The following is a 144,179-nucleotide window of genomic DNA, read 5'->3' as shown; positions in this document are numbered from 1 at the left end:
TGCTTCTCGGAATGGCTGTTTCTGCCTTTATCTCTGTTACCTCCATCAACCCTGATCTAACTCTTGTCAAGCATCTTTTCTGCTGTGTCTTGACCACCTTTTAAGGACAAAGACAAAGATGGCACACTGGCCCCACCCTGGTCACATTCTCAATCATCCTGCATTGGGAGTCTCCCTCTTTTTTTGATGATGTAACCTCACTAGGAACATAAGCCAGAGTGCTCCAACACCCTCCAAAGTGTGGACACCCCAACCAATATAAGATACAATATAGCACTACAGGGGACATTTTTCACATTCTAGATGGTATCTTAAATGGTTCCTCTTCCAGAATTTCTTTCTGAGGTTGAAAAAAAGTGATTCTTGGGATTCTTTCTGTCAAAAATCTCAGGAAGTTTTGGGCCTGGATGAGGGTATGCCCACATCACTACAACCCACTGATTTCAACAAAGCAGTCTGCACAGCTACCATCACACTGAAAAGTGGGAATACAAAAGTTTGGGGGTGGGGTTGGGGATTTAGCTCAGTGGTAGAGCACTTGCCTAGCAAGCACAGACCCTGGGTTCGGTCCTCAGCTCTGGCACCAAAAAAAAGTTTGGGGGTGAGTTGCTTTGAATGGAAAAGTATGTAATGGGAATGCTATGGTGTGGAGCCAGGTGCTGAGACTGGAAAAGGAGGAAATGGTGATGCTATTATAAGAAAGGTTTGTGGGCTGAAGATCTAGAATGATCAAGAAAATAATGAAATGAAGGGTTGCTAGTCAGGGGAACAGAAAGAGACTAGGGCTGGAAAGATGACGGCTCAGAGCACTTACTGCTCTTGTAGAGAACTGGAGTTCAGTTCCCAGCACTCATGTAGGCAGCTCACAACTTCCTATAACTCCTGCTTCAAGAGATCCAATGTCCTCATCTGGACTCCATGGGCACACACAGATGCACACACCCATGCACATACAGACATCGACACACACAGACACACACAGATGCACACACCCATGCACATACAGACATTGACACACACAGACACACACAGATGCACACACCCATGCACATACAGACATTGACACACACAGACACACACAGATGCACATACAGACATTGACACACACAGAGACATAGACACACAGGCTCACGCACACACAGCCTATGCATTTGTGCACTGAAGGACTGCTTGGTGTGGCACAGGGCTGAGGGCATGAAGCCATAGTGGGGTAGCCTGCTCTGCCTTGCAGGACCTGCGTCATCTGAGAGGAAAGAGCTGGGGTTGCCAGCTCCAGCTCAGAAGGAAGAAACTGAACTTACGGCCACTAAGAAATATTACCCAGGATGCAGAGGACTGGGACACTCAGACACAAGAAGCGACAGCAAGAACACATTCTCAGTGGCTGTGACAGCTGCCTCCATGGGAAACCTTAGTCAGTCTGGAGCTAGAGAGAGGGCCTCGGTGAGGGCCGACAACAGAGCAGGTAAGATGTACGTGTTCACCTGACTGCTCCAAGCCCCACATGCTTGCGAGGCCTGATCTGCTGCTCCCGGCGAAGTCCACTTCTCCAGTGTCCCCTTGGCATCTCTATTGGCCTTGCAAACTCCCGTGACCCAGACTTCCAAGCTGTGACTTGGTAGAGATTTCTCTATGGAAGCCACCATGCAGAACCTTGCTGTGAACTTACTGTTCCCCTGTGCTCAAAACCCTGGCTTCAACGCCACTGCTTCTTCAGATAAGATGGAAATTAAGCCTCTGTGGAAACCAGAACGGGGTTATGCTGAATGAAGGCAGCACTCTTCTTTCTCAAAAATCCCATGAACTTTACTGTGGATTTGACTTCTGGAAACTCATCCTTTTTCTGAGCTTGATCATTCTGTATGATCACTCCATGTTCTCATCTCTTCCAAATGGATTTTTGCAACGCAGGACTTGGGATGATTGCCTAACAGCATTAACAGCTAATAAATTAGTCTCCTCCTTGCTATTTTTTGAACAGGGCTGGCAGCATCGAGATCATGTAGATTTGGGGGGAGGAGCTTCAGAGGCTATGTGAGCTATGAGGTCAAAGGTCAAGATTCCAACAGGAGAGCCATGCTGCTTCTCAGGAAGAGGGGCACCTGAAATTAGTCTAAAATCTTTCAAACCAAAGTACTTCAGAATTTTCCAGTTTTCAGAGAAGCTATGTGCTTATACATATACTCTATAATATTCTCTAGAAACCTGGAGTACCATCCCCTAATAAAATACATATTCATGTTTTCTCATCCAAATATATGAATATTTAAACTAAGTGACATTAGCATAAAAAATGGTCCAATACTCATTCAGGTTAGCTTTGATTCAAACAAGTTTGGGTCAGACCAGTCTTTTATCAAATGAGTTTTCAAATCCCTTTTCATATTCAATATTTTTGGATGTGTGAGTTTATCAGGAGGAACTTACAGGACCTACAGTGGAGAAGGGTCTTTTAATGTTGTTGCTGCTCAAACATGCTTATGGAATCCTAAGAGTCGGCACAAGAGGCAGGGTGTAGCTGCATTGTTACAGGGGGAACACCCAGGTAGATTCCAGAATTGCCTGGGGTTTCAGAGCTGGTATAAGGGTGCAGATCTGATATAGCCAATTCCAGACCTGGGCTCCAGCCACCATGATGTCCTAAGAAAAGGAACAGCTTGGCATCCCGTCCCTAAGAGCAGGCTCCTGCCTACCTCATGTGGACGCTGTCCTGACCTAGAATCATCTGTGAGGAGTGTCAGGAGGACACAGGCCCCTGCTTTCATCCAGGGCCTCTCTAGTTCTCTTGCCAAAGGCATTTTTAGAATAGTTTTAGTGCCCCAGACACTCTTAGGGCAGTCATTTCCTTCCCTTCTGACTCTTTCCAGGCTCCTTTCTTTCCCCTCCCCAGAGCGGCTCTGTGAGAGGCTGTTTATTGCCTTTGGCTGACTCCACCTTTCTCCCTCTCCAGCCCTGAGCTTATCTTCTCTCTGCCAGGGGACTAACCTTTGTGCCTTTCCTCCTGCGATTTCATGGGGGAGCCTTCCACTCGGATGATTGCACATGCTCCTGGCCGTGACTGTGGAGAAATTGCCCTTTGGATGGAACATGTTCAAGAAATGTGTGAAAGCACTGAGCTTCCTGAATTTCCTTCTGCTCTTGGGCAGGGCTGGGATGCGCCCCCATTGCAGGCTGGGACCAGGGCTCCAGGTACAGCCCAGGCTCATATGCCACTTGGGCAGCTTTACCTGGCACAAAGGGAGCTTGGGGCTCACTGGGGCTCACAGGTTCTGTCCCATCCTCAGGACAAAAAGCTTGCTGGAGCAGAGCTCAGGAGTACCACCCCTCCCAGAAAATATAAAAACAGTTTCTGTTGCTGGAAGAAATGTTGCTTTCCATGGAGCAGCTAGCTGCCCAGTTGCTTGTAAATTGCCCATGTTTCTGTAACTAGCCTTCACCCTAATTAAATGCTCCTAAGTAAACACACTGGTTCACCAAGAGGCTTGGACAGAATCATTTATTTGGTCTGTTGTTGGTGCCCTCTCTGCAGGGAACCAGCTTTTGTTTATCTCCCCCAGGAAATGTTCATGCAAGAGATACTCCTACCATTCTCCTTCCTTGCTAACTTATGACATGGAATCACGAGAACAGCGCTGGACACCCCTAATTGCTGGGAGAAGGGAGAAGGTAAGCTGAGAAAAGCGCAGGAGCATCCTGCTCACACACCGCTGCTCTGCTCTCCCCACCCGGGAGCCCTGTGCTCTGCTGTTGCGGAGGAATGCTGGAGGGAAAACTCCAGCACCAGCATGCTGTAGACTACTGAATGCAGTTCATTTCCAACCAGACAAGTTCCTGTATTGGCTTTGTCTCACAGATTAGGACCAAGGATTCAATAGCAAGTGTATCCATGATCGAGGCAGGTGCTAGAACCTGCGGTTGGGGATTCCTAGCTGGTGCTGAGTCCTAGGATGCCCAGCCCTCCTGGTCTGCCACACTCACACCTCTCCCTTCTTAGAACACCTCTCAGACACTGGCCAATCAGAGCAAAGGTCACCCTTGCCTGTGGCATTGGTAAACTCTGTCCCTTTGTTAGCCACAGTCTGCTTTGTGTGTTCACACTTGGGCACAGTGAAGGAGAAACTCCTCACTCCCAAACCTGCATATGGATGACATTTTTAAGCCAGTGGAATCTGAAAATTCATAGACAGTAAGTGTTTCCCAAGCTGTGTTGCTTGGTTATACTCACTCTCCACATTGGTTCTTATTAGCTGACTCCAACCTGACATGTCATCTGTTGCTGGCTATTTTGAGGTAGAACATATGCTTTCAAATTGACCAGGAGTGAATTCAACACTGTTAATATAGAAGTTCCACAAAGTTCTGACTGACTCTTGGGAGTAGCTTACAATCCATCAGACTTAATCCTCTATGTTTGAAAATTTGGGGCCTTCTGGAACACATTAGAAGGAACTTTAGTTGCAGAGCGCAGATGGAGCGGAAGGGCTATGCAAACTAAAACATCAAATAGTGCTATTAATCCAAATATCTTACCACAGTGGCTGTTTCTTTTGGAAGAGAAAGAATAAATCCCAAGACTCACTTGGCCTGAAATATGCAGGTACTCAAGGCAAGTGATTATTGCTCCCTCTGGTTCAATCTATAACAAATGTTTATTGCACACTTAATATATGCTTGTCACAGGTGTTGGCTATTGATGTAAATTATATTGAATGAGAGACAGAAAATGGCTGCTATGCTTCTGGAGTTTTAGTCTAGGGGAAAAAGTATTTGTGATTCTGCATTACAACAGAGAGCTTGGTGCTCTGGAAATGCCTGATCGGACCTGAGACCTAACCTGGGGAAGTAGTATGTGAGCAGAAACCCACAGGCTAAGTTAGCCAGGTTCAGACTTTGAAAAACAGTGTTCTAAGGTGGGGAATCTAACATGAGTAAGCATCCTGAGTTGAGGACATGGCACACACTGAATTGCTGAAATGGGGCTGTTGGGCCACTGAGTTGACAGGCACTGCAGCGTCCACAGTCGGAGACGACAATGTCATTGAAAAGTCTACAAGTGAGCAGATCTCTTCAGTAGCTTCATCAAGTACTGCCAACTTTCTTAGACTGTGACTGGGGCTTAGATTGTGAGTAAGGTTCACCCAGATGCACATTGCCAGCGGGGCACAGTGGGGGTGCAAGCCAGGTTTCTTGATCTTTCAAAGCCTTTCCCACATCTCCCCTGTTACTCTCATCCTAAGAGCACACTTTTCTTCTCAGACCTTCTTTCAGGGCTCATTTTAGGTTTGTCAAAAAGAAGTGTTCATTTCTCCATGGCACCTTAATGAGACAGACTGCAGTGTCAGAGCTGAACCCTTTGCCACACCCTTCATGGCTATGCCCCATCCTCGTGCCTGCAAGTGAGTTGTCCCAACAGAATCACTTACACAGTCACTGTCCTCATCTCCTCCCTACATAGTGCAGGAAGAGCAGCACTCATTTTGTTGACAATAATCACTTCCATCCTCTGAAGTTATGCTTCTCATAACTTCTGTTTATATCCTGTGGTCATAGGTGACCCAACCAGACCTTCCCGAGCACTATGTTAAGATAGACTCTTGTCAATCACTATTTCAGAACAGATGTCAGGAACCACCATGGTCTCTCTCTCTCAAACCTAAATCACATGAAAATTTTGGAGAATAAGATTTAAAAAAGTAAAATGAACACATGGAAATACCAAAACAGCCCAGTCTTTATCCTGATACATCCCTGAAAGGAAACCCTGGCGTGTATTGTCCCTCTGAGAAAGACAAGTGGGGGCCACTGCAGTCTCTGGCTGGAAAGGGCTGCCTGCCAGGCTTTCTCGGGAATATGTCACTTTGTAGTATTCCCATTTCCCTCCCCAATAAAGTCATCCTTTGAAGGGGTTGAGATGAAGAGGGTAAATTAGTGCCAGATGGTCCAGACTCAACTCCTCAGCAAAATGGCTGAGTGCCGCCTAGGTCAAGAAGCACCCTTGAACTTTAGGAAACCAATGAGCACCCCAAGAATGTTGTCAAGTCACATGAAGTCACAGGGATGAGGCTGGGGCTTCATTATCATGGTGTCTATGGAGACATCAAGGAAGAGTGCAAAAAGCCAGCCTGAGAACACTCTGGCTTTTGGAATTACTCTTTAGCCATGACTTGGAAACAGCTTCCTGCCATCATTCAGGTTTGCAGACTGGATTCAGGAGAGCTGAACTTTGTGAGCTTTTCCTTATAAACCCAGAAAGCGGGGACAATGAGGAGTGGCTCCAAGCCATCACCACATTCTCAACACAACGTGGACTAAGATTCACTTCTAAGTTTAGAGCCCCTGTGTGCTTCAACTACCCACACAAACAAGCTGGGTCCGTATAAAACAGACCTTTATTAAAAAGAGAGAATACCTCCTTTTAAGGATGGATTTAATGCTAAGGTAAAACAGAACTATAAATACAAAAGTACTATGAAGAAATTAGGTTGATACCTGAACAGAACACTGATAGTGCAGGCACTAAGATCAACAATTAATAAATGGGACCCCATGAAACAGAAAAGCTTCTGTAAAGCAAAGGATACCATCAATAGGACAGAATGGCAGCCTACAGAGTGGAAAAAGATTTTTAGCAACTCCACATCTGACAGAGGGCTAGTATCCAAAATACATAAAGAACTCAAGAAATTTGACTTCAACAAAATAAACAATTTAATTTAAAAATGGGGTACAGATCTAAACAGAGAATTCTCATTAGAGGAAATTCAAGTGGCTGAGAAAAACTTAAAGAAATGTTCAATATCCTTAGCCATCAAGAAAATGCAAATTAAAATGATTTTGAGATTCCACCTTACTCCTGTCAAAATGGCTAGGATCAAAAACACAAGTGACAGCTCATGCTGGCAAGGATGTGGAGCAAGGAAAACACTCCTCCATTGCTGACAGGAATGCAAATTTATATAACCATCATGGAAATCAATATGGCAGTTTCTCAGAAAATTGGGAATTTATCTACCTCAAGACCCAGCTATACTGTTCTTGGGCATATATCCATCCTACCACAAGGACACTTGTTCAACTATGTTCATAGCAGCTTTATTTGTAATAGCCAGAAACTTGAAGCGACATAGATGCCCCTCAATCAAAGAATGGGTAATAAAAATGTGGCACATTTACACAGTGGAGTGTTACTCAGCTGTTAAAAAAAGTGACATCAAGAAATTTTCAGGCAAATAAATGGAACTAGAAAAACTCATTCTGAGTGAGGTAATGCAGACCCAGAAAGACAAGCAAATACGTACTCACTTATAAGTGGGTATTTGCTACTAAGTAAATGATAATCATGCTACAATCTACATACCTAGAGAGGCTAGGTAACAAGGAGGACTCCAGAGGTGATACATGGATCTCCATGGGAAGGAGATATAGAATATATTTTTCAGGTAGACTGGGAATGGGTGGTGGTGGAAATAGAAGGGACCTGGTTGATGGGGAGGTGTTGCTGTAGAATAATCATCTTGTACACTGTAAAGATTTGTCACTCCAATTGGTTTTAATAAAATGTTGATTGGCCAGTAGCCAGGCAGAAAGTATTGGTGGGACAATCAAACAAAGGATGATGGGAAGGTGAAGGGCGGAGTCGAGTGCCGGGCAGATGCAGAGGGAGCAGGAGGTGAACATGCCATGCTAATAAAGGTACCACCAGGTGGCAGAGCATAAATAATGAATATGGGTTAACTTAAAATGTTAAGAGCTAGTTAGTAATAAGCCTGAGCTATTGGCCAAGCATTTGTAAATTATATTCAGCCTCTGAGTCAGTTATTTGGGACTGGGCAGTTGGGACAGGAAATGTCTGATTACAGGGGGTGGAAGGACAGAGTACAGGGAGAGAGACTGGAGTTTGGAGAACATTTGGGGTGGGGCACAATGTAGAAGCCTAGTGATGTGGAAATTCCCTGGAATCTATGAGGGTGACCATATTGAGGATTCCTAGTCCTCAGTGGAGGATAGAGAGTCTGAACTGTCCACCTTCTAAAACTAGACAAGGCTTCCAGTGGTGGGACTGAGACACCAACTCAGCCTCAAAATCTTTGACCTACAATCTGTTGTTCTTGCAAAATGTGGTAGGGCAATGATGGTTCAGATCTTGTGGGAGTGGCCAACCAATGACTGGTCTAATTTGAAGCCCATTCCAAAAGAAGGAGCCCATGCCTAATGACTGGAGGCTGGATAGCCCAGAGACCTAGGATAGAACCAAATATGATAGGAAAAAAAAATAGGACTCAATGAAATGATTCCTAATGATGCTGTGCTATACCCATAGATTGGTGCCCACCCCAGTCTTCATGAGGGCTTGCTCTGGCAGCTAATGGGAGCAGATGTGGAGACCACAGCCAAACATTAGGCAGAGAGAGAATCTAGGTTGGAGGTCTTCATCAGATTCCTCCTCTTGGAGCTGGAGAACCGCTAGGGAAAGGGGGAGGAGGAATTGTGGGAGCAAGAGTGGTTGGGGACACCAGGAGAGCACAGCCAGTTCAACTAAGCAGGGCTTATGGGGGCTCACAAAAGCTGAAGCAGCAACTGTGGAGCCTGCATGGATCTCTGTGCATATGTTATATTTATCAGCATGGTGTTTTGTGGAACGCTTAGCTCTGATTCATTTGCCTGCTCTTAGAACCCTTTTCCTCCTACTGGGTTGTCTCATCCAGCCTTGATGTGAGGGTCTGTGCCTAGTCTTATTGTATGTTGTTGTGCCATATTAGCTTGATGTCCTTGGGAGACTTACTCTTTTCTGGATGGAGATGGAGTGGGGGGAGTGGATCTAGGGAAGAAGAGAGGCAGGGGAAACTGGGAGAAGTAGAGGAAGAGCAAGCTGTGGTCAGAAGGTATTGTATGAGAGAATACATTTAAAAAGGAAGGAAGGAAGGAAGGAAGGAAGGAAGGAAGGAAGGAAGGAAAGAAGGAAGGAAGGAAGGAAGGAATAGCAAGGTGATGACAGATCAACCTGTAAAGTATTTATATGCAGTCACAAGTTTAGTCTCCAACAACCCATGTTTGTTTGTTTGTTTGTTTTAAGTCAGAGGCAGACACACAGATCCCTGGAATTTGGCTTGTTGGACATCTACACATCCTACTTAGCAAGCTCCAGGCCAGTGAAAGACCTGTCTCAAGAAAACAATATGGATGGCACCAAGGTTGACCCCTGGTCTACACACACACACACACACACACACACACACACACACACTCACACACACACTCACACTCACACTCAGGCATTTAGGACTTTTGGAGTAATCCTTGTAGACTGAGATCAGTTTGCAGTGGTATGACAACCTAGAGGTTAATTAAGTGGCTGTAACCTATGAAATTGATTAGGTGAAGGTGCAAAAATGTTCTATTGGAAAGGAAATCAATGGGACCATACCTACATAGGCTGTGGTTCTACATGGGTGGAGAAAAGACTGCATCTCAGACCCTGTGGTGTCCAGAGTGATGACTCCTCCATCTAGACACAGTCTGTGAGGTCTCCTCCAGCTGCCGGTGTACAAGAAAGAGTCTCATCAGTTGTTTAGCTTGAACTGTTTATGGGGCCCCCAGGCAGGGGTATCATGATCCATCTCTGGGGCATGGGTGGCTTTTTGGAGCCCAGTGCCTAGGGTGTGAAACTTTGCACAGCCTTAGTGCAGGGAGGAGGGGACTCAGCCGAGTGTGCCAGGCTCTGCTGACTCTCCATGGGAGACCTTGTCTTGGAAATGTGGGAATAGGGGGTGAGTTGAGGGGGAAGGCTGGGGTGGGAAGAAGGAAAAGAGGGGGTCTGTGGTTGGTATGTAAAGTGAATAGAGAATTTCTTAATAATAATAATAAAAGAGGTAACATTACTTCTAACATCAAAAAAAGTCTCATTTGTTTTCTCCATTCACATTCTCTTTCCAACTCATTCTCACCTTCCAAAAATTTTTAGAAGTCGTTGGATTTTTATGAGTGGCTATGCAAATGAAGCTGTCCTCTAAATACCAAAGGAATCTCTAAAGGACATTAGACATTCTGCTGTCCTGAGTGGTATTAATTCCTTAAGTTCCCTACAGCTTCCAAATACTGTTGTGAAAGACATGGGTAGACAGAAGGTTCTTCACTTCAGGAGGCAGGAGAGTTTTCACATTTTAGTAACAACTCTATGAAATCAAAAGCTAAAATCTCTCTTATGGGAATTTCCTATGAAAATACATGTTTTGATTGATTTATATTTCTGTTGCTATGGGGCTCCCCCCATCCCAACAACTATATCATGGTGTGTTGGTTTTTGTTTTTCTTGGCCAAGCCCTAAAAACCAGTAAGTTATTTCAGGAAACAATAAAATGCACCATTGAACATTTCTTCTGTGTCTTGTGCTACTGTTTGAATATGGTTTGTCCCCACCAAAACTCATGTTGAGGTTTGGTGCTAATTGTAACAAAGTAGAGAGGTGTTGGTGCCTTTAGGAACTTGTGATTATTTCCTTGACACAACCTGGGAAGAGAGTCCCAGTGAGGTATTCTCTACATTGGGTTGGCCTGTGAACATGTCTATAAGACATTGTCTTAATTAAGCTAGTTGATTTGGGAAGAGCTGCCCACTGTGGGAAGCACCATTCCCGAGGGGGCTCTGAAGTATATGAACGGAGTAGTCAAGCTGAGCTCAAGCCAGCAAGCAAGCATGCATGCTTCCACTTCTCTCTGCTCCCAGCAGAGGATGTGATGTGACCAGCTGTTTTAAGACCCTGTCCTCTACACTTCCCCACAGTGAGGGACTGTCACCTTTGTTACTATGAACTAAAATAAACCTTTTCTCCTATCAGTTGCTTTTCCCAGGGTATGTCATCACAGAGGCCTTTAAAATAAATGCTTTTCTCTGAAAATTGGGTTCTGCCCACAAGAAACTGAATAGTTACCTTGTGTGTTCCATAAAGGTAAACCCTGTCCTTTCTTTCACTCTTGTTTTCTTACACACGCACACACGTGTGTGCACACACACACAACCTTAACATACACATGCTCCTGCCATGGGAAGCCATCTACCATGTGAGGAGGAGTGAGCCCTCACCTGATGCAACTATCTGATCCTGTTCCTTGACTCCAGAACTGTGAGGTAAAGGAGTCTCTTTTCTTCACGACTCACCCAGGCTCAAGTGTTTCTTGATAAAAACACCAAATGCATCAAGACAGCATCCTTGTCTCTTCTTCTGCCCACACAGCTTGCTTCTCCATGACACTTGCTGTGTGGCAGCATGCTTGACTGCACTCATGCCCTTGGTCTGGAAGACAGTTTCTACATCTATTTTCTACCCACTGGCTTTCTTCTTCCCCAGATCCCAGCTGATGGCCATTTTCTCCTTTTCTTTGCCCCTGATGTCTACAAAATGATTACTGCTATTATCTTAACTTGCATTTTATGACACATGGTGTAAACTAACATTTCCATTGGTACTTCTTGTCACTCCTCTGTGATCCAGCTGCTTCTGTCTTTCACACATCTTACTGTTGTAGCAGCTTTCTGCTGCGGCATAAAGATGTCTTTATACACAGTATTGAAGATGTGACCCCATCCCCAACACTGGAAGTTGCAGGTGTCTTGAGGATGCTTACAATCCATGTTGCCTTCCTTTTTTAAAATAATATTTTGCAAATGCATCCATTTTTAGAGTGTCATTTTTAAGTGTATGGCTTCTGCCTTTGATAGTCTTCCCACTCACTCATATTTTATTCTAGAATTTTATCATTCATTTTTCCCATTTATACAACAGCTCATCTGGAATTGATTTGGTATATGACTTGAGGAAGAGATTAAATTTCTTTCTTGCCAAATGGTTAGCCAAACATTCCCACAAAATTTATTGGATAAACTATTCTTTCCCAAGTGATTTATGATGTCGACTTTACACTAAAACACTGAAATATGTGTGTTTTGAATCCTATTTGGTAGTATCATTTTATTGTTATATCTTGCAATTCTTTATTAAGATTTTATTTATTTGTTTGTTTCTTTTATGTGTATAAGTGCTTTGCCTGCGCATGTCTCTGTGTACTGTCTGTACATGCCTGCTGCGTGTGAAAGCCAGAAGAAGACATTGGATCTCAGAATTGAAGTTATAGATGGTTTTGAGCCATCATGTGAGCTGAACATAGGTCCTCTGTGGTGATACTATATTTGTAAAATGTGATTTTATTTGTATATTAATAAAGTTGCCTTAGGGTCAGAAAAGCCATAGCAGAAGCTGGGTGGTGGTGGTGGTGCACGCCTTTAATCCCAGCACTTGAGAGGCAGAGCTAGGCAGATCTCTGTGTGTTCAAGGACACAGCCAGGATGGCGACACATGCCTTTAATCTCAATACCAACCATAGAAGACCTGGGGGTCTGTACAGACAGACAGTGACAAGGACGTCATGTGGCTGGGTTTACAACCAATGAGAAAGCAGAACAGAAAGTCTATATAAAAGACAGGACACACAGAAGTAGCTCTCTTGCAGAGAGGAAAGACAGCAGAAGCAGTGAAGGGTAGGGTTTTCAGCTCTTGCTCTGACCTCATGGCTTTTAACTCTGCAATTGTTCTGTGTTTCTTATTTAACAAAACGGTTACATCTACAGTCCTCTAGAAGTATTCTTAACCGTTTCTTCAGTACTTTATAATTATTTTAAATGCTCAGTAAACTGCATGCTAATCCTTCTAGATTAATATTAAAATTGCTTTTCCAAATCCTTCCTCAGATTTCATAAAATTTCAACCTGATTTTTAGTAGTTTTAAATATAGAATATCATTCTAGTTTACAAATCATTTATTATCTGTATGTCTGTCTATCTAATATACATATGTATGAGATATATATGACTATCATCTATCTGACACACCTGTCACCTCTATTTATATATGTATCATCTAAGTTTTTGTCTATCTTCTATCACCTATTTATTTATTCATTATGTATCTGTTTATCAATCTATCCAGCCCTCACCCATCTGGGCCTTCCTTCATTCATAAGATTTTAATATTTGTGAGTGAGCTAAGCCACAGAAGTTATGCCTACCCTTTGCCCACTGTCACACAAGCCAATATTTTAAGAGTCAGAATTTAGATACAGGTCAGTTTGCTATTGTCTTGGTTAGGGGTTCTATTGCTATGATAAAACTCCATGACCAAAATGTAGGTTGGGGAGTTGTGGTGGTTTAAATAGGCATGGCCACCAGAGACTCATGTGTTTGAATGCTTGGCCCATAGAGAATGGCACTGTTAGGGAGTGTGGTCTTGTTGGAAGAAGTGTGTCACTGTGGAGGCAGGCTTTGAGGTCTCATATGCTCAAGCTACACCCAGTGTGGTACACAGATCACTTCCTGTTGCCTGCTTATCAAGATGTAGAACTCTCAGCTCCTTCTCCAAGCACCATGTCTGCCTGCATGATGATAATGGACTAACCTATGAAACTGTAAGCCAGCCCCAATTAAATGTTCTCCTTTATAAAAGTTGCTGTAGTCATAGTGCTTTTTCACAGCAATAGAAACCCTAACTAAGACAGGAGGAAAATGTTTATTTAGCTTACACATCCACATTGTAGTCCATCATTAAAGGAAGTCAGGACAGGAACTCAAACAGGGCAGGAACCTGGAAGTAGGAGCTGGTACAGAGGCCATGGAGGGTTGCTGCTTACTGGTTTGCTCCACATGGCTCACTGATACTGCTTTCTTATAGAACCCAGGACCATCAGACCAGGAATGGCATCACCTGCAATGGGCTGGGTCCTCCTCATCAATCACTAGTTAAGAAAACGCACCACAGGCTTGCCTATGGCTTGATCTTATGAAGACATTTTCTCAGTTGAGGCTCCCTTGTCTCTGATGACTTTAGTTTGTGTCAAGTTGACATCAAACTAGCCAGTACAGATGCTAAGGCATAGAAACTCATAAATAACTCATATTATGTAAATTTTTGAGGTGATTTTTAAAGAATTACAAAGTACTCTACAAAACGGAGTCACATAAAGAGCAGACTTGTCAGCCAGGCGGTGGTGGTTCACACCTTTAATCCCAGCACTTGAGAGGCAGAGTCAGGTGGATCTCTGTGAGTTCAAGGCCAGCCTGGGCTACCAAGTGAGTTCCAGGAAAGGCGCAAAGCTACACAGGGAAACCCTGTCTCGAAAAACAAAAAAAAAAAAAAAAAAAAAAAAAAGAGCAGATTTGTCCAGACTGTGACTATGGTGACATCTAAGGTGTTCAGCCACTTTTAAATCTTTCAATAACTCATCCTAATATATGACACCAAATATCTTGATTCTGTCTTTTAGTGAAATAACAAAGAACTTGAATTTTCATTAAAATTAGGTTTTAATGCAGAGACCAAACATGTAAATAACTACCTGGAGCTGTCTGACTTTACCTTAGCATACATTTATCTACTTGTGAACACTATGAGAAAATCACAAGAGGTTCTGTTATTATTGTTATTATACCAATGATTATAATATATAATATTATATAATTATAATACATTTTTCACACTCATTTTCAAATGGTTCCATTTTACAGACACAGGGCATTAACATTTAGGGAGGGTTAGTTGTTGCTAAATTGTGACGGTGCTGGTAAGAGGAAGCTAATAGCAAGACTTGTCTGCTACCTCTAAGTCACCAGAAACTTTGGGCTAACCAGGCCTGCAATTCCAGCTCCTCGGGAGAACGAAGTAGGAGGACTGCAAGTTCCAGGCCAGCTAGAGACACTTGGTGAAATAAAAAGCACAAACAAAAAGGGGTTGGGGCAATGGCTCAGTAGATAAACTACAACCATTTGCTGTGTAACTGTGAGGATATGAATTTGGATCACAAGCACCCACATGAAAGCTTGACATTTATGTCTAACTTCAGCACTGGGGCAGAGTGGGGGCAACAGAGATTGGTGGCTCCCAGGCTTTCCTACTAGCCAGTCTAACTAGAATGACTAGCTCCAGGTTCCATGAGAAACTCTGCTTCAGAAAAAGACATCCAGCATTAACTTCCAACTTCCACAGACCAACACACACACACACACACACACACACACACACACACACACACACACACACACTGGTGAATAGAGCTGGGGACGCAGCCCAGTAGTAAAGCACTTTCCCAGCGTTCAAACGGCCCAGGTTCAATCCTCACTACTATTAGCCACTGAAAAGACTAAGCAAATAAAATCCACTTTCAGATTAAAAATAAACAAACAGAACAAAAAACTTCCCTAGTGTTTTAGAGCAAAATGGAATAGAAAGAACCGAGTTCCCAAATACTTTCTGCCTCAGCTCACACACAGCGTCTTCCACTGTTGCTGTTCCTCCTCAGTGTTATATGCTAGTTATGGTGAGAAAAGCCAACGCAGACAAACCATTTTTACCCAAATGCACAGTTTCCTGATGGGTTTACCCTTGCTGCTATACATCGTAGGTTTTAATAAATGTGTAAGAATGCACATCCAATGCTATAGTACCATGCAGAGTGCCCTCACTGCCCTAAACAGCCTTGACCATGACTGTCTTTGTTGCTTTCTTTTCCAGAAAGTCATTACTTGGACTCCTACAATGTGTAGTCTTTACAGATTGGCTTCTTTCACTTAGTAATATGGGTTTAAGATTCTATGATATCTTTTAGTGTCTTCACAGGCCAATTCATTTTCATGTTAAGCCACTATTGCTCAGACACACTACAGTTTATCAATCCTTCACTTACTTAGGATTGTATTAGTTGCTTCCAAACTTTTGACAATTATGAACAAATGTGTTATAAATATTCCTGTTCAGGTTTTGTTGGGATATAGTTTTCAAGACATTCAAATATCTATCAAGGAACACAGTTGCTGGATTATTCAAACACATTTGATTTTAGAAGCAACTGCCAAACTATGTCCCAGTGTGTCTGTACTATTTTGCAATCTTACCAACAGTCAGTCAAGACTTGTTTCTCCATAGTTTTGCCACCATTTGGTGTTCTTATGTTTGCTGTTTCCACTACTTTAGAAGTTTTGCCATGGTCTCTTGTTTTAATTTGAATTTTCCAAATGATATATAATGTGGAGTATCTTAGTTAAAACTAACATCTATCTTCTTGCTTAGAAAGTTTTTCATATATTTTATCCATTTTAAAAAATTGGTTGTATTTTTCCTACTGTTGTGCTTCTTTTTTAGATATATTTTTTAAAGTATTTTATACCTGGAGCTTGTTCATTTTCCTGGCAATGTCATTTGCATAAGAATTTTTAAATTTTTAATGAATCTTGGCTTATTTTTTTATTTATGTCATGGATTATGCCTTAGGTATTATATCGAGATTATGGTCTTCAAACCCAAGACCAGCTAGAATTTCTCCTGTGTTATTTTCTAGAAGTTTTATAGTTTTACATTTAAGTCAAATTGAGTTTTATGAAACACATAGTGTCTGTGTAATTAATTTGTTTTGCTTGTTCCAGAATCATCTGGTGAAAAGACTTACCTCTTTTGCATTCTATTGCTTTTGCTCCTTGACAGAAATCACAGGATCTATTCCTGGCCCTAGCTTCCTGCCCTCTTTAACTGTCTGTCCATCTGTTTTGTCACCGATCCCACACAGTGCCTTGCTTAGACTGTCCTCAAGTCTGACAGGATTGGTCTTAACATAGTTCCTCTGCCCTTCAGTACTGTACTGGTGTTCTGGGCCTTTACTCTTTCCATTGTTAGTTTTGAAATTAGGGGTATTTTTATAGCCACAGAATAATTTGGATTGGGCTTATGTTGACTCTATAGATCAAGTTGGGAAGAATTTACATCCAGACAACCTTGAGTCTCTCTCTCATCCATGAACATGGAATGCCTCCCAGGGTGTTTAGTGATGCTTTTACTTCTCTCAGGGGTTTCAAGATGTTCTTTATACGTATATGGCTTATATTTTGTTACATCAATACTTAAGTATCTCATTTTCTTCAGTAAAATTTTATGGTTTTCTTCACATGAGCAAATACATTTAAGTTTATTCTCAGATATGATATGTATTTTGATAGTCATATACTTAGAAAATTATTTCATAATCATTTTGGTGATGGGCCCTCTCCTAGGCATTGGTGATCCTGTTGGAAAACATGCATTTGGTGTCTTTCCTCATAACAATTCACTAAAGTGGAGCATGTACACACTGAAATAACCAAAAAATAAGAAATTTGACTGTGATACAACTATCAAAAGGTTTTGTACTGAGGAAGCTTTCCCTGAGCAAAGGACAAATGGCAGGCTGAAGAGCGGGGAGTAGTTACAGGCAAAGGTGAGGTAGAAAATGGTGGTGTTTCTGGTAAAATAAAATAATAAGTCAGTAGCTAGAATGTGAATTAGTGAGCTGAGACTTGCACTTCATAAGGAAGACCTAACCATAAAGGTCTGATCATGTGCTCAAGATGAGCATCTTCAACTTAGAAATGGCAAAAAGCCATCAAAATTTGTTCTTAAGAAGAGCTTGTTTTGATAGAGGGGGAGAAGAATCGGGGTAGCATGAGTTGATGTGACAACACATGGGTGAGGCTGCAATGGCCCCACTCAGTGGCAGCTTGGACATTAGTGACGTGGCGGGAAGTAAACGGGCAGGTGTGCTCATGCATGGGTCAGGCTTCAAGGCATGAGGGATGGAAGTGCAGGGGCGGCTGGAGTTTCTGTATTTGGAAAGTGTTACTCACTTGAAATAGAGAGCATTAGAAAGTTTAGGAAAGACCCCAAGTTTGGTTTGGAACATGCTGAGGTATCAAAGAGGAAACTTCAAGTGGGCAGGTTGATCTTTCCTGAATATGATCCAGAGCAAACAAGCACAAGCATATTCTGTGTATTAACTCCATATTTTATATATATATATATATATATATATATATATATATATATATATATATATATATATATACAGTAAGTATGTGGCTCTGCTGAGGATATCAGAGTCAACAGAAAGCTGTGTATGAGGACATGAAGTCCTGGAATAAACAAACATCCTTTGGTTTCTACATTTGGCATACAGGTCTCAATTACCACCATCTTGTTGCCTAAAGCTCACTGGTTGCTCACATGTGTGTGTGTGCTGGTATTACTGTCTGCTGGATAAATTCCATCACCGGCTTGGTTTCTTTCCCCTGGGAGAACATACACTGTGGTGCTGGTGTGACTGAACAAGCTTTGTGAATGCTTCTCTGATTCCTTGTTTGTGGTTACCTACTGTAAAGGAAAAAACAAATGAACTTAAACATTGTTTGTAAACATTTATCACAGTGTTTGACATCTGGGATGAATAAATATTACCTGCCAAAAAATGAAGCCTGTTATAAATAAAGGATATATTTAGAGCAAAGTTTCTCAGCCTGTGGGTCTCGACCCCCTTGAGATTGAATGGCCTTTTCACAGGGTTTGGCTAAGACCATTGAAAAGACATAGATATTTACATTATGATTCATAACAGTAATAAAATTATAGCTATGAAGTAGCAATGAAAGTAATTTTATGGTTGAGGGTGACCGCAATATGAAGAACTATATTAAAAGGTTGCAGCATTTGGAAGGTTGAGGACTACTTCTAGAGGCTGGAGAGAGGGCTCCTCAGTAAAGAGCCTACACTCTTTCAGGGAACTGGAGTTTGGTTGCCAGCACCCATATCAGGCAGTGAGCTGCCTGTAATTGAGGTTTGAGGGGAATGTGATGCCTCCAAGGGCCACACACACATGCTAACACCCCTGTACAAACACATGTACACATAATAATTTTCTAAGTGGCAGTATTCAGGGTTTCAAGCCATCATCAAATAGACCAAGTCAGAATACTTCAAAGACAAAGCTATCTCCCCACCCCACTGTTTCTGAAGCAGGGAAATGATAGTCAGCTTGAATAAATAAGCATTAGGTCATACAAAGTACAATGAGCGTTATTTGTCCTCTGGACATCCTCCCGCTGTATGCAGGCCTACTCTGGATGCTTGGTGTGTGTCACAGAGCAGAATACTCTCTAACATCACATTAGACCCTCTAGCTTTACAGGCATTTGGAAGACAATCTTGCTATGAGTCACCTCCTCTGCACTAATGGTACCTGTGAAAACTGGAATTTTGTGTTTTATATTGCAATGAAATATTGCAATGAAAATAAAGTATAGAAGTGAAAATTACATTGGTTGTGAAATGTAATTCAGCAATAATAGTCTTCCTACTATTTTTATGTTATCTAAAAAGATATCAAAGTTATATTCTTGCATTTTAGCCACTTGGGTCATACTGGATAACACAAATATCTAAAATAAAAAGTGTTTTCACACATTATGTGCTCATCAGCAATGAAAATCTGTTTCCCCTACTTGTACTGCTAATTTTAGTTTTGTTTTTGGCTTTATGCACACACCTATATGTATGTATGTATATACGTATGTGTGGTGGTATTGTGTTCCCCAAAATATTGTGTGTTCCCTGAAATAAACATATCTGGGGTCAGAGAACAGACAGCCACTAGAACAAAGCCAAAAATGGTGGCTAGAAAATGGGAAGAGTAAGCCATAGCTGAAGTTGGGCGGTGGTAGCACACGCCTTTAATCTCGGCACTTGGGAGATAGAGCTAGCTGGATCTCTGAGTTCAAGGCCACTTTAGAAACAGCTAAACATGGTGACCCATGCCTTTAATCCCAGAAACACAACCTTTAATCCCAGGGAGTGGGGGCAGAAAGAGAAAGGTATATAAGGTGTGAGGACCAGGAACTAAGGAGAACAGCATGTAGTGAGTAAAACATGTAGTTAGTTAAGCATTTGGTTGGTTAAGCGTTCAGGCTTTGGAGCAACACAGTTCAGCTGAGATTCATGTGTAGAAGGACTCAGAAGCTTCCAGCCTAAGGAAACAGGATCACCTGAGGAATTAGCAAGGTGAGATAGCCGTGGCTTGTTCTGCTTCTCTGATCTTCCAGCACTCACCCCAATAACTGGCCTCGGGTTTGGTTTCATTAATAAGACCTTTTAAGTTTCATGCTACACATATGTATGTATGTATGTATGTATGTTTGTATGTATGTATGTATGTATGTATGTATGTATGTATGTATATTTTGGGTTGTGAGCCTAGCCTTTAACGGCTGAGCCATCTCGCCAGTCCTGTTTGTATATATAATAAGACCACACACATATCCATATAAATTCTTTAAAATTATTTTTGTGTACAGATACATAAACATATCATATGTATTGACTCTATTGAATGAGCTATAGAGTATAAAACTTAAAGAAAGACTGCCCTGATTTTCTGTCACACAGGCCTTTCAAATCCATTTGACTTTTCCTCACTCTAGCTTATTGTAAGTGTGTCTCTCATTCACCCAGTCCTTTTCCAATAACAAAAGTTCAGTACAGCATAATACTCTCCTATCTCCAGCTATCATTTAATAAAGCATTACCCCTTGCCTGGTAGCTTTGAAGCCTGTCGGGAGGGCAGGAGCTCTGATCAACTTCTCTCCTCACATCTGGCTCCACTACCTCATCTGTTTACAAACTAGTGTTCCAAACCTCCCTGGGGGTGAGCATTGACTGAGAATTTGGGGAAAGGCAGAATACAGGAAGCCAAGGAGAGAGGCTCTTACTTGATTAGTGGATGTATGACCTTGAATAGATGGTCTCTGACTCTGTGAGATGCATTCTTTCTTAGTGTCTTCCTGTGACTTCTTTAGGTTCCCTCCTCTCCAGTCCTCTGTGGCAACTACTAAGACCTTTGACTCACAGCTCCTTTTGAGTAGGCAATGCCTCCCTCTGATTTGCACCAGGATTTCCAGAGGTTTACTGAAGGAGTCACTTTGCCTGGAGCCCCAGTTGAGATGTTCCATGGGTTTTTGAGTTAGTCTGCTGTCTCATCACTGTGATGGAGTGATGTGTGTGTGTGTGTGTGTGTGTGTGTGTGTGTGTGTGTGTGTGTGACAAAGCCCAGCACAAAGAAGAGATTTTCCTTGCTACCATTTCACAGGGTTGAGTCTGGTTGTTTTATCCTATTTGTGTGAACAGAGCTTCATGGCAATGGAAACATGGGAGGAGGAGGCTATTCATGTCATGATGGGCAGGAAGCTGGGGACCAGGGATAACCTCCAGAAGACATGTCCCCAGTGACCTGTTTCCCCTAAGTACATCCTTCCACATGATATTTCTAGAATCTCCCCACCTGGAGATGAAATGTTCTCCCACATGAGCCTGTGGGGACATAATTCATATTCTAACCATACCAAGGTCCATTCTGTGAGCTTCACAGTCAACCCACAAGGAGCTCACATATTCTTCTTGGCCTCTGCAAACCAGTAAGTCTGTATTCTTAAAGTTAATTTCTATAGTTGGCCTTGCTGATTTACAATTCCTAAACACACACACAGCCACTCACCTTTAACCTTTTTAGGGGTCAATAAAGTATCAGTTCCTTTCTCATTTCAACCAAAGGACCAACATCAAGCTTTTCAAATGATGCTTTTGGAATCTTCCTGATCTAAAGCTCTTCTCCACCACCACCACCCCCGCACTCTCCCTCTCCCCACAGAGGCAAAACATAGTCCACCAACTATCTGGAGGCAGTGGTTAATGCAGCCCTCTTCAGGTGCAATAATTCAGTTGCTTTCTGATTTGAAATCTAGAGAAGAGTGATGGACCAACACTGATGGGGGCTTTATAGTTTCATAGTCGGTCCCAAATACACAGTTTAACACTGAGAGACCCAGGCTGGGGGATACACAATAACTACTATGTTTTGACCAGATTTGGGAGTCTCTGCCGAAACTGAGTCAACCATAAAGGTCTCATCTTAACAGAGAAAGAGAGAAACAGAGAGAGAGAGAGAGAGAGAGAGGGAATAATATGAGCTCTGTCTGGTAGTTCTTCACTTCTTCAGTACATTATGATTTAAGTCATGTTTCTTGATAAAATACATTTGGAAAACATTTTCCTATTGTTTTTCTCTTAAGTATGATGTAAGTTAAGCTATTGGTTTGAAATCATTTTTTAACCATATCAGGAGGAGTATTCTGTATACAATTTAACTTTTATATGAAATGGATGTTAGATTTTGTTGAATGTCTTCTGACATTTATTAAGATGAGAATGAAGTTTGTCTCTTTTGACCTATTGATGTAATGGTGATATCTTAATATTTCCTAATACTGAGTCATTCATGGGTTTCTTATAGCAATATTTTTAATATAATGCTAATTACATTTTCTAGTATCTTGAGTGATTTTTATCTGTAGTTATAAATGACCTTGGTCAAAAAGCATTTTGTTCTATCTTCACCAGGATATTTGTATAAATTAGCTTCTTTTAAAGAGAAAGGTGAAATATTCCACATTTTATTCTAGTCACAACCTTCTATAAAGTTTTAATTCAAGTATGATCATGTATTTAAAGAGCATACACTTCCATTGATGTTCACGTGTAAGTGCATATGAGTAACCAGGATCTAGATAAAGAAATTTTCCACAGCACCCATCTGATAACAGTTCATGGCCAAACATAATCACATTCTTGATATCAACAATAAAATTTACCTGCTTTTCATACCTTATCTAAACAACTCTAAATATTTAAAAGAGTACACATATATACTCTTTTGTGTTTGTCTTTAACTCAGTGTTACGTTGTGAAATTTCATACATGTATACATTATATATTATTTAATCTCTCTGAAATTAATATTTTATAATTTAGACATTCCCCAAATTTCTTATCTATTCCACTCATGGGCATTTTGGTTGTTTTCAACTTGAGGCTATTACAAATACTACTTCTGTGAATATTCTATTTCTAGTATAAGCTGTTTCTTTAAGCATATGCACATTTCTCTGCTACATTGTTGAACCAGAATTGCTTGGTTATAGGAAATACATACAGGATGATTACCATTTTTATTTTTAAAGCATCTTTTATATATTCAGAAATACACACGCACACACATGTTGTTTGTAATATATATATATGTGTGTGTGTGTGTGTGTGTGTGAGAAAGTTGGAGCGGCTGGATTAATACCAGACCAACAGACTTGAAAACAAGTATTGTTACCAGAATTAAAGAAGTACATATTATGATTGAAAGGCCAATTCTTGCATAAGATATAACAGTTATAAGAGAGAATAAATAAGCCCCCAAATAGACAAAGCAAAACATGACAGAAATGAAAAGAAAAATAGACAATTCAAAAGTAATACTGAGAGATTTACATGTATTGATATTATACTCATATTTCTAACTTCCAGTAATGGAAAGTTAGAAAGAATGGAAGGCTTTGAAAAGATTCACAGGAGTGACTCTTTAAGCCTGCAGTAGCCAAAGCTTTCATTCTAGGACACTAAAGGTACAAGTGACAAAAATGAGCAAGGAAGCAATAGCCTGGGCAAAGTAGGCCGGGCAAAGCTAGAACGACTCCATTCAATAGAGACACACCAGATGGAGGAGAACAAAAGACACAGACACATTGCCAAAACTGGATAGCTGGACTATGTGGGGAAGATTTTAAGTGAGCAATAGATCTAAGGGAGACATTCTTCAAAGAAGATATGCAAACAGCTGATGAGCTTGTGCAAATGCATTCAACAATATTAGTCACAGGGGAACACAATCAAAACTGTTTTGAGACTATAGTTCATATGCACTAAAATAGATAGCTATAGAAAAACAAAGACAATAAGCATTGACAAGCATGTTGAGAAATTAAAGCACTTTCACACTACTGATGCTCTTAAAAATAGTGCAACACTTTAGGAAATAGTTTGGTAATGCCTCTAAAGTTTAAACAGAATTGTCATATGATCCAGCAATTGCACTCTTTAATATGTTCCCAAGAGAAATGGAAATGTTTGTACCATTTTTGGTACCAAACACTTTACACAAATGTTCACTGGGGCATTATACATAATAGTCAAAATGTGAGCACAAGCAAAGTGCCCATCAACTAATGGGTTGATAAACATGGTATATCCATAATAATGTAATATTATTCAGCAGTAAAAAATAATGAAGCACTGATAAAATGCTTCATCACAGATGAATCAAATACATTATGCCCAGTGAAAGAAGCCAGTCACAATAAACACATATTGATTCCATTTATAAGAAGCAAAACCATAGACCAGAAGATAGATTACTGTAGGTTGTCTGGAGCAGGGAGCCTTTAAGGGCAGGAAGCTGAGAAGCAATTGTTCATTGGTATGAAATTTCTCCCATAGGTGATAAAACGTTCTCAGAATAATTGGGGTGATGATGTGGCTCAGTTCCAAACACTCTGAGTGGGTGGGTTGTTTGATATGTGAATCAGGTCTCAATGTACTTGGTGAAACAGTAAAACAATAAATTCAATCCTGAGTCATCCTGGTTTTCATTTCATTATTATTATTATTTAAACTGCTTGGCCATTAGCTCAGGCCTACCATTGTCTACCTCTTACTCTTATATTCAGCCCATTTCTATTAATCTATACTTTGCCACGTGGCTTGTGGCTTATTGGTACTTTACATCTTCCTTGTCATGGTGGCGGCAGTCAGTGTCTCTCTGCCTCAGCCTTCTCCTTCCCAGAATTCTCTTCCCTACTTGTCCCACCTATACTTCCTGCCTGGCTACTGGCCAATCAGTGTTTTATTTATATAGAGCGATGTCCACAACAGTTTAGTTCTCTTCTACATTTCATCTAGTAATGTCTCCCATCTCTTCCGTCCTCACCCCTAGCATCTTAACTCCCCTCTACACCTGTTTTCCTCTCCTCCTCTCCTCACACCTTTTCTTTGCTTTAATTATACTTATGTTACTCTTCCTGTCCAGGACTTAGTTCTGGGACCCAGAGATTTCTTTTCAGAAAAAGAAGGATGAAGACCACTCTTGAATTACATTCAAGACTATTTCCTAATTTCTCTTCTATCAAGTTCATTGCAATTGAAGTTATGTAAAGGTCTTTGATCCACTTGGCCTTGAGTGTTGTGCATGGTGACAGATATTGATCTATTTGCAGTCTTCTGCATGTTGACATCCAGATATACCAGAACTATTTGTTGAAGTTGCTTTCTTTTTTCCACGGTACAATTTTGCCTTCTTTGTCAAATTCAAGTGTTCATATGTGTGCAGATTAATGTTAGAGTCTTCCATTTAGATTCCATTGGTCCACATGTTAGATTTTATGCCAGTACCAAGGTGGTTTTTTTATTTCAAATTTTATTTTTTTAATACAGGTATTTGTGTTTCAATTTTACATATCATCCATGGGTTCCCCTGTCCTCCCCCTTCCCGCCCCCGGCCCACCCTCCCCCCAGCTCCTTTCCCCCCCATTCCCATCTCCTCCAGGGCAAAGACTCTGCTGGGGATTCAGCTCAACCTGGCAGATTCAGCACAGGCAAGTCTAGTCCCCTCCTTCCAGGCTGAGCAACGTGTCCCCACACAAGCCCAGTTTCCAAACCTAGCTTTCATCTTTTAAAGACTAGGTCTTTGAAATTTCCCATAGAGCCCAACACACACTTGCTAGGAGGTCAATAAACGCCGGGAGCAGAGCCTTTGTTGAACAAGTCCAGCTGATGACCTTGAGCGAATACCTCGAGATTTGTCTGTACACTATCTATGAGCACTGCACAGGATTTGATCTGATGAAGAACAGCACCCTTCCCCAGGTTGGGAGGAAGGGGAAGTACCCCAAACAATAAGATGAACCAGCTCCAAGCTGCACTCCTGTCTACATGACTGATAAGGACCATCTGATGCTTCCTATTACTCTATGAGGCCAGTCTCTCCACAAAGTCACAATATTTATTTTAGCACCAGTGAATATTGAGTGTGTGTATATATCTACATGGAGATAAAACACTGCTCTAATAGGAACATGGAGGCTGAGCAAAATCAATTCATCAGGACAATCACGGAGGCCTCTGCATGAATATTTAGACAGTGGGCTGATAGAGCCATGTGATAGAAGTTGCAGAGAAGCACTGTCCAGTGCTCATAAAGCATGATGTATATTTTGCAACACAGACACTATACAAATAATTAATAGCATGGACTAGAGATAACTGATGGGAAGACAGAAGACAGCGTGTAAAGAAGTCTGATCAAATCCTTTGCTCCTTAGGAGGTGGGCAAAGGACATGCAGCCTGGTCCAGTACATCATAAATGTCGTGGGGTTCCTTTCTCTAGCACTGCTGTGTCACATGGCTTCCCCTTTCTAGTCAATGAATGTCATTCCTACAGGCACAATTTTGAAACACTTTGTTTCTGTTGTCTATTTGTATGAAAGTCAGTATGTAAAGAAATTGCCTCATGAAAGGACATAGTAAGACGTAATTGTTTGAACTGCTTAGATGCCAGTGTTTTTCTCAGAAATGTACTCTTCAGGAATAGAGTAAGCTTAATTGGTAAGATATTGACTAGCCTGTGTGTAATTTATCTTTCAACCATTACTCCGTGCTCCCTCGAGTACCATGTCATCTACCTAGAGAGGAGCACTGCACTGATATTTAGCTCATATCCCCAAGGGCCTCTCCTTTCCCTAATACATATGTATTAATTCCCATTAACCTCATTACAGCAAGAAGTAATGTGGGTATAGAGAGAAGGCCAGACAGCCAGATGGCTGTGAGCGTCTGTTACGGTATGTGAGCAACTTCCCATTACCATACAGCCTTCACTCACTCTGTGAGTTCACATTGTGACAAACTCCTTTTGGAGAACTTGTTGACTTTCCTTCATGAATCCTACTAGCAAGCACACAACTGCCCTCATAGTCTCCTCCACTCTGGAGAGCCATGGGAGCTGTGAGACACCAAGGGAAAGTGACACTTCAAATAAGCTGTGGTCACTCAGACATTTGTGACTGGACAGTGATTGTGACTTCTTGAAGGGACCAAGCCCACAAACCATGGCTGCTCCCAGACAGTACACACAGTGGAGGCCAGAAGTTCTCTCTTCACATCTCACTGGCAGACGCTGAAAGAGAGGCAAGCATATTTGTATGGGAGCTCATGATCCAGGGAGGGAAATAACTCACTTCTCTACTCTCAGGTTAATAAGAGCAATGAAGCCAGGTGGTGGTGGCACACGCCTTTAATCCCAGCACTCGGGAGGCAGAGCCAGGCAGATCTTTGTGAGTTCGAGGCCAGCTGGTCTACAGAGTGAGATCCAGGAAAGGCGCAAAGCTACATAGAGAAACCCTGTCTCGAAAAAACAAAAAACAAACAAACAAACAAAAAAAGATCAATGAAGAGGAGCCAGCTGATGGCCAACCTTGAGATCTAACTCACCCCTGTGAATCTCCTTAGGTCCCCAGGGACCGAAAGTCCAAGGATCAAGACTTTACAGTCACAGTTTATGTAGGTCCCCTGAGTAGGGACTTGATCACAGGTGCTCTGCACAAATTTTGAAAGTGCTTCAACTCTCTGAATGATTTGTTCCTCAAGAAAATCATTGGTTGATGCTTCTATAAAAGTATTACCACAGTCTTCTAAACTGCTAAAAAAAATAATCCTAGCTTTAATATAAACATGAAGCAAAGAATGATAAGGGGCATTTTAAAATCGCATTAGGAAACCCGAAAGGGCACGGACAGCAGCGCAAATGGCTTCGAGCAGGAGAGAATGGACACGAGAGTCTGTGGTTTGTGATGGGCCAGGTATGATTTCTTCCACCCAGGAGGTGTAGAATTGGAGTGAAACCCTGAATAAACACAAAGCGATGGAGAGAGAGGACGGGGAGAGCAGGAGGGAGGGAGGGAAAGAGAGATTTGAGAGTGATTGCAAGTTGCATAATACAAATCAAGCCAGAACAGAAAGGATGAGAGCATCTGATGGGAGTGAGTAAGGGAGTCTGTGAGTCTGTGAACATGCATAGGCACACTTAATTCTCACAATAGTCCTACAAGGCAACTGGAGATGAAAGAGATGGGCAGAACAGTAAGGAGCAGACAGGAGATCAAAACCTGCTTTGTTAACTCTAAATCCCCATGTTGAGCTGCAATACCCACTACCCACTTACACTCCCATGAGGTACTCTTCAGTGCTCCCAGCAGGCGGAGTTTGAGCTGTGGACCAGGGTGGAGCTGATCCTACTAAGAGATTGGATGTGCCTGTGGGACATCCTGATCCTACTGTGAGTTACAATCCTTTCCTTGGGAATGTGCTTACATGTCCACGTTTTACATCAACCTCTTTATCTTTCAGCTCTATGTACATTCAATCTTTTTTAAAGGTATCTTTTTAGATCCTAAAAATGAAAAAGATAGGTGTATGCTTGAGGCTTCTAATCATATGTGGAAAACTCTGTAGTGTGTTCCAGATTGGAAAAAAGCATGAAAGGGAGGTGTCTCAGCAGGTCAAAGCACTTGCCACACAAGCTTGATTACCTGAGTTTGATCTTGAAGCCATGTCAAAAAAGAAAATTACTGGCTGGGCAGTGGTGGTGCATGCCTTTAATCCCAGCACTCAGGATGCAGATGCAGGTAGATCTCTGTGAGTCTGAAGCCAGCCTGGTCTGCAGAGCTAGTTCTGGGACAGCCAAAACTACACAGAGAAGCTTTGGCTTGAAAAACAAAAACAAAATAAACCTACTGTGATATAGGTAGTAGAGACTGAGAATTTTCAGGAAGCTTGGGAATTAGCTAGCCTGGACTATGCACCACAGCAAAACAGCAAGGGAAGACTCTGCCTCCAAAGAAATTGAAAATAGAAAGGACCAAACCCCAGATCCTCTAACCTGTACATGCACATCATGGCACACAAGTGCCTGTGCTTATACACATACATCATACACAATAATAATAATAAACTAATTAAAAACATTATTCACAATATTCAAGAGTGGAGTTGGCCTAGATACCTACCAACAGACAGATGGGTAGAGAAAACACGGTCTATGCACACAGTAGAGTTTTATTAGCCATAGAAGGAAATCATTGCACTTATAGAAAAATGGATGAACTGGAGACATCATTTTAAGTAAAATAAGGCAGCTTCACAAATGGTACATGGTTCTCTCAGTCTGCAATCTGACGTGAGGAGGGACAAAGAAGTAGAAGGTGGGCTATTGAGGATAGAGAAGGCAAAAAGAAAGAGGGGGAGACTGGAAAGGGTAACAGAATAAATATGACCAGAGTACATTAGAAACATGCATGTAAACGTCATAATGAAGCCATTACTTTGTACAATTAATATATACTGATTTTATTTATGTGTATATGTGTGCACACATGTGTGATGACCACAGAGTCCAGAAGAGGGCATCAGATCACCCAGAGTTGGAGTTACAAGTGGTTGTGAGCAGACCTAATGGGTGCTGAGAACTTAATGGGTATGGTACTGTGGAAGAGCAGCAAACAATGTTAACTACTAAGCCACTTTTCTAGCCCCAATAATTTTAAAGGTATAACAAAATGCTTGAAGTCCAGCCCAAATCCTTTCTTTTTCTTTCACTAAATAGTCTTACTTGATGAATGTGAATTATTAGCTAAAAAAAGAAAGAAAGAAAGAAGGAAGGAAGGAAGGAAGGAAGGAAGGAAGGAAGGAAGGAAGGAAGGAAAGGAAGAAAGGAAGGAAGGAAGGAAGGAAGAAAGGAAGAAAGGAAGGAAAGGAAGGAAGGAAGGAAGGAAGGAAGGAAGGAAGGAAGGAAGGAAAAGTATTTTTTACTCTACTTTCACCTACCCTGCATGAAAGCTCTCAAAGCTGGTGCGGGTAGCACCTCCCTGGTGCAGCTACAGAGTGCAGATGTCTGTGTTCCTGGGTCATGTGGGCAGGAACAGCAAGTTCTTCCCCAGTTGTTCTTTATCTGGGTTTACTGCACATTTTTTTTTGCCATGTAGTTTTTATTATTTTAAATTGTGGGTGAGATAATAGTTGGTTTCTCAAAGTGCAAAGGCTAAACCTTCTGATAAACTTCAGCTGCTACCAGTGATGAACACCACCCACACGGCCAAAATAACCATAAGGTCACTTCCTGCATGGCGTCCTGCTGGCTTCTACAGAAATTCAGAAGCTGAAGGCAGGTCTGGCCTGGGTCAGAGGCTGGGACCAATGAGTCACTCGACTAGCTTCTCAACCAGCTCCTCTGAGGAAGAAGTATGCTATGAGGGGAGAACTTTCATCGTTGCTGGATCTTGGGAGATTTGTGGTCAAAGAGACTTTCCAAGACTTGATCCCACCAGTTCCACTCATGAAGCTTCCTTGGAGCTTGGTAACAAGCCAGGCCCAAACACGGTGCAACAGAGATACTCATTTCCTCCCCACTAATAAGTTTCTCAGGTGTAGGATAAACTCTTCCATTTGAAGCATGGCTTGGCCAAAGCACATGTATTTAATTAGTAGTACAATTTACAGTGCTGTGAGATTTTAGGAAGCATAGGCCTGTGAGCTTTCTGGGTGGTGGGGGAGGTCTCAAAAGAAACAATAACAATTGTTCTTGAAGTTCTAATGTTCTTGAAACAGATAAAAATAGATTTTTCAATTCCTAAAAGTGAATAAATACTATGTAGAAATCATGTAGAAATTTGGGGTACAGCTCAGTAGTAGCATGGGTTAGTACTACAAGATCCTGAGTTCAATCTTCAATAACAAAAGGAAGAAATAATAGAGATATATAGAGAGATGACAGAGATAGAAGTAATAGAGCTAAAGATGATAGAGATGATAGAGATAGAAATAGAGATGATAGAGATAGAGATAATAGAGCTAGAGAAAGATCGGGATGATAGAGTTAGAAATAGCGATGATAGAGATAGAGGTAATAGACCTAAGATGATAGAGAGAGATAGGGATGATAGAGATAATAGAGCTAGAGATGATAGGGAGAGATAGGGATGATAAAGAGGAAGAATTGGGATAGGGATAGGCATGGGGATAGGGAGATAAGAGATGGCAAGTCTAGTTGGCTAGAGAGAAAGAAACCTTACTTGGGCCATGACTTCTGTCTAGTCTTTGTCAAACACTGTAGAAAAGGCTAAGTCTAAGAATGTACAAGTGTCAAGGGTAGCCAAGGCTGCAGTAGGCAATAAGGCTGAAGAAGTGAGCAGCAGTCATACTCCAAGGGCTGAAACTGGTTTGGGGGGTGAGTAGTAAAGACAGGACAAAATTTTTATATAACCAGAGCAGACTGAAGGTTTGTGGGGGGTCTTACTGAGGTCCAGTGAAGACAGAAAATGTTGATGGGAGAGCAGCCTACATGGGAATCTTCTACAGATGTATGGAGCAAGTATGCCAAAAGGACAAGTGGCTAAGACAGAGTCCAAATGAAGGCCCCTGGAGTCACAGATGTCAAGAAAGTGATTGACTGCAATGTTGACAGGGCTGTCCATTGCATGGTGATGTTCTTTCCAGTGATGACAAGGCACAGATAAAAATCCAAGTTGTAGAGTCTCTACAACCTTTTGAATTGCATGATGGGTACCATTGTCTGCCTGCTTGTCCTGGGCATCCTCATGTCCTCCTATCCTTATCCTTCTATACAGCTGGGGAGTTCACTCCCAGTAACTAGTTGTATGATAGCCTGGGACTTCCAGCCAGAGGAGGGGCTCTGATGGCACCTGGCCCACACAGTCAGGCAGACCTGGGAGAGTTGGCTTCCGCCTTTTCTAGACACCTTGTGGTAGACTTCACTTGCCTTGATTGTGAAAGACTCTACATTAACACCAAGCCCAGAGGACTATGAAGTAAATTTCAAACTCATACTGTAGCCACATAGCCCAAGATGTGGCACACTGGAAAGCCTCCGCAGACAGTGATCCAACAATGAGGGCTGTCAGTGTGGTGGTACTGATAGTACTCTGTGGTGCTGGTGGTATTCCAGAGTACTGTAGCCGGGGAACTCCAGAAGTTGTTCTTCCTTGTGGCAAAGGAACAATGAACATCTGGGGTGAAAGCCGACTATATTAGAAAGAACAACATGTACTATAAGAATAAGAAGAGCCAAGCACAGCAGTGCTCAGGAAACTAAAGCAGTAGGGTCCTGAGTTCTAAGCCGGTCTAGACTGCATGATGCTATGTTGCTTCTCTGAGCCCAGAAAATGGGGAATTGAGGGTGGACTACACAGAGGGACCTTTAGAGAATTCACAGAAGGTGGAAACTAGTGTCTACCTACCAGGTGGGCTTTTGGCAAACAAGGTGGCTAGAAAAGGAACCAAGTCTCCCAGACCTGCTGACTGCATGGCCAAGGTGCCACTGGAGCTCAGAGCCATCCCTCCTCCAGCTGGAGGTCCCAGGCTACTGTACAACTAGTTAGGATGAGTTAGGGTGGGAAGTCTGATAGGTGGGGAGCAGAAAGGTAGCTAGTAGCGACAGGACTGAAGACCTGTCTCTGTGGAGCCTGCCAAAACAAAGTTCTGGAATAAGGGGTTGGCAGACAACTCTTGCCACGCCACAGGTGCTGAGGCAGGAGCAGCGTCAATCTGGCCGCCCAGGCTGCCTCCTCAAGCAGCTCAGGTCAAGGAGTTGTAGGAAAGCCGGAGGTCAATGCTGTCAGAGTGCACAAACCTTTTCAGTTTCCAGGGAGAGGAGTGGGCTCTGCAGATAATGTTCCCCTGGGAGTAGTTACATGATGAGATCTGTCTTAGATTCCCTTAGCTCTGTGTTGCAAAAATTTCCCACGTATTACCTTTCTGAAGTTGGATCACGTCATAAAATTGTTTTCTTTTCCTTAAGTATGTGGATATGATATCCCTGGTACCTCCCTCTGTGGCATCCGGATGTCAAAGAAACACAAAAATGTGTCACGATGGTAGAACATTAAGAAATGCAGTGTAATAGTTAATCTTCTCGTGTAACTGTGTGGCATTTGACCCATTAGTCACCTACCCCAAGGAATGCTAGGAAAAGCAAACATTCTAACCAGTGATACACAATGCAGCTAACTACCTAGGGAAGTTCACGTTCTAATAAATTGATTGGGAGGTCACACACAGCTGACCTTGTTGGAGGTGATTACGGCTGAGGCACCCCACCGCCTAGCTAACTAGAGATGGAGTCTTCCTACTGCAGCTTTCCAGTAAGCTCTTCTGAATATCTGCAAGGGTAATGCACAAAAGCTTTCTTCATTCATCCTGAAGCCTTGACAGATGTGTCTTTGCTTCCTGGGGCTCCAAATGAAAGGTTAAACGGAGTCTGGGCAGAATACAAATAGTTCTCCCTTTCAGGGCTTTGTTCTCTGAGTTCTCAGGCCTGAAGATGAACTCCCTTCTGGTGTTTGGTGTTCTGATGCCTGGGACTAGAGATGTCCCCCAGGTTCTATCAACTTATGCAATTGCATATCTATGTAATCAGTTTTCACCATGTTCCTGGAAAGGCATTTAGCTAGCTGTAACAGGCTCTTCCTCTACTCCCCTTTGCACCAAGTCATTAGGCTGAGCCCTAGGAGCTCCATCCTCTTTCCCTGCAGCCCTCCCAGTCAAGCCCATTCTTTCATTAGAGTTTAGCTCCTCAAGTCACCCACACCCTCTTCCTGTCCAGGATAGCCAAAAGGAAACAAATGTCTGTATAGAGGCAGGCACCATTTGGGAGAAAGATGGGAGAAAGAAGATTCTAAGTGGGCGTGAGTTCAAACAGGAAAAAATCCTGGCTGACTGTGCAGAGGGCACAATGGTGCAGTTGAGAGAGCACCCTACAGGGAAGGAAAATCAATTTTCATTAATGATTTTGAATGTGCCATTGGCCCTGGGTTAATTATTTATTTTCATGAAGGTTTAGATTTATCTCATGGATATGCCATATTATTTGAAAGGGTTTTAGTGCCTTTGACCTCTGCTCGATGGATCTTCTTGACCCATATTTCATCTCACATGCAAAGACAGTAGGCAGCAGTTGGTCATTTATTCTACTTACTTCATTGTTTCAATTGACAAATAATGAAGCTTACTATGTGCTGGACACTATTCTAGGTTCTGGGAATAAAACTTTGAGAAGAGTAATACCCTTACTTTCAAATAGCTGAATATCCTAAAGATGGGAAAGGCAGATGGCCAACTAAAATGAAACATGAAGTTGAACCTTGGAGAGGATACATCAGATGGCCCTATCCCGTAGCTCCAGGCTAGTCATGAGAAAAACATCAGACAGATTCCAGTAGAGAGAGTCCTACAAAATCCATGTCCAGTACTCCTCAAGTGTCGAGGCTATTAAAAATCAGAGCAGCCGTCTCAGCTGAGAGTTATGTAAAGAGGCATAGCAACTATGTGTAGCATCTGTGCATGGAATTCTGGGAGGGGAGAGACCATTAGGCAAAACTATGAAATCTTAATAATCTATGGACTTCAATTAGTGGGAACAAATTAATGTGAGCATCATCATTTCAGAGAGTGAAATTATTCATAATCAGGAAGTTTAAAAGGAGCAATGCTTTAAAATGGAAGGGGGTGCCACCAAGTCAGGGAAATCTTACTAAAGAGGGGACAGAAGAGGTACCGATCTGCAGAGTAGAAAGTGCATCTGGGATCATGTGAGAAGAAAATGCTCTGAAGGAGGGACGAGCTGACATGTTCAGAAAACACATAAGAGTGCTGTGTAGCCATAACACCATAAGCAAGTTAAACAATGAATGGTTAAAAGTGATGAATGCAATTTCTCTCTCTCTCTCAAAAAAAAAAAAAGAAAGAAAGAAAGACAAAGGAAAGAAATGGCCTCCTTTCCTCTGCATCATTTTCAGAAGTGAAAGAACAGAAGATCCCAAGCCAGCAACTTCCCAGCATGTCTCACATCTCTTTCTAAACCAATAATCATCATGGGAGATGGGATTATTCTAACTGGCTTCCACGACTCAATCCAGACCCTGTAGCTAAAGACAAGTTTCAAATTTCCTCAGATTACATAGCAATGGGGATTCTACTTGGAAAGTGTAGGGATTGAAGGATGCATGTTAGAAACCAAATGATAGTTGGATTGTCATTTTCAATGTATTGTCAGAACTATGTGTGATCAACTGTCCTGTGCATATGTTCATTGGAACTATAGAAAGTTCATCTTGAATCTCACTGACTCTTTGGCAAGAACTTGAAGACCCAAGGACTTGAAGTTCCTAGAAAGATTAACTATAGTAAAGGGAAAGGCAGGAAACCAAAGACTATTTTAAAATAACACCAAGCATGGCTGGATGCTTCCTATGCATCTGACACAATCCTAAATAACATAACATAACATAGCATAACATAAATAATATCACTTGCTTCCCAAGACACCTTGTAATGTGGCCTTTAGTGCCACATTTTCACTTTCCAAGGGAGGAAGGAAATGGAGATTGAGAAAGTTTAAGGCAATTTGCCAATGTCATACATGCAGCCAGGATTTGAACCCAGACAGTCTGGCTCCTGAGCCTGTGTGTCTAATCCCTGAGCATCCGACACACCAAGTACTCAGTCTGTACTTGAAGTTAACATTTTAGAGCAATGCTTCTCAAATCAGCGTCTCCCTTTTTAAAACACAAACCTCTCATGCCATCTTCGAAAAGATCCATATTTCCATTCTTTCCCTTTTATACATTAAAGCACATCACGAATTGACTCGGATTTTCAGGTATTGTCTCCCTTCCTGCGGTCCTGAGACGCCTAGCCCTACAGGAGGCGGTCTTCTGAAGGATAAATCTCCTTCCAGAGCCCTTCCACAGACTTCCAGTGGGATGAGCGTCCAGTGGAAGCTAGGTACTGATGGAACGCTAGCCCTACAAGCTCTTGGTAAGAGAATTGTTTCTCAATATTGCTCAATCTTCCACATAATTTCAGCTATGCAGGTCTGATGTTGGGGTCAAAGACCTCCCAAAGCTGACTTCCTATTGTGTAAGGGAGGGCAAGTCACTAGCTAAGCCTCTCATTTGGCAAGCAGAGAAAACACGTCCCCAAAGAATAAATGGGACTCATTGTGGTTCAGCTGTTTGGAAATTGAGTTTTTGTTTTTAGAAGAATTACCCCCAAAGGATAAAAAAAAATCCATTCCTATTTCATTTAGGAAGACCATGAGGCTCAAAGGACATGTTTGCTTACTCCTTCTCCCTCTTTTCATATAATTATTCTGCAGGGCAAGGGGCACGTTGCTAATAGCCCTCGTGCAGAGTTGAATCATAAATATGTTAGATAAGATTCAAAGTGCTACATTGGTCAGTGTCACTGTTCAATATAGAAGCTCCACGTGTACCCATGGGACTGACCCTGACTCCATAACATCCAGTATCTGTGCTCCAGCTAAAGATCACTTGGAATTGCCATCCAGGTTGCAAATGGTAACCTGGGCAATAAACATTAATATCCAGGCTGCCTGTCAGTCTACAGGACAGGACTCGGCCTGGGTCCCTCCAACAGTGAGTATGTATTTATGACATATATTAGAAACCTGGTTATTGTTTCTCCCACCCTGCTCCCAAATAGGGGTTAGGGTGACTGTCAATCATGTAATACTTCCACCAGAGTGCTTACGTTACTGAGAGAACTTGGCCGACTATCTTAAAATTACGGCCGTGTGTGGAGTTCAAATCCTTGACTCTGTACTGTGCTACATAGGATCACTGTTTTATATTGACACCTTCAATGCTAGGTTAGCAGCATGGAGAACTACATAACTTTACAGAACTATGGGCAACGTGCAAATCTTCTCTGATATTAATGTTTCTGTGCTAGTTGTAGTCAGGCAAAAGCTTGAACAACAATGTAAGACTGTCCGTCCAACACCCTGGAGGACTCCTGTCAAGAGCCCTTGGTCTCTCTTGGTTTTTGTCTTTCAGCACTCTCCTAAGGAAGGCAGCTTCTAAGGAGCACGTTAGCAAAATAGTTACAAAGCTTTGACCACATGAAGGATGTTAGCTGGAGCAGTACCCTTTTCTACCCTAGAGAGGCAGTGTAGCTGCTGACCTCCTCCTTCAGTCTGCCTCATTGGCAGGGAATCATGGAAATTTCTGCAGTTTGCGATGTGGACATTAGCCAGCTTTGACAAAAGTCAAAGCAATCTACACAGGGCAAAGGGTGCTAGATTCAACCAGAGCAGCAGCACATGCTTTGAAGATGTCTCGCTTGGATAGGCCAGGCTCTTTGCTCTAGTCAAATTAGACACTTTGGGATTTCAAATTGTTTATCCCCTATGGTCCTCAATTTAAATGTCAGTTTTCCAAGTAAAATGGAAGGAATGAGTACAGGATTGAGCTGATACTGAGGAGTGATGTATATAATACAGATCTCAAGCCTGGCAAATAGTCAGTGCTCAATCATGGGAATTATTGTGATAATCTCTCTTCAGGATCTATACCATGAAATAACCCTGAAGTTTCTAATACTGCATTCAAAATTGCTCACAAACCAGAGTGTTTGTGCATGCTTATAATCTCAGGAGGCTGAAGCAGGGATCGCACAAGCCCAGAAGAGTTCAAGGCTAAACTGGGCTACACAAAGAAACTCCATCTCAAAACAAAACAACAATGAAATACACGCATACAGGTACAAGTATGCACACTCACACAAAAGCTAAAATATGCACATGGAAAATGAAAAATACCAACATACTAATAGACATTTAATCTAGAAGAGCTAATTCAGAACAAAATAAAATAAACTTGAAAAATAACTGCAAGGTTGGCCACATTTATTTCTAGCCAACTGTGTGATACCTAATTAGTGTGTTTTCCTCATGTTTCACCCTTTTCTCACTAGACATGAACATGGTTATTATTTTGCCTGGAGTAGTTATACCTTGATTTTAATATCTTCATAATTCATATTTACATTTCTAAAGAATGCATAGTATTATTGCCTTAAGGTTTTACTTTAAAAAGGTCTTAGGTCACATGTGCTATTATTCTCTCTCTGGCTTTTTCATGTCACTTAATTTATAAAATCTTAACATGTTTCTGTGACTGCATCTGGTTAGTTTCTTTTAACTTTCATATTTTCATAGGAATAAGCCATGGTTGAGTCAGTGATTCTGCTTTGGATGGGCCTTTAGACTGTCCTAATGTTTTAATTTCTGGTAACATTACTGCAAAAACCCACGTTCCCCTCCCCTCTACCCATGCATGGCAGGGCCCCTGGAGTCTCTTAGACCGCACTGTCTGTATTTAGTTCTGATAGACACTTAGCAAAAGCCCATCAAAATGTCTGTCTTTCTCAAGAACTTTCCCAAACTTAAGGGTATCAAGTTTCAATGTGTTATCCAAACTGATGATTAGAAAGGTGACCCCACTGTTTTGTTTTGTTTCTATATAGATATGTAGATATGTATCTATCTATATGTATTATTAACTCTTTGGTCCCAGGTCCTCTTCAGCCCCTGTGAAATTCTCCCATCATTATATCTTATCTACAACAAGCACAGGGTCAGAAGATCAACATGGCCTCAAGTCCAAGGAGATCTAAACATCTTCTCATGCTTGTCCTTAGTGTAACCATAACCATGACCAAGATAGAGAAGAACATCCCTGCTACAAAGATCTCCTCATGTTACCTTTTCTAGTCACACATACCTTCCCCACTATGCCTAAACCCCATTAACCAGTGTGGTTGTCCTCCCACCTGATTAGGATTGTTTCTGGAATCCCTCTACAGATAACAAAATCCAGTGCTTGGCTCTTACTTAAAATAGTACATTTGCCTATAATCTACAGTTATCTTGAGCATACTTACAATAAACAGCACATGTAAATGCTATGCAGGTAGTTGTTCTAGTCTATTATTTAATGAATAATGACAATAAAAGAGTCTGCACATGTTGTTGGGATACAATATTTTAAAATACACTTTCAATCCGCAATTGATGGGATCCAAGGTGTAGCATCTGCAGATGTAAGAGGTCAGCTTACTCATCCAGTATCTCTCTCTAAACCTGCATCATTTTGGAAATGTTAAATGAAAACACTCTAGTCTTTGGCTGCAGGGTTGCTGCTGTCAATCTGGCAGAACATAGACTTCCTGGGGGATGGGCTGGCCTGTGGGGAATTATTTTGTTAGTCACTGTGGGAAGGCCTATCTTAATCCCTGGACAGCGACAGCGGATCCCAGACTACGAAGTTAGGAGAGAGTGAGCACTAGGAAGCATTTCTGTTTCCCAGTTGTGGGCAAGGAGTGGCAGATGCTTCGAGCCCCTGCTGCCTTGATTGTCCCAATGTGAGGAATTTGCCTGAACTGAGTTGAAAGAAATCCTTTCTCCTTCATGTGGCTTTTTCCAGAGTCATTTTCTCACAGCAACAGAAAAAAGACATTAAGACACTGACTTTTTGAGGTTGGCTTTTCTTGCCCAGCACATCCCTAGATCATCTAAATTGTTGGATTTATGACTTGCTACTTTTACAGCTTGGTGGCATTTCATGACATGGAATACACCCATCATAGGATACTTTGATTACTTCTATTATAAATAAAACTTCTATAAACACAATCTACAGGCTTTTGTGGACAGAACTTTTCATTTTTCTGGAATAAATATGCGAGTGGCAATGGCTGGACCATATGCTAAGTGAATGTTGGAGAGACTTTTGTTGTTGCTGTTGCTGTTTGTTTTAAAAACTGCCAAATGGTTTTACAGAATGGTTCTTCATTTTTCATCCCCTCCAGCAATGAAGGAAAGATCCATTTTCTCTATATTTTTGTCACCATTTGGTACTATTCTTATTTCAGATGCTTTACTGTATCGTGATGCTGTTCTGTGGTGGTTTTATTTTAGGGTATGTGGTATATGTAAACATGTGCATGTGGAGGCCAGAGAAGGACACCAGGCCTCCAGCTTTATAATTTTCCACGTTATTTGACTGAGGCATATGGTAATATTTTATTTGTGCTGAAATGTGATTTTATTTGTATATTAATAAATAAAAGTATTTGGGGGTCAGAGCTAATAGCAAGCCATAGCAAAAGCCAGGCTGTGGTGGCACACACCTTTAATCCCAATCACATGACAGGCAGATCTCTGTGTGTTCAAGGATACAGCCAGCATGGAGACACACGCCTTTAATTTCAATACCAACCATAGAGACCTGGAGGCCTGTATAGACAGGCAGTGACAAGAAGGTCATGTGGTTGAGTTTACAACCAATGAGAAGGCAGAACAGAAGACAATAAAAAGACAGACACACCGGAAGTAGGTCTCTTTCTCAGGGGAAGGACAGCAGTGATAGCAGGTGGTAAGAAGGCGGTCTCAGCTTTTGGCTACTGCTCTCTGGTCTCTGGGCTTTTAACTCTGCATTTGGCTCTGTGTTTCTTATTTAATAAAACCATTTAGAATTACATCTACAGAGGCAGGGTCTCTTGCTGAACCAGCCTAGCTGGTGTTCAGCAAGCCTCAGGCAGGTCTGCTTCTGGGTTTTCCACCCACAGCCCTGGAGTACATGTGGACACACCCAGCTTTTTATGTGGGTGCTGGGGATTCAAATTTGGGTACTCATGCTTGCATAGCAAGTGTTCTTAGCCAGCAAGCCATCTTCTGAGCTTGTTTCATGGTTAGTGTGGTCAGACTTCCTTTGGACCACTAGCTCCCTCCCAAATAATGGCATGGAAACTACTTATTAATTATAAAGTGTGGTCTTAGCTTTGGCTTGTTCCCAACTAGCTCTTATAATTTAAGTTAACATGGTTTATTTTAATCTACATTCTGCCATGTGGCTCCTTACCTCTGCTCAGCACCATGCATTCCACTTCCTCTGTGTCTGGCTGGTGAATTCCGCCTCTCTTCTTCCCAGAGTTCCTGTCTTTTTCCAGAAGTCCTGCCTATCTTTTCCTGCCTAACTATCGGTCATTCAGCTTTTTATTAAACCAATCAGAAGGTGCCTTGGCAGAGATATATCTTCACAGTATGCAAACAGATTATTCCACAACAGTCTTTGTCAATGTTTCCCTAAGACTAATGATGTTGAACCGATTTCCATATGCTCCTTAGTCATCTAGGTATCACTTTCACAAAGTCTTGCTCTAATTTGTTCATCTTCTAATTAGGCTGTTTTATATTTTATATTTTATTTAGTTGAGATTTGAGTGTTCTGTATATGTCCCAAACTATGAGTTCTTAACATGGAAGTGTAAGTTCCATGGGAATCCCACAAAGGGGCCTGGTGAGGAAGACAGGAGGGCTCATTAGCAGGCATAGGTGAAACTCCAGGCTCCTTACTTGGCCCTTGACACCAGCTCAGCATGGCACAAGGCTGTGAGTTCTTCGAAGTTCTCTGCAGAACTTCAAGGGCTCCTCTTTGGAATGCTGCTTGTGGAGGTGGAGTGGGCCAGGGCAGGTCACCTGATGCTTAATGCTTCCTATCCCACAGGGGGTCAAGGAGGGAGGGCTGGGGGGAGGGGCTTTCCTTGGGTTTCTTTGGGTTCATGAGTATTGCTGTTTTCTAGTAGCCCTTTTCTTTAACACCCCACCCCAACATCTGAGACAAAAAGGGCACCAACATTACACTGTTGCTCCTCAGGTTTCAAAGTCTATGGGTTGGGGATTTAGCTCAGTGGTAGAGCATTTGCCTAACAAGCGCAAGCGCAAGGCCCTGAGTTCAATCCTCAGCTCAAAAAAAAAAAAGTCTAACTGCTTTGTCTTCTTGCCATCTTGCAGGGTGTTCTTGTGTTGTTTTACACACAGTGCCCAGACGTTTCAGCTGGACTTAGCAGGGGGAACAGAGACGGGCTTCTACATCACCTTTCCAGAAACACTGTGTGGGTCACCATTCTAATTCACTCTGCTGTAAGTGAGGCAGATACTCACCCGACAGCTGCTTTCCTCCTCTGGAATCATCTGCCTCTTAAACAAATCTCTGTTCTCCCACCACATGAACCTCCTTGTCCACGGCGACTGGCCAGGGCTCTTCATGGAACACCGTTCCTTCGCCAGTGCGAGGTGACATGTCTTCCAGGTCTGCCACTGCTTCTGTCATTGTTGGCTCTTTTGTCTTCCTGGGCCTTTGTCATTTTCTTGTAGTCAGTGGACTGTATTTTGATAATAAACACATGAGGGTCATATAAATGTGGATTGATGAAAAAGTGAAAATACTGTGTAACTATTTCTCTAAATCACAGAAGATCTAAATTTCTTTGAAAAGTGTTGCTCTAGACACTCCATTGCCTCTCTCAATACAGTGGGCAAAGGCATTTGTAGTAAAAATACCTTTTTTCTCTCTGTTCCCCTCAGGAATTTATCTTCTTTTTGAAGTTACTTTTGTTCCTTTTTTTCTGAAACAAACTGGCCTGGATCCTCTGTGTAACCTCGCATAGATCCACTTGCCTCTGCCTCCCAAGCGCTGGGATTAAAGGCGTGCGCCACCACGCACAGCTTCATTCCTTCCCTTTCTGCTGCTGTTCCATCCTGTGATGAAGGCGTCATTTCTCATAGGATGAGGATAGCTCCACCTAACCCTGCTTGCTGAAGGGTTGGAAAGGAGTACTTCCTCCCCTCCCAGTGCTCTTCCAGTTGTTCTCACGCTGGAGGGGGAGAGGTAGTGTTGACTTAGTTCTATTCAACTCTCCTCTTAGGGAGTTTGTTAGAATTCTATCGTGTCTTATTCCCAAGAGGTGCTCTCCAATTTTTATACCATCCCTCCATTTCAAGTGAACCCCGAAGCCATGACTTCTCTTAAAAAGCACCTAGTGTTAAACCCCCTGGCTGTCACATCTCTTTCACTCACTGGGTCACTGGTCCCAGCAGGAGTGGAATGAAAAAGAGTTTGGAATGTGATGATCCTTACCACACACTGAGATTTCTAGATCTGTTAGTCACTTTGTCACCCCATCACAGCAGAAGGGGTGAGCCTTGGCTTGCAGCTCCAGAGGGATAGAAGTCCATCACTGAATGAAGCAGCAGGCTGCATGGACAAACATAAAAGCAGAGGGTGAACAGGAAGTAGGTGAGACTCAGAGGGTGAACAGGAAGTAGGATGAGACAAAAACACTTATCCCGCCCTCCCCCCGCTGCCCGTGAAATATTTCTTCCAGCAAGGCTCCATTTCCAAATGATTCCACAACTTCCCAAAATAGCCCCACCAACAGGGACCATGTCTTCTTAAATTGGAGCCACAGGGGAAGTTTCTCATTGACAACACCACCCTGAATGATCATTGCCATCCTTGGTGGCTTTTATCTCTTTCCTCTCCTTATTCTGTTAAAGCCATGTTTGCTATTGGGAAATGGAATTCCTGATGGTTTTTGCACACCATCTCTCCTATCTTCCTTTCAGTCAGAGAAAGCAGAATCTTGAGCCAGGATGGTTTACCTTCCCTGTTGTACATATTTGTCCATGGTGTCAGGGAGAAGCATCTATCCCAGAATGCTGTTTCTACTCCCATGGAATTTTGCTCTGCTCACACAGTGGAAGAGCAGGGCAGGCAATATTAAGGAGACTTTTCTGAGTTTTACTTATGTGCTATCTCTGTAGGACTCTTTTTAGGGGGTTTTCATATTGAACTAAGCATTGATGTCTAGAGGCATCCATTTCTAGATATTTCCCATAGTTAGAGCACTATTCCTATGTCATTTGTTGGGTTTGTATATTTATTTTATTCATTCCATTTCTACTAGCTTCATGCAATGACTTGAGTATTGTGTCTCCAGAATTCATACAGAAACATGATCCTTGATGTAACAGTAGAAAGAGAAAGGTCTTTCAGAAGGTCATAGACCACGATGGCTCTGCAAACTTGGATGGGATTGGTTCCTTATACAGGAAGGGCTTGAAAGGACCAGTTTGACCCTTTGTTGAAGTCAGGATTGTTTGGTTTTGGTCTTTCATTGCTGTTAACAGGATTTCACTATGCAGCCGAGGCTGGCTTTGACCAGTTTGGCCTTTCCATTTCTTGTTTTGTGAGAAGAGAGTCTCTGACCTTTCTGCTGTCCTGACCTAGAAACAAACACCATTTAAAAAGCATAAACCCAGCCCTTACCAGACACTGGACCTAGCAGTGCCTTGACCTCTAAACATAATCAATAGATGTATGGTATTGTTGAGGGCCAAGCCTCAGGTACATCGTTATAGCATTAGGAGCAGATTAAAGTCATTGAGTGTGAAAGATATTACAATCATGTCATATTTCCTTTGCCACCATTCCCCAGAAGTGCTCTGAAAAAAATGGGAAATAACACTTTGACTCCTTGTCTAGCCCTGCTTGTCTTTAATCATAAGTTTGCTTCTTCAGAGGGAACCCTGCATGAAGACTTCACTTCTGAAGGTGCAGAGGGTGGCTAGTGTCTTTCACTGAGATTCAGTTGAATTGAAAACTGAGATACTTGGTGTCAAGAATGTTTCACAGACTGTCCTCTGAAATTTCAAAATGGTGGCCCTTGTCCTTCAGCTATCAGCTCAGGCATCATTTGACATGACTTCCTAAGAAGCCTTTCTTCCTACCCCAACTGTAAGGTGCCGCCATGTGATTGCCCATATTTGCATTGCTGGATCTAAATAATGATTGCCTGTATCTTTTTATTTCCCACTGCAGGTCTTGAGGAAAGAGACCAAGTGTTGGAATTCCTAGCCACTCCCCCACCTACATGACCATGCATATGCTGGCAAAACCATTAGTCATTCCAGGGCTTTACATCCTATATAATCCATCACTGTGTGATCCTGTAATTTGTGTGCAGCATGATCACACAACCTATGCACATGCATGGCATAGCTCCATAAACCCATATGAGCATGTGCAGGGGAATCCATAAAAAGCTGGTCACAGACTCCTCACCCCTTTTTCTTCTTCTTCTCCCCCTCCTCCCTGCACATGTCTTCCATAGGCCCAAGCACATTCTCTTCTGACCTTCCTTCCCTAATAAACTCTGATAGTGGGTTTTCTTGTACCTCGTGGCTTTTCTTGCATGGTAACAGTGCCACTTAATGAGTAACATTGCACTACATTGGTGATAAGACAGAGGACCTCCCAGGGCTCTGCATCCAGGACCCTGTACAAGGTTTGTTCCATCTACAGCAGCCCACTTTTCATTTGCTAGCCGACGGACCACGCCTCACAACACCGGCTGCTCTGATTGGTGAGTTTTCCTTTTCCAACCCCTCCCTGTTTCCCATAACTGCAGCCTGAGATATATTTCTCACTATCAGACCCCCGGGGGAGTCCTCCAGGTATGCACACCCTGGCCCTCATTCTCTGGCTTGACAAAGTATTGAGTGACTTGTGCTAGTTGTCGATCCTTCCTTCATCTCGGGGACACCTGAGATTGAAATCTTTGATCCCCTTTGTTTTTTCAGTGTTTTTATTTTTTTTTCCTCTCAGCTGCAGTCATGGGACATAAGGCTTCCTCCTCTTGGTCCAGCTCCCCCTCTGAGAAAATTGCTTAGATAACAATAAATAAGGCCACATAATGGCTGCTTGAACTCTGATATTTCACCAGAATTATCTAACTTCTGCCAGCAAACAGGCAAATGAACAGAGTTACCTTATCCACAGGCTTTCTACCTAAGCTCTGAACCCTCCTTTTCTGATTCTCTCTCTCCTGCCCACGTGCAACCTGATCCTGAGGACTCTCTGACTCCAAAGAACCTCTGCCGGTCTGATCGCCGCTCCATTCTCTGGGATCAGGCGGGCCATTCCGACTGCCCGCCTCTGCCTCCCACCTTCCCTCCTCCTGTCACTCATTCTCAAGCTGCCCGGAGAAGCACAGATGGGTCTAGGAACAGGCTAGGACACATGCAAATGAGTTTCTAATCAGGACCCACATTGAGATTATAATAACCCAGATGACTCTTTAGCTAGACATCAGTTTACACCTGCCTCCTGGCAAGTCTTCATAAGGCTGCCCTCAAACCAGTAAACTATGAAAAGCTAAAAAACATAATTCAAGATAAGGAATAAAATCTGTCTCATATCTCCCAGAGCTTCCTGACATCAGGGCTAAACTTAAGTGTCTGGAGAGAGGCCCCCTCCCATGGACAGAAGTCTCAGCTGTGGCATGTAAGGTGTATCATGGGAGAGATGAGAAAGCCTGTAAACAGAACTGCCAAATTCTTGCACATGCTATCTGACTGGCTGTCTAAAGGCTTCCAGGTCCCTGTTTTGTGGTAGAGAAGGCCACTGGGCTTGTGCATGCCCTGCCCCTCTGGCCAAACTGGGCATTGTTCAAAGTGCCACCAAGAGGGACACTGGTCAGTTGACTGTCCTCATGCACCTTGTGGCATGGGGGCATAAAACCAAGACCACCCTCCAGCTGTCTCCTAGGCTTGGCCATGGGTGAGAATTAAAGGTACCATCTCTTACAGGGAACCCAGGGTAGCCATTGCAGATGGGACAATCCATTTCCTTCCTTTTGGACACTGAGCTACTTACTCAGACCTGAAGGAGTTTTGGGGTCCCACCTCTCCTTCTCATCTCCCTATTGTTGGGGTAGGGGGACAGCCTTACCTCCCTCATCAGACCCCACCACTTAATTGTATTTTCAGGGACATCCCTCTTACACACACATTTTTAGTGGTGCCAACCTGCCCTGTGCCCCTAATGGGAGGAGAGTTTCCAGCTGAGGTAGGAGCTGTTGTTTCATTTGCTCCTCCGTGTGCCTCACTCCAGACTGGGCAGCAGTGATTCTCCTCCTCATGCACAGGGACACAGACAGGGCCCTGCTCTCTCTCAAGTTCCAGAGGACACCAGGGGCCACTGCCTTGTCCCCAATTCCAGAAGAATGAGATCTCACCCCACAAGCTTTTGTCTTCCTGGTTCCCTTTCCTAATTAACTACTCCAATAATTGTTACAGGATCACCATAGAGCTGGAGGCTAAGGACCATCAAGTATACCCAGGCAGTAAGGAACAGTAACAGTCAAAAGGTATTTATACCCCCAGACCCAAAAGTGTCTGGGCGCTGCAAGGACAGACTTTAATATAACAGTCTATTACTGTTAGCCCTCAGCAGTTGATCACCTGTGTCTCTTGGATGGTAAACTAATAAAAGAGACAGTTTCTTTAAAATAATCTGTCTCAGATAGGGCTTACCTCAGGTAAAAATTAAAAACGTGTTCCAAATATCCCCTGCCCCTCTCACGCACATACACACACACTAACACTAACCAATATAGCAGAGTATTAAAACATTACAATATCATCATGGTCACCAGCTCAAGATTTTAAATTTCCCTTGGCTGCTTCTTAATATGTTTAAAAATTCTTCCGAGCTCCAGAGCCAGCTTGAATCCACCTGGACAGCACCTTATCAAACAATTCCCAAAGCAGTAGATGACAATTCATTTCCCTAGGATGCCTGGCTACCTCAGAAGCTCCCTTCCCTACCTGCCAAGAGTTAACTGACAGCTACCAAGTCAGCTGGAAGCAGTTTTGGGAGACATGGCACCCCCAATCCTCTTCATCCTCCTTTTTTATAATAAGCAAAGAGTCTGGAATGTTGGAATTCCTGGCCACTCCCCTAGCTACACAACCACTCATGCACTGGCAAAATGATTAGTCATTCCGGGGCTTTATGTCCTATGTAATCCGTGAGCTGCATGATCATGTAATTTGTGCACAGCACGATCACACAATCTATGTGCATGCATGGCATAGCTCCGTAAGCCCATATATGCATGATGGCAGGGGAATCCATAAAAAGAGGGTCACAGACTCCTCCCCCCTTCTTCTTCTTTGTCTTCTTTTCACCCCCCTACCCCCACACATATCTCCCTTAAGCCTAAGCATACTCTCTTCTGTCCTTCCCTCCCTAAGAAACTCTGATAGTGGGTTTTGTCATGCCTCATGGTTTTTCTTGCATGGTAACAGCACCACTTAATGAGTAACATTGCACCGCCACATAAAACCAACACCAAGCCCAGCTCAGAGCTTTACAAGTGATTGCCTCTCAATATCAACCAGTTTTAAATGATTTTTAATGAGCAAAAACAAAAACCAAAGCAAAATAAACAGGCTTAAACTAGAAAGGGTTTCCTTTGGCTCATGACTACAGGGGGACACAGCCCATCATGGTGAGGGAGGTACAGGGTTTCCTTTGGCTCACATTCCCAGAGGGACACAGCTGTGGTGGGGGAGGTATAAAAACAGGTTGACCACATTGCACATGCACCCAGGAAACAGAGAAAGATAACAGAAAGTGGGACCAAGATATAAAACCTCCAAGCCACTCCCAGTGCCACTTCCTCCTGCAAGTCTCCACCTCCTAAAGGTTCCACAACCTCCCCAAACAGCACCACCAGCTGGGGACCAAGTTTTCAAAGTTATGAGCATATGGGAGACACTTCCTACAAAATCACAATCATGACATGCTCATGCCACAACACCCATGTGGAAGTTAGAAGGTAGCTTTGTAGAACTGGATCTCTCCTTCCACCATTATGTGGGTTCCAAGGACTGAACCTGGGTCATGAGACTTGTTTGGCCTTGCTGTCTTGATGGCTCAAAACTGAATTTTTAGCTGCTTAGTAACATTTCCAAAGTCTTAAAAGTCCAGAAACAGCGTATCATTGCCAAGCTGGTTCTCAGCATCAAATCCTTTGTGGTTTATTGGAAAGGATGCATACCTGTACCTAAGTCATGGAAATGTGGTGAAGTAGACCAGGATTTTAATGGAATCTGATAAACTGTTGGAATGAGGTTGCAGCCTGAGCCAACTGAGAAGCCACAGTTTCATCGCACTGTTATTAATAACTCTGTGTTGTTATTAGTTTACTATCCTGCCCTGTGCACAATTCCCCAAGACGAAATCTGTGCACTGTGGCTTTGGAGTTGATTGTTCCATTAGTCTGTGAAGAAAGTAGAATGTGCACCTACTTCATTAGGGTGTTGAGTATTAATTAGACAATGGCCGGTAGCCAGCTGTCCTCAGTATGGAAGTGCATCTAAGCAAGAGTATTCCATGTCTGTTCTAATTATTTCCCATGTGTGAGCAAGGTGACTAAGACCCAAGAACTTTACCAGGGCTTTGAGTGTGCTGCAAAGCCTGTTGTCTCTACATATGAAGTGCCACCAGGAGGCATTAAAATGTCAATGCCCTTTGAGGGCCTAAACTCATTAATACAGCTGAAAAAGCATCCTCTGAATAAGTAAGTATAGACTGTTACAGTCTAAGCTTTAGCACAAATAAGGTCCTCTAGGGAGTTCCAGCATATCCAGGGGTGCAAAAAACAGGAGTTTTAAGTGGTGGGTGCCATGCTGAGAGGGTGCTCATGGAGAGTCTGAATTTGCCCAGCACTCCAGACCCCCCCTCCCCCTGAACACAGCAGTAGATCAACTTGACACTTCCCAGCTCTAATTTACTTCCTCCTCATTTTATTTCACGGCATTCCCAATTATGCAGCTGCCAGGAAAGGAAGCAAAGGGATTTCAATTCAGAAAAAACCAGGCCACTTCTTTGTGGACAAGACATTTTGCACAGAGTCAATGGGTCACATCTCCTGCCGGTTCTGAGACACTTCCAGAACAACCTAGCAAGGTCAAGCACCAGCACCAGCCCTTTGGCTTGGCTCTTTCCTCGGTGGCCACACAGTTTCTCAGCTGTCTGGGAGACCCATCCATAGCAGCCATCTTATTTGGTAAATGTTTCCCTACTTACTGAAGAGTGTTCATTATTGATGACCAGAGAGGGAACTCCTGCCCCCATGGCAGAAGCTGATACATTTGCTTTGTATAATTGCCGGGTGTAGTTATCCATGTGGTCGTTCAGCTAAAATAAATTGCCTCCTTCCCATAAGAGTCTCCCCCAGTGTCATGGGAGAGCTGGGGAGACTTGGCCACAGAGACTGAGCTCTTTGCTAACACCACAGGCAGGCCGAGAAGCAGCAGGCAGATGGCAAGTTGGAGATAAATAGTGTTTTTAATGGCCACAGGGGGCTATGTCTGTAAACTACCCCACTGAATGGCAACATGATGTGAGCGTTAATTTATCCATATTGCCATCAGTGTTGGATCTTCTGAGAATGTCTCCCCATTTCCTCTAACACCCAAAATATGATCTGCCTCCCAAAGGAAGTGGTTAGAGTGGTAGGGAAAAGAAGCAAACAGGGCAGGTGGGTGAGCTGACTGAAGACCTCCACCACTCCCTCTTCTCCGATCCAATCCCGGGCCACATCCCTAGCTCTGCAACCTTCCTTCCCCCTCTGCCCTCATCTATGGATCTCACAGACCTTCCCCTCCTAACCCTCCTCTCCCTGCTTGTTACTTTTTCCCAGCCCCCAGCTTCAGCAGCCACTCCCTGCTAACCCACACCTGCCAGGCGAAGCAGCAAGCTGTCTGTGATCTCCCCCTCCCCCTTCCTCCAGACCCAAACCCCCAGTCTCATCTCCAGCACTATAGTAGACCCGCTGGGATGGCCTCTCTTCACTGTCTCCCTCATTCCAAGAAGACAAAATAAACATATCCTGGTTGAAAAAATCCCCTCTCCTCCCTCCTGTGAACCCCTTTGGATGCCTAGTCTAAACCCATTCCTAAGTCTCAGCTCCCAATACCCAGAACACATTTTACCTGCAACCCCCAGTGGCCATAACTATCAGGTCCAAAGAAAATTTCCCAACAGGAGATAAACAGCCATCATACTATCTGAAAAATCCAGACAGGAAACAGAAACCAAGGGAGAAAAGACAAATCCAGAAATCAGCACCTAGACCTACAATCCCAGATGCCTAGACACCAGCATAAAACACAATCAGTAACAGCCAAGGAATTATGTCTCCACAAGAGCCCAGCTATCCTACTACAGTAGGTCTTGACTGTTCCAACATAGCTGAAACACACACACACACACACACACACACACACACACACACACAGAGAGAGAGAGAGAGAGAGAGAGAGAGAGAGAGAGAGAGAGAGAGAGAGAGAGAGAGAGAAGAGAGAGAGAGAAAGCGCTTAAAACCACCCCATGGAGATGATAGAGGTCCTTAATAAGGAAATTAATAAATCCCTTAGTGAAAACACAAACAGTAGAATAAAATGAATAAAATTGCTCAAGACCTGAAAATGGAAATAGAATTACTAAAGAAAACCCAAACTGAGAGAATCCTGGAAATGAAAATTTTAGGACTTTGAACAGGAACTACAGAGGAAAATTTCACCAACAGAATAAAAGAAATGGAAGAGAGAATATCAGGCACTGAACATACAATAGAATAAATGAATATATCAATCAAAGAAACTATTAAATCTATAAAACTCCTGAAACAAAACATCCAGGAAATCTGGAACACTTTGAAAAGACCAAACCTAAGAATGATAGGAATATAGATCAGAGAAGAATCCCAGCTCAAAGGTCCAGAAACTATTTTCAACAAAATCATAGAAGAAAAAATTCCTAACCTAAGAAGGAAATGCCTATATAGTCACAAGAAGCTTACAGAATAGATTGGACCAGAAAAGAAAGCCCCCTTGGCACATAATAATCAAAACAATAAAGTACAGAACAAAGAAAAATATCAAAAGTTGTAAGAGAAAAAGAGCAAGTAACTATAAAGGCAGACCTATCAGAATTATACCTGACTTCTCAATGGAAACTTTAAAAGCCAGAAGGACCTGTGTAGATGTGTTGTAAACTCTAAGAGACCGCAGATGCCAGCCCAGACTACTATACCCAACAAAACATTCAATCACCATAGATGGAGAAAATAAGATATTCCATGACAATTCAAGTTTAGACAACACTTATCTATAAATCCAGCTAGAAGGAAAACTTAGCCTAAGGAAATTGACTACACCCATGAAAACATGAGGAATAGATAATCTCAGACTAGCAAAATCAAAAGAGGGGAAACACACACACACACACACACACACACACACACACACACTACCTTCACCAACAACAAAATAGTAGAAATCCACAATCATTGCTCACTGATATCTCTCAATATCAATGGACTCAATTCCCTCAATAAAAGGACACAGACTAATGGAATGGATGTGAAAACAGGATCCAGCCCTCTGCTGCATACAAGAAAATACAACTTAGCATCAAAGATAGGATTATGTCAAGGTAAAGGGTTAAAGAAATGTGTTCCAAGCAAATGGACCCAAGAAGCAAGCTGGTATAGCCATTTTAATATCTAACAAAATTGATTTCAAACTAAAATTAATCAAAAGAAATGGGGAGGGAAACTACACACTCATCAAAAGAAACATCCACCAAGATGACATTTCAATTCTTAACTTCTGTGCCCTAAACACAAGGGTACCCACTTTTGTGAAAGAAACACTGCTACAGCTTAAATCATATATTGACCCTCACACACTGATTGTGGGGAGACTTTAGTACCACAATCTCACCAGGGACAGTCATCCAGACAAAAACTAAACAGAGAAATACTGGAGCTAACAGATGTTATAAACTGAAGGGACCTAACAGATATTTACAAAATATTTACCTCAAATCCAAAAGAATATACCTTCCACTTTACATCTAATTGGACTTATTTCAAAATTGACCAAGTATTTGGACACAAAGAAAACTAAAATAACTTCCTGCTGCTTATCAGAACATCAGAGATTAAAGCTGGATATTAACAATAATAAAAAAACAGAAAGCTTACAAACTCATGGAAACTGAACAACTCAACAATTCAACTATTGAATTAAAAACAACAATTCAACTATTGAATAAAAAAAGTGTCAAGACAAAAAAAGAAAGAAAATAAAAACTTTCCAGAATTAAATGAAAATGAATACACAGCATACCCAAACTTATGAGACACAATGAAATCAGTGCTAAGAGAAAAATTCATAGCACTAAGTGCCTACATAAAACACACACACACACACGCACACACGCACACACACACACACACACACACACACACACGAAAAAAACAAAAAATGAAACAAAACAAAAACAAAAAACTGGAGTGATCTCATACTAGGAACTTAACAGCACACCTGAAAACTCCAGAACAAAAAGAAGCAAACTCACCCAGGAAGAATAGATGGCAGGAAATAATCAAACTCAGGGCTGAAATCAGTAAAATAGAAACTAAGAGAACAATACAAAAAATCAATGCAACAAAAATTGGTTTCTTGGAGAAAATCAACAAGATAGACAAACCCTTATCCAAACTAAAAGGCAGACAGGGAATATTCAAATTAACAAAATCAGAAACTAAGAGGGGGACATAGCAACAGACACTGAGGAAATCCAGAGAATCATGAGGTCATACTTCAAAAACTTGTATTCCACAAAACTGGAAAATCTAAAAGAAATGGATGATTTTCTCCATAGGTACTACTGACTAAAATTAAACTAAGACTGGATAAGCAATTTAAGTAGACCTATAGCCCCTAGTGAAATACAAGCAGTCTATAAAGGCTCTCAAACAAAGCCCAAGACCACAAGGTTTTAGTACATAATTCTACCAGACTTTAAAAGAAAAGTTAATGACAGTACTTCTCAAATTATTTCACAAATGCAAACAGAAGGAACATTGCCTAATTTGCTTTCAGAGGCCACAGTTACTCTGATACCCGAATCACATAAAGACCCAACAAAGAAAGAGAATTACAGACCAATTTCCCTTATGAGCATAGATGTAAAAATAAAATATTTGCAAATTATGTCCAAGAACACATGAGGAAGATCACCCACCATGATCAAGTAGGCTTTATCCCGGAAATGCAGGGATGATCCAATATATGAAAATCAATCAATGTGATTCCCTATATAAACAAGCACAAAGAAACAGAAAACCACATGATCATCTTATTAGATGCAGAAAAAGTCTTTGATTAAAATCCCAAACCCCTTTATTATAAGAGTCTTGGAGAGATTATGGATATAAGCAGACACACCTAAACACAATAAAGGTAGTTCACAGCAAGCCTACAGCAACATCAAATCAAATGGAGAGAAACTCAAAGCAATTCCACTAACATCAGGAACAAGACAAGACTCTCCATTCTCTCCATCTATATTCAATACAGTGCTTGAAGTCTTAGCTAGAGCAATAAGATAACTGAAGACAATCAAGTATATACAGATTGGAAAGCAAGAACTCAAATTATCTTTTTTTGCAGATGATATGATAGTATACATAAATTCCACTTGGGAACTCCTACAGCTGGTAAACACTTTCAGCAAAGTAGCTGGATACAAAATTAACTCACAAAAATCAGTATCCTTCCTGTATACAAAAGACAAACAGACTAAGAAAGAAATCAGGGAAATAGCACCTTTCACAATAGCCTCAAGTAATATAAAATATCTTGGGGGTAACTCTAGCCAAGCAAGCAAAAGGTTTGTATAATTGTCTTAGTTTGGGTTTTTATTGCTGTGAAGAGACACCACAACCACAGCAACTCTTAGAAAGGAAAGTATTTAATTGGAGCTGGCTTATAGTTCAGAGGTTTAGTCTATTATTATCCTGGCAAGACATGGTCACATGTAGGCAGACATGGTACTGGAGAAGGAGCTGAGAGTTCTACATCCAGATCCTCAGTCACCAAACAGATAAAATTACACTGGATCTGGCTTGAGCATCTGAAACCTCAAAGCCTGCTCCCAGTGAAACACTTCCTCTAACAAAGCCACATCTACTTCAACAAAGCCACACCTCCTAATAGTGTATGGTGGTCTGAATAGGAAATGGCCCCCAACAGACTCATGTGCTTGAATGCTTGGCCCAGAGGGAGTGGCTCTATTAGGAGGTATGGTCTTTTTGGAGTAGGTTTGGCCTTGGAGGAAGTGTGTCACTTTGGAGGTGGGCTTTGAGGTCTCATATGCTCAAGCTAGGCCTAGTATAGCACTTCCTGCTATCTGCAGATTAAGATGTAGAACTCTCAACTACCTCTCTAGCATCATGTCTACCTACATGCTGCCATGTTCTGTCACAATGATGATGGACTAAATCTCTGAAACTGTAAGCCAGCTCCAATTAAATGTTTTCCTTTATGAGATTTTCGGTGGTCATGGTGTCTCTTAACAGTAACAAAAACCCTAATTATGGCATAGTGCCACTCCCTATGGGCCTATGGGGCCATTTTCATTCAAACCCCAAATTCCACTCTTTGGCTCTTATAGGGTAAAATGCATTTAGTCCAACTTCAACAATCCCATAGTCTACCAGTCTCAACCCTGTTTAAAAGTCCAAAGTCTTTTTGTAGACTCATGACTATCTCTTAATTGCAGCTCTTATAAAATCAAAATGAAAAAGCAGATTATATACTTCCAACATATAGTACCACAAAATATACATTATCATTTCAAAATGGAGGAAATACTGGACCAAAGCAAGACTGAAAACCAGCTGGGCAAACTCCAAACTCTGCATCTCCATGTCTGATAACAAAATGCTGTTCAACTTTGTCAGCTTTGTTGACTGCGACCACTTCTTTCTGTTAGACTGGTTCCACACACAGTCTGCAGCTCTCCTAGACAGGTATCCCACAACTCTGGCATTGCCAACATTTTGGAGTCTCTGAGTCAATCCAGACTTCAACTTCACAGCTTCACACAATGGCCTCTATGCAGGGACACCTCTAATATAGGCCTATCCTTCAAGGCTTTTCCTAGCCATGGAAAGAGATTCCATAACCCATTTTCTTATATCCTTGACTCTAAAGCCAGAACCATGTGGCCAAAGCTGCCAAGTTCTACTGCTTGCTGGGGCTGGAACATGGCCCTCTCGTTCAATTGTATTTTCATCAGCTTTCTGTTTTCGATTGTTTCCTTCATTGCTTAAGCTTGGATCTCCTGGAACTCTCTCTGTAGACCAGGCTGGCCTTGAACTCAGAGATCCACCATCCTCTGTCCCCTTACCTCCCCCACCTAGGATTAAAGCTGTTCTCCTGGCTCTGAGCTTTTCTTTAATTCCTTTTCAGAAATTGGAAGCTTAGCTGGGTGGGATTTTGCCCTGAGGTCACCACTCCCTTTATTCCATTTAGCATCAGGCTTTTCTTTAATCTTTTTATCTCCTTGAACACTGGATTTAGCACCATTAAACTTCTCAGTGCCCCTTTTCTCCTCAAAGTGTATGTTTTGTATTTTTCCTTTCTCAGCTTGCTCCTTTTAATTATAGATCTGCATAAGCATGGCCACTAACAACCAAGCAATACAGTCAATTGGAAATACAAGCAATACAGGATGTCTGGAAATCACCTCTGCCAAGGCTGTTAATCTGTAACTCTTCAATTTAACCTCAGGTAGATTTTTTTTTTTTTTTTACAATAGCAGAAAGCAGCCACATTCTTCACCAAAAATATCACAAGATCAGTCTCTAGGCCACATATTAATATTCTTCTCCTCTTAAATCTCTTAATCCAGGCCCTCAAAGTTCAAATCATTCCAGCACCACTGTATTCCAAGTTCCTACTTGTATGGCCCATTAAGCCCTGCTTAAAGTGTCCAATTGCTTTTCTAGTCTAAAGTTCCAAAGTGTTCCATATTCCTCCAGACAAAAATATGGTCTGGCCTATCATAGAAATACCTCCATCCCTGGTACCAACTTCTGTCTTAGGGTTTATATTTCTGTGAAGAGACACCATGACCATGGCAACTCTTATAAAGGAAATTGTTTAATTGGGGCTGGCTTATAGTTCAGAAGTTTTAGTCCATTATCATCATGATGGGAAACATTGCAACAGGCAGGCAGACATGGTACTGGAGAAGGAGCTGAGAGTTCTATATCCAAATCCTCAGGCAGCAGGAAGAGGAAATGACACTGGGGCTGACTTGAGCATCTGAAACATTAAAGCTCACCCCCAGTGACGCACTTTCTCCAACAAAGCCACACCTCCTAAAAGTGCCAGTCCCTGTGAGCCTATGGGAGACATTTTCATTCAAACCATTACAATGATAAAATCTTCAAGGCTTTGAAGAAAGAAATTAAAGAAAGTATCAGAAGATGGAAAGATTTCCTATGCTCATGGACAACAGGATTAGGTAGCAAAAATGGCCACCCTACTAAAAGCAATCAACAGATTCAATACAATCCCTATTAAAATTCTAAAACAATTCTTCACAGAACATTGAAAGGACAATTACCAACTTCATATGGAAAAATAAAAACATCCAGGATAGCTAAAACAATTCTGAACAATAAAAGAACTGCTGGAGGTCTCACTATTCCTGATTTCAAGTCATACTACAGAGCAATGGTAATAAAAACTGTATGGTATTGGCACAAAAACAGACACATGGATCAATGGAATTGAATTGAAAACCCATACATAAATCCATACCTATTGACACCTAATTTTTGATACAGAAGCCATAGCAGAAATACACACTGGAAAAAAGCATCTTCAACAAATGGTGCTGATCAAACTGGATGTCTGCATGTAGAAGACGCAAATAGACCTATACTTAGCACTTTGTACTAAACTCAAGTCCAGATGGATCAAACACCTCAACATAAAACCACACACTGAAGCTAATAGAAAAGAACGTGAACAAGAGCCTTGAACTTGTTGGCACAGGAGACAGCTTCCTGAAGAGAACTCTAATAACACAGGCACAGAGATCAACAATTAATCAATAAGACCTCATGAAAATGAAAAGCTCCTGTAAGGCAAAGGACACTGTCAATAGGACAAAATAACAGCCTACAGAATAGGAAAATAGTTTTACTAACTCTGTATCTAACAGAGGACTGTTATCCAAAATATATAAGGAATTCAAGAAACTAGATATCAAAAAACCCCAAATAATACAATTAAAAAATGGTTTACAGATCTGAACAGATAATTCTCAACAGAGGAATCTCAAATTGCCAAGAATCACTTAAAGAAATGTTCAACATCCTTAGCCATCAGGGAAATGCAAATCAAAATGTCTTTGAGATTCTATCTCACACCTGTCAGAATGGCTAAGATCAATACACAAGTGACAGCTCATGCTAGAAAGGATGTGTAATAAGGGGAACAATTATCCATTGCTGGTGGAAGTGCAAATCTGTATAGCCACTATGGAAATCAATATGGCAGCTCCTCAGAAAGTTGGGAATAAATCTACCTCAAGACCCAGCTATTGCCTGGCAGTGGTGGTGTAAGCCTTTAATCTCAGCACTCAGGAGGCAGAGGCAGGAGGATCTCTATGAGTTCAAGGCCAGCCTGGACTACAGAGTGAGTTCCAGGAAAAGCACAAAGCTACACAGAGAAATCATGTCTCAAAAAGCAAACAAACAAACAAACAAACAAAAAGACTCAACTATACCACTTAGGGATATATCCAAAGGACAATTCACCCTACCATAGGGACACTTGCTCAATCATGTTCATTGCTGCTCTATTTGTGATAGCAAGAAACCAAAAACAACCTACATGTCTCTTAACAAAAGTATGGAAAAAGAAAATATGATACATTTACACAATAGAACATAACTCAGCTGTTAAAAAATGACATCACAAAATTTGCAGGCAAATGGATGGAATGAGAAAAAAATCATCCTGAGTGAAGTAACTCAGACTCAGAAAAATAAATATTGTATGTATTCACTTATACATAGATATTAGTCATTAAGTAAATGATAACCAACCTACAACCCATAGACCCAGAGATGTTAGGTATAGAAGAAGAGTCTAGGGCAGTACTTCTCAACCTGTGTGTTGTAACCCCATTAGGGGATTGAATGACCCTTTCATAGAGGTCACCTAAGACCATTGGAAAACACACATATTTACATTATGATTCATTACAGTAGCAAAATTATAGTTATGAAGTAGCAATTATTGAACATGAGGAACTGTACTAGAGGGTTATAGCATTAAAAAGATTGAGAACCACTGCTTTAGGGGAACACATTTCCTGGGTGGAGGAAATAGAATAGATCTTAAGGATAAACTAAGAGTGGGTGGGGATGGGAATGAGAGGATCAGGGGGAGGGAGGGAAGAGAGATTAAGGGAGAGAATCAGGAAGAGACAGCTGGAGTTGAGGAGCATTTGAAGGATGATATGAAAACATAGTGTAGTGGAAACATCCTAAAACATATGAAGGTGCTCCTGAAGACCCAGTGAGGTCTCCTAATAAAAGGGATATGGAATCTCAACTGGACATCTCTTGTCACCAAACAAGACTTCCAATAGGAGGCTTTAGTTGCATTCAAGTGAGTTGTTGACCAAGGAGGTCCCATGGAAATCCCCAAACACCCCAGGCTATTGCTAAGACAATAGGTTGCTCTCTGCAAACTGACAGCAAGAACACATTGCATAGGAAAACACCACACAACTCATTGAACATGGAAAAGTGTATGCCTACATGAAGCCTTCACCGCTACATTCTGGTGTCTTTAGTTAGGGAAGGTATCTGCAGGCTACCAAAAGAGTAATGGAAACAACAACCCAGTCATAAAACTTTGACCTACAATCTGTCCTGCCTTCAAGGTATGCTAGGGCAACAGGGCACAGAACTTGTAGGAGTAGACAATCAATGTCTCATTTGACCTCAGGCCCACTCCAGGAGATGGTACCCATGCCTGATATTGCTTGGGTAACCAAGAACCAGACTAAATAGCCCAGAGACCTATGGTAAAACCAAACATGACTGGCCTAAAAAAACATGACTCCTACTGATACTCTGCTATACTCATAGATCAGGGCCTTATTCAGTCATCATAAGAGAAGCTTCCTTGGCAGCAGATAGGAACAGATGCAGAAATCCACAGTCAGACATTTGGAAGAGAGAGAGAGTGTAAATGGGATGACTCCATCAAATCCCTTCCTTCAGAGTTCAGGGAATCACTTGAAAGAACAGGAAAGACTGTAAGCGCTGGAAGGAATGAAGGACACCAGGAGAACACGGCCCTCTCAGTCAACTAAGCCAGGCACACATGAGCTCACAGAAACTGAAACAGCAAGCAGAGGGCCTGCACGGGTCTGCACCAGGTCCTCTGCACATGTGTACTAAAGCTTTCAGCTTTTTTCAGTATTTTTATGGGACTCCTGAGATGTGAATGAGTGGGCCTCTGATTCTTATGCCTGCTCTTGGGTCTCTTTTTCTTCTGTTGAATTGCTTTATCTAGCCTCAATGTGATGGTTTTTGTTTTATTTTATTATATTTTATAATATTTATTTTATTTTGTTATGTTTGGTTGTTATCTCTTAGAAGCCTGTTCTTTTCTAGTAAAGATGGAAAGGGGGTGGATCCAGAGGGGAAGAGAGGTGGGGAGGAACTTTAAAGAGTAGAGGGATGGGAAACTGTAATCAGGATATATTTTATGAGAATAAAAGTTATATAAATAAATAAATATCTTGATTTTTAAAAAAAGATGTTCAGAGTTATGGGCCTACTACTCACTGCTCACTGTGTGACTCTGAGTAGATGTCTGGACCATAGGAAATCTTGGTTTGGCATAGAAAGGGAGAGAATGCTAGCCCATCAGAGTGTTGTAGGGATGTAAGGAGATCTTGGAGCCATGTAAGAGCTGCTCAGAAGGCCATGTTGGAAATGCATATCAAATTCCCTGAAACTAGACTTAGAAAGGTAGATGTTTTGCTTAGTTTTTAGTTGTCAGTATGTCACCTAGAGTCACCTGGGAAGAGATTAATGATTAATTATCTCGATTAGGTTGGCCTGTGGACATGTCTATGGAGGATTGTTTGGATTGTTAATTGATGTAGGAAGACCATTGTGGGAATTTCCATCCCCTAGGCAAGCTCTACTCTTGACTGTGGGTGTGGTCTGACTGAATACCTGCTTGAGTTCCTGCTTGCACTTCCTGAAAGGATGGGCCTTCACTGGGGATGTAAACTTTCCTCCCTTGAGTTTGGCCAGGGTATTTTATCACATCAACAGAAAAACTGGAGATGTAAACAAGGAAAAGATCATTTTTTAAAGTTGGTATTTGACAGGTTTGAGGGTAAATTTTTCATAGCTGAAGACTCTAATGAAGAGAAAGGACCTGCTCAGAGATGAGAAAGAGTGGGTTAGGGGTGCTCAAGCATTTGCCAGTGTGAAGCTCTGGGTCACACCCTGCTACTGGACTGGGAAGAAAGGAGGGAGAGAGTGGGACAGAAATCTTCTGATATTCCAACTTCATTAGAACATTTTAGGACAAGTACTCAGCTGAGAAACACAATTAGAAAATAAGGAGGGCCAAGTACGAAATCTTGGACAATGCTGCTGTTTAAAGGGGAAATATAGGCAGGAAAAACACAGATATGGATCTGAGAGATTAGAGAAAACCTGACGAGAACAGTGCCACAGAAGCCAAGATAGGAAAGAATGTCTAAATGGAGCCTGGTGCCTCAGTGAGGTGTAGAGAAAGGAAAGCGAGAAGAGGCCAGTGAATGCCAAGTCAGTGGTTAATGGGTCTATGACAGTAATGCTATAACAAAGTTACATCGCTGTTATTTTGATTCTACTGGAATCTCTTGCAGAGATGTGTTTATAATGCTAATGTTCCTCAGGGCTGGGGGGATTCAGAGCTGGGGTCAAGGCCTTACTCATACCTCTCAGGAAGGAGTTTGTGTCAGGACAGCTAGTTACTCAGTGAAGAACCTGGGACTTGGAAGCACACATAAGAATGTTCTCTGGGTTTCAATTCCTTGAATCTAGACTGGGACAGTGTGTAAGACCCATCACAGGGGTTAGTTACAGAGTCCCCTCACACTCTAGAAGAAAGCTCTACTTTATTGAGTAGATAACTGTTTAACCCAAATATCAGTCGTGTTTGACATAAAGGTTTCTGGCTTGTTTTACATACAAACATCATGAGGAATTATAAAAGGTGTGCTCCAACTTCCTCTATACTGGAGAAAGGAAAAGGGCACAGTATTCACTGAGGTCCCTGGACCCCAACCAAGAGAGAGGTTGCTCTCTAGAGGATTTCAGCTCTGCTTCTGAGCAGCTCTTACATGGCAGACATGGCTCCAAGATCTCCTTACATCCCTACAACACTCTGATGGGCTAGCATTCTCTCCCTTTCTATGCCAAACCAAGATTTCCTATGGTCCAGACATCTACTCAGAGTCACACAGTGAGCAGTGAGTAGTAGGCCCATAACTCTGAACATCTTTTTTTAAAATCAAGATATTTATTTATTTATATAACTTTTATTCTCATAAAATATATCCTGATTACAGTTTCCCATCCCTCTACTCTTTAAAGTTCCTCCCCACCTTCTCTTCCCCTCTGGATCCACCCCCTTTCCATCTTTACTAGTAAGGGAAAATGTGATAACTGGGTAGTGGTAATACAGACAAAGATGAAAGACTGAAGATCCTCATTCTTCCCTTAATGAGAGTCTTGCACATCTGGAGGAGTCAGCGTTGGGGGTAACTGGGCAGGGAATTCACCTCTGATTAACACATTACTGGATGGAGCAGGAGCTTAGTGGTAGAGGGTTTACTAGCATGTGAAGCTCTGACTCAATTCCTAGGACCATAAAACAAAACAAACAAACACAACAGTTTCTGCCATGTTCTCAAGGAGCCCAGGAAAACAGAAGACAGAAGAACCATCCCTCAGACGACAGAGGCAGCATGTTTGGAAACAGAGGGGGAGTCTGTAGTGACATGGAAGGTATGAAACAGGGATGAGATGGGTGAGGAACTAGGGACACAGGCTCTGGGACTCGGGGAAGGTGAACTAGCTTAATCCCATGAGAAGCTGCTCTCAGAAAGTGACCTCAGAACTAAGGGGTAGAGACAGGAAAGAACAATGTTGACAGACCAAGAATAGCATGCTGGACTTGGTCATGTGCAGGGAGCTGCCTGGACTGCTTCCCAGACACTTAACTAATTCTTACTCAACCATGAAGACTTCAAGTTTAAAGGCCCAGCTCCATGGATGGATTCACTTTCCTTCTCTTTCCTTCTCTTACCTATGCTTGTCCCTTACTGCTACTGTCTTAAATGTGTGTTATCCCTAGATGGTGGGTAATTTTCTCAAGCACAGAGGCTGCACCCCTTGCCTCAGTATGTGGGTTTAGCACAGCCCAGATGCTTCAATCTAGATCTCCAACTAGCACAGAGCTACACTCATGGCGTCTAGGCCTCCATGCAGACAGCTATAAACAGTTTCCTCATTCAAATTCTCCTTCATTCCTGTTTAAATTGTCCCCAAGGGACCTTTTCTTAGCCTCCATATAGCACAGCTGATTAGTTTTCATATACTCATTCGATATGTCATTCCAAACTTATAATAAAGCTTTATTTAGAGCTAATAATGAGTACATGATTCATGGAAATCACAAATGAAGAGAAATATACTTCATTTTGATTTAGAAAAACTTTATTTCTCTCATGTCCTTATATAATGTTAATAGATATGATGATAGGTGATAGACAATGATGATGATAATAGATAGACAATGGATAGATAGAAGAATGGATAGACAGACAGATGACTGATGTATGGGTGGAGAGATGATAGGTTAATGGATGATGTCTTAGGGTTTTTATTGCTGTGAAGAGACACCATGACCATGGCAACTCTTACAAAGGAAAACATTTAATTTGGGTGGCTTACAGTTTCTGAGGTTTAGTCCATTATCATCATGGTGGGACATGGCAGTTATGAAGGCAGACGTGGTGCTGGAGATGGAGCTGAGAGTTCTACGTCTTGATCTGCAAGCAGCAGGAAGTAAACTGTCTCACTGGGTGTGGCTTGAACATATATTTGGCCTCAAAGCCTTCCTCCACAATGACACACTTCCTCCAACAAGGTCACACCTAATCCAACAAGGCCACTCCTCCTAATAGTGCCACTTCCTTTGGGGGCCATTTTCTTTCAAACCACCACAGATGGGTAAGTAGATAGATAGATGACAGATGGATAGTGTAGAGAGCTGCGCACAGCCGCACCCATAAGATGGTGCCAGCTTCTGCCCCCACCTTCCCGATGGTGAGTGCTTTCGGGAGTAAACAACTCCATGTTTGGCTTAGTCCTAGGATCTGGCTTGCTTCCATGAACCTGGACCTATCCGCAGTACCCACATGGCAGGCTGGGGTTGGCCACCCAGGGACTATTTAGGTCTTGGGCGGGCCTTCCCTGGGGTCAGAAGATTGTTCAAGGTTCCTGAGTAAACTGCTGAAAGAAGAGCTCGGTGTTGCGTCTTCCTTGCTGGTCGAGGTGGTCGTGACAAGTGGTGGCCCGTTCGGGGAACTTCACTACTTTCAACGAGGGCTCAGAACTTTCTGCAGTCAGGGCAGTGCACTGGTAAGGTCCCAGGTAAGGTGGGAATCCGCGACAAAAGCGGGGCTAAAGGAAATCCCAGGTAAATTGGGAACCTGCGACAAAAGCAGGGTTAAAGGAAATCCCAGGTAAATTGGGAACCTGCGACAAAAGCAGGGTTAAAGGAATTCAGGAGTGAATTGAGAACCCGCCACAAAAGCGGGGAGGTTTTTGCTCTTCTCTGTAGACAAAGAGAGAATGAAAATAAAACATTTTCTAAAAGGTTGCCAAAAGTGAAAGTGAAACATTGTTTAAAAGGTTGAAAAGTTTTAGACATGGGCGCTTCTACTTCGCACCCAATTTTTTTGGCTCTTAATGAGCTGCTTAGATCTAAAGACCTAAAGGTTAAGAAAAAACACAAATGCTGGAACAAGCCTATGTAGATCTGGTCAAAATGCTTGAAGGGAGGGGGCTGTTTATAGCCCCTAAAAAGGTACAAAAGGACAAAATTACTAATTATTTAGGAACAAAGGTTAATGAAAGATGTATCATCCCACAGAAAATAAAATTAAAAAAAAATAATTTACAAACCCTAAATGATTTTCAAAAATTGTTAGGAGATATAAATTGGATTAGATGTTATTTAAAGTTACCAAATTATGACTTAAAGCCTCTTTACAACATCCTAAATGGGGATCTGCATTAGATTCTCCGAAACAATTAACTGAGGAGGCACGGAAGGCTTTACAAAAGGTGAAAGAGAGGTTACAGGGTGCCTTCTTACAGAGGTTACAAAAAGGTAAAGACATTATCCTATGCATCCTTCCTACCTATTACCAGCCCACCGGGTTGTTATGGCAGGATGGGCCATTTTTCTGGATTTATTCCAAGATTTCGCCAACTAAATCCATTGAACATTACCCTACTGCCGTGGCAAACCTTGCCATGATTGGAATCCAACAATGCCTACAGTATTTTGGGGTCACTCCAGTTACCATTATAGTGCCTTATACCAGTTGTCAAGTTCAAACATTGTGTGCTACAATAGATGATTGGGCCATTTTGCAATGTAGCTTTACTGGATGCATGGATAACCATTACCCCAAACACCCACTATTAGGGTTCTTTAAGGAACACCCGGTGATATTCCCTAGGATAACGTCATCGCAGCTCATCCCTAATGCCCTCAATATGTTTACAGATGGATCTAAGACTGGGTATGGCATATACATGATAGATACACAAGAGCCTGTACAACACCAATTTCAACCTGGCTCCCCTCAGATTGTAGAATTGAAGATAGTGTTTGAAGCCTTTAAGACTTGTCCTTTTCCTTTTAATTTGATATCAGACTCTGCCTATGTTATTAATGCCCTCAAAATTTTGGAAATAGCTGGACCTGTTAAAAGCTCCAGTCCGGTCTACATTTTGTTTCAACAACTGCAACAAATGATTTGGCATAGGAAGTCCTGCTTTTATTCCCAACATATTAGAGCTCTTACAGGCCTGCCAGGGCCCCTAAACAAAAGTAATGATATAGTAGATCAATAGACTCAAAAAAAAATAGATATTCATTAGCTCTGCCTTAGACAGAGCCAGAACCTTTCATGAAACATCTCACGTCAATGCAAAACCGTTACAACAAAAGTTTCAACTTTCTCGAGCTGATGCTCGACAAGCGATTCTAGATTGCCCTCAATGTGTAGTTCATCAACATCTGCCTAGTATTGGGGTAAATCCCCGGGGTCTACTCCCGCTTAAGGTTTGGCAAATGGATGTGACACACATCTCTGAATTTGGACACATAAAATATGTGCAACGTGTCTGTGGACACCTGCTCAGGTGTCATGCACGCCACACCTTTGACTGGGAAAAAAGCATGCAATGTTATTGCCCATTGTTTGGAGGCCTGGGCGGCCTGGAAAAAAACCTCATCAACTTAAGACTGACAATGGACCTGCTTACACGGGACAACAGTTTGCCTCCTTTTGTCATCAGATAGAGGTGCAACTTGTACATGGCTTGCCCTACAATCCCCAAGGTCAAGGCATTGTGGAACGTGCTCACCGCACATTAAAAGAATGCCTGCAAAAACAAAAAGGGGGAATAGGCTGCGGCCATACCCCAAAGGAAAGACTTTCTCTTGCTTTATTTACCATCAATTTTTAAAATTTGGATAGGCATCATGAGTTTCATGGTACAGCTAAAGGAATGGTAAAATGGAAAGATGTGTTGACAGGGCTCTGGCGCGGGCCCGATCCCGTGCTGACATGGGCACAAGGTTCTGTTTGTGTTTTCCCTCAGGATCAACAAGATCTGGTGTGGGTGCCGGAATGCCTCACTAGAAGAGTCCAGAATGGGGAAATCCACAATAGTCGAAATGACGATCCTCCTGCTCTTCCTTGTGACAATGCAGCCGGGAATGCTGGAAAAAAGATGGGGGATATTGTCCGTGTTCCCGAGACTGATGCCAGTTCGCCATGATGCCAAGTTGTTTCCACAGTTATTTAGCATTGTAATTGGACCGGAGAGTTTGACAACCTGATGGAACAGCTGAGGGTGGCTATTGTCACAGTGAACTCGACCGAGGTGGACACTAGATTGGCGGAGGGATTGTCTTCGTGGATCTCTAATGCCATGAATCATCTCAAGGAATGGTCAGGTCTGGGAGCCTTGACGGGCCTTCTGGTGTTGGTCTCCTTAGTTTGTCTGTGGTGTATTTGTCGGATTAAGGTTTCCCAGCATCGAAATGCAGCCATTATCATTCAGGCCCTTATAGCTGTTGAGGCAGGACAGTCCCCCCAGGCATGGCTATCCACCATGAAGTACTAAGATCCTTAGCACAGGATGCAAGGCTTGAGCACTGCACTTGGGGTCCATTGCATATTGGATCCTAAGGAGAGCAGGCCTGATTGCATGTGGGGAGATACCTCAAGTCCCAACCTCTGTGAAAAGGGTATCGGACGGGTCTGACGCTCCTCGGGTTGCTGACGCCTAAGTGAGAGTCAGTACATTGTCCCTGATTCATTCTTACAGAGATCAGGCCTCTACTCTTACCTGTTGCTATAATAAAAAAGGGGGAACTGTAGAGAGCTGCGCACAGCCACACCCATAAGATGGCGCTGGCTTCCACCCCCACCTTCCTGATGGTGAGTGCTTTCGGGAGTAAACAACTCCATATTTGGCTTAGTCCTAGTATCTGGCTTGCTTCCATGAACCTGGACCTATCCGCAGTGCCCACGTGGCAGGCTGGGGTTGGCCACCCAGGGGCTATTTAGGTCGTGGGCGGGCCTTCCCTGGGGTCAGAAGATTGTTCAAGGTTCCTGAGTAAACTGCTGAAAGAAGAGCTCGGTGTTGCGTCTTCCTTGCTGGTTGAGGCAGTCATGACAGGATAGATAGATAGATAGATAGATAGATAGATAGATAGATAGATAGATAGGTGCTCATTCCTATATATGAAATCTAAAAACTGTGTCATTAAATGGGATGACAGAGCAGCAACCTCCATATTGCATTCAAAGTACCAAACTCCAGGCCTCCATCTCAGACCTGAGTCAGAAGCATCATTTTAACAAGATCCCAGCTGATTCCTGTGACATTCAGAATTAAAACCCCCTGATATCATTGATTACAAGCCAAACTTATAGGGCTGGAGATATAGGCAAACAGCAGAGTGTTTGTCTAGCGTATACAATGCTCAAGGTTTGATCTCCAGTACCGCGCTGGGAGAGGGTGGGGCTGACAGGAAAAGAAAGAAAACCTAGTGTGATCGATTGCATATTGTGACATCTGTAGTCTGATAGTTTAAATCCATTTTTCAGAAATCCCCTCCCTGACACCTTGAATTTACATTGTGTTTTAATAAAAGCCATAAGCTGGTGCTTGAAAGCTCAACATTAGTTTATATGCCTTTATTAAAAAGTCTTTGAACCTCTGAAATGACCCACCAAGGCACAGGCCAGTGGCCCCAGTGCCCCTAAATGCCTTACATATACAAGCCTGCACTGCCACTTTGAAAATGGCCACACTCAGTACTAAATGAGATGTCTTCATCAAACCCCCCCCCCCCCTGCAGAGCTCAGGGACATTTGAGGAAGAAGAAATGGAAAGATGGAAGCCAGAGGAGAAGGTGACTCCAAGCGTCTCCCAGACACAGTAGGACGCAGTAGGATGGTGCACTTATGAACTCACATAGACTATGGTAGCATGCACAGAGTCAAGCCAGACAGGGTCCCGGTGATACAAGGAGGAAGTGGACACAGGCTCCCTCCCCTAACCAAGAAGCTATCTGCAATCAACACTTGACTTGCAAAGGAAAAATTAGCTTTCTCCAAAGCTAATATATCTCTAGATATATTAACCACACTTAAGGATAGGTCTCATGCTGAGGAGTAGTTGGCCAACATAAAACAAACTCAATAATCTTTGTATAGAATGGTCTCTGATTTTGCGGTGTTTTTTGTGGTTTCTGTGTGTGTGTGTGTGTGTGTGTGTGTGTGTGTGTGTGTGTGTGTGTATGAGTGTTTCTTGTATGTTTGTTTCTTTTCTTTTTTTTCTTTTCGTTTTTTTTTTTTTTTTTTTTTTTTTGAGACAGGGTTTCTTTGTGTAACAGCCCTGGCTGTTCTGGAACTCACTCTGTAGCCCAGGCTGGCCTGGAACTCACTGAGATCTGCCTGCTTCTGTCTCCCAAGTGCTGGGGTCAAAGGCATGCACCACCACCACCTGGCCTGCCTGAAGAGAGAGAAAAAAGGGATGTAGAATTGGATGGGTGGGATGGGGGAAGGGTTTGGGAGGAGTTGGGGAGAGGAAACATGATTAGACTATAGTGCATGAAAAATCTTTTTAAATAAAAAAGAAAATGTGTTTGGTTTTGAAGTTTTATGCAAATTCTGCGGACAGATTGATGTAGAAGCTGCTTGCTTTGGTTTAGAAATGAGATTTTTAATGTAGAAAACTTCAAACACACTAATGGGACTATAAAAATACTCTTTATTGGTGACACAATTTTAAAAATTGCTACAATTCTTTTTTTATTTCAACTCTCTGCCCTTATAGTGCAGAAAGCCACTGCACATGTGGCATAACCAATTTACAGTCTTTTAAAAGTTAAGTCCAAACCAACATGTCACCTGAAACACTGCTGATGTTTAAGAACTCTACTTCTTAAATCACCAAATCTAATAGATCTCTAGGAACTCCTGACCATCATTTTATTCCCAGTCTGTCTTCAGTTTTCCATACTTGTTTCAAAAATTACTTTAAGGGACTGTATTGTTTCAGGGGGGAGGGTCTTAGAACATCTACATATTGCAAATGGTTGGTATGTGTTTAAGAAGATCTCCTTTGTTTTGTTTTCTTTAAATGTCATTTATTTGGGGAGAAAAATTAAGGTCTTAATGCTGTAGGATGTCCTTTATTATAATGTATTTGGATTGCTGAGGCCTCATGGTGTCACCAAGGACATTCCCCTATCTTCCATATTCCTGTGACCTGAGAGGTTGAGACTTGATTAGAATCAGGTAATGCCATATACAGAACAAGGGTACTTCATCTGTGTGTCTGGGTAGTGTGTGCATGTACACATGCCTTCCTGTGTGTGGATGTAGGTTCATCCCTGTGTGTCTGGGTAATGTGCACACATGCCTTCCCGTGTGTGGATGTAGGTTCATGCATGTGTATCTGGGTAGTGTGTATATGTGCCATGCCTTTGTGTGTATGGATTCAGGCTCATGCATGTGTGTCTGGGTAGTGTGTGCATGTACACATGTCTTCCTGTGTGTGGATGTAGGTTCATGCCTATGTGTCTGGGTAGTGTGTACATGTGCCATGCCTTTGTGTACAGATTCAGGCTCATGCATGTGTGTCTGGGTAGTGTGTACATGTGCCATGCCTTCATGTGTGGATGGAGGCTCATGCATGTGGAAGGTTGTCAGTGCTCATCTTCACCCTTGTTTGAGGCTGGCTCTCCCTTTTGTTGTTTGCCTGTGAGCCTCCCGGGATTCCTGTGTCTCTGCCCCATCTCACCTTAGGAGCACTGTAGACACACCGCTGCCTTCCTGTGGGTCCTGGAGATTTGAACCCAGGCCCTCATGCTTGCATGGCAAATGCTTTACCCAGTGAGCCAGTTCTCCAGTTTTTGTTTTTATTGCCTGGCACACAGAGGTGTATGCTGGTGCTTCTCCCACTGTGAGGGGTTTTAAATGGGCCTGTGGATCCAGGTGGTGTCCTTGAGATTCACAGATAGCCAAGTTACAATCCACGTTTATCTAGTGGGGTAGGTAGCCATTGGGGATTGTAACCTGAACCATGTGGGACAAAGGGTGGTCGCTTCTTCCCACCCTCCTTCAGGCCAGTGGCGTTCCAGTCCTCTGCCATTTACCTGCCCTGAGATACACAAAAGGAAAGCAGGAAAGGTGCTTTTCTCTCTGTTGTCACTTAGCACTTTCAAATGGATAAGCATCTTCTCAAAGCCCATGGAAACGTTCATTACAGCCCCATTCCACAGAGGCAGAGAAGGGCACTGGCTAGGAAGAGGTCAGAGGTCAGCAGGAGTGGGGAGGGGATAATGTGGGGGTAATAACACAATACATTGTATACATATGTCAAAGTAATTTTAAAAGAGTAAGAAAATACTTTCTTAAGAGAATTTACTCCTACTGACTCAGCAACCCCACTCCACGCAGTGATTTCAATTCCACCCTGGTAGAGTGGCACTTAGCCCAGGAGTTGATGAGGACACAGGAAATGGTGATTCTATCTGCCATTGATGAGCCTGGTAAATGCTAAGTCCCTGGAAAACAGCTCGAATACTCCTTAGGACGTTAAAGTAGAACTGTCATTTGACCCAGCCAGCCTGCAACTGGGTTTTTACTCAGAGTGCAAGACAGGAGCACCCCCAAATATAATGCAGCATTAGTCACAACAGCCAAGATGTGAAGGTGGGGGCCTGCAGAGATGACTCAGTGGTAAGAGCACTCGCTGGCAAGCATGTAGGCCTGAGTTCAAATCCTCACCACCCTTGTAATAAGTTGGGCATGGATGAATATGCCTGTAAGCCCAGGATCAGGGACCAGTTAGCCCAACATAAACCCAAGTTTCAGGTTCAGTGAAAAACCCTTGTCTCAGCAGAGTGTGACAGAGGAAGACAGAGCCCCCTGTGGCCTTTGCATGTGTATACATGGGCATAAACACATGCACATACGTGTACTCACACACAACATTCACATACACATATACAAGCACGTTCAAAATGTATACACACACACACACAGCACTCGATGTGAAAGAGACCTAAATGTTTATCAACAGATAGATAAAGAAAATGTAGACTATACGCTCAGTAGAAAAGGATTTGAGTTTATAAAAGGAACTTCTAAAATATATGGGAACATGGATGACTCATGAGGTCATTGTGTCAAATGAAATAAGACACAGAAATCCGCATGATTCTCTTACACAAAGTATCTAAGATAGGCAAACCCACAGGGCTGTGGGGCTGTGGGAATGAAAAGTTACTGTCAGCGGTTATGAAATTTCATTTGTGTGTGACCTACTATACAACAGCAATACGGCTGTACTTAAAACAGAAGAAATTTTACCGACTGGCCTTTGACAGTCTAAACTAGAGGTGGGGTGGGCTGGAAGAAAAGAGAGGCCTCCTGCCATGGACCCAAGTGGAAGACTAAGCTAAAGGACTGTTTTCTTTTCTAGTAAAGCTTTGGGAAAGTATCCAGTCATTGCTGCTGATGTCAGCCTGTGAGGATGAATCCACAGAAGTTACCGCTGTTACCATGGCGAGTGCATGTGTTTTCAGATCATGCCTGGATGGCTGATATTACTTCAAAACTAGAGTTTCTAACTAGAACAGGCATGGGGGTTACCATGACTCTCGGCACACACCCTCTTCCACATACCTTCCAACTCCTGCCGAGAGGAAATTCGGAGCATTTGCTGCAGACACCCTTGAAGTGTTGAGCAGAGAACTATTGAGGTGCTGGTGAAGAGGTTTCGTGTCAAAGAAGTGTCAGAGGTCATTGGAGGCCATTTTCTAATCCCGTGAGCTGTCCTGGGATGCTCCAGGACTGAGATCATGAGATCAGTGTTTCATATTCAGTAGGATGGTGATATGTGTGCCTCTACTGTATGTCTCTCTCTCTCTCACACACACATACACAATTTATTTTATTTTTAATTGCACGTATGGGTATGTGTGTATTTACATGAGTGCAGATGCCCATGTTAGCCAGAAGAGGGCATCTGGTTCCTCTGGAGCTGCAATTACAGGCAGTTGTAAGCCATCCAATATATTTCTTGTATCCATTTCTCTCATGGTAGAATCACTTAAAATGCATGCTCTGGGCTGGGCCCCAGACGTAGTAAATCAAAGTATCTAGAATTGGGCCCAATGGTGAACACATTGTGCCAGTTCTCATGTGACTCAGTGCATATTGAAATCTGAAAAGCAACCTGCAAAGTGGTAATATGTTTAGCTAATTCATATGAGAAGGCTTATCTCCTGTTTGTGCTCCAAGTTCTCCACAGGCGTTTACTATGCTAAGTGGTGGCCCAGCAAAGATGCAGCCAACTGCCTGGTGAATTTTGAAATGCAGCCACCTTCACACAGGAAACAATAGGGGCCATTAAAGTGACCTGAGTTTCTCAATAGGAAAACAGAACACCAACTTGAAGTCAAACAAAACTCCCATGAAAAAATATTCATGTCAGTCAGTGATTTTAGTATAAACTTTGTCCTTGTAGGCATTCATTCACAAAAAAGACTGCAAGATGTAGGCATACGTCTTTTTAAAAGATTTTATTTTTATCTATGTGCATGTATGTCCACACATGTGCAGGTGCCTACTGAGGCCTGAAAAGAGCATCAGAGCCCCTGTGTAGCTGGAATTACAGGTGGTTGTGAGCCACCCAACAACACAGATGCTGGGACCCAAACTCCGGTCCTTTGCAAGAGCAGCAAGTATTGCTGACATCGGAGACATCTCTCCAGCTCTCTAAGTACACATCTTAATGAACTTTTCGAAATGAACATGGCTGTGTAACCACTATGCAGCCAAGAAACAGAACACAGTATGTCTTTTCCTACTGATTCTGCCTGAGGAGAGCTGTCAGCCTGACCCTTAACACTACAGAGGTGCCTTGCTTGCTCAGATTCACTGTTGTCTCTCTGTCTGGCTATTCATCTGTGTGTATTTCCGCTGTTGTGTGCAATCCCATCACTTGACTCCATCAATCTGTTTGTCTTTGTCACTAGAAATGGGTGTTCAAGCTATTTTCAGCATTGAGGCTATTGTAATTGGTGCTGCTGTGGATGTTTTTATATATGTCTCTTAGTAGGCACATGTATACCTTTCTGCTGTTGCTGGTTTCTAGAATATGCACATCCTTCTGATTGGAATAAATCTTGACCCAATTTTTCCTGTTTCTTTGTACACATGCCATTGACATGCCCTCCCACCCTGAGGCTGGGCTCTGGCATGTAACTTGCTCAGGCCTTGGGGAGTAGAAAAGCAGATACAAATAGATACAAACACTTGCTGGGTTTTGATCTCTCTTTTGTTCCTCTCTGAAAACACATCCAGGGTTTTCATATCCTGCTCTTGCATATGAACTACTAGAGAAGAGTGGAGTCATCTTGAATGAGGTCATCCTACCAACCAAGCCAAGCCACTCTGCCAACTGCCCACAGGTATGAGTAAACCCAGGTGAGATTGACTAAGCCTAAATCAAATAAGTGATGCTGCCTGTTGGACCTGCAGACTTGTATAAAATAAGAAACGGTGGGTTTTCAAGGACACTAAATTTTAGTGTCATTTGTTACATATTAATCATTGGTATTTGTTATGCAGCAGTAGCTAACAGTCACATTGCAAAACAGATTTCCAAAGGATTATGTCAACTGACACACCATTGGCAGTGTCTGGAGTTCTGAAGTTGTATACCCTTATCAATACATAGTATGATTAAACTATATGGAAAACACAGCATTTGGTCTTGTTTTCATTTTAAGCATCCCCAGGAGCATGAAACTGTATCAGGCAACAGATTCAATTACATTTTACTAATAATTAGCAGTGTTGACAACCTTTTTATACATTGGTTTATAGCATATTCTCTGAAGTACCTTGGTTTCATTTTTCTGTCAGATTAATTGCTTTCTAGCTACTGAGTTTTATAGATGAACACATGTATCTACAGACCCACTAGACAAGCACACTTTTACTTTGTTTGTTTATTTGGTATGTGAGCATACATGTGGAGGTCAGAGGACAATCGGCCCTCTCCTTCCAGCACGCAGATTCTGGGACAGAGCTTGGGTTGTCCGGCTTGGCAGCAAGCACCTTCACCTGCTGAGCCACCTCACTGCCCAGCCAGGAGCGCTTGTAGGCATATCTATGCAGCTATCTCCTGCTCTGTGCCCCATTTTACTGCAGCCAAGGTACCCCCTAGGAGTGAGCATTTTAACTCAGTTGGCACATTTTATGTTTCATAGCTCTTGGCATTTTTTTGAGATCATGAAGCCTGTTGTTGCTGTTGTTGTTGCTTTCCCCTAAAAGCTCTGTTGTCTTTTGTGGTTAGATCCTGGAATTGATTTTCTACTTATGGTAGATGTGGAATCAAAATATTCTCTGGTTCCTGATAGGTATTCAGTTGGCCCATGCATTCCTGTGAACTATGGTTGGTTGTAGAATTTGATTTGCACAGTTCTCACTGGGAGGCTGCATGGAATTATGGGGTAAGTTACTAGCTGGGCTCTAGTCTCAGTTGTGGTACCAGCTCACTGGTTCTGTCTTTGGACAGGTCACTAGAGCTGTGACTGTCCATTTATAAAAAGAGGAGGTAAGCTTAAGATTGTCTTCAGTGTTCCATGGAGAAGTGATGTCAGATTCCAACAATGCCCTTGTTACTTCAGGGATCACAGGGGAAGTATTTAGCATATTGGAGACCAAATTTCCTTTACCTGTTAAGATGGAAAAATCACACCCATATGCCAAGCTATTGGGAGAATAAGAAAAATGTATGTGAAGGTTTACACTTGGTACGTTATGCTGTTCAGTAGGAGCATAATGGTGTTGTTGGTAGTCGTTATTCTGAGAGGGAAATGGCCTTCATTTAATTTCACTAAAAACACAACTGGCAGTTTTAACTTAACAAGTATCACAGGCTTGCTTGGAAATAAAGCTGCCTCATCTTCTCTATTCCTAAAAGATGTTATTTTGTCAAGATATAAAATCAGACTTCTAGAAACCGTTCTCTATTATCCTTGATTTTGAAAGTTTGCCATGTTTAATTTGTAGAGTCCTGAAAAGGACAGAAAACCACCGTGACATGGCAGCAATGGCACCTGCCAGTGATGAGCTGGGAGGCCTTAAGTCCTTAGGTTTCTACAGAGGGATCCACTGGGGACTTCCCCTTGTCCAGACTACTCCATGGAGGTGCCGCTCCTCTGTCCTCTGGATCTCGCTCCACTTTCTTCCCAACAGTTCCAGCTTCCTCACAGATCCCCCACCTTTGTGTTAATCATTTGTCTCCAAAGGAACAACGCTGCTTATTTTACCGTGTGTCTTCACACCTAAGAGAAGGACCAGCCCACAGCAGATATCCAGGAAATACAATCAAATCAAATGAATGACAAGAAAATCTTCATAAAGAGTAACAACTGCTTCTGTTGGCCCCATTCTCTTCTTAGTGTGACAGGGTCCCAAACCCCAACTACTGCAGCTGTTCAGAACCAACTTTTGGATAAAAAAATATATATTAGCCCTGCTAATAAACATATATTTCTGAAGTGAGCCTCTGGGAATGAGAAGAAGGAAATTGATATTTCCCACATACATGTGCTGTAATTGTTTTTGTAGAGAGGAAATGTTTAATAAATACAGTTGCTGAAGGCACAAATTATCCTGAAAGCTATTGTTCTTCCCTTTAAATGAAAGCAGACACCAGAACCATGTTTTCACTATAAACAAATGCCAAGTTTTGAGTGTTGATTACTAGAAAGTTTCCAGTTTTGTCCTTTACCCAAATAAGTTGTTAATTAAGATAGACAAAAACCAGGAAATGTGGACGTTTAGTCACTTAATTTCCTCACTCTGAGCTGCCTGGAGTCATTTCCTGAAGGAATCCAGCAGCTGGTAAGAATATCATCAGCCCGGGTGGGTGATGCTCCAGACTTCAGCTACAAATTGGGGGTTTTGTCCAGACGTGGACAGAGCCAGATCAACTTTAGGAAGAAATCTAAACACCGCCAAGAATGCCCTCTCCACATTGCACTAACAGGCACATTGGTCTGGTGGGAGGAACTGTGGACAGAGAAACTCAACTTCTGGGTTTAGCTTGGCCAGTGATTAGTTGTGTGACCTGAGATTTCACCTCCTGTGCCCTAATATCTTTGACTATGTGAGAGCAACAGCGCTTAAATTCCACAACCAAGTTTATTTGGGGTTTTGGTTATTTGTCTTAAAGAAAGAACAGCCAAATTCAAAATATAGCAATTTTTGTACAAGTTCATGATTTCATCAAGCTGTAAGGATGGAGCCTTTGGCAGGTGGTCTCAAGCACAGAGACCTTCAGAGAGGCCCCTGTGGCCAAGTCAGTGTGGTGCATATGAAGTGGCTAATGGTGAATTAGCGAAAGTGACATCTTTTACAGTGTCACATGGGCTTGAGTAATTGTTTCCTACAAGAGTTACACGTACAGGCTTTCCCCCATTGCTACATTGCCTGTCCCATTGGGAAACAGAAACTAAGTTAATTTAAAAAAAGCCAAAGAGTCTATCTGAATTTGGGGTGGGTGGTTGGAGAGTGGAGCTGAAAGATCGTCCTCCAAGTTGACATGCTGAAATCCTCACTGGGAGGGTTGTGGAAGGTGGGCATTTGGGTTGTGAGAAAGAGACCTTTAGAGGTATACCCTTCAGTCTCTCACCCACACGTGGTGGGTTGAAACACTATGAACTGTCATTGGTCTAGAATATCATCCAGATCTAGAACCTTTTTCTTGCTCAAATAAACTGTCATATTTAACTTATCAGTATAAATCCTGTTTAAGAGTTTACTTAGTCTAGTTTGACAATCAGAAAGAATAAAGCAGATGTCATATTTTTTGGGTTAGTTTTAGACATCCTAAGTTTTGGAGTGCTTGAATCAATAAGCTTAAAGAAAAGTCAAAACTCTTATTAAAATGAGAATTCTTCTGTATTATAAGTTAATTGTGTTTGTTCTATGCTGTCCCCAACAGTTTTTCCTGTAGATAATCACTGAGTAAATGAACTTCTGAGTATAAAACATAAATAAAATATATTTACATTGACCTATTATTAACTTATATCATTTTAGCACTTCATGGATTACAACACACACACACACACACACACACACACACACACACACACACACACACGAACATGATCCCCACGGTGCTATGATGATATAGTTCAACCCTTCAAAGGGTTTTCAAATACCATTGTGTTTATAGCATAAATTGCAATTAGAGGTGTTTTTCTACTGAAGGGAGTATTTTTCTCGGCTTGATGCAAATCAAGTAAACGCATTTGTGTGTTTAGTGTTCTCTCCATGTATTACTCTTTATGTGTGCCTCCTGTTATGAGTCTGCCAGCAAATCCAACAGACAAGAAATGGTATAACATAAACTCATATAATACCAATTACTATATTTAATATGTGTGTGTGTGTTTGTGTGTCCATGTTGATTTTGTAATGTGACTGAATTCCTTGTAAAACACTTTTCTGCTGTGTTTGGAATTAATGCCGGAATTCTATTGTTCTCTACAGTAAGTGTGGTGGAGACTTTTCTGTAAGGAGTATCATTATTTCCAGAAACTTCTTTACTTAAGTATTAAGAATCAGATAACCTTCCCAACTTTAAATGGAATGATAAATAGATGAATTTGAATGTAGCATCAGAGATGTGTTTTCCAAGCCAAAATATTTTGGCTTGTTGATCATGCTTTTCTGTCAGTTACTGGAGAAGGGGCTAGCAGGCAGACGACAGTGGTATGGCAGCCCCCTCCCCAAGAACATCAGCTATAGGAGGTCTTATGACAGCAAACAATGCTTTGTAAACCATGGTGACATCCTACACTTTACACACAACTGGGGAGTATGTTGGTGTGGTTGCCTCAGACACAACACACAAGTAGTGCTGCCCCCAGGGCCCTAAAAGCGTTCCCTACAGCCCCTCAGAAGGTCCTAGGGTCCTGTTAATTTGTCCCCAGAGACACATTCATTGATGTTCTTCTCTTCCTGGCTCACGTCATCATAGTGTTTTCTGTCACTGGCTTCCAAATAGGCACTGCACTCAAATGACTGTCCCAACTGACTCTACATTTGGGAAATTCAAAGCAAGATACTAGAGTTCCCAGATCATAGGTCATTGATCCCTGGAGTAGTTCAAGGAATAATAATAGTAACAATGTACTTATTGAAAAAACACCCTAAGCATCTTTACTGAGAGCTTACTAAGTGCCAGGCATAGTGCTGAAAACTGTACATGCACTGTTTAATCTCCAGAATCATCATAATTAGGCAAGATTATTCCCATTTCACAGGTAATGAAACCAAAGCATGGGAGGTTACATCACCTGCTCAAGGGGACTGGTTAATGACAGGGCTGGGATACAGGCCTAAAGCCTTTGTGCTTTTTGTTTATTGTAAGCTCTTGCAAGAGTGCCTGTCATTGATGCATGCATACCTGCATTTCAATTATGATAGTAATGATTAATACCAATTATCAGCCCACAGGAATAGGGTTAGTAGATGTATTAAGGGAAATAAAGAATCCTGTGTGACTACTTCCAGAGCAAATGTTCTCAGTGTGTATTTTTCAGTCTCAAATGACTTTTTCTCCAAGAAATATTAAATCAAGAAGTTAGTCATTGAAACAAAATCAAAATTTGGCTTGGAATAACTTCATTCTCATCCCAAACATCTCAGATATTTCAATCACAGAAATTCCTTTTTAAAGAATTTGATTTATTATTTAATGCCTATTTTTATTTTCATTTTGACATAATGCTTTTATAACTACTTATGGGGAGGTATGTGATATTTTTGCATATGCAGAATGATGGCTTCTTCATCACCTCAGACACCCAACATCACTCAGATTCTTCTCTACTGTTAAATGAAATATACAACTAATTGTCAATCTCAACTATGAGTCTAGAACATAAGACATTTCTGTGTCAGCTCAGCCTCTGAGTCTTCTGATAGCCCAGCCCACTGGTCACACCAGCACTTGTGTCCAAGGGATCCAAGGGCTGATTTGGAAGAATCCAGACAAGAAAATACCAGTCTCAAGATCAAAACATTGATGACAGCTTATGTTGGAGAGAATGTAGAGCAAAGGGAACACTCCTCCACTGTTGGTGGGAGTGCAAACTTGTACAGCCACTTTAGAAATTAGTATGGCAGTTTCTCAGAAAATTGGGAATTGATCTACCTCAAGACCCAGCTATACCACTCTTGGGCATATAACCAAGGAATACTCAATCATACCACAAGGGCACATGCTCAACTATGTTCATAGCAGCATTATTCGTAATAGCCAGAACCTGGAAACAACCTAGATGCCCCTCAACTGAAGAATAGATTAAGAAAATGTGGTACATATACACAATGGAGTACTACTCAGCAGAGAAAAACAATGACATCATGAAATTTGCAGGCAAATGGATGGATCTAGAAAAAAATCATCCTGAGTGAGGTAACCCAGACTCAGAAGGACAAACATGGTGTGTACTAACTTATAAGTGGATACTAGATGTAAAGCAAAGGATAACCAGACTACAACCCACAGCTTCAGAGAAGATAGCTAACAAGGAGACCCTAAGAGGGACGCATGGATTGCCCTGGGAAGGAGAAATAGATAAGATCTCCATGAGTAAACTGGGGGTGAGGGTGGGCAATAGAGGGTAGGGGATGGGAGATGAGAACATAAGGGAACAGATGGTCAAGCTATAACAGGGACAGAGTGGGAGAGCAGTTAAAGAGATACCTTAATAGAGAGAGACATCATGGGGAGAGGGAGAAACCAGGTGCTAGGGAAGTTCCCAGGAATCTGCAAGGATGACTCCACCTTAGACTACTAGCAATAGTGGAGAAAGTGCCTGAACTGGTTTATCACAGTAATCAGATTGGTGAATACCCTAACTGTCATCATAGAGCCTTCATCCAAAAAGTGATGGAAGCAGACGAACAGATCCAGAGACAAGCACCAGGCCAAGCTCCAGGAGTCCAGTCGAAGAGAGGGAGGAGGGGTTCTATGAGCAAGGGCATCAAGATCACGATGGGGAAAACTACTGAGACAGCCAAACCAAACTAGTGGGAACTCATGAACTTTAGACCAGCAGCTGTGGAGCCTCCATGGGACTGGACTAGGCCCTCTGCATAAGCAAGACAATTGTGTAGCTTGGTCTGATTAAGGGGCCCCTGGCAGTGGAAACAGGATCCATCCCTGGGGCATGAGCTGGCTTTTCAGGAGCCCAGTGTCTATGGTGGGACTCTTCACACAGCTTTGATGCAGGGGGAGGGGCTTGGACCTGCCTCAACTGAAAGTACCAGACTGTGCTCACTCTCCATAGGAGGCCGGAGGAGGGAATGGGAAGTGAGCTGGGGTGGGGGGTGGGAAGACTGGGGGGGCGGGAGGAGGGAGGAGGGGCTTGGTATATAAAATGAATAAAAAAATTTCTTAAAAAAGGAAATGCCAGTCTCCCTCTAGCCACGTGATTCAGCCATTGAGCAAGATTGTGAACCTTCCCCCCCCGCCCCCCCCTCCTGTCCTCGCTTCCTCCCTCACTGGAGGCCTGGACTCCTCAGGTCTCAGATGCAGCTTTATTCCTCTCTCCTCACTGCACAAGTGAGGCAAGAACACACTGCTGATCGAAATGACACACAGCTATGTAGAACACACCAAGTCCACTGGACATTGGTCACTAACCCTAGTTTGGTTTTGTTCTTACCTGGCAGCTTCTGGTGTCACAAGTTTAACGTGTCTCATTCTACCCCTTTCCTGGTGTAAGAAGTCTTTGTGTCTTAGTGGTTTGATATCATGGAGTCTCCAGGACTGACCAGGTTCCAGAGTGTGTACACGTCGTCTTCTCCAGGCTTGAGGGAAACGGAGCCTGGCACAAAGAGAAAGTGAGTTACTAATTGGATTTATGGCCATTACTCCCAGAGCAGCCCTCTGCCCCCAGTAATCTTGATAGCAGTTCAGATAGACTCTCTCCACAAAAGATGCAGAAAAAAGCTGGCACATCTCCTGCTCACCCAATAAAAAGTCAGATTGTTATTAAAATGTCCTTGAAGCTACTGTGATTTACATCCCTGTTAATGGCCCTCTTTGTAGCCTTGTCCCTTTCCTGGGGGCTACCCTCCCTTGCTATTGGTTGCATTTAAAATAAATCTTCCACCAGCTCCAGCTGTCAGCTCTCCTTCCCTGCTTTGACTTGCCACTGAAAACACAGAGGGATGTTTCCCTCTGAGAGACTCACATGTCTGAGGATGCCTAGCATGTTATTTGTGTAGCTTGGGCTTCACTGGTAGAAGAATGTTGATATCTTCTGTGGAATAAGATGTAATATACAAAAACATGAACTAGACAGATATGAAGCACTGTATGGAGAACTTCACATCATCATGTCAAAAGAAATGCAACGAAATGTGAGTTAATGCTGTGTATGTGTATACGTTAGCTAAATGAGTAACGTTCTCCAGCACAATACCTATGTAAAATAGTGCTCTACACATTTGCAAAGGTATGTGTATACCCAAGGCCATACACTCAACAGAGTGATGTGGTACCTCAGGGTAAGAAAGAAAAAATGTAAACTAACACTTGAGGTGTCGTGCAGGGAGCAGTGAATGTAGGGTAGTACTACAACTCATGTCTCACTTCTGAGAGGGAGCAAACGTGCAAAGTGAGTAAAGACACGGTCAGAGTGTCCTTCCTTCTACCTGACATGATCACAGTTCTGCACTGTGACCTTAGGCGATGACGTCACATCCTTCAATTTCCTTACTGGTTAAAAAAAAATCAGAGAAAGAAATGGCAAATGAGGGGTAGAGTAACCTACATCCACAATGTTAGTAGGTGTCTACATTCTATGAGACTAAAACACAGCACAGTCTGAGGCCTGGCACCCAGCTGGCACTGGATCAGAAAGCTATTTTAGTCATCTGTGGAGAATGGAATCAGTGTTGAGCCCAAGCACAGAACAAAGTCTTTAATATGTATTCTTAAATTAACTACCTCCAGGATGGTCAGAGCAAACACATATGCTCTTGCATGATCATGTTTGTGACAGAACTTTCTGCCCAAACTGCTTCACCAGTGATCAATTACCAGAAGTAATCTAACATGGCAGCTGCTACCTTCCCACCCAAGGCAGGAAGCTTCAGATTATTAAGTCAATGCTCCTAAGATCTGAGGTCTGATGTCTAAGACACAATAGAAGGCATCACCATCACCCCCCCCCCCCCACCAAGTTGTTGACCCCAGGTACCTGAAGTCTCTGTACTTGTCCCAAGCCTTTCTAGGAGCAGCCATTTGTGGTCTGGAAAGGAAAGCAGAGTGTGCCTGTCTCTGCTTTTCAGTGGAAGTAACAGGCTATAAGAAGCTGAGGAAAAACTCTCTCCCACAGACTGAACAATCCAAGGTTTCCAATATAAACACAAAGCACCTGGACAACAAACAAAGCAAGGGACCAACCCTGGTAGTAGTCTTGCCCCTTCGCCCTCTCTGGGCAGATGAGCATCAGGTTGGTTCTGGGCCTAGCCTCTTCATGGAGGTATCAGGTGCCTTTCCAGGCATAAGTGGAATGATCAGGAATCTCCTACAGGGTTCCTGGCTCTTCCCTGACCAATATGTAGTTAGTCTAGGTACAAAGAATTGTCTCTAGCCTCATGGTCCAATATGATCTGGTGGGTTTGACTTTCAGTCAAATAAAATAGCTTTGGACAAATCTAAGATCATAGAGAGAGGACTCAAAACCATGGCTGTATTTTTTCCCTTTCTTTACCGGGTTGACAAAATCCCACAGTGTCAATGGAACACGCAGGAACATTCAACAGCCACATTGTGCTTCTACATTCTCTGTGTTCCAGTAGAAGGCTTTTCATGACTGGCTTGATCCTGTGGTTCAGGAGAAAACCTTTGGTACTTCACCTTGTGTGGGTATGGTACCCAGGAACTACAAGGCATGTTGCCAGCTTATTCCCACCTCCTCACCTGAAAGCATCAACTTCCTCATCTCTACCAGAGCATTCAGACACCAAAGACATAAGAAAAGTCCCACTTCACTATCTTTTAATAAAAATGAGGTCAAGTACACTGACCAGATAATGTTGTTTCACTAGGTCAATCCCCTGCAGGCCCGAAAGTGAAAGCTATTTGGAGACATTTCTTCCTTTAGTTCACCAAGTCCTCCTGCTGGCTACCCTACTTTTCTTTTTGAACAATTTGACAGACAACATGAGGCTTTGTTTCTTTCTGATTCTGTCACTGGGAGTGGACAGGATAGTGTGGTAGTAGAAGAAGCTGGCATTTGTTGTATGCTTGTGAACCAAGAAAGAAAGAGAAGGTATTTTGTTGAGAGGGACGGAAGCTGGACCATCAGAAGCCCAAGATAAAACTAAACGAGATTAGCTCTGTCTGTTAGCTTCCTTCCAAACCACTAGGCTTTCAAGGAGTTCAGAACCTGGGGAAGGGTAGAGATAGATCATGGAACAGTTGCCCTTGGTCAAGAGATGTATTATTACAAAGATAGTAGATAATCCCAACATGCTAAAATGAACAGATAGCCACTGAAGAATCCATGAGCAAAGCTTATGAAGTCTCCATGGCATGGGTTTGTGTAAATATAAAACCTCCCTGGTGAGGAGGCAGAGCAGCCAAAGATGCTGAACATGCAGATTTTGGGAACCTTGTACTCCAGCATTGGAAAGACATGTGGTAGATTCTATAATGGAAGGACTTTGAGGACCACTGATTAATACACCAAGCAATTTTTGAGCATTTACTTTATCTTAGTCACAGTGACAAGCTACAGTGATGTCTAAGATTCAGTCCCCAATCTAAAATGAGCTTGTATTCTGGTGGGAAAACCAAGTTTAAAAATATAGTGCCAATTATTTGTGATCGTAGGCATGTATATTTAGAGGCAATAGAGTGAGGGCCCTCCTCTGGTGGAGTCCTGGGGAGGTTTACTATGTCCTATTTTAATTTCCTTAGAATGAGAAGAGATCGTGTTGTTTAAGCCAGACACTCTACCGCCTTTCACCATGTAGTTTTATTTTATACTGTTGAAAGCAAAGAAATGTGTGTGCATCTTTATGAGTGCATGGAGCATGCAAAAAAGACTGCAGAGATCTTAGGACTCAATAGCCAATTTGTGTTTGCAAACAGCAGCTGAGTGTCAGCATTCCTGTGTGGAGGTGCGCCAGGCTCAGGCGCCCTTACCTGATCTGAAGAGCTACTGAAAACTCTAGACTGGAAATCACATGCAACTTTTATCCCCGACTTACTGACTAAAACTGGGCACATAGCCCCACTTATCATAAAGATGCCAGGAAATGCAATACCACTACATACCTGGAAATGGGGAGAGCTACTTAGTAACAAACAGCATCATCATACACGGGAAATGATAGGAAAACATTCATGTAACCTGTTATGGTTCATCTTGATGGTTAATTTGATTGGGTCAAGAGATGCCTAGGAGTTTAGTAAAGCACACCTCTGCTATGCTGCTGCTGCCCCTCTGAGGACATACCCACAGAGAATGTATTAGCCCTGGACGTGGGGCGCCATTGCACTGGCTAAGCACCCAGATGACAAGTGGTGGCTGCACAAGCTTGAGGACCTGAGTTCAGATCCCCAGCACCCACGTAAAAGCCAAGCATGCAGGCACACATCTGTAAACCGCACATCTGTCTATCTGGGGGGTACAGAGTCAGGTAGCTGATTGATGGACAAGCCTTGCCAATCAGCAAGCTGCAGATTCAGTGAGAGACACAGCCTAAAAAAAATAAGAGGCCTAGAGAGATGGTTCTGTGGATAAGAGCATTTGCTGCATGAACATGGCAACCTGTAGTGGATAGCCATCCCAGCATTGGCCTGGAAGTTCCAACCCCCATTGAGGCTTCAGTAATGATCACACCCACAAGGCGGGGCAAAGGAGGGAGCAGAAGACGGAGGATCAAGAGGAGGTCTCTCTCTTGGTTCCGGGACCCTGGATGGTGGAGGTAGACCGAGCAGAGTTCTCCAGAGAACACCGCCAGACTGCGCTATACCTTTTCCAGACCCTGCAAGCTACCCCTTCACTTGTAAGTTACCCCACAAAATAAACCTCCCTTTTAACTACGTGGAGTGGCCATAATAATTTCACCAATAGCAACCTGGAGTTTATATCCCCAGCACACCATGGCCACACACGCCTATAACCCCAGCGTTGTCAGGGGAAGAAGCAGGAGGATCACTGGGGCTCCCTGGCCACTAGTCTAGCTCCAGATTTTGTGAGAGACCCTATCTCAAAACAACATGGCAGAGAGAGATAGAGCAAGACACAAGACATCCTCTTCTGACCCCCACATGGACAGGCACATAGACTTGCACATACATTTGTATAGAGACCACACATGCATCACACTCACACACATAAACATATATGTGCACACATGTGCAAGTGTACCTGCACACACATGTGTACACATATCATATACCTCTCACACGTGCACACAAAGGGGAAGATAAAAGGGGAGAGCACACCAGTGCTGCTGTGCCACGTAGAACTCCGCCTCTCTCCATCCCTCTCCTTCCTGAACATGGGATGGGAGTTGCCTCTTTCGCCACACCCTCCCAGCCCTGAAGGATTAAGACCTCAGACATTACAAGCAAAACAAATCCTTTCTCACTGGAAAGTTCTGTTAGGGTCTCTATCAGTGTGATAGCTAACAAAATTCATTAGGTGAAAAAGGCATGTGACAAAAGACTGCATTGTCCCGAGTAGAATGTGGTGGTATCATTACGTTGTGAGCTGATTAGCAAAATTACCTGATTTTCTTTTCCAGCATCTGATGACAGTCACATGAAGCTGGTGACTTGCTTGTGTGCAAAGGTCTCCTCCTGAACACGTTCATTAAAGTTAAGAGCTTCGTTTTCTTACATCTAAAGAAAGTTCCAAATCTAAAAGTAAAATGGATTTTACAAAGAGTGTGAGTCAAAGTTCACAGCTTTGCTTACAGAACAGTTGGAACCCTTATCCTACAGTTAGGAGCTGAATATCCACTCTCAGGAAATCTTCCCAAGACTGTTTGAATTGAGTTTTGAGGGTTGGATAAATAATTGTTATGAGGTTGGTGTATTTTTCTTGATGGTGTCCTGGGGTCCAGAAGTCTGAAATCAGGGCATCTGTAGTAATTTGAATAAGGTGCTCCCTCCCATAAGTCTTGGGCATCAGAATGCTTGGTTCCTAGTGGAATTGTGGAAGGATTTTGTTGTTCAGCTTTCTTATGCCTCCATGTTGGTATGCCAAAATGTTGTTGGTTGATTTTACTCTTTTTACTCTTTGTTCTTTTGGGGGCCCACCACCCAGCTCCTAAATAAATACACATGAAGGTTTATTATTACTTATAAATGCCCGGCCTTAGCTCGGCTTGTTTCTTGCCAGCTTTTCCTAACTTTAAATTATCCTTCCCACCTTTTGCCTCAGGGCTTTTTTCTTTTCTTACTTCTGTATATCTTACTTTCACTCTTACTCCATCGCTGGCTGTGTGGCTGAGTGGCTGGCCACCATAACATCCTCCTCTCCTTCTTCTCTGGCAACTTCTTTTCATCCCAGATTTCTTCTTCTATTTATTCTTTCTGTCTGCCAGCCCACCTATCCTTTCTCCTCACTATTGGCCATTCATCTCCTTATTAGACCATCAAGTGTTTTAGACAGGCACAGTAACACAGCTTCACAGAGTTAAACAAATGTAGCATAAAAGAATGCAACACATCTTTGCATCATTGAAAAATACTCCATAGCATAAAAATGTAACGTGTTTTAAAATAATATTCATGGACTCTGGACTGACAGCTGGGGAGCCTCCATGGAACGGAACTAGGCCCTCTGAATGCAGATGAAAGTTGCGTGGTCCCCTGGCAATGGGACCAGGACTTATCCCAGGTGCACAAACTGGCTTTTTAGAGCCCATTCCCTATGGTGTGATGCCTTACTCACCTTGATGCAGGGGGAGGGGCTAGGTCCGGCCCCAGCTTGGTGTGCCAGCCTGTGCTGACTACTCAAGGGTAACTCTGTGAGGAAGGGATGGGGAGGTGGGGGGAGCAGGAGAAAAGGAGGGAGGGGCAACAGGGGTTGGTATGTAAAAGGAAAGAACTTTTTTAAATTAAAAAAAAATAAAATTAAAAAAATTCTATAACAGGTTTGGCCTTGCTGGAGGAAGTATACTACTGGAGGTGGGCTTTGAGTTTTCAAAAACTCATGTCATTCCCAGAGTGCTCTCTGCCTTGGGCTGGAGATATAAGCTCTTAGCTGTTCATGCCACTGTATCTTCATTCCAAGATCACAGACTCTAACCTTCTAGAGCCATAAGCCAAATTAAATGCTTTCTTTGATAAATTGCCTTGGTTATGGTGCTTTATCAAAGCAGTATAAAATAACATCCATGCCTGGGATGGTTCTAATTTAAGATATTACCTTATGCATGGTCTATAGTCCATAATATCCCTCATTTTCAAATTAAATTGACCCCCCCTTTTGTGCTAAGGATCAAACCCAGGGCCCAACGCAAATTAGGCCAGTACTTTATTACTACACTATAGTCCCAGTCCTGACTTTTAAATGAAGTGTTTTTATTATTAATTGCATTAAATGGAACAAAATACTTGTTTTTAAGAAGCATTTGTTATGAGAATGCCTTCCACTGCTACAGAGCTGTGATTAGAATACTCACTTTAACATGTTGATAATTTTGAAAGAGCATAAGAAATGATCCTGCTGTCTTTCGTCATTATTTTGGGATGCACCATACTCAATTGACTTGCAAGGATAGTGTGTACAGTCTTAGGTGGCAAAGCTAACTGTGCTGGGGCATGAGCAGCTCAGAACAGCTCATTTCTTGTGGACAGTGGTGGCATTTGATACCACAGCTTGTCAATTCTGTGCCAATTAGATGTGCCATGCCTAGTCCTGAAACCTATGAGACACATGAAATGTATTGATCACAAATTTGCATCAGGGAAACAAAGCAAATTTTATGTTTGGTATATATGAAAAATGTATAGGTAACAGAGACTGAGTATTTCTTTCACAGAACATAGTTCAACTTCTGTTAAAGGAGTCTTGTTACTTATTGCATAGTGTATGTCACAAATATGACTCCATTGTTATTTCTTACTAGATTTTAATTTATAAATGCTTTTATAAGCAAAGAGATTAAAAGATAAAGTACACATTGAATAAAAAATTAAGTACTAAATTTCCTCTTAAGTGCTGGTGACAGTGAAACTGACACACATTTATTGATTGGCCTTGAGAATCCTACAGTGAAAGCTCTCCCCAAACTAACATCTAAGAACATCAACTTCAAAGTCAATAGTTGTGTTAAATAGTGCAGTGAAGTGAACGAGTCTTTCAAAAATGTCTATGTGGACCCTGTGAGTGTGTCTTTGTGGACACAATTGAGAATCTCAAGATGAGCTCTTCTAGAAGATTCAGGTGAGTCTTGAATCGAGTGACAGGTGTCATTAGGAAGAGGAGACATGGTGGCAGAAACAGCTGAGAGTTGGCGTCTTGAGAAGGAGGCAGAGAATGCACAAGGAATAGAGATCACTTTGTCCCTAGAATCCTTCTCAGACATTTTCTCCAGGATCTCGTAACAAGTACAGTCTCCCAGAAGCCAGTCTTCCAGTCCAGCTTCATCAACTTGGAAGAATGCATCCAGGGTCCTTCCACTGTTCTGTAAGCAACAGCTCTTTGTTTTCATTGAGGAGTACTTTAGTTGTATGAATGGACCACCATTTGCTTATCCATTTATCCACTGAAAGGCTTTTGTTTTGTTTTCAGTTTCTGGTGGTTTCAAATACTTCATGCATAGAATTTTTTGTGTATGTCTGAAAACATTTTCATTCCTTTAGCTGAAATATGTAAGCATAGAACTTCTGGGTCATCATCTGTCTTTTGGTGAATTGTTTCATTTTTTCTAAGTTGTTAAAATTATTTAAAGTTGTTTCTAATATTTTCTTATATGCATTTTAATTTCTGTAGAGATGGTAGTAATGTCTCTTTTTCATTCATTTTGGAAATTTCTGTCTTCTCTCACTCATTTTTTTCTTGCTCAGTTTAACTGAAGGTTTTTATTTTTCTTTAAATAAGGAGGAAAAGAGGGAGGGAGAATGGAAAGGAAAGGGAAGGGAAAGAAGGAAGGGGAGAAGACAGCCGCTTCCCACCTTCCTGCACTGATTTCTCTGTTGTTACCCCTTTTCTGTCCTGTTTGTTTCTGATCTAGTCTCTACATACTTATTTTTGGTTTGACTTGCTTTTCCTTTTGTAGTTTCTTAAGACGAAAGTTCTTACAGTTTTTCATGGTATATGATATTCTGAGCCTAAGAGGAGTCTCCTACAGTTATCATAGAATTAAGTGCTGTTGTTCATCTAATGTTTCAATCCACTGACTCATTTTTTCTTTCTGCCATCTTTAACCTGCTATTGAACTATGCTAATCTTGATTCTTGTTTTGTGCACTGACATTCTGAATTACCATTTAGTACATTTTTATAACTTCTGACTCATTTACACTCTCTATCCAATACTCTAGTTATACTTCAGAAGAAGTCCCACTTTGTTTTCCGAGACAGTAGTTTTGGTGCCTGTCCTGGATCTCTCTCCATAGACCAGGCTGGCCTCGAACTCACAGAGATCCGCCTGCCTCTGCCTCCTGAGTGCTGGGATTAAAGACACAAGCCACCACTGCCCAGCCTATAGTTATACTTCAATTCTTTCAATGCTTGGAATTTGCCTTAAAGTCTCCGTTTTCTAAATCTAATGCTTGACACTAAAAGATAGTTTCCAATCACTGTTCCTCCCAAGAATGGATACATTTTTTTCTAAAGACCTTAGATTATTGTTTTTATGTCCAAACTGGCAAGAACTAGAAATGTTAGATTACATAACACTTTCCAAGTCTGGCTGCTTTGCTCTGGAGGAAGCTGCTGTTGTTTGTTGTTACTTTGTAATTTGCCTGAACTAAACCTGTGACTATGGTTCCCATGAGTGTTGAACGACTATGTTTCTGTAGCTTGGTGGTGGTGAGTTTAAGTGTAGCTGCTCTGGTCCCCTTGTGCCTGTGTGGTATACTGACAGAGCCAGTAATGGGAGGGAGGTTTGTTCAACCATCCTGAACCACTAAGACTTCCGTCCTGCCCAGGGATCTGCATTACAACACACAAAGCTAAAGGATGGAGCCGGGGACAAGGGCATACTTCCTTGCCTGCCTTCAAAACTGCTTCCATTACGGCTGGATACACAGTCCAGAACGCCAGTCCCCTGTTCTCTCCTGTTTCTTGCCCAGTGTTAGCAGTTTTTCAAATATAAATGTTTTTCCAATCATCATCCTGTGCCTTTAGTCGATTTCCAGTGTGTGCAATGGCTTTTGGTTTTGGTTTTGGTTTCCTGTGCTTTTTAAGGGTGGAACTTGCCATTTTCCACACTTATCCACAGTCAGAAGTGTGCCACTAACTTACTTCTGAGAGACACGGAAAGGACCCAAAGCCTTGAGATCTTAACATCGCAGTAAGACCTTCTGTTGTCAGCATTCTACAGCGATAATGGAAAACATCGGGGACAGTGCTACGTTAAGCTCTGCTTCTCTTTAAATCGTTATTTCATGTATCCATTTTGACACCTTGGCGTAACTCATGAAATGCCATCATGTTCACATTCCATGGATGACAGCAAGCTTTTAAAAGTCCACAAACACATGATCCTTCCATGTCTGTGTGTCAGTTTGGAAACCAATTTTGTTCCCTTCAGGGTGCACATGATGCTCCAACCAAGCTTTCTGAAATAAATATTCCTGACACCATCTTGTGGCTTCTTACATATTCACCAAGAATAATGTCTTACAGATTGTGAAAAAAAAAGTCCTAATAATCAGAATGTTTTCTTGACAGGCTTTAAAACCTGTTGCTTCACTGTGCTACTACTGAGTGGTCGCAATAGTTACAAAGTGGCTTTACAGTATGTAACTATGATTCATGATGCTCTGGATATAAGGTATTCTTTTCAGCATATGAACTTTCATAATATAGTCCACCTTTCCCATACATTCTGTCATCTACTAATCCAGGTCCTTCTGCATCTATTGATGTGTGTACAAAGTGAACTGAAATCGCTGTCGGTGATAACCAGTACTTTAAGTCAACTTAGAGCTAACTAGGTTATCTACATTCTGGGTCATCCCAAACCAAATGTGACCACAGATTACAGCTATTAACAATTTTTAAGATATACCAAGCCTGTAAAATTAAAAAAAAAAAATTAAAAAATACTTTAGGTCAGAGAGTACCCTAGTACCAGAATTCCACAGTTCCTAAAATTTCAAGAAAAAGTCTATTAACATTTCACACTTACTATTGAACATACTAAAGTCATTGTGCCTTGCTTTCTACTTACAACTCTGTTACAACATAAATCAAATTGATTTGGTGTGGCCTAATGGTAGCACACAATAAGGCACCAGGAAAAGAAAAAGTGTTTTAGGAAAAGCAAAAAGGAACATAAAGAGGCGACAGCTTTTCTCTAAATCCACATGTGGTAATAAATATATCAATACTACCTGTGGGTTTTAGAGAAATTTTTTTAAAAGTTCTTTATGAAGGCCATGCTTTAGTCCTCTAACCTATTTCATTAGTGAACAGCTGTTTAAGATTAACCAAAATAAATCCTCACTGTATTTTAAAGCATTGTTTCCCCAAATCAGAACAGTGTAGGCTTGAGGGTTTTTTTTTGTTTTTTTGTTTTTTTGTTTTTTTATCAATTACACAAATAAATGGACAGAAGGCAAGACTTGCAAGCAGTTCTCAAGAAACTGAAGAAATGACCACAAGGTCTCTAAGAGCCTCCCATGACACAATCACCAGAGGAGCCGACAGCGTGGATGGAAAATGCAGAGTATGATCATAAGGGTAGTCCCACTGATCTGCATAGCAGCACCAGGCTCATCAGAAGACAGGCTGAGTGCCAGGCACATGTCACAGCCATACATAAGAGGCCAAAATGGTAGGTGGAGGACTATGTAAAGAAATTTCCTCAACATTGAAGAGGAAGAGTTGCAGGAGGAGCGGAAAGCCATATGAAGTGTTGGTCGTTCAGGTTCTGTTCCCAAGGCTTGCCACTACTCAGGCTCTCCCCCATGCCCTCCTTCTCCATGATAACCAAACAGGCTCTTCTGGGTTACCACAGAGATCCTCTGACCTCAGGAAAGTCCGTCCGAGTCCCAGTAGAGCATCACCATGGGTCTAAGCTTGCTCCTCCAAGCCAGCGCTAATTCTGGCTATGGAGGAGTAACAATGATTAGAACTCCCGGAAAGTTTGATTCCTTACAAGAAGGGAAACATTGGTGGGCACATCCTTCATCCCCTAGCTCTTCTCCTTTTTGTTTCCTGAGCACACAGCAGCCAGCTCCTGCTGAAGAGATGATAATCAGGAAGTCCAATGCAGGAACACTGAGAATGGCAATGTAGAAGGTGCCTGTGTGTTCGAGGGCTGTCCAGAGAGCAACTTTGCCTTGTGAAGAAGAAGCAAGCTCCGGGGTTCAAACTACCATCATGGGGCCCTTTGCAACCAAAAGTACTCCTAGCCCATGAGGTCACTGTAGAAAAGATAGCACAGCTGTGGTTTTCAGATCTTCTAGAAGGTGAAAGTGAAATTCTGCTGTAAGGGTCACAGTAAGAAAGATTTCAGGTCAATATCAGAAATCACGTCCAAGAAGCAGAATTGCTGGAAGGAAATCTTAGCTCAGACAATCCTACTGTAAGCACATTCATGTGGGAAATGGCTGATGGCCTGAGAAGGGTGTAGGAGAAAGAGTCTATGCACCAATCAAGAAATTCCAAAGCCCCCTTTCCACTTTAATTACAATTCCAACCTTTTATACTTGGGAAAGGCACTACTGGTGTTTGCTAGTCACATGATCCAAAAGAGTGGCAGATTCCCAATGGTTTGTCTGGACTTCATGAGCAAAAACTCTGGCATGCTGGTTGAGGATTTAGTTCAAAGGGAAAATGATTACACACTGTGTCCAAGGTCCTGCATTTGATCTCCAGCATCCTCTTGTGTGTGTGTGTGTGTGTGTGTGTGTGTGTGTGTGTGTGTGTAATGCTTTGCTCTGAATTACTCCCAGAAGAGCTTATTTTCTGTGTGACATCTCTCCAACAGCTCCAGATATCCTATGCATTGCTCTGCTCTGCTCTGAAGGGCCTCTCAGCCTTGCTCAAGGATGCCCCATGAGCAACTGATTGTGGAGTTGTGACCCAGGCTCCACACATAGACAATATGGTAGAAGAGACATTTTCCTGGCCACATTCTGGCTTCCTTCTGGAACTGCACTGTAGATGAATTAACATTCACTTTGACTTATAAGGTGTGACATGGAAATTAGTCATTAATTCATCATGTCGACTGACTATGCACACTCATGTCTCACATCATTTCCTAAGCTCTAGTGACGGAAAAAAGGGGGATTCTTGCAGAGACTCACAAACAACTGAACTATAAAGCACACTCGAGTACAAAAGACAAAAGACGCCATGGCTGTAGTGACTTTTATTTGTTTGTGACACTTCTTAGCTCATGTGTCAGGACAGAGTGATTGTCCCCATTTTAGAGAAAAAGCTACAGCAGCTGGGAGAGATACACTTGATTCTTACAGGCAGCAGGAAACAGACCTCTGCAGAGCGAGAACCAGGTTCACTCTCCCGCAGTGGACGCCCCTGGAAGCACTGTCAGATAATTTGTTCGGACTCCATGAGGTGATACACAGGCCAGCAACAGTCCCAGCAGACTCCAAGCAGGTTTTTGTCATCAACACATGAATATCTCCCTGTAGCATGAATGTGCGAGATGAATTAAAAGTAAAAAGAGCCTGAGAGGGGGCGGGGAAATGAGAGGGGCGGGGAAATGAGAGGGGGCGGGGAAATGAGAGGGGCGGGGAAATGAGAGGGGGCGGGGAAATGAGAGGGGCGGGGAAATGAGAGGGGCGGGGAAATGAGGGGGTGGGGAAATGAGAGGGGCGGGGAAATGAGAGGGGGCGGGGAAATGAGAGGGGCGGGGAAATGAGGGGGTGGGGAAATGAGAGGGGCGGGGAAATGAGAAGGGCGGGGAAATGAGAGGGGGCGGGGAAATGAGGGGGTGGGGAAATGAGAGGGGCAGGGAAATGAGAGGGGGCGGGGAAATGAGAGGGGCGGGGAAATGAGAGGGGCGGGGAAATGAGAGGGGCGGGGAAATGAGAGGGGACGGGGAAATGAGAGGGGGCGGGGAAATGAGGGGGCGTGGAAATGAGAGGGGGTGGGGAAATGAGAGGGGCGGGGAAATGAGGGGGCGTGGAAATGAGAGGGGGTGGGGAAATGAGAGGGGCGGGGAAATGAGAGGGGGCGGGGAAATGAGGGGCGGGAAATGAGGGGGCGTGAAATGAGAGGGGGTGGGGAAATGAGAGGGGGCGGGGAATGAGAGGGGGCGGGGAATGAGAGGGCGGGGGAAATGAAGGGGCGGGGAAATGAGAGGGGGCGGGGAAATGAGGGGGCGTGGAAATGAGAGGGGGTGGGGAAATGAGAGGGGCGGGGAAATGAGGGGGCGGGGAAATGAGAGGGGCGGGGAAATGAGAGGGGGCGGGGAATGGCTCAGTGAGTAAATTGCCCGCTGTGCAAGCCTCAAGCCCCAAGTTTCAACCCCCCAGTCCCCTAGGCTCATTAAGGAAAGTTTTAACCCCAGTGCTGCAGAGTTGGAGGATGTCTGGGACTTGCTGGCCAGCCTGTCTAGCCTGATTGATGAGCCCCAGGTTTGGTGAGAGTCCCTGTCTCAACAAATATGGCAGGAAATAGTTGGGAAGTGAAGCTCTGGCCCCTATGTTCACATGAACACACAGGAACATGTAACACACATACACACACACAGCAGGGAGGAGACAGGGATATAGCTCAGTAATAGAGTGGTGGTAGAGTGAATATTTGTCTAGCATGCACAAGGTCCTAAATTTAATCTCCAGCAGGAAGGAAGAAGGGAAAGAGGGAAGAATGAGGGAGGGAGGGAGAGAGGGAGGGGGAGGGAGGGAGGGAGGGGGAGGGAGGGAGGGAGAGGGGGGGGGAGGGGGGAGGGGGGGAGGGGGGCAGGGGAGGGGGAGGGGGGAGAGGGAGAGAGGGAGGGGAGGGGGAGGGAGGGAGGGAGAGGGGGGAGGGAGAGGGGGGGAGGGGGAGGGGGAAGGGGAGGGAAGGGGGAGGGAGGGGGAGGGAAGGTTAGGGGCTTTACTGTCTAGAAGGTTGGATTTGGCAGACATGTAAGAGGCATATGCTCTTTCCAGCTTCCAGAGCCCTTGGGATTTTGGGGTGCAGAGAAAGAGTCACAGGCCAGTCCTAGCTGTCAAGAACATGTCTGTTGGCACTGGATGATGCAGTCCAGGCAGATGTCACAAGACGGACATCTCAGCCAGACTTTGAAAGCCTGGTTAAGTACACCATGTTAGTACACCAAAGCAACGTCTAGGAAGGAATACAAGAAGAGGAGACGTACAGTTACCATCCTGCTCCATGTGCCCAAAAGGGACTGAGGACTAAAGTCCCATGTCCTGGGAAGCTCTCCACTCCAGTGAAGCTGGGATAGTTGGTCACCTGGGAACCTCCTGGCCCACTTGCTCTGTTGATGGGGAAATCTCTGTCAGCAAAACTCAGAGTTGTGGTTTGGAGCTGTGTTGTCCAGTATTTATTAAGTGCTGTGGCTGCACCTAGCTGAAGGCTGGGGTGTCTATCCCTGAGGACAGATCCAAAACGCTATGGCAGTACCTACTCTTGTGGAGGGGTCCACAGGCCCGGGGCAGCGCCCATCCCAGTGGAGGGGTCCACAGGCCCGGGACAGCGCCCATCCCAGTGGAGGGGTCCACAGGCCCAGGACAGTGCTCATCCCAGTGGAGGGGTCCAACAGGCCCGGGGCAGCGCCCATCCCCCTGGAGGGGTCCACAGGCCTGGGGCAGCGCCCATTCCAGTGGAGGGGTCCACAGGCCCGGGGCAGCACCCGTCCCCCTGGAGGGGTCCACAGGCCCGGGACAGTGCCCATCCCAGTGGAGGGGTCCACAGGCCCGGGGCAGCACCCATCCCAGTGGAGGGGTCCACAGCCCCTGGGCAGCATCCATCCCCCTAGAGGGGTCCACAGGCCCTGGGCAATGCCCATCCCTGTGGAGGGGTCCACAGCCCCTGGGCAGCGCTCATCCCAGTGGAGGGGTCCACAGCCCCTGGGCAATGCCCATCCCCCTGGAGGGGTCCACAGGCCCGGGACAGTGCCGATCTTGGTTATGCACCTCTGGAGTCAGACCCAGGACCCACAGATGAGCACACAAGGATTTCAAAGATAAATGCAGAAGGAGAGTATTTTAAGTCTCTTTTTCTCTCTAAATAACTTACTTTAGATTAAACAAAAAGAAAAGCTCAGAAGAGTTTTGTTTGAATAACACCTGTATGAATTGAGGAGATTTTTTTTTAATGACGCTGTTACTTGAATAGTAATGTGTTCTGGGGATCTAGCAAATGTTCCCTGAGTCAACGAGCTGGACTGTTTGTGAACACACAGATAAGCAATGCCCTGCAGCCTCGGCCTTGATGCTGTGCTCACTTGGAGTTAGGCTCAGAGTATGAGGCAATGTGTTTAAAGCATGTCACACACAGAATTGTAAAGCTGGATTTAATATAGAAAATGATAAAAAGCCAAATCCAGATAACGTTTCCTCCAGAAGAAGCAAGCAGGCCCGGACAACTTGGCCGACACCTCTCTTTAGCCATCAGGATTAGATTAATTGCCACCAAGTGGTCTTGTCCTTTGCTAATAGGACATTGTGTGGTGTGTTTCCTGCCTCTGGTTTCCCAGAGGACAGAATAAGCACAGCCACTTCACTCTGTCCAAGCCCGCTGAAAATCCAGATTTAGGCAGGCACCAGTCCGGGCCAGCTCAAGCATGGACATGATGGAGTGCAGCCAAACACCTCCCTAATCCTAATGGCATCAGGGAACGTGTTGATAGGAGCTGTTTTAATTCCAGTGGTCACCAAGCTGTACATACTCTTTACGTGACACAACCCAGGACTGACAAATGTGGGTGTGTCTGCCTTGAAAGATTTGTGTAGCTTTCAGAAATAATCATAACCACAACCTTGGGCAACATAAATAAGAAAAAGTGAAAGATAGAAGATACACCAACAGCACAGACTCCACGAGACCTCATGTGTCTGGTATCTCTGACCGCCAAGAGAAGCATGCGGCCTTACCACACTTGGCCACACCCACTGCTTTGTTGTGGCCAGTAAGGGACGTCTAAAGCATCTTTTTATTTAAGCATCCGATTACTGTCACCTAAATGCCAATGTTTTACGCGTTTTGATTGCAGTTCAGGAAGTAGTGGGTGGTTTGGCCTTCTCCTTTCCATTCTGTAGCTGTGAGACCAAACACTCTGACCCAAAGCACCTTTGATAAGATATGGGTTTATTTCAGCTTACAGTCCATCACTGAGGGCTGTCAGGGCAGGAACTCAATCAGGAACCTGAAGGCAGGTCCGTTCGCTATTCCATGTGTCACCTCTGATCAGAGAGCTTACAGCTGAGGAAGTTCAGCCAAGAACCATGGAGACAAGGATGCCTGAAGACTTGCCTGCCAGCTCATGCTTAGCTGGCTTTCCTATACAGGCCAGGAGCACCTGCCCAAAACATGGTACTGTTCCCCAAGAGGCTGGACCCTCCTACATCTATTAACAATCAAGAAAGTCCCTCATAGATGAGGCCACAAAACCACCTGATGAAGACTCCTCAAGGCAGACTCCTTTCCTTAATGCAGTGAATCAGAGTCTTCCCCCATTTGAAAACACGGGAAATAATAGGCTTGGTGTTTACATTTGGAACATCTGATCTGGGGAGGCATACCCAAAGCAGGCAATACATACACTGGACAGCCATTTATTTACATTGCCTTTACCTGAGTTTGTCTCCTAATCGTGTACTGGAGTCTCATTTTAAACTGGCTATTTTTATTTCCCACAATTCAGTGATATTCTACCACTTTACAGTGTTATTTTTGAGAAGTCTGTGTTTGGTCAGTCAATTGGAGAGGTAGGTAGTGGCCACAGTGAGAGCTGAGAAGCCATGGAAGGTCTAGTGACTCATCTTCCATACATCCCTACAGACTGCTTACTGTGAGGAAACAGGGATGGAAGGAGACAGAGGCCCTGAAGTGGGAGGAGGGTGCTTTGAAGGGCATGTGAATTTCAAGTGGAATCATGACACAGCTTTGCTTCTGTCCATTATAACCAAGCATCTCCTTTGAACTTTGTACTCATATCTTCTGACCACATTTTTTAAATGTCTGTTATCACAATCTGTAGGAAAAGGATCAATTTTCCTACCAAGAATACTATCATTTGGATACCCAATTTTTCTTTTTTCATTGAAATTCTTTTCATATAGTATATTCTGCTCACGATTCTCACCCCTCATCTCCTCCCAGATCCTCTCCACCTCCCCACATATCCAACTCCATGCCTTCTTTTTCTCTCTCTTTAAAAAACAAACAGGCCAATAAACAAACACACAAACCAGAGTACCCAGTTTCTTAACAAACACACTTCCTGTGGTGGGTATATGCTAGCCCTTCTGTTTGGGTTGTCATCTATGTTATACAGAGTAGGGGGTTGTTTCTGTTTAATTTGGTCTTGTCTGATTTCCAGAAATGGAATGGTATCATACATTACACACAATTGCTTGCAGATTGTCTCCAAAACAACCATGTGGAAATCCCTTCCACTTACCTGGAAGAACTTTACTGCATTCTTTTTATGTTTGTTTGTTTGTTTTTTCTGTTTTTGTTTTGTTGTTGTTGTTTTTCGAGACAGGGCTTCTCTGTAGCTTTGGAGGCTGCCCTGGAACTCGCTTTGTAGACCAGGCTGGCCTCGAACTCACAGAGATCCACCTGCCTCTGCCTCCCAAGTGCTGAGATTACAGGTGTGTGCCACCACTGCCCAGCTTTTACTGCATTCTTATTGGGGGCTACATAATGTTGTGTCACAGGACAAGAGCCTCTCACCATGCTTTTGTTGTTGGGCTGTAGGGTTTGTTTTATGTTGGTGTTGCTACTGTGAAAATGTAATACTTTAACATGTTATCCCATCCTAGAAATCTGTCTCAAGAAGAGAAAGGAGAAGGAAAAGAAGGAGAAAAAGAAGAAGGAGGAGGAGAAGGAGGAGGGGGAGGGAGAAGAAAAAGAGCAATAAAAAAGAAAAGAATTCCAAAGAAGAAGAGGAAGGAGAAGAAGGGAAGGAAGAGCAATAAAAAAGAAAAGAATTCCAAAGAAGAAGAGGAAGAGGAAGAAGGAGAAGGGGAAGGGGAAGAGCAATAAAAAAGAAAAGAATTCCTAAAATGAACTTCTGGTTAAAAATGAGAGAAGCTTTAAATGTTAATAAATTATACTAGCTAGCCTTCCAAAAGGTCTAAAATGACTCATATTTCTGTCTGAAATTTTCTGAAAAGGATTTGAACAGGCTTGAATGATAAGTAACCTTGCTCACTAAAAGTGCATGTAGGTGATAGGGAGTGCAAAATCTATGAGGAAGAGGCTAATTATGCCTGTTATGGTATTCAATTCAACAAAAAAATAACGTTATAAAGTATTTAAAAAAATAAATGAAGCCTATATAAATACCTGGAGAAAAGGAGATGCTTAGAAAATCATAAAAATATATGCAGACATACCAGCTGCATTTCAATATATTATAAATATAATGCACTACAGTACTGGAAAGGGCTATTTTAAAGTAGGTATGTATTTTTAGTGAAACTATTTTAATGATAAAGAAATTCCTTCTTAAAACTATTCAAAGGCCAGGTGGGGTGGTGCATACTTTTAATCTCAGCACTCAGGACAAAGAGGCAGATCAGCCTCTATGAATTTGAGGTCAGCCTGTCATACATAGTGAGTTCTAGTTTAACCAGGCCATACAATTAGACTCTGTCTCAAAAAACAAACAAAAATCAACTATTTACTATAAGAAAAATGAAAACACACTTAGATAATGATGTTGGCATGGTGGTTCTGTGGGCTTTTGAGTATCCCTTACCTGAAATGCTTTGGATTAGAATTGTTTTAAGAATATTACTTACACATAATGAGATATGCAGGACTAGAATTTAAACTCAAAACTAGCTTTGTTTCCTACACACCATACATATTCAGCTCTCAGTGCATGTAGATGTTATACAGTGTTTGAATACACCTGTGCCTTGACTGCGGGCTGTGCATGAGTTCAAGTGTGATGCGTTCCACTGGTGGGGTCACTGTAGTACTCAAAAAGCTCAGAATGTGTCCTGTTTAGGTTTCAGAGTTGAGGTTGGGGATGTTCAACCCATACTTTTCAACTGAGATTTGTCTTCAAATAAAGGAGAAGGGCGAAAGAGGGACAAGAGGAGAAGGGGGGAGAGAAGGGAAGAAATACTCAAATGAGGGGATAAAAGCTATGGGGCGTGACAACACACTCAGTTTGAAAGTACAATAAAAGTCAGTTTTGAATCATTGGTTTTCCACAGCGATTCCACATCAGTAGTGTTTGTATAAGGGTAGTTTCCGCCGCAGTCTTTAGCAAGTCATGAATCACCATTCTTATCCTCACTTAGAGACAGCTATGGGGACAAATTAAATGAACGTGATGGTGGGAGTGAACAGACCTGAGCTCTCCTCTCAGTCGGTTCTCAAGCTCCCACAGGCCTTGTGCTCACAGTTCAACCTTTATCATCTCATGAGAGCTCCAGGGAGTCAGCAGAATATCATTTCCAGGTGTGAGGAACCACCCATTGTTACCTCTTCACCCCAATATTCAGATGTTAGCAGGGTCCCCGTCATTCTCAGACACATTGTACATTCAACATGCAAACCCAACTGGAAAGTCCTTGTTGCGTGGATGTGGTGGGTTTGGATCCACCCTGATCTCAAGCTCAGCTCTCAGAATTAACTACTCTGATGCTGGAGCAGAGCCCTTCGCTCTGAAGACTGCTTTTGTCTACCGAATGGATGTAATGGAGATTGTGACCCACTTGCGTCTTGGGGCTACAATGAGGGCAAGTGAGACCACAGACTTAAAGTGACAGACAAGGTATTGTCTTTGCTTCTAGAACGGGCAGAAACACAAGACTTACTGACTTCCTAGCCCTGAGCAGGTGGCCCAAATACTGTGTCCTACGGGCCTTGAGGATTCCAGGAGCAAGTGACATTGGCTCTGTGTAAATGAGCCTCCTGGGCTCCATCCCTTCACACGGACCATGACTTTAAAGGACATATGAAGTCCTATCCTCAGCTTGCTAATCAACACATTGAATTGGAATAGTTAGTCATTGCAATATATGCTCTCACTTAGATCGGAGACAAGAGGGTTGTGAGTTTGAGGCCAGCCTGGGCTACATGGTGAGACCTATCTCAAAGACAATAGCCAAGTTACCATGTTAAGGCTTCTGCTAGATGTTTCCTGTTCTCAGTGGATGGAGAGGAAACACCTACACTTTTTAGAGGACTTTTCGGTATCAGAACGACACACCCTTTCCCTGGGTCACAGAGTCGCTGCTCCCATCCATAGCCTTCTCCTCTATTTGTTCCTGCTTCAGAACAATAACCCCAAATCCTACAGCTGCCTGATGGCTAACATCACCAGGAGACCTGGTTTGTAAAGACGCTTGCGGCAAGTGCTGAAAGTCTAAATCTGGCTGTGCTGTGAAGTGCGTGGAGTTCATGGTCACACTTAATACAGCTGATTGAGGAACTAACTTGCGTCCAGGAGACCAGCATTTCATCTGTGGCCACTTCCTGTTTCTATTTTTGAAGGACAGTCAAATCCTTGTAATCACACCAGCAGTGTGCCTGAGCAAACTCTGCTACTTGGAGAGTAGAACCAGATAAACTCCCTCTGGACTTCTGGAAGACCCTGGCCAGTCAACAGGAGAGTAGTGAACGCTCCTCTAGGGCTGTGTACCCTGAGTACGCACCAAGGAGAAGCTTGCGTGGGACTTATGGCCGCAAACTCATTTCTTAAGATTTGGGGCCTAGAGCTGTACTCTGGTCTCAATGGGACTCTCAGAAGAGTACGGTTTGTCACTTGGACTTGTCCTGTTCCACAGTGGTTAAGAGGAAGAATTAAAATTCCAAGAAAGAGAAGGGAGAAGAGAGAAAGAGGGAGTGAAGGGAAAAACAGAGGAAAGGAAAGTTAATGGGGAGAAAATGGGAAATTTTGTATATCTCAGAATGAGTGAAGACTAGAAGTACTGACCTTGACTTGTCTGATATCAAAAATGTGGTGGTGTGGCCTGGGGCAGCTAGAGCCACATTCAGTTCAGCTATTTCTAAAAGGCCTGTGCTGTATCAATATTTAAGGTACACACTGGAACTCGACCAGCCAGGATTAAAGGAGGGTTCAATCCCAAATTCTCAATGACTTTGAGCACCTAAGATCTGAGTTTCTTGACCATGGACAAGCTGTCTTCAAAGTGAGATAAATAAGGGATGCAAGGACAGTGCCTAGATCAGAGGCTGGTGAAGCCAGGGAGACAAACAAGCAGGGCAAAGAGAGGGGGCAAGACACATAGCAGGGATGGGAGAGGGAGGGGAGAGAGAGAGGGAGGGAGAGAAAGAGAGAGAAATGGGGGTGGGCACAAAAAGAGGGAGTCTCCGGCTGAGTGAGGAAGCTCAGCTCCTCAGTTCACCTTGGCATTTACTGGACATTTATTTGCCAGGCTTTATGCCAGACACAGGGTAAGGGTAGGGTCAAAGATGAATAGACCTGAGGTCAGGCTAACCTACAGACCTTAACCTGGATCCTGGGTCAGCCAGATGCATTCCTCTCACTGTGCAGCTTCTAGATCTACCGTTTACGAAGTCAGTGTCCCTTCATGTCCCCCTTCCCTGTCCTTCATGCACAATCCTCCTGTGTCCAAAATCTCCAGCCTGCCCTGTTCTTGCCATTCCCAGGGGCAACTGTAGCCACTTGACAAATATGAAGGAAGCTGGCATTTCTGGCTGGCTGCTTACTCAAGTGTGTATCTGTTATTCACATGTGTGCATGCACACAAGGACACAGGCAGGGGGTGGGGGACAAGGGAGCTCACAATGTCACAATCAGGCTAACAGGCCGAGGAGTAAATAGAGCACTCTTCAATGCCAGCTCTGCCCCCACATGATCCTGAGACCTTTGCCTTTTCAGCTTACAACTGGGGATAATACTATGCCCTTGTCTTTCAGGATGACTAGAAAGTTATACGGCCATGGTTAATGACAATTGCCCTAATTTCGTTTTTCTTAAAATTGTGTTTATTTTTCTTTGTGTGTGTGCATGTACAAATGTGCATGTGCCCCTGAAGCCCAGATGAGGGCATCAGACTTACTTGGAGTTACTGGCGCTTATGAGCTGCTCAGTGTGGGTTCTGGGAACTTAACTCAGGCCCACTGAAAGAGCAAGTGCTCTCCAGTGATCTGCCGTCTCCTCAAACCCCAAGCTCATTTCTTCACTAACGACTTTCCAGTGTGACATCACACAGAAGGCAGAAAAGCGTGGGACAAAAGTGGTTCTCAAAAGTCACATTGGAAAATTCATACAACCTCTTGGACTTCATTTCACCATCTATAAGATTGGGATTCCCATTTAAGACCCACTGAAACCTAGAAAGAGTTAAATAAGATCATGTGTGAAAAGGCAGAGCATAAGGCTCGGCACATACCCTCCTTATTGCTATTGTCATTATGAAAATCATAAATACTAAAAAACAAAGTCATGCTTTGAAAACTCCACATCTTTAGGAAAGCCCTGCTTACCTTCTCGTTTCTCATTTCCTGTGATCTGCATTGTCCAGTGAGTAGTCCGAATCAGTTCTTTGAGGGGTGAATCCTTGGCCTAGAGAGGATGACTTACTCCAAAGCACTTACTCAGTGCTGAATGAGGAGAGCATGATAGCCTGCATTTCCCAGAGTATCACCAGGGAAAAGCGTAGCGTGCGTGTAACAGCACTGTGACTCTCTCCTGATTCCGAGAGAGTGGGATGATAACACCGTGCACCACATGAGCTCCTTTGGGATCTGTCTGAATAAGGGATTCCAAGCTCCAAAGCCAACACTGCTTACCCATGGCCTGTGAAAGAAAGTAATTGGTACTTATACAGCCAAAAGAATCTTTGGACAGCTCTGGCACCCTGGTCAGCCCATTAGTCCAACACAGTATGACCCCTCTGGACTATTTACTCAGGTACACTGCATGCCTTTGGATTAACTCTGGCCAGCTCTGCTCATCCCTAGTGCGGGTAAAGTGATCTTTAGGGGATGTCATTTGTTCACTCACTTCCTTCCTTCCTTATTTCTTCTTCTTTCATGAATTACATCCTGACCACAGTTTCCCTTCCCTCTTCTCCTCACAGGCGCTCCCCTTCTTCCAGATCCACTCCTCCTCCATTTCCCTTCAGGAAAAGGCAGGTCTCCCAGGGATCTCAACCAAACATGGCATAATAAGATGCAATAAGACTAGGCACATACCCTCATACCAAGGTTGGACAAGGCAACCCAGTAGGAGGAAATAGGAGTCCCACAAGAGGACCAAGCTACACAACCATAACACATAGGCAGGGGGCCTATGTCAGTCCCATGCAGGCTCCCTGACTGTGGGTTCAGTCTCTGTGGTGTTAGTTGATTCTGTGGGTTTTCTTGTGGTGTCCTTGACCCCTCTGTCTCCTACAATCCTTCCCATTCTTCAGCAGGATTCCCCAAGCTCCTCCTAATGTCTGGCTGTGAGTCTCTGCATCTGCTCCCATTAGTTGCTGGATAAAGCCCCTCTGATGATGATTATGTAGGCTCCCTGTCTACAAGTACAGCAGAATATCATTAGGGATCATTTCATCAATTTTTTCCGGTCATGTTTGGTTCTATCCTAGGTCTCTGAGCCATCCAGCCTCTGGGTCCTGACCCTCCAGGTAGTGCTAGGCATGGGTTCCCTCTTGTGATATGGGTCTCAAGCTGGACCAGTTCAGGCTCTGTATTGATAGGAATCTTCACTATGGTCACCCTCATAGATTCCTGGGAATTTTCATTGCACTAGGTTTCTATCTTAGCCCTGAAATGCCCCCCACTTCCAGCTATCTTTCCTAGTACTCCCTCACCCCCATCTGATCCCATCTGTTCCCATCCCCCCATTCTCAAAATCTATTCAATTTTCCCTTCACAGTGAGATTCATGTGCACACAAACACACACCTACCTTATGAGCCCTGTCTGGGTCTGTGGATCGTTATCCTTTATTTTATAGCTAATATCCACTTGTAAGTGAGCACATACCATGTTTGTCTTTCTGGGTCTGGGTTACCTCACTCAGGGTGATTTTTTTCAGGTTTCATTCAATGGCCCAAAATTTTCATGTTATTTTTTTAACAGGTGAGTTAATGTACTGTGTAAATGTACCACATTTTCTTTATCTATTCTTTGGTTGAGGAGCATCTAGGATGTCTCCAGGTTCTGGCTATTATGAATAAATCTGCTATGCACATAGTTGAGCAAGTGTCCTTTTAGGTATGATTGAGATCCTTTGGCTATATGCCCAGGAGTGGTATAGCTGGGCCTTAAGGCAGATCAATTCCCAATTTTCTGAGAAACCATATTGATTTCCAAAATGGCTGCACAAGTTTGCACTTCCATCAGCAATGGAGGAGTGTTCCCCTTGCTCCACATCCTCTCCAGCATGAGCTGTCACTTGTGTTTTTTATTTTAGCCATTCTGGCAAGTATAAGATGGAATCTCAGAGTCGTTTTGATTTGCATTTCCCTGATGGCTAAGGATGTTGAACATTTCTGTAAGTGTTTCTCAGCCATTTGAGAGTCCTCTGTGGGGAATTCTTTGTTTATATCTGTATCCCATTTGTAATTAGCTTATCTGGTTTGTTGATATCTAGTTTCTTGAGTTCTTTATATATTTTGGATATTAGCTCTCTGTCAGATGTGGAGCTGGAGAAAATCTTTTCCCATTCTGTATGCTGCTGTTCTTATACAGAATGCAAGATGGCTTTGTGTGGTGGAGGGAGCTGAAAGAGCAACACGACGTTTGCTCCAACAGCTCTTGTGCGGAGCTAAGACCAAGCCTCCATTCTTCACCAGCGTATGTGGGGGATGAGGGCGCAATGAACAAAATATTCTAAGATGGAACTGGTTTCAAAATTTGTACTAGGGAAGCAACTAGAGGAATTTAGCTACAAGCAGAGTGGTGGGTGTGTTATTCTGGTCATGCCGAAGGAACTTGGAAAAGAGAGTCAGAACATGGGAGAAAGCCGTGCAGTGACAACTTGGCAGCCGAATAAAAGGGAATCAAGGAAAACAACTCAGTCTGAAAGAGGACTGAGGAGGCCCCTGGAGAAGAGGGGCATCGATTTGACAACTTGGCCAGAAATCTGGACACTGTAAGAGACAATTTAGTGCTGGGTCATGCCCTAGGCGGAATTTATTGTTGCTTCCCTTGTTAACTCGCCTCATGTTTAAAGTCAAAACTGCCATGGCTCCGAGAGGCTTTAATCTTTGTCATTTGTATAATCGGCCTCAAAATACATACCCGAAAGCAAGGGCCCTAGCACCTTCTAGACTTCAAGGATGCTGAAGATGGCCCTTTAAAGGTTGTGAGTTTGTGGAGGTTCTGCATGATGTTTGTGCTCTGAGAAAAATGATGGAAGGAGGATCAAGAGCAGGAACCCTCGCTGAGGCACTATGGCCCTGCAGAGCTGCACAGAGGAGGACACACCAGAAAGCAAGTTAAGAGCACAGATCAGTGGGAGCTCGCGGCAGACTGCATGCACGCCCCCACCTGTCCTGGCTTGTCTGCTCCACAGACAGATGAGTTAACCTCTTGGTGAAGCCACCTTTAGGCCCAGTCCAGGTGAGTAGTGAATTTACCCTTGAGCCAAGGATGCGTGACAAGTGAGGCGCGGGAAGAAACCAGCGCGCGACCTACAGGAGAGAGCCGCTTCTCTGGGTGTAGCGCGGGAGGTGGGGAGCCTGGGAATGTCACCGAGCCGCCAGTGGCCAAGGTCCCACCAGTCCCGCCGCGCCTGCAGAAGCCCAATTAGCAGAGCCCGGCGTGCCGCCCCAGGCTAACGATGTTTATCCAGACATACCGCACGGGTGGAACCCGCCCCACATTCCGCGCAGAGCTCCGCAAGGACGCCACCGGCGGGTGCGCAGCCCGCCGCCCCTCCCCCGCCGCCTTCCTGCGCCGCAACCTGCACTTGACCCCCGCGAGCCTGGCGCGGCTCGGCCCGGCCGCCCAGCCGGAGCCGAGTGCACAGACCGGCCGGGGCCGGCCCGACGGCGTCGCCTCGAGAGAGTCGCAGAAGTCTGGACCTTTGGTTTTACCGGAGGGACGTGGACCCAGGACGTAGAGATGGGCCACAGCAGAGTCTTGTCTCTAAAAGAGGAGCTGTGGAAGAGGAGGCCCAGGGCGACACCATCGGCCATCCCTGGATAGTGGCAGGAGACTCTGGGGGCCTTCTCAGCAGCATGGGTTGACTCTCTGTGCCTCAGTGTCTCCCCAGTCTGCCCAGCCACGTTATGTAATCTAAACCCGTCTGATCTGTCCTCAGCTGGAGAACAGCTTACTTAAGGAGACGCTGTAGAGAGAAACCGAACACTAGAACGCAGCGTAGTTTATTTACCTTTATTAAGCTTCTGAGGTTGTTTATTTCTTTAGAAATGCAGCTGATGACAGTGCTGGGCAGTGAGCATTTCCTCTTGTCTCCAAATAATTGCCCTTTTCATTTCCAAGTACAGTCTGCAGCCCTCCCAAGCCTTCCTTCTTCCTAGAGTGTTGCTCTACTTCCCCACCACCTTTTCCTCAGACCCACAGGCAGAGCCTGAGTAAAGCCTGAGAAAAGAGCCCCCCTTTGCTGTTGCAGTCTGGGAAGAGAAACTTAAATTTTTATATTGAGATTTCTCATCTGAAACGAAACGATCTCTCGTGTCCTAAAAATAAGATCATTTCTAAACTAAGGACTCCACACCTTTAAAATTGTGATTCTAAAAGTATTTCTGACTGGGGTTAAAGAAGCAAGCTCTTCTAGGCACACCACAGAAATGCTGCAGTGGATCAGTCCTCCGCGGGGCTCCCTTTCCCCACATCCCCCAAAACAGTAACAATAAGGATTGTGTTTGTGACATTTGTCATTTTAAAAATAATGAGTGAAAGGCACTGTATTCCAGATCATTCCAAAACAAGGTAGAATGATATTCCAGGATCATGTAGCTTTCGAGGTGCAGCTTCCAAACTGTGCCTGTCTCATTGTGGGGGTCACTCTCCAGTGTTCCCTCTACAGTCTGCAGCCTCCCCAGGCTGGCCCCATGGGACTCTAAAGACAAAGAGCTCAAGCTGCTCCTCCTCCAGCTCCCCAGGGGTCACCCTTGCAGTGGGATGCTTTTGTTGTTCTGACCTTGGGAGCCAGGGAGCCAGGGAGCCAGGGAGAGGGATACTGCTGTCACTGGAGTTTTCTGAGCTCATTTGTCCATATCGATATTCATGAGACAGCCAGCATGGAAGGGGAAGAGGAAGTGGAGAGGGAAGACTCTGAGGATGTGCCTCGCAAGGGAATACAGCTGCTTTGTGACAAAGAATAATGAGAGTTAGGTTTCCTTGAAGAAGTTGTTTTGAGTTGAAGGCAGTGTTCAGAGAACTCCGGCCAACCTCTGCTAGCTCGTTTCCTGCCTTCTTTCATTTTGAGAAGTTCCTATCCAAGGCCAGGGCTATGTGCTAAGACCCACATGCCAGGGTCAAATGACTTGTGGTCAAATCTCACTTCTGCATCACCTCTGTGGACCAGTTTTTGGTACCTGCAAAATGGGTTTGATTACAGCTTCCTCTCAAAGGAGTTCCGTGGGGTTGAGCTTCAAAGGAGCCCGGGGGTTGTGCAGGTTTCTAAGGACATCCACTCACGGTTTTGTTCAGGCATCGTCTCCCTCAGAACTGTCTGCTCTGTTCACAGGATCAGACTTTGTCTTCTCTGCTCCTGTGAGTCTATCCACAGCACGTGCTCCTCCAGTCTGAGGATAGTAGGTCCCAACCATGGTGACTCCCACTGCCACAGGCCAGCTTTGAGGACTAACCATCCATTTCCCATGGGAAACAATTATTTCTTTTTTTCCCCCTTTGTTGTTTTTTCCTGGTGGTTTCTACTTCCAAGAACCGTGGGAGACGGACTCATGGAGACGGGATGGCCTTCTGTCGCTGGCAGAGGTTCTTCCTCTCTCAAGATGAGGCCATCTTGCCTCATTTCTCCCCAGCCTGAGCGGCTTGCCTGGGGTCTGAGTGAGTCCTCCTCCTCCATGCAAAGCCCATATGGTTCCTCCCCAGGACTCCAGAGAAAGAAGTTCCTGGGGCCATGCTGGCAGTGAAATGGGGGTGAATGCAGCCTTAGTCTGCACAGGCACAAATATATTGCCCACCCTTTGAGCTACAAGCTCATTTTCAACACCAGTTCCCGATTACTCCTTCCTGTAAGTTGGCCTCGGATATGCTGATATTCATGGAGAGCTAGCTACTGAGGCTTCTTGTTCTTTTACAAAAGCAACCATTTTTATGGTTTCCCCCTTTCAAATAACAGTATCATATCTAGAAGTTATTTAAGGCATTAAAAATAAAACATTGCAGGGCAGTGGTGGCGCATGCCTTTAATCCCAGCACTAGGGAGGCAGAGGCAGGTGGATCTCTGTGAGTTCGAGGCCAGGCTGGTCTACAGAGCGAGATCCAGGAAAGGCGCAAAGCTACACAGGGAAAGCCTGTCTTGAAAAACCTAAATAAATAAATTAATAAATTAATAAATAATTAACCTTTCAAGGTCATTCTTCTTTAGCACCCTGGTAATGACCTGAGAAGGTCAAAAGAATTTCCTTTGGAAATGATCAATAGTAAGAATTCTGTCTTTTCATTTTTAGAACATCAGAACATTGGTGCCCTTCATTTTTTGCATGTAACCCCATCTTAGTAAGGGTTTCTGTTGCTGCGATGAAAAATCATGACCAAAAACAAGTTGAGGAGGAAAGGGTTCATTGAAGGAAGTTGGGGCAGGCACTCAGACATGGCAGGAACTCAAACACGGCAGGAACCTGGAGGCAGGAGCTGATGCAGAGGCCATGGAGGGGAGCTGTTTACTGGCTTGCTTTCCATGGCTTGCTCAGCCTGCTTTTTTGTAGAATCCAGGACCGCCAGCCCAGGGATGGCAGCACTCACAGTGGACTGGGCCCTCCCTCTCTCACCAATCACCAATTAAGAAAATGCCTCACAGCTGGATCTTATGGAAGCATTTTCTCAACTGAGGTTCCTTCCTTTCAGATAACTCTAGCTTGTGCCAAGATGACATAAATCCAGCCAACACAAACCAATTCCCTATGTGTGGAGCAAGTGTTGCAGAAGTGTGACAGTCACCTGGTCAGATGCCACCACCCCAAAAAGTGTGACCCCTGATCTGACCCTATAACTTGATATAGTTAGGTTCACTACACTTCAGTGAAATAAAAATAATGACCTCAGCTATCATTTCCGTGTGCCTGATTAAGGCATTAACTCATCCTTGCCACAATCCTCAGCAGCTGCTGTTACTATCCCATCCGACAGATGAAACCAAAGCACAGAGATATTAACTTACTCACCAAGTGTCACACAGTAACTAAGGATTAGAGCTGAGATTTGAACTTGGGCATTGATGACTAGTGTCTACATTCCTAACCACTATCAAATTCCACAATTCTCAGTTTAAGCAGGAAATTCATGTTCCTATAGAACTGAAACATAAAATGTAGCAGAGACATGGCTGAGAGAAAGGTTCAGGCTGCCTAGTCCAGCCTTGACCACTACATATTTGTTCAACAAGGTCTTGGCTAAGTTTGATGTTTATTCGTTAACATATTTATTTATTTTAAATGGTATTATTATATAATGAAGCTGGTCCTCCTGTTTCAGCCTCCCAAGGGCACACCCACACATGGCACCCCACACCCCCATACAGATACACACTCCACTGAGATGTTATGAGTCCCAGTAACAGTTTGGAATTCAGTGTCTTCTCTGTTGCTGTCTACAGCTGATCATCAGTGCATATCAGACTCACAGCCAGAGGAATCTGCTTAGGTTGTCACCATGTGACTTCCAGCTGCCAGGAGCTTTCACCTGGGAAAGTGCATTTACATCAAAGTGGGGATTGCTGGACACATATCCCGCTCCCCACTCCTCCCCTGCATGTTGTGTGGGAATCAGAGAGCCTGGCTGCCTGTGAGCTTGTGCTGTGAAGCCATTTCCCTGCTCAGAAGGTGTGAGAAGACCTTCCTTCTGTCACACAGGCCTTGACTTCCTCTCTGTGGGGCATCTACCTCCCTTACTGGCCTTCCCTAGTGCTGGGGACTGAACTCCATTAAAGCCCCTACCGTACTGTTGTCTGTCTGCCTGTGTTATTAATAACGCTTTTAATAAACCTCTTCCCTGGCAATCTACGTCAGTCACATAGGCACTCTGGTCTGAGACCTGTAAGTTACCACCACCATTCCCACAAAGTGGATTAAGGACTGTTTTGTGAGAATTTTGGGTCAAGACCTCGAAGCATTCTGGACTTGCCCCAGAGTGTGGACAAGACTTTGAGGTGAGGACAAAGAAAAGATATCAGTCTTGCAGCTGCTGTAACACATTTCAATCTCTACTACTGTGATTCAGCCTCGGAAGATCAGGCTGCCCTGCTGGGGACAGAAAACCCAAGCCCAATGCACACGGCATCTGTCATGCCTGGCAGCCCACAAGGGGCCATTCTGGATTGTAGAGTAAGGCAAACAGAAGAAGCCCTGTGTATTACAGTTAATTCAATTTAATTAAAGCCATAAATACAAACCGCAGTTCTGTGGTGGCCACTGACCACTTCTGACTGTTTGGAGGAGTCCGCCACACTCTTAACAGATGGGCAGGGACCCAAGTTGCCACACCCTCTGCCTGCACCCAAGGGCCTCTTACCTTCATCCAGCCTGGTTGATCTCAAGCACTCTGATTCCTTCTCTGGATTCTGTGGTTTGGGTGATTTCTGGGGGTTCTTTTCACCTATATCCAGAAGTTGACTTTAACCCCCTTTTCCTGAGCTGGATGAACTGTTTTCCTGGTTTCCTAAATACGTTTCTCCTTGCCATCTCTGTGTGCTCCCATTTTCCCTGGTTCTCCTTCTGCCAGCTGCCGGGAACTTGCCAAAATCTCAACGTGTTAGAGATTCGTGTGGCTTTCTGCGCTAGTGCTAGATCTCTGTAGTGTCAGATCATTGCAAGGGAGCGTGGTATGGTAGCCTTGCTTAGCTGCTTCCTGTGTGGTCCAGCCTCAGCTACCCCTCCAGACCCACCCCTTCCAGCCTCAGCTACCCCTCCAGACCCACCCCTTCCAGCCTCAGCTACCCCTCCAGACCCACCCCTTCCAGCCTCAGCTACCCCTCCAGAACCACCCCTTCCAGCCTCAGCTACCCCTCCAGACCCACCCCTTCCAACCTCAGCTACCTCTCTAGAACCACCTCTTCCAACCTCAGCTACCCCTCCAGAACCACCCCTTCCAGCCTCAGCTACCCCTCCAGACCCACCCCTTCCAGCCTCAGCTACCCCTCCAGAACCACCCCTTCCAGCCTCAGCTACCCCTCCAGAACCACCCCTTCCAACCTCAGCTACCTCTCTAGAACCACCTCTTCCAACCTCAGCTACCCCTCTAGAACCACCTTTTCCAACCTCAGCTACCCCTCCAGACCCACTTCTACCTCCTTCCAAATTCATCTTCCAAAACACATGAAGGTTTTCCTGTCTGTTGCAGTCTTGGTACCTGCCATCTGGAACTCCTTGCATGCTGCCCACCCCTCAGCAAACTCATGCTGACTCATCCTCTGGGTTTCCAGCTAATTGTCTTTCCTCTGGGACACATGCTTGTCCCACCAAATCTTGATGGAATTCCATTTATTCATCCCACTGTACCCTGCATTGAGTACTTGACATCAAGTGATATTGTTATCACTCTGTTTGCATTCCACTTGGGACCACAGCTCTATGGAGGCAGGAATAGTGTATTTCTTATTTATCTTTATATCTCAGTACTGGAAACAATAGTAGGCACATAATAGGTGCTTATTCAAGTGGCTGGGTGGGTGAGTAGTTGGAGAAAACAGTGAATTAGTTACTTCCCCCATTGCTATAGCAAAATACCTGATAAAAGCAACTAAGGGGGATTGATTTTGGCTCAGGACATAGTCCATCGTAATGGGGAGGCATGACAGCAGGATCACGAGCAGCTAGTCACATTGAGTCTTCAGTGAGGAAACAGATGGACAGGTGCTCTGCTGGCTTCTGCTCTTTAATACAGCTCAGGATGGCAGCCCATGGGCCGGTGTCACCCAAATTCAGTGGGTCTTCCTTCTCCAGCTAAGTCTCTCTGGAAATACTCTCACTGATATGCCTAGGGGTATCTCCCAAGCAATTCTAAAGCCTTTAAGGCTGACAATCAGGATTAAGCATCATGCTTAGGGAAAGGTGGTATGAAAAAAAGATGGAGGGCCGAGTGTTGGTGGCATGTGCCTTTAATTGCAGCACTTGGGAGGCAGAGGCAGGCCTGCCTCTGTGAGTTAGAGGCCAGCCTGGTCTATAAAGCAGATGCCAGGATAGCCAGAACTGTTACACAGAGAAACCCTGTCTCGAAAAACCACGCGCGCACACACACACACACAAAATGCAGGGGGCTGCTAGCTGGTTTTATGTACACTTGATACCAACAAGAATCGTTTGGGAAGTTGGAACCTCAGATGAGAATGCCTTCACCAGATTGGCCTCTGGGCAAGCCTGTGGTGCATTTTCTTGACTGAGGGAGTGGGGTGGACAGCTCACCAAAAGCAGCACCATCCCTGGGTGCTATAGGGAGTAAGTAGCCTGAGCAAGTCATGAAGAGCAAGAGTAAGCAGTCTCCTCCATGCCCTCTGCTTCTGCTCCCACCTCCAGGTTCCTGCCCTGCGCGAGTTCCTGTCCTGACTTCCATCAGTGATGGAGCACAACCTGGAACTGTAAGCTGAAATAAGCCCTTTCCTCTCCGAGTTGCTTGTGGTCATGCCATAGGAACCCTAATTAAGACACATGTGGGATTGGATTATGAAGCACCCTGGATGCTGTGCTTGAAGACAGATGGGACAGAAGCAGGGAAGATGAGGAACAGACAGACAGGGCATGGCCTCAGAGAGAACACTCACTGAGAAAGGCAGCAGAAATGTGTGGTGATAGTTTGTGTATGCTCTAACAAATAAAGCTTGCCTGAAGATCAGAAGGCAAAGCCAGCCACCAGTTAGTCACAGAGGCCAGGCAGTGGTGGCACACACCTTTAATCCTAGCACTTGGGATCTCATGCCTTTGCTCCCAGCACTTGGGAGGCACACATGCCTTTAATCCCAGCACTAAGGAGGTTGAGACAGGAAGTGATATGGCTGGGCCGAGAGAGGACTATAAGGTGGGAGGAGACAGGAGTTTTCCCCCTTTGGGCTGAGAATTCGGTAGAGGTAAGAACTAGTGGCTGCTCTACTTCTCTGATCTTTCAGCTTTCAACCTGATATCTGACTCTGGGTTTTTACCAAGACCAATTAGGATTTGTGCTACAGAAGTGTTCTCAAGCCATTCCCAGAAACCAGAGAAGGCTGGGTACTCTAACGAGGCGAATTCCCTTAAAGAGGAAGGAAAGAGCTCCTCCAGCCTGCCTGAGCCATCTGTCAGATGGAGCTGGCAACACCTCTGTGCCAGCCATTTATTCATCTGTGTATGACTGTAAGTGGTATCTTTTTGTATCTTGAAGCAAATGAGACACTTCTGGGGACATGAAGAGACATAAGAGTCACAAAGAGGCCCAGGCTGTCCCATCGCAGTGATCAGTGAGTGTCTGCTGCATTGACACAGCCTGGCTCTTCCCCTCCCCACACTGGTGTAGAGGCTGCTCTCAGGGGCCAGGGCCTACTGTGCCTGCCCAGAGACTGTGTCAGAATCTGCAGCTGTGGAGCATTCCAGAAGCACTCATGTGCAGGAGAAAAATATTTCACCCCTTGGCACCTGAGCAGGACACCTAGATATGTGCCCTTCCTGTGTTCTGAGAGCTGCTGCAGGACTTTGCTTCATTGTCACCTCTTTCCTTGGCACCTTTACATGCTGAGCCTGTGCATCACACTCCTGCTCACCTTGCTAGGAACATTCATACAAGAAGGGAAAGAAAGTGCCTCATCTCCGAGTCTCTATTCAAGGAACCTAGCTAATGGTGGACAGTGTCCCCAAAGCTCACAGCAGAAGCCTAACACTCCTCTGCAAAAGCACTGTCTGGCCATGCTTTGCCCCAACTGTCACATATCTATTGTTTCCATTAAAACAGTGATTGGAGGCTAGGTGTGGTGGTATGCAGTTCCAGAACTTGGGAGACTGAAGCAAGAGGGTCATGAGGCTAGTTCAAGGCCAGCCTGGGCTACTGAGCAAGATTGTGTCTCATTCTCACCCCAAAAAAACCTTTACAGTCATCAGAGTAAAGAACGCACGCTAAGAATAACTTCTAACCCCAAGGATCTTTTTAAGACTGGTTTTTAGTATTTTTAAATTATGTATATGGGGAAGTACATACATGAGAGAGCAGATGCCCACAGAAGCCCGAGGCATTTGACTCCCATAAGACAGGAGATACAGGTCATGGGAGCTGCTAGACACGATGCTAGGAACATGCTCTTAACTGCTGAGCCATCTCTCTAGACCTCCTGAGGTGTGTGGCTATTAGTTTGTTTCTGGAAGATGTTCAGTGTCTCACATCTGAGAGAGAAACTGCCCACGGAGAGATTTTGAGGCCTGGAGCTCTTAAGCACCTGCGATCTGAGCGCTCAGGCAAAGGAAGGTTCTGCTGAGCTTCCCAGAATGTGATACCATTCCAACTTTCCCAAGAATGTGGCTGATTGTCAAATTCTCTTGGGGAGAGAGGGTTGTGTTTGGGGTGTGTCTATTTAATCTTAAGAAAAGCCAGAGCTGTAATGGGCCAGCAGCTCTCATTTTGTGTGCCAGGTGTTTACCAGAGGAAAAATTTCATACATCCAGGTGGAAAGAAGAAACCACAGACTTCTGTGCCAGCAAAGCTGGGAATATGGGCATCAATGACACATTCTGGAGGCTGACATTTGTCAAGGGTTTACACAGCTCCACTGCCTTCTTAAAAGGAAACCGACACAGACTATGCTTCAGAGCCCATGCCCACTGGAGTGTGTAACCTTGTCCTTTTCTTAATTCTCCTCGTAGTGCCGTGTCTGAAGCTGTACTGAGACCATTTCCTAACAAACTCCAGCTCCATTCACACTGACTTACTAGTCCTCAGATTCTTTTCAGCAGTGCCCTTGGAAGTTAGGTCTCTGAGGAGAACTCCCCAGGCTGCTGCAGGCAGCATCAGTGGCCTGAATCTCCCCGACCACTGCCCTGCAGTGAGCTTCTTAGTGTGTGGCCACACACAGTCAAGTGTGAAGACTCTAGAAGATTACTTACACCCCTTCTCACCTGGAGAGGGTTCCTCCAGTGATCTCTGGTTTTCCCTGGAGTTGTTATTTCTTGCAGGATTGATTTGCATTGTGGCTGTAACTGTCAAGTTTATCTTTTCTATGAATTTCTTGTGTTTCCTAAGGCTCTATTTCTTTAAATTTTGTTGTTGTTGTTGTTGTTATTGTATGTGATTTGAGGCACTTGTGATGGTGCATGTCCAGAGGTCTGGGAACAAGTTGGTGGAGTTCATTTTCTCCTTCTCTAACCCTAGGTTAGAGAAGATGGGAGGGGAGTGAGGGGCAAAAGAAGAGAAAAGATAAATAACAAAAGCCAGGCTGAGGCAGGAAGGTTTTGAGTTCGATGACAGCCTGGGCTAAAGTGAGACCTTGAGAGAAAGAGAGAAAGAGAGAGAGAGAGAGAGAGAGAGAGAGAAGAGGTGGAGGAGGGAGGGAGAGAGGGCCATCCTATATGAAGGTAAGTAGCATCTCCCCCAATACGGGGCATCACAAAGGTTCCAGAGAGTGCAATGTTCTCTCCAGACATGACACAGGTGAACATCTGCCCTTGGCCTGTGGCATGTGGCAGGGGGTCTGAGACAGGGGAGGTGGAGCAGTGGGCTGAGCCTGCTCGGAGAGATGTCACAGAGGGACTGAAGCCCTCTCACCCCCTTTCCTCACTGCTCTTCTTCCCTCATGCCCAGCCCGGCCCATCAGCTGAAGCAGTGCCTGTCCATAGGCTCCCTGACCTCACAATGCCTCTCTAGCTCCCTCTGGCCCCTGGCACAGTCCAGCCTTTCAGGTCCAAAACAAAACTTCTCTTGTTCTTGTTCTTCTGTGGGACCCTTGGTTGGCCTATCCAGTCTCCAGTCTCCACACTTGCTCCATCTTTAGATGCTTCCTTCTGTCACCTGTGGTTGGGTCTCATCCTTCACGCTGGGCCATCTTCTGCTCTGCGCCATAGGTGGCTCCCTCAGCAATACCCAGCTGTCCCTGTAGACATGATGCTCCTCTTCCCCCTCAACACTCCTCACTGGTCATATTCATATTCCTATTTTCAGAGAACAGTGACTCTCACTCTGCCTTCTCGCCCCCGCCCCACCCTTTGCCTGAAGGAGGCAGAGAATGTCTGTCCTGCCAAGAGAAATCCAGGGTAACTGGTCCAGGTGCCCCAGGGGGATGTTGTGGTGTCACTAGAGTGTCAGAGACATTGCCACCTCTCTTGCCCATATCAGTTGAGATGGCAGCCATCCCAGAAAGGGATTTCTGGCAGATCCATGCTCTCCCTGCTCCCTTGGACTTTCCCATGCAAAGCTAAAAATAGCAACCTGTCTCTGTTCTTAAACTAAAATGCAGAAGCAGCCTCCCTAGGGCCTTCCTGCTCATTGTGTGGCTCATACCCTGGGAGGCAACAGAAACAGCATGAAGGAACAGGAAGGGACTCACTGGAAGGGTTGAGATGGACCCAAGTCACCACAGGTAGCAACTCTAAAGAGCAGAGTAGAAGTGGGAATTTACAGATGATCTGGCAGCCAGTTGGGGCTTTCCAAAGGGCCTCGCTAGTCTCCCAGTGAGCATGCTTCTGCAAAGTCAGCTGAGAGGGAGAGTTCATACACAGGCAGCTGCAGCCCCTGGGAGGCATCATCAGACTCTAGAGATGTGGGTCAAGTTGAAAGTCATGCTTGGAAGTTCTTGGCCTGTGCTAAAGAGCTCTGACGTGTGCAGCCTCATGGTGGGGAACAGATCATGTATTTGCTCCTTTCCTGCCAATTCTTCCTTTGTCTTTGCTGTGAAATCCTTCCCAGGTTTGTCTACAGTAAGGAATTCTTGTCTATTCAGTCAGGAAAAGTTAGGAAAAATCAGGGCAAGCTTCAGAAATACATTTGTAGAGATTCTTGGGAAGCAAGTAAGCCCAGATCATATGATCAGGTAAGCATGTGGGTTGTATAAAGCTATAGATGAGAGACAGGTATACATAGATGAGTAGAGGATGGATAAGTGGATGGATAGAAAGAAAGATAGAAAAATGATAGATAGATAGATAGATAGATAGATAGATAGATAGATAGATAGATAAATGATCAATACCCACATACATGCATGCATCCATGGACACTGTTTTAAGCAGAAAATTAAGGAAGACTCCAGCTTGATGAGGCTGGAGGAGCCAGCCATCGAAGAGCATTTCCTGAAACTCATGAAAATCTCCAGTCAGTCATTGAGAAGCTACATGATAGTACAAAGGTTCTCACCAACATGTAAAGGGGTATCTCATCAGACCACCGCTCTACAGGCTTGAGTCTAAAATGCCATGTATTTGAATACCTAGCCTCCAGCTTGTGGCACTGTCTTGGGAGGCTGTAGACTTCAGGATGTAAGATGTAGCAGGAGGAAGGTGACTGAGGGTGTGCCCTTGGGAGCGTACAGTTCCTGACTCTTCCCGACTTGGGCTCTGCAACATGCTCCCCTGTCAAAGAATCACTGTACCCCACCTTCTCTGCTAGAGATCGTGAGCCAGAATAAACCCTTCCTCCTCTGCCAGGCAATTTGCCACGGTGAGAAGAGACCTAACTAATGTAGGCAGAAAACCAAATGAGGCTACCGCAGTTCCGAAGGAGCTCCCGAGAGAGGAAAGAAGTCCCAGGAGCTGTGAAAAGGTTCTATATGTGGGTTCAAACAAGGACATGAGCATCTATACCTTGCTTTTATGTGTCTATATCTACAATCTTCCTTCAGAAATCTCTGGTTGACAAAGCTAACTGATCTCAAGGTGATCCCCGTTCACCCAGCATCCTACACTTCTTCCTCTTGGTGTGGAATGACCTCCCCACTTTCTGCCTCACCAGTTTCTATGACTCTTGATTGTATCAGCCCATACTGTTGATCCACAACGTGGACATGCTCTGTGTTGAGCCACAGTCGTTGACATACTCTGTGTTAGTCTGTCTGCCTCCTAAGCCCCACCAAGGCTCAGAGGGTGCATTCAAAGACCTTGGGCTGCAGATACCTAACTGAATTAGCTGGGCAAACCTACTCTAATTGTATGTATCCTTACAAAAACAGCTTAGTGTGGTGGCTCATACTTACAATCTTAACACTCCAAAGCCAAGACAGCACCTGAAGCCAGAGGCCAGTCTGAATACATTCTCAGATCTTTTTTCAAAACAAACAGAAAACAACAACAAGCCACCAACAACAAAGGAAACCTAGAGCTGTTTCTGTCTGTCATCAACAAACCAGATGTGATAACAGAGGGTCAGAGAAATGCAGCTGTGCTAATGTTGAAGACAGAGGAAGGAGCTATGAGCCAAAGAAAGTGAGAAGCTTTTAGAAGCTGAAAAAGGCCAGAGAAATGGATTTTCCCCCAAATGTGCCAACCTTGCCCATATCTCCAGGCTAGTGGAAAGCTGTAGGAACTTCAGATCTATAGAGCCCTGGGGTTCTGAGCTTGTAGCAGAAACTCTGCCTCAAATAAACAAACAAAAAACCTCTATTCAGCTTTTTAGAAATTTTAAACATTTCATAAACAAGTCAATTGGGAAAAATCCAAGAAATACCCTAATAACCAAATGTTGAAAACTAATGTTGAAAACTTATTACTTACATTCTGAATTATAAAAGATAAAAACAATTTGCAGGGGCTGGAGAGATGGCTCAGAGATGGCACTGACTGCTCTTCCAGAGGTCCTGAGTTCAATTCCCAGCAACCACATGGTGGCTCACAACCATCTGTAATGAGATCTGCTACCCTCTTCTGACCTGTAGTCATACATGCTGTATACAAAATAAATAAATAAATCTTAAAAAAAAAAAAAAACAATTTGCAGAAGAGAAGAAGTTGGAGAAAAGGATAATACCAATAAAGTTTATAGTAACTTTTAAAAATTCTTATTTTTTAAAATGAGCCAATTAAATTTTTTATTTGATGTACATGTTTTACCTGCAAGTATATCTATGTACCACATGTGTACCTGGTGCCCATGAAGTCCAGAAGAGGGCACTGGATCCCCTGGAAATGGAGTTACAGGTAATTGTCAGCAGCCATGTGGGTACTGGGAATCAAGCCAGGGTCCTTTGGAAGAGCAGTCAGGGCCATTAGCCACTGAGCCTTCTTTCTCACTCCCATATACTGTTTTAATGGGAAAAGATCTTCATCAACACCACATCTGATAGAGGGCTGATCTCCCAAATATATTTTAAAAAATCTCAAGAAACTAGACATCAAAATACCAAATAATCCAATTTTAAAAATGGGGTGCAGATCTAAACAAAGAAATCTTAACAGAAGAATCTCAAATAGCTGAAAGTCATTTAAGGAATTGCTCAGCATCCTTAGTCATCAGGGAAATTCAAATCAAAACAACTCAGATAATTCTTACACCTGTCAAAATGGCTAAGATAAAAAACACTGATGACAGCTTATGTTGGAGAGGATGTGGAGCAAGGAGAACACTACTCCACTGTTGGTGGGAGTACAAGTTTTACAGACATTTTGGAAATCAATATGATGGTTTCTCAGAAAATTGGGACTCAATCTACCTCAAGACCCAGCTATACCACTCTTGGGCATATAGCCAAAGGATGCTCAACTATACCGCAAGGACACTTGTTCAACTATGTTCATACCAGCATTATTCATAATAGCCAAAACCTGGAAACAACCTAGATGCCCCTTAACTGAAGAATGGATAAAGAAAATGTGGTACATTACACAATAGAGTATTATTACTTAGCTGAAAAAAAATGACATCATGAAATTTGCAAGCAAATGGATGGAACTAGAAAAATCATCCTAAGTGAGGTAACCCATATTAGATGTAAACCAAAGGATAACCAAACTACAATCCACAACCCCAGAGAAGTTATGTAACAGAGGACCCTAAGAGGGACACACATTTATCGTCCTGGAAAGGATAAATAGATAAGATCTCCTAGGTAAACTGGGAGGGGAGATGGGGGATGGGAACATGAGGGGATCAAAATGGCTGAGTTGGGGAAGGTTCAGAGAGGGAGAGCATTGAAAGATATATCTTGATAGAGGGAGCCATTATGGCGTTAAGGGGAAACCTGGTGCTAGGGAAATTCCCAGAATCCACAAAGATGACCCCAGCTAAGATTCCTAGCAACAGTGGACAGGATGCCTGAACTGGCCTACTCCGGTAATCAGTTTGGTGACCACCCTAATTGTCATCATAGAACCTTCATCCAGTGACTGATGGAAGCAGACGGGCCAAGCTCCTGGAGTTCAGTTGAAGAGAGGGAGGAAGGATTATATGAGTGAACAAGGGCATCAAGATCATGACAGGGAAACCCACAGAGACAGCGGACCCAAGATGTGGGAGCTCACAGACTCTGGACTGACAGCTGGGAAGCCTGCATGGGACTGAACTAGGCCCTCTGCATGTGGGTGACAGTTGTGTGGCTTGGTCTGTTTGTGGGGCCCCTGGCAGTGGGATCATGACTTATCCCAGGTGCATGAGCTGTCTTTTTGGAGCCTATTCCCTATGGAGGGAAGCCTTTCTCAGCCTTGATGCAGAGGAAAGGGGCTTGGTCCTGCCTCAATTTATATGCCAGACTTTGTTGACTTCCCATGAGATGCTTTACTCTTTTTAAGGAGTAGATGTGGGGTGTGGTGGGGGGGGAGCTGAGGGGGAGGAGAGGAGGAAGGGGGAACTGTGGTTGGTATGTAAAATGAAAAACAGTTTAAAATAAAATAAATAAAAGTCAGCTGGGTGGTGGTGGCACACGCCTTTAATTCCAGCACTCGGGAGGCAGAGCCAGGCGGATCTCTGTGATTTCAAGGCCAGCCTGGTCTCCAAAGCGAGTTCCAGGAAAGGCGCAAAGCTACACAGAGAAACCCTGTCTCGGAAAGAAAGAAAGAAAGAAAGAAAGAAAGAAAGAAAGAAAGAAAGAAAGAAAGAAAGAAAGAAAGAGAGAGAGAGAGAGAGAGAGAGAGAGAGAGAGAGAGAGAGAGAGAAACAAAGAAACAAAGAAATAAAGTCATGAAACAGTGGTTAAGGAGAATGAGTTCCCCAGCAGGTCTGGATTATGGATGTCTATCCTGTGTTGAAGAGTACCAAGCTCTCTACTACTAATTTGCTCTCTTCCTTGCTTTGAATGGTTCCACTTGCACACAAGAGACAGGCAGAGTACCACACGCCTGTGATGGGAAATGGTGAAAAGGTGCCAGAGTGTGATCTCTTCAAGTTAGCTGGCCCTCCAGAACTTCTCAGCTCTGGGATGGAGATCTCAAGAATCCAGCACAACTATAATGGGTGGGGTTTCAAGCCTTCTCTCTTTGAGGATTTTGTTTTGGTTTAATGTACATAGCTGTTTTGCTTGTATCTCATCTTGCACCAAAAGCCAGACACTTCTTCAAGGACAGCAAACCGCCTCTTTCTCTTGCATTCATTCACTGTTACTGGTGGCTCTGTGAGATGCCTGGCTGTAGAATGACCCTGTACTCAGGAAAAAGTACCCTGATATTGTCTGTACCCCTGAGCACTTGGTCTGTTATATAACCCATGTCAGCAGTCAGTACTGAGCTCTCTGGGGACAGGCCATGGAAGCTATGTGTACACAGATGGGCACTTGTGTGTAACATGGGAATGTGGGCAGCCATTGCACATGGGGCTTGGCAGAGTGCATTGCTGAAAGACAAAAGGAAAAGTGGAAAGAAAAACATGTCTGCATCACATGAGCGCCTGGTGCCTGTGTCGGCCAGAGGGAACATCAGATACCCTGGAAATTGAGTTGCAGACAATTGTAAGCCTCTGCGTGTGGGCTAGGAGTTGAACCTGTGTCCTCTGGAAAATCAGCCAGCGTTCTTAATTACTTAGCCATCTCTCCAGGCATTCTCTGGTTTTGATGAGGATGATACCTGGGCACATGCTGGAGATGACACTATGGGTGGGAAATGAGAGTGTTCCTGTCTCTAGCAAGGATGACCTTCCACAAGGTCACAAGTTGCATAGTAGGTGCTCCCTCAAGCAGGAATGTGCCAGGCACCTCTAGTGACAAACATCTGTAGGGACTGGGTCCTGCCACCTCTGAAAAAGGTATGAGTGGGGAGCTGGGGCATCTGACTGCCCCTTTTGAAATGGCCTCCAGGATCCCCCACCTGGAGAGCTAGTCAACAGGACACAATGAGGAGGCTTTTTCCTCTCCTGCTGAGGTAGAGCTCAAAGCTGGAAGGCTTGCCCTAGGGCCCCTCAAAGCACTGCTTTCTGAGGGCAGGTATGCTTATCACGGAAACCTTGCCCACTCATCTCTGAGGGCTTCCCTGGGTCCTCTGCAGCACAGACTCAGCCACCACCACCTGATCATTTTTCTCTCCTGGGTCCCCATTGGCAGAGGAGCTGGGACCTCACTGGGGTCTTACAGACCCTGCACCTCCAGTGCTTCTGACTTTCCCATGTTTCTGACTTCCAATACATACCGCCACATCCATCATCCAGACTAAGACTTACCAAATGTGACATCATCCAAGTCCTCTGACTCTTGGTGACGTCACCAAATCCATCAACTGACTTCAAGAGAAAGTCGAATTAAGTAAAAGCAGCGAGGAGAGAGAACTGAGTAGTCAGTCAGAGGCTGAAATGAGTCCTTGGGAGTCCAGCCTTCCCCACAGGGCTCTGGGCTGCTCCCATCAGGCCTTCATCATCCTGATGTCACTGCTGCTCTGTGGTTCAAATGGAAAGAGGCTCTAATAAAGCTCATGCTCCCCAAACCACAACTCAATTTCCCGGTAGAGGTGTCCTGATGGTCACCATCCCTCGCTTGGGTGTGTTTTACTTGATTGGGCTCATCACCCTACTATTCTGTCTTTTCATCTTGGTTGAAAATGCCACAGTCCTGGATTCTGGGCATTTTAGTGACCTTTTGATTACTTTGATCATTTTTCCAGTGCACAGATGTGTTCTTGCTGAGGCTCACTTCTCCATGTTGAGTGGAGCACTTGACGGTCTCTTTGAAGCTTAGCATCTCATTGTCCATCCTCTCACCAGCAACTCTGCACAGAGCTGGTGTTGATCTCTGAATATTCCATCAAATGTCCTAAGGACTCCTATGAGCCTCAGATCCCGCTGGCCTCCTTTCCCGCCCGACCCATCACTAGTCTTTGGGAGGAAAGAACCCAAACTGCCGTGTGAGTGCACACTTCCACTACCTCCTCACATGGACGCCGTGTTGGCCTGCAGTTCTGCTATTTCACCCTGTGTGCTTTGTGCAGTCCCACTCACTGGTGACTGTGCATCCATTTGGAGGATGGCTGCCTTTTAAAATAGGTCATGACAACCTTCCAAATGCACCAGCTTTCATCTCTCAGCCAGAAGACATCAGCTTGCCTCTTATGATATTTTTACCTTCTAGGCTCAGGCCAAAATGGTCCTGCTGCTCCCTAAGCACGTCTCCCTCCTGGAGTATCACTCCCCATCTCCTTTCTTCCCTTGGCTTAGCGCTATCACCTCCTCCTTCCAACACTTACACTTCACCATCTGAGCAATATTTTACCTCAACTGAGAGCAGTTCTGCAGCTGACAGGCAACTGGGAGCCTTTGAAGTGCTGGCTGTAGGAGAGCAAGCTGCTGGTAGGGAAACAGCGCCCTGGAATTACTTAGAATGACCCTTTCCTCTTTTGTTTCCTTCTCTGTGTTTACTCCAGATGTCAGGGACCATGAGGGAAGTACCTATGAGTCACCTCGGGATGCATGTCCCCTGCTTTTTTCTCTCCCATCATGTGTCCCTTTCCACCAATCTCCATCCCCAGATACCCCTCCTGATCCTCATCAGTATCCCTGCTTGGCACATGTGTTGAAAGGAGTCAAAGCCAGGTGTTGTCACCTGGCCAGGAGTGCCTGAGTGGCCCCCCACCCCCATCCCCAACAAGACATCTCCTTTGGCTTTACCTTCTCCGCTATAAAGCCACACACGCAGGCCCTGATAGGTTACAAAGGGATTTGTTTAACTGCTCCAAAGTTATTATTTGCATGTAGAAGATCTTCAGACAAAAGCCCTTGTTTGAAAGTGAAAGTGCAGGGGATTAAGCCTTTGTCTGGGTCCCTTCTGAAAAGAGGTGTGCCCACACAATAGCCTGGCCATTAGAGCTAAGTGAGCTATCCAATGACCCAGCAAGCTGCTGAGGAACCCGGTCTAGCTGGAAATCCTCAGTTGCTGCTACATCATCACACACCTGGCCTCAGCCTTTGACTGTAGCCTGCTTTACTTCACCTCTGGGGCAGTCCAGGACTCCAGACTCTCCCTCACCTATGTGCCCAGCATTCACTAGTGAGTTCTACTTCACCACTGTCCCTCTGCTTACCTCTGTCTCCAGGGCCTGCTGGTTGGCAGGATATGAGCAAGAGTATGGGATGACTTGAGGATGGAAACAGAGGGGCAGAGTGACTGCACAGAGGACTGAATGAGCCATTTTACTTAATGAGACCACAGATGATGAAGCCAGAATGGATGATCTGGAGATGAAGTCAGCCCCCAGGACTCTTGCAAACCCTTATCCAAAAGAAAAGGATTGATATCAAATTTTGCCCAGCACTGTCGCTCTATATATGATAAGCTACATGAAAATTATGAAATCTGAGCAGACCAAAGTTCTCTCCTCTCCTGGACATGAAGCTGCCAGCTGAGGGAGAGAACCCAACTCACACAACAGTCAGTTTTCAATGGGTTAAAAGTCCACAGTTTAGTCTCACACATGAGTTCTAAGAAGGGCTTTTGTGAGGCTTTTTCCTAGCCAGCCCTCCAGCGCACGTCTGAGGATCTAACCAACCACGAATCCAGAATATGCTGAAAACAACTATGCCAGTATTGAACATGTACTGACTTTTTATTGTCACTATTCCAAAAACAATTTAGAATAACAGTGATTTACATAGCATTTACATTGTATCAGCGGTTACAAGTCATCTGGAGATGATTTAAAGGATATAGGAGGATGTACGCAGGTCATATGCACATATTCCACTTGAGCATCCACAGACATCAGTACCTACAAAGAGTCCTGAAATAGATCCCTCATGGACACTGAAGACCAACTGCAATTGTGAAGTCCTCATTATCAAGCCACACTCATAAAGGCTCATGTATACAGGTGTGATGTGAAACAGATAGGTACCATTAGCCCACTGAGCAACTTTGGGTCATCTATACATCACACAGAAACCCAAAACTCAGCTTACTAAGCTTGTGTTTACAGCAGAACTTGTTTACATCCCCCTCAGAACCCATTGTCTCCATCAAAGTGCTCTCCTCTGACTGACAGCTCTTTCTCAGTGTCATGAAAGTTCAACACAATTCCTGTAGCAGTATTCTTAGAATACTCTTCCTCCCAACCTGTCCTCTACCATGCATCCTGTGGTGACAGCACAGGCTTAAATGCCCTGCTCTCCCCTGTGGAAGTGCTCCCACAGGTCTGAGCAGGGAAATGGTCAGCCCTGGCCTTTCATGACCCACTTTCCACCTTTGTGTACATCTTCATCCCTCCTTCATCCCACACCCTGGCTGCAGTCTGCAGGAGGCCCTCCATATGGTACTCTCCCTCATCTCTGCCTTGCCCTCTAGTCCTTCTCCTGCATGGCTATACTTATGATGGCTCCTGGCTGAAGTATGCTCACCCTTCAAGGTTAAGGTTAGTGTCCCCTCCACCAGGAGATCCTTCTTTACTGCCACAATCCCTGTGGCAACTTGTATACACACAGACCACGTTGCTGAACGGGTGCGTTTTGTTCCAGGGTTTAAAAAAAACAAACAAAACTCCAAAAGAAAACAAGCCTCTACTCAGCTTCACATCCAGCACATTAATGGCAAGAAAAGGCTGCATAAAAGATGCTGGTCCGTTAGGATTAATACACAAGTTGACTTGATAGCTACAATTGCAGCCTAGTACTGGGCTTTGGAGAGTGATAGACAAGACACGCCTGGCATGGTGGCTCATGCCTATAATCTCAGCATACGGAAGGCTGAGGCAGGAAGATCTCAAAGAATTTGAGGCAAAGTCAGGTTACTTAGTGAATTCCAGGCCTGAGATAGACCATTTCTCGGGTGGGAAAAAAAAAAAAGGAAGAAAAGGAGAGAGGAAAGGAGGGAGGGAAGGAAAGGAGGGAGGGAAAAGGAAGGGAGGGAAAGAGAAAAGGAAAGGAAAGGAAAATGAACAAAATATAAAAGACTTCTTGGCTCTGGAGGGACAGCTCAGTAGTTAAGAGCACTGATTGCTCTTCTGAAAGACCTAGGTCCAATTTCCAGCATCCATATAGCAGAAACCAAACAAAGAAACAAACACACAGATGCCCACTCTCCCGAAGCTTACAGTACAGTAGGAGGATCCAATAGTAACTATGCCTAATTATTCTGTGGAGGAATGCTAGAGAACTATTTTAGATGGTAGGCTCAGAGACAGTGGGCCTGGATGGCCCAAGGAGTCCCATCCTGTTAAAAACAGCAGCACAGAAATGGGGCGTTAGGTGCCAGGGTGCCAGGGTGTGCTTGGCATTTCTGAGTAACAGCAAAGGAGGCTCAATGTGTCTGTGTGCAGCACACAAGAGACTATAGTGTGTGTTTGTGTTGAAGAAATGGCCAGAATGCTAGACCACGTAAGTCCTTGTGGCCACAAATGCAGCTACCACAAAGCATTTCCTTAGGACTGAACTGATGAAGACACAGCTCCAGTGGGTGCTTATGTACAAGGATGGGCAAAGGACACTGTGGGTCACTGTCAGTATCCAAGTTCTAGTTGTTTGGTGGCTCCATGAGTTTTCTAACGTGATTTGGTGGTATAGGCCACACATGATTCAGAGATGAAAACATGTCCTGAACCAACAATGGTCACTAATCTGATTCTATGAGCCAGAGAGATTTAAAAACAATCTGCCTGGTTCTAAAATATTCATTGTTTAAAAAATCTTCATCTATATTTCTTGTATTTAGAGCAAAGTTGTACATTCTATCTGCTTAAATGGGAATGATCTTCCAAGGTCTAGCCAGGATCTGCTCTTCCTGGTTGACACTTCAATTTCCCAACAGGACGCATCGAGTGGCACATGGATCAGTCTTCACACTGCAGGATGCCAATAGTTCCATTCACAAAGATTCCATTTCCAAATAAAGTCACATTTTCAAGTCCTAGGTTAGAACAAATTTTGGGGAGACACTATCCACAGAGACAATAATTTATAACTTCAAATTATGGTAGCTGAGGGGGTGATATGGGAGGAACTGACCCCTCCCCCCATGGGTTTCTTCCCTGGGATGGGAACAGAGTTCAGCAACAGACTGGTAGCCACATCTCAGGGACACCCACCCACTAAGCCGAGGGACTTGTGAAATGGTTGTGACACACAGGTCCTGCACCACTGCGGAACAAAAGCAGTCCTTGCTTTAGAAATGTGACCTCCCCGAGGGAGGAGGGCAATTCTTGCCCTATTGAGGAAGCTGGCTTGTGACACTGGGGACCAAGAGCTCATTCCTGAGCCTCCATCTTTGGACACAGTGAGCTTCCCACTTGGCTTCTTTCCTGTCACCTGCCCAGCCCCACCCTGAGTGGGAAGTGTCGCCTGGCTCTCGTCCAGTATTCTGAGACACAGCATCTGCTTCACTCCAAGCTGCTCAGCTTTTGCCATCTTCCCAGGAGAGAGAGAGGAACCCTACTCTTCCCCCAGCTCTCCTCCTGCCTTGCTCCCTACTGCCAATGTCCCAACATAGACATGGCAGCTGTCCAAGACACGCAGTCACTCTGAGAGTGTGCACACACACCCAGGACAGGAAGAACTGGAGAAATCCAACAATAACTTATGCAACTCCTGGGCAAGTCTATCCACCCTCCCCACACTAATGGCAGGAAAGCAGGCGTTCTCCAAGAGGTAAAGTACTGGACAGGTCACACTCTGGGTTATGGAGAAAGCTGTCTGTGGGACTATTCCACCCCCACTGAGGGCCCGCCTTGTGCTCACCCAGCACAGCCACCTCTTTGAACAGTCTTGGCTAATTCTTGCCTGGGTACCCCACTTTCCAGGGCTTGTTCACATCTTTCTAACAATGGAAGTTATTTAAGAAACAAGACTTGTGGATTTAGCCGGCTGCATCTCCCAGGTGCCAAGATTCCTTAATGTAAAATATGTACAAGAAAAATGTGCAGAAGACTCGGCTAGTGGGTTCTCCATGATTCCTGCATGGCTGGCCACTCCCCTGCATGAGTGAAGATTTATGGAGAGTTTACACTTCCTGCTGTGTGGTGGGGGGCTTGTCTGTGAACTAAGTCCTTGAGAATCACTAACAGAGAGTAATAAAATCTTGCAGGGGTAAGCCACCTCTTCTCACACGTGCCCCAGCTAAAAGCAGAAGCCAGACTGTGGGTCCCTTGTTCATTAGACTTGTGGCAGCCGCCAGAATGGACACAGCACAGACACATTCAAACCAGATTCCAGGCTTGTGAAGAAAATACAGTCTATGAAAAACCCAAGATAAATTGTGTCTTTCTTACCTGGACTCACTCTGCACACCTGGTGATTGTGTCTGAAGTGCATGGAAAACCTCAGATTTTTTTCCTTACTAACACCCTTTTCTGCCCATTTTATTATAAATTTGTCATGGGAATATTGCTCAAAGGAAGAGTGCTGTCTTGGTGGGGAGCTCTGGGTCTGGTCCCCATTACTACAGTCACAAAATGAAACGATATAGTATTCTGGGAATAGGGATGTAGCTCATTGGATAGAGTGCCTATTCAGCATGCAAGGGACCCTAGGTTTAATTCCCAGCACCACATCAAAGTAGGTGTAGTGGTACAGGCCTGTCATCCCAACATTGGAGGTAGAGGCAGGAGGATCCGGAATTCAAAGTCATCCTTGGCTCCATAGCAGATTTGAGATCAGCTGAGCTACAGTGAGACTGTCTCAATTAGAAAATAAAATAGATCTTGATAATAAATACTTATCATGTATGTAATTTGACTGGACATTTAACTCTGACATCCTCCAGTATTTCCTTGCCCAATATCCTCAACAACACTCTTGCTGTCATCCTATGAATTTGATTAGATACATATTTTTCACTATTCTTTTAATTCTATGTGAAATACAGGAAAGACTTCAGTTGCTGTTGTTGTATGTGTGTATACCTAATGTCCTCCATTTCATCTTATTGATGTATTGTGAACTTAGTTAATAATAGATTTAAAATATATTGACTGTGTTAGATATTTTACATGAGTACAATCATATAATGTGTCCATATGTGTCCTAAGCCACCCATATAAACACAGGCATGTGTGTGCATACACACACAGGTGCACATAGATACATAATTCTGCTTATATGAAATACCTAAAAGAGTCAAATTCACACAAACAAAAAGAATGATGAAGTCTAAAGAGATGGGTCAGTGGGCAAGAGTACTTGTTTTATAAGACGTGGGTTCAACTCCCAGCACCCACATGAATGACTGGTCATGGATAAACATGCCTGTGGGCCCAGCATTGAGGGATGCAAAGATAGATGGGTCCTGAGAGCTTCCTGGCCAGATAGTCTCCTGAAATAGTGAGCTTCTGGTTCAGTGGGATATCTTGTTGCATGGCAATAGGGTGGACACCTGATGTCCTGCTAGTCTCTGCATTCATATACGTCTCACACACACACACACACACACACACACACACACACACACACACACGTACCACACAAAAAAAGAAAAGAATTGTGGTTAGAAGAAGTAGGAGGAGAAGAAGGGGGTACGGTGTTTAAGAGAGCAGACTTCTAAGTTTGTAAATGGTAATGATTGTCCAACAGCGTGAATGTACTTAATGTCACTGAACTATCCACTTAAAATGGCTAAGATGGTAACATTTATGTGATGTGTATTTTACCACTAATACCTATTGTATATAATAGCATCTCATGTACATGCGACCTCAACTCCAACCACATCTATCTTGTAACTGATTTCAGTCTTTTCTCTTTCGAATCTCTCTCCTCTTCCACTCAGGGCATCTCAGCTTGGGTCTTTTGTCTCTGAACTGTTTTCCAGATTTGGCTTTTAGTCAAGCAGAAGGAACAGGACTCTGATAACCCCCATCCTGGCCTCCTTCTTATGTCCTCCACAGCCACCTCTTCTCAGTTGCTTTTAAGTAGGAAGAGAAAGTCCGTGGTTTTGCAGTGGTACATTTAATAATTCATAAATCACCAGAGGTTCAAATGAGTTCAAAGTTTAAAAGTTTAAAAGTTTTGTTGAAGCTCCAAGTTTAAACTGTCAAAGGCTTTGACAAAAAACTTTTCCTGTCTGGAATATTTAAGATTGTTATGCCATATTAGATCCAGGGTCCCTGACAGCCTCCCCTTCCAAAGTGGGTCTCTCAAGAAAGTTGTGGCATTGCAGATTGTAGAAGACCAGTGTTCTCTTTTACAACAATGAATCTATATGAGTCTTGCAATAGTGGATGGAGGAGGCTAAAAGTTAATGGACAGCGGTGAGCCCTCCGGACATAGGCTCTTTAGTTCCAGGACCTGGAGCAGCCACTGTGTGGGAAGTTCTCTCTGGATACGGAAGATGGTTGTTTGGCTTGAACTGCTTGGGGGGCACCCAGTCTGGAGAATTGGGACCTGTCCCTGGTGCATAGGCAGGTTTCTGGGAATCTGGTGCCTGTGGTGTGACACCTTGCACATCCTTGGTGCAGTGCGAAGGGGCTTGGACCTGCCTAGGCTCAGTGTGCCGGGCTCCGCTGACTCCCCATGGGAGACCTTGATTTGGGGGATTTGGGGTGACTTGGGAGAGAGAGCTGTGGGGGTGGAAGGAGGGAAGAGGGGGCATCTGTGCGTGGTATGTGGAGTGAGTAGAGAATTTCTTAATAAGGAAAAATGAAAAAAAAAGTGGAAATTGCACAGCAAGGTCCTAGCAAATACGCGGAACAAGGTCTCAGCGGAGGATAGCAAATTGGGTCTAACCTGTTATTTCAAAATCTGGAAGCAGAGAGGCCACATCTTCAGGTGACCCCTGATTTTCCATGCATAGTGACTGTATTTGCATGTGAATTGAGCACGGTGTCAGGACACTCACAGAGGCATTTTCTTCAATTTCTTGGAACCCAAACAGCAGTTTCTTGTCCCACTGTGTGAGTAAGGCAGACAAGGCATAGGTCATTCCTAACACCCTGACCTTATACCCTGCTTCCAGGCATGCTGTTGTTTGGATGACTATGTCTCAGAAATCTACCGTGGTTCCCTGTGGCCTCTTGGGTCAGATGCCAACACTTAGCCATGAACTTGTCATGCGAATGTGTCCACACTGAACTCTCACTGCAGACAAACAAAGCCTCCACTTCCTTCCCCCTGTCTTGTTCACCACCCCAACCCAGCTCATTCATACACTGCTGCTCAGAGCTGAGAGCTTCCTCCTGCTGTGCATTCCAAGCACTTCTTCACATACCTTCCACAGTGTCCCCACATCCTCAGCCATGCACATCAGCACCAGGAACAACTCTGGCATAATCAAAACCTCTTCCTAGCTTCCAGAATTATGTGACGGGATGTTGTAAAATCACCCATGACGTGAATGTTATAATGTTCAACTCCCAGATCTGGGCCCAGTCTTTATAACTGTTATAAATCACTTCCTGTGTTCTCAGCAACCTCCCCTCCAGGTCCCTAACATCATGTGATGAGCCCATGATCTTAGATGACTCTACTGGATTCACTAGGGTTCCTACTAAGAAAACTAGCAGTTATTTTTCCAAGCGTCTTGGTGACATCTGACACCACCCGGCACCCTCAGTTTCTCCTGATTTTGTGCCAACCTCCACCACTCCACAGATCTCCTCCCCATGCCTGGGACACTCACAGCCTATTCTATTCACGGTAAGTGGCTGCCTCCAGGTATAGCTACAGTTCCTATAAAGTAGACCCCAAGTCTGAGTCTCCGTCCCCCACCTTCTGCATGCCAGCACCACTTTCTCATGTCTCCACCATTCCTCATGCTGAAAACTAACAAATCCAAGTATTTCCATTGGTTGCTTTCAATATGGAGTCAAAATTAACAAGAACTACACACTGTGCATGACTGAGTCCCACATCCCTTCAAACTCAGCATTGCCTTTTCTTCCTACCAACACACATTTTGAACTTCCTGCTGAATCAAGGATCTGGCTGCCCACAGTAGAAATCCTGAACCCTTCTTCACAGCTTCCTCCCCTTGACCTCAGAGGAGTCCTTACAGCCACACCAATAGTATCCCTCCTATCCTCAAACTCTTCCCACCCTAACGCCCCCAGTCCAGCCTTCCACTTGTTTTCACTGTTACTTCCTTTCCAGTTAGTCCCTCTCTCTGGCCTTCCCTCTTCCATCTTTATAGGGTCCCCAACCAGTGACAGCCCCTCCTTCCTGGAGCTGCAGTCCACATGAAAACAGCCCCCTTGCCACTGTGACCCAGTGGCTGTGTCAGTTACTGCCACCTACATCCTCTCTCTTCCTCCACCCTTGACTCCAGCCACACCAGACTTCCTACTGTTCCCACCTCACAGCCTCTCCAGTTGCCACACCTAAGCAAATATAGTCAATCCTATATGGCTGCCTTCCTCCTGCTCTTTGCCTGATGAACCCCATCTCTTTACAGACCCAGCTAGTTTCCAACATGAGCTGGCATAGGGCGGGGAATTTTGGTCCTCACCTCCCCATACGCACCATGGGTCCAGACCACCATGTACCATAGCATGGACATCCATGGGATATGCTTTTCTTGCCTGTGGGCATCTGCCGCTTGCCTGTGAGCCTTCTCTCAACTCCAGCACCTCTCTTGGGAGTGAGTTAAACCCCTTGCACTAATGAGCCCCACCAGGTGAACTAAAAGCAGCTGGTTAGCAGAGAGCTGCGGTTTGAGTCACCATTCTTTTCCATGTTGCAACTTGACCAGGTTTTCACTGTTCCCCACTGCCGCCATTGGGTCTGTTGTGTGCCGTAGTTCTGTACGTCTGAGTGCTTGATCTGCAGCTGCCTGTGTGCTAAATGCTGAGGTTGCAGTGTGGGCCTGGCTGAAGGAGCCTTTGGAAGTTATCCCTGGACCCCAGTCAGCATCCACCCTGCCCCCACATACACACACCTCTTTATCACTCTTTCTCTCTCTTTTTCTCTGCTTCCTGTCCACTATGAGAGAAACAGTGTCCCCTCCGACATAACCCTGTTGCTGCATGTTCTGTCCAAGTGTCACATGAGGCCAAGCTACTGTCCCAAAGAAACCTGGGACAAATGGCTGAGGAGCCTATTATTAACATGTCAAAGCAGACACTGACCACCAGGCTCTCCTGGCTCTCAAAATACCTGTTACAGAGTCCTGGCTCCTCCCAGCACTTCTTGCCCACCCCTACTCCAAACCTCTTCAGCCCAGAGGCTGGGCTTTCCTTCCCCAGCTTCTGAGTCCTCTAGAACCCAGCCACTTCTTCTCTCTTCGTTCCTCTTTCTCTTCTTGGTTATTCTTCCTCTCCTGGCCACCTTTCCTGTCCCTCTGTCCTGGCCACCTTTCCTGTCCCTCTGTCCTGGCCACCTTTCCTGTCCCTCTGTCCTGGCCACCTTTCCTGTCCCTCTGTCCTGGCCACCTTTCCTGTCCCTCTGTCCTGGCCACCTTTCCTGTCCCTCTGTCTTCTCCTCCTCTCTTGCTCCACCACTCTCTCTCCTCACAGAGCCCAGGCCACTGACCACATTCAGTGGGACCCTTCCAGATGCCTCTGGCTGTTCTCTCCCTCGTATCTACAATGAAACCTTCTCCTCAGCTGTACCTAGAAGCATCATTCCTCATTTCCATTCATCTACTGTGGGCTGAACACTCTGTAGCCACGAGCTGAGATACAGCGCTCCCCCCTGAGGTTTGTTTATGTCAGGGGTTTGATGGCAGTAACTATTGTCATCAGTGTAGACTCTGGAAGATGGAAGAGAGTTCCCATCTGGGGGCAAGCTTCCTCCCCAGGAACAGCATCTACCTTTCTCTGTGGGTGATAAAATCCATGTATCCAGTGCCATGCATTTAGGTGTCATGTATAACATTCTAATTTCTTCTGGAGTAGGCGTAAATCAGCGCATGCTCAGATTTACTGGGCGTGGAGCTCAGTTGGTAGAGTGCTTGTCCAGCATGCATGAAGGCCAAGGTTCCCACCTCCAGCACCACATAAACTTGGTGTAGCAGTGTGGTCAAGAGGAAGAAGGGGAGGGCCAGAGGTTCCAGGGCATCCTTGGCTACATAGGAGCTTGAGGCCAGCCTGAGCTACATGAGATTCTGTGTTAAAGTGGGTAAATAAAAGTCAAACAAAACAGACAAATATTTGAGCATTTGGTAGAACTTCTGGAATAAGTGGTAGGAATGGTATCTGTCAATCTCTTTTATTCGTGATGAACATCAGGCTTTCATGTTAGACACCCCAGAGTTTAAATCCTGGCTTCATCAGTGTTTGACCTGTGTCCTGTCATTTAACTTCTAACTACAGTTTTCTCATGTGTGAAACAGGAAATGAGATGCCTTAAAGCTGTTCTAAAGATGACACAAGGTCAACTCTTCGAAGCACGTGTCACAGATGAGCCTCTGCTACATCTACTCCTGCTGTCCTAAAGACTGTTATTTCCCGTATATGCACACACAAGAACATGGAAATGTGTGCATATGTATATATGTGGACATAAATGCTTTATATGTATATGCACATATACATGGCTGTAACAAAAACATTTCAACACATTGTGACGTGGGTTCTCTAATTAATTCCACTTTACAAAGGAAGAAATTGGGGCAAGTTACATAACATGCCCCAAATCACAGATCTAGTGAGCAGTAGACTGAGAATCTAACCTTGGGCATGTGAATTATAAGGCTGGGCTCTCAACTGTTTATCCACAATGCCTCTCAGTGCCAGGATTCTGTTTTCAAGTCTATCTGTGTTAGCTGTTACGACCTTCCTCATCGTTGTCATTGTTACCAGCGATACTAACCACATCAATCCCAATTATAAGATGTACTACCAAGCTAATTCCTCAGCTCTAAAATAATAACGGTGTTGCTCAAACAAGACTGTATTCATCAGGCAACTCTGGGGCTGCAAGGTCAGTCTGGTGTAGCACTAAAAGCAAGAAACATTGTCAGAAGGCCTTGGAATTCCAGAGTCAAGCCAGGAGACAAGCTGGCAAACAATCAGAGTGTGTGACCCTGGCACAACTTCACCCAGCGGGCTTGCTGCCTTCCTTCCCTCAGATGGAGAGAGAGACTGGCAGATCCCAGCCTCCCTACCACCTCCAGACTGGGGTTTTGCAATTGTGTCTGGCTGCCTCTGATTGGGGGCCCCATAGAAATCAGACATTCATAGCTGTCTTGGGCTGTCCTTGCATTCCACCCAAGTCAGGAAATGAGAACTTCTAACCCAGTGTCACCATTTTGCTATAAAAATCACAATTACTTGTAAAATACAAAAGAGGAGTTAAACATATTTTGTGTCATGGGCTTGTTTACCAAAAACGTCACTTGGCTTGTATTTTCTTTTCCCTCTTTTCATCACCTACAGGTGCCAAGCCACCATTTCTAAGCATGCTATTTGTGCTGATGGTTTAGAAACCTGCCTACTAGGGTGAGTGTAAAACTCCCTTCACAGTTTATGTTCACTTTGAGGACTAAGCAAATCTGTCATTCAGTTCTCACTCTGCTCTTAGGCCAGGTGTTCCCTCATAGCCTAAGTTTTTGCATAAGTAAAATGAATATAATAAAGAGCCCAATTTGGTAGAATAGCTGTGTTGATTAGAAGCAATTAGAGCAGCAGCCACTAACAGGTACAGATCAATCTCATATAACAAGCTGCTGGATAGAAGGAGAGATGGCAGTCTATTCTATTTGGCTGTCCTCTGCAGTAGGCCAGGGGCCACCAGAAATGAAGACTCACTCATCTGTTACATCTGGGACATAGCACTGGGAAATTCCTATCGTTTCACTTAATCTTCCCAAAAACCCTTAGAGAAAGGATCACTTACATGCCTATTTTACAGAAAAGAAACTTCAGCTGGGCAGTGGTGGTGCACGCCTTTAATTCCAGCACTCGGGAGGCAGAGGCAGGTGGATCTCTGTGAGTTTGAGGCCAGCCTGGTCTACAGAGTGAGATCCAGGACAGTTAGGATACATAGAGAAACCCTGTCTTGAAAAACCAAAAAAAAAAAAAAAAAAGGAAGAAAGAAAGAAAGGAAGGAAGGAAGGAAGGAAGGAAGGAAGGAAGGAAGAAAGAAAGAAAGAAAGAAAGAAAGAAAGAAAAGAAAGAAAGAAAGAAGGAAAGAAAGAAAAGAAACGTCAGTTAGATAACAAGGCACCAAGCATAGTGACTCACAACTAGAGGTTGTGAGTTCAAGGCCAGCCTTGGCTACATGGGACACTGTTCCCAAAAACCAATGATATCATCTAGGCTGTATTCTTTCCAAAGAAGGGTAGCCTCTTTCAAGCACTTATGTTTTTTGATAAAATTCAGTTTCTTGTGTCCACAAACCTCCTGGCTTCTTGCTCAACATTGTGTAGAGGCAACCCTCGGGTCCTAAAGATCCCCAGTGGCCAACCATGTGGCTTTCTGCAAAAGAAGCTCACTTCCAAGCACTGGCTTCTCCTGGACCAGCAGAGGAGTCTTTGCCTCTGCTCTGCAGGGATGGGATTCCATCCTTTGTGACACCCAAGTGTAGATAGAGTTTTCCTGCCTGGCCCACAGTCAGGACAAATCTCTCACCTGCCAGGCCCATAGACGCTCAGAACCAACCAAGTAAACACACAGAAACTTACATTGTTTACAAACTATATGGCCGCGGCAGGCTTCTTGTTCTCTACTTCTTCTATCTTAAATTAACCCATTTCTATTAATCTATACTTTGCCATGTGGCTCGTGGCTTACCACTACTTACATCCTCCTTGTCATGGCGGCTGGCTGGCAGTATCTCTCTGCCCACCTTCCACTTTCCAGAATTCTCTTCTCTGCTTGCCCCACCTATACTTCCTGCCTGGCTAATGGCCAATCAGCATTTTATTTATACAGAGTGATATCCACAGCACTTCCCCTTTTCTTTTTTGTTAAAAAAGGAAGGTTAACTTTCATATAGTAAAATTACAGATAACAAAACAATTATCAAGCAAGAATTACATTTACAATATTAAAGAAGATATCCTATCTATCTTATATTTGTAAGTTTAAGGTTCTATATCTAACTTATCTTTTATTATAATTGAGGAAATTATAACTATCTAGTCTTCAACCACATCAAAGACCTCAGAAGGATATATTACCTGAGAACCGGGAGAAGGATACAAGCAACTTTCGGGAGTCTTGCAGGGTAGACAGAGACAGCTGGCAGCCTGGACAGTCACCTAATGTTCCTTTGTAAAGTTGGGGCATTTGTCTTCAGCCCACAGGGCTAGAGTCTCTCGGTCACTTCTCTCAGGGTCCTATAGAATGTCTGGCAGTTTCCTCTGTGAAGCAGGAACCGGAAGGACCATTTTGCCAAGCAAAGTTTAGTGGTCACTTTTGTATGGGTCCTGCATGTCCAGTTGATCAAGCAGTCCAGGAAAGAACAGTTTCTTACCCAAATGGCTATTTTTGCCAAGGTGAAGATAAACTCCATATGAAGTGTCTTCGATGCCCATTCTCCTCTCTGAAGTAAATTGGTGTTGCCAGGAGCAGACATGTCTCACTGTCCAGAAAGTCTAAATTTTAAAAATATTTTAAATGCCATATTCTGTAGGTCTTTGAAGTATTTGAAGATTACCTATCTATCTGAAATATCTCTATGTATACCTAGAAGACTTAACTAATGTGGCTAGAGTATGATTATCATAGATGACTAATTATTAATCTATTTTTAATTATCCATTATAATTTAAAATGAGCTATATAAACATAATACCTTAAACAAGAGTAGAAATATACACACAGTATAACAAAATTAACTTTAAGTTTGTATCAATAGACTAAAATCTATACCAATGCAAAACATTTTAAACAAGTTGTTGCTCTTTAGAAGTTCATTAATCTACCCTTTCATCCTATTATATCTATATCATATCCCCCTTTCTTCTTTAGAAAGAGATCGCATTTATAATCAACCTGCTTAAATAAAAATATTGGTATTTTTCTGTCCCACACCTAAGGGCTCTTCTGATTTGGGACATAAAAATCTCTTAACCTTTCTATTAGCAATATGTCTGGGTTTAGAGAAGGAGGGAGCCAATTCCATCTCCAAAGCCAGCTTGATAATTTTGGGAAATTGAGCATAGTTTCTCTTACTACTTCCTGCTGGAGGGGGGCGCTGTATCTTATGGGGACATAAAGAAAATTTTAGGATTATGGAGTAGTCTGTGAGGGTGAACTCCTAAAGAGACATTTGCACGTCCACACTTTCCACGGCTCTGTTCACAACAGCAAAGAAACAGAACCGTCTAGATGTCCACCCATGCATAGGTGAATAATAAAATGTGAGATATGTATGTATGTATCACACATTTTATTTATGTACATATATATATAATGGAATTTTATAAAGAAAAGTGAAATTTGCAGCTAAACAGAACTGGAAAACATTATTTTAACTGAAGTGACTCAGGCTCAGAAAGAAAATACTGTGTTTTTTTTCTCTCATATACAGATCCTAGCCTCTTACTGATAAATACAAATATTCAGGTGGGAGGAAACACGGGTAAAGGAAACAAGAATGGGAACAGTAAACAAAGAGGCTTGAAGAGAGTAGAGTGGGGAGGGTAATAAAATTTAAGTGGGAACAGGGTGGGCAGAGTAAGGAGGAGAGACAGGTTGGGGAGAATTAGACAAAATGAAATAAGTATGAAAACCTATCATTTGTAAGCTAAATTTTTTAAATAATTAAAATATTTGTTCATTTATTTTTATTTTTATTTTTTCTAAGACAGAGTTTCTCTGTATCCCTGGCTGTCCTAGAACTCACTCTCTAGACAAGGCTGGGCTTGAACACAGGCCTGCCTCAGCCTCCTGTGTGCTGGGATTAAATGCATGTGCCACCACCACCTGGCTTGAAATTAAAAACTTTAAAAAGCAAATATCACAGATAACACGGCCCTCTTTCTGCCATATCCAGTTATTAGATCCAAGTCATGATTTCACCAGAATGCAAGAGTAAATGATTGGACAGCTGGCCCATGAGAAATCTGAAGCTATCAAAGATGTCTATAAAGAAAACGGTCCCCATAGTCAATCCTTCGTCAGTAGCTCCCTTCGCTTAGCACGTGCTCCGGGGTCCCTCGGTGCTGCAATATAAACAGGATTATTTTGGCCATTTAGGGAAGAGACCAGAGAGATGACCCCACCGTTGAAAGCACTTGCTATTCTTGCAGAGGACCTTGGTTCAGCTCCCAGCCCCCACACGGTGGCTCGCAGCTGCTTGTAACTCAAGCTCTGAGTGATCTGATACCCTCTTCTGACTTCTAGCACATGCATACATGTAGAAAAATACTCAAATACAAAAAAGAAAAATGAATCTCTAAACAACGTTTTAGGAACTATAGAAAAATTCCAGAAATAAAAGGGGCATTGATTCATCAAAATAAGGGTTAGAAATGAATCTTTATTCATTTTTCTACTTCATGATTTGTTTGGGTGGGTGGATGAGTTTTTGTTGTTGTTCTTATTTTGTTCTGATTTTTAGGAAGTCCTCAAAATGTAAGTCCTGGGGTAACAAAAAGCTATAGTTCTAAAGGGACTCAATATGGTCAAGAAAACAGACAAATATACAACTCATTATACAATGACTGTGCTTACACACACACACACACACACACACACACACACACACACCCCGTAGAAGATGAAATTCACAGTGAATTTTCAACTCCTAGACTAAAAGAGAAGCTGGCACAATCTCACCACGACATTTTCAGCTGGGCAGGGGTGGGAATAATGAGAATACAGACACTGTTTTCAGTTATGTGGAGTTTGTTGACAGTATTCCGTAGGGTGGGGTTTGTTTTGAGAGATGTCACGCCTCACTTGTAAGTCAGTTAGTGAGTGAGATCCAGGGGAAGGGAAGCTTTCCGTGGGAGCTGGTGCTGCCTGCCCGGACATCAGCCCCCGTGATCTCACTTTGCAATGATGTGTTCATAGTAGTATGCTCCAAGCCGGAGGAATTTCACCACCGCGCGGTAACAATTCTCCATTTACTGAATATCGAAAACACTTCGGATTTAGACAAGCTGAGGGTGACGAGACGAAAAGGGTTCTGTCAGCAGGAACTAACCCATATATGGGAACGCTGGGTGAGGGCTTCCGCAGGGCAAACTCACGAATCCTTCAAACCTAAGAGGCGTCGATCACATCAGGCATTGAAGACAAAAGTGAAGTAATGAACCACTTCGCAGAAATGTGATACTCGCAGTATTCTCCAGACATTCTTTGGAGACAAGGGAGGCTGTTGCTTGTCGCTCAAGCTTTTCAGATGGATTCCAGGGATTTTTGCTCTAGCCATGGAAGGGAGGCCAAAGGCTCAGCCTTGGGACCGCCCCCCCGCAAGCCAGCAGCCAGGGCTCCCCTTATCAAGCTTGTCCTCAGGAGCACACCTCTAGGGGCTCCTCATGAAAAGGTTCTTGGATCCCAACTGGCTCGCTGACCTGAAATCCCACCTTAGGAAATTTAAAAACCCTGCACCAAAGCAAATTACTCTTTAGAAGAGAAATGTCTTTATTCAGCCATTTACACTTAAGTGCAAATGTGTTTGTTAGGGCCTTGGCTACAGGGTACCCCAAAAATGTCTGAGGACAAAGAGAAAATTGTGCAAAGCCACAGAAGCACAGAAAAAGAAAAACCAGTGCATCAAGGACAAATAAACTCAACTTCTTTGGAGGAGAAAGGAGCAAAGGCCTGAGGAGAGGAAGGGCTGGTGCAGACTCCTCAGAAACAGATGGGGCCTGAGGAAGTCTCCAGGCTGTCACCCAGTGTGACATGCTGTGCCTCTGGACCTACAGGAAAAGCAGGGGTATTAGGACCTTGCCTCCTCTCAGAAGAGACATCCTCACTAGAACAACAGTGCCTTGGGAGTGTTTGCCCATGCTGGCCAAAGGAGGGTCAGCCCTGGCCATTGGTGGCTGCTTCACTTCCTAACATCACATAGAACCTTCGGCTGCTACAGTTCAGGCTTTCTGTTCTCAGAGGTGAGTAGAACTTGCCCAAGAATATGTGATCTTGTAGGCTGGGAGGAAGGAGGCCTGGACCCAGGACCCACACTCAGCTGCTGGGGCAGGCAGGCCTATCCACAAGGAAACCCCAACCCTGCCCAGAGGATTGTTTGTTTATACAATACTGGGATTTCACAACACCCTGCCAGTATTTCCAGTTCAGAGCTTTGAGTGCACAGGAGGGCAGGGAACTCTAAAAAAAAAGGATTTATGACAATTAATTTATTGCTTTTACAAAGTCTTTATGGCTTCCTAGAATTGATAATTATTGAGATTAAATCACTGGCAATCTACAGAATCAGCTTAATGATCAAACTAATTTATTTGGGAGTTAACTCACAACCACGGGAGGTTTATCTTAGGGTCTGGGAAAGCTGAGCTATGTCTCATGCTGATCTGCTTGGTCCAAGATCTCAGCATCCAAACCATTAGGTAGCCAGGAGAGCAAGAGCGTATGTGCATCCCAGGTCTTAAGAGTCCCCCAGTGGCCACACCACAAGGGCATGCACCTAAATGTCATAGGCAGGTGTAACAACTATCTGCTGCCTCCCTGGGGTGGTGCTTCAGGGCATGGCCCAAACAGGCACCCACTACAGATCGCTAATCCTGCAAATAGTAGTCTAGGGATATGCCTGTTCCATGAGTCCAGGTTAACCACACTTGACGCCAGCATAGGCTATTCATGATGGGCCCCTGAATAGGCCAAGTTTGAGACTGGCCAAAAACAGAGTTGAATATATTTCACATCAGTCTGGCATATACAAATAGTCACAGTTCCACTTTAAGCAGTAGGTGTTTATATAGTTCTATTTAAAAATAAAATATATTCAAGGAATATGAATAAAATATTTAAATCTTCTCATTACCTTTATTTATATATTGGGATGGCACATGCCATGGAGGTCAGAGGACAATTCTTTCCTCCCATCATGTAGGTCCAGGGATGGAACTCAGGTTTCCCAGCTCAGCGGCAATTGCCTTTACCTGTTGAACATCTCGTCAGGCCAGGAATGGAAGATTTTCAAATGAGGTTCTCCAGGCAATTTTTGATTGCTAAAATCCTGAAGGAAAAGCCTAGAAGAGGAAGCTGCAACTCTCTTAGCTCTGTTTAACATACAATTCTTGATCTAAAGTATCTTATTCCTCTGGACCAGGGACAGGAAAATAAACATCTCTTGGGCACTGAAGTTGAAGACTCTCCTTGTAAAGTGGTTGCTGCTTTGGCATTTTTCATGTTGTGTGGTATTTTGGTTTTG

At 43.8% G+C, this 144,179-nt stretch overlaps 1 long non-coding RNA gene across 1 annotated transcript; it reads right to left on the bottom strand.

The window, feature by feature from the left end:
* Positions 1-41,471: 41,471 nt before the first annotated feature.
* Positions 41,472-106,968, bottom strand: LOC118594859. Its single transcript, XR_004946419.1, has 6 exons — positions 106,785-106,968; positions 104,020-104,332; positions 85,981-86,112; positions 80,891-81,052; positions 42,624-42,740; positions 41,472-41,868 (listed from the first exon to the last, which is right to left on the bottom strand). It is a non-coding gene; the product is annotated as an uncharacterized LOC118594859 (long non-coding RNA).
* Positions 106,969-144,179: the final 37,211 nt, after the last annotated feature.

Source organism: Onychomys torridus, chromosome 13 (genome assembly GCF_903995425.1).
Source record: "Onychomys torridus chromosome 13, mOncTor1.1, whole genome shotgun sequence".
In the NCBI taxonomy this organism is placed as follows: domain Eukaryota; kingdom Metazoa; phylum Chordata; class Mammalia; order Rodentia; family Cricetidae; genus Onychomys; species Onychomys torridus.
Note: the sequence above shows the minus strand (reverse complement) of the source record. Positions and strands in the feature narration are given on the sequence as shown.